The 134,092-nt window shown below is 40.0% G+C and overlaps 3 protein-coding genes across 3 annotated transcripts; 1 reads left to right on the top strand and 2 right to left on the bottom strand.

Annotated features, from left to right (window-relative positions):
- Window positions 1-19,486: 19,486 nt before the first annotated feature.
- RNF144A (ring finger protein 144A) lies at window positions 19,487-88,731 on the bottom strand. Its single transcript, XM_061989928.1, has 8 exons — window positions 88,575-88,731; window positions 49,381-49,526; window positions 32,822-32,926; window positions 32,550-32,610; window positions 31,309-31,516; window positions 28,581-28,728; window positions 27,234-27,323; window positions 19,487-24,245 (listed from the first exon to the last, which is right to left on the bottom strand). Exons 2-8 carry the CDS (start codon window positions 49,513-49,515, stop codon window positions 24,114-24,116), a joined length of 879 nt encoding a protein of 292 aa, XP_061845912.1. The 5' UTR covers window positions 49,516-49,526; window positions 88,575-88,731; the 3' UTR covers window positions 19,487-24,113.
- A 1,855-nt stretch (window positions 88,732-90,586) lies between these two features.
- RSAD2 (radical S-adenosyl methionine domain containing 2) lies at window positions 90,587-98,937 on the bottom strand. The gene is made up of 6 exons (XM_010204514.2): window positions 98,427-98,937; window positions 98,124-98,285; window positions 97,070-97,299; window positions 95,683-95,832; window positions 93,858-93,890; window positions 90,587-93,306 (listed from the first exon to the last, which is right to left on the bottom strand). Exons 1-6 carry the CDS (start codon window positions 98,758-98,760, stop codon window positions 93,142-93,144), a joined length of 1,074 nt encoding a protein of 357 aa, XP_010202816.2. The 5' UTR covers window positions 98,761-98,937; the 3' UTR covers window positions 90,587-93,141.
- A 3,556-nt stretch (window positions 98,938-102,493) lies between these two features.
- Window positions 102,494-111,877, top strand: CMPK2 (cytidine/uridine monophosphate kinase 2). The gene is made up of 7 exons (XM_061991045.1): window positions 102,494-103,432; window positions 105,874-105,917; window positions 106,020-106,330; window positions 106,443-106,557; window positions 108,072-108,273; window positions 109,369-109,602; window positions 110,942-111,877. The coding sequence occupies exons 1-7, from the start codon at window positions 103,404-103,406 to the stop codon at window positions 111,060-111,062; spliced, it is 1,056 nt and encodes a 351-aa protein (XP_061847029.1). The 5' UTR covers window positions 102,494-103,403; the 3' UTR covers window positions 111,063-111,877.
- Window positions 111,878-134,092: the final 22,215 nt, after the last annotated feature.

Here is a 134,092-nt window from a genome sequence, read left to right as displayed (position 1 = left end):
ATTCTGTTCTATACATACAAGTTTGCGTGTCTACGTGGGTGTATGTATGTATAAATACACACACTAATATCCATATAGGTATACATTAGGTGTAGTAGAGTAGTTCACAGGGTGTGGATAGTTTTCAGATGAATCTCATTTTAAGCACACTCATTTTAGAAAGTGTTACCACATCCATAATCTACAAACAACGGAGAGAAGTATGGTTATGGATAGTGACCGTCACCTCTCAGTCTGATCACCAGCACATGCCAAGCACAGCCACAGAGACAGCACACACCAACGCTCTTCTAGTCCTATCAGTTTTTCAGAAAGTCTGGAGATTTCTGTGCATAGTATAAAAATTCATTGAAGCAAACACATACTGTCTGTCTGCCAGCTGAGCTGACTATATCTACCTTGACAATAAACTGTTGGAAAGGTGCCATTAAAATGTCTCTTTGCCTCTACCCATTGCAATATGAAGGCAAAACTGCTTTTAAAAGTTCTCTACACTGCAAGAGTTGTGCAAGCTGTTATGGTCAGATACACAACATTCAGAAATCGGTCCCTCTTTGATAAGCATTTCAATTAAATGCTGTATAAAGGTGAACTGACATTCTTGAATGATCCTTAAAAGGACATTCCAACCAGCACCAAATCTAGAAAACATATTTAACATCCTTAGTAAAAGGATTTGAATGACATAGTCACAGCAGGAAGTAAAATCTGCGTCTATATAGAAGCAGGCAAATGATTAGACTGAAATAGATTTACAGACAAGATTTAGGCAGAGTGGACAGAAAAGATGTAGATGGGTAGACACAGTGCAGAGATGGAGAGATGAAGAGATAGATACAGCAGATAGATTCTCATGAAATAGTCTTTCCGTGTTTGGTGTGCAGCTGCATAGCACCTGCCTGACATTTACAGCAGATAGCTTTTATTCATTTCATGGGATATTCATCAAAATGTGGTTGAGAGATGGAGAAAATTCCAAGTATGTGTCATCACTTTACTGGCTTGTGCAGCTGTTTCCTAAAGCACACAATGATGTTGTGTTGTTAAGGAAATACACTGTCACCCTGCTGAACAAATAAAGCATTTAGTTTTATTGAGTAACATTACAATAATGATGGGAGATAATAGACTAAAAATACTGTTTATTCAGTGGGAATGGACAAAAACTTTACTGTCCATGAAAGAATCACTTCATGTACAGAAACTAAAAATTGCATTATTTATTTAGCTAGTATTAATTAATTCAAGCTACTTTTTTAATAGAGTGGGTGTAAAATATTTCCTGATATAAGCTTTGATCATGGATAAGTTCCGGCGAGCATCCTTAGCAGCAGAACTCATCAAAAATCCCAGAGCTCAGACTACTGGAACCAGACAGAGAACCGCATGTATCAAGTCTAATGGATAGATAGGGGGAGGGGGGAAGGAGGTTGTTGTGGTTGGTGTGAGACTGAATTCACCAATTTCTGATCATACCAAAGTCTCATGTTAACCTTTGCTGGGAATAAACCTGTTTTGGTTTTGCATCTCTTTTTAGAAGATGTTAAATATTCCTTGAAACCTGATGCTTTTACAAACATGTATTTCAGATATTTATGATGATGATGATATTTCAACTAAATTCAACTAATCCTCTGAGCCACAGCCCCAGAGGATTAGACTGTCAGTTGTATGGAACTCTTTTGCACATGCAAATCTAGGCTAGTGTCATTTTCTTCCTTTTTTTTTTTTTTTAAGATTTCACAGCTGTTGCATATGAAAAAGAACTCCACTGTATTTTTTTTTTTCCAAAGGGGCATCTGAGACCTGTTTTCTGGTCAAATTTTCAATTGTAATGATTCTTCATAGATTCTTCTTATGTTTGAACTTACGTTTTGAGGCTCTTACTTGAATTAAGCAAACCTTCACATGAAAGATCAGAGAAAAGATACGGGTTTTACATTATTTTTTATGTGGTACTGTGTTATTCCAAACTAGGCCAAAATCAGGCTTCAAGTAAGGTCCTGTTCATGCATTTCACCTGCTTCATCCTGAAGCTATGACTAACCTCCCACACATCTGAGCTGTCTTTCTGGGAGGGTCACCCTTGCATGCCACACTGCCCTGTGTCAGCTCAGTGGCATTACCACACACTTGCCAACGACAAACCCCATCCTTGGGCTCAGAAAAGCATTCCTCTGACGGTAATCTTGAAGCACACACAACCTATAATACAGTTTTGAGGTAAAAGCAAAAGTAACACATTACCAGCCCTGGATTACCCAGCAAACTTGTATAAGCTACCCTCACTCGGCTAATAATAACATTACTTTCTACAACAAGGATGTGTGCTAATAATTAAAACCACAGCTTCTTTCTATGCTTTTCTAACAGTAGGCTAGACATTTCTGCCATCAATCCTATGAAATATTTAGACTACTAGACTAAGAAGTTACTCTCACTATATATCTGTTTTTCATTGTAATATCTCAAAGAGAACCTCAAGAAGTGGCCACTTACCTACAAAGTAGCACACCAGAAGAACTGACAGATTGGTCTCACGCAAGGGGCCACAATCTTTGCAATACTGAAGTGTTACATAACTGTGGAAGCCATTCTTCAGGGAACACTAAAATGATCAGATAATTCTCAAGTTGAAACCAGGAAAAACCCTCAGATTCTAGAGGCCAACCTGCAAAGGCAATATGTGATCATCAGCAATATGTGATCTGCCTGGCTGGAACAAAGGATTGTAATGATGGTGGGAGCCAGGAGAGAGTAAAAGAGAAAATCTTCTACAGATGAGAGGGAGGGAAAAGAGAGTGTTTGATAGATTTACTTCTACTTTTATATTGCAAATCTTAAAAAAAAAAACAAAACCCAAAAACAAAAGAAATACCTTCTACAAAGAAGTTTCTGCAGAGGGCTGAAGTCTGAACTACTGACATAAGCCCTTAGGACAATCTTTGTGACCACAGCTATGGTGACATGCAGTTACTGAACCCATCCAGGCCATCCGTGGTGGCAGCTGAAGAATGAAGTTGAGATGCACTGTTATAGTTTATGGAGAAAGCTCCAGAGTTCCCTTAGAGCCCTCACTGTTCTAGAGGCAGCCATAACCATTGTAACCACAAGCTTTTCTAGCTTGAGCACTTGGTAGTACCCTCTCAACTAAAAAGGACAGTGGATTCGATTCATAATGCACATTGCCCATTGAAGCCTCCTGAAGCTAAGCAAGGAACTCATGAGGGCTGGAACATTTTAGGCTTTGTCTTTCAGAACAAAGTTGTTAAAATATGACCTCATGATGCCTCTATCATTACCATGGCCTATATCCAGAGGCAATTGAAGTCAACTCCTATTGACTTCAGTGAGCTTTGGAACAAACTCTCTTCCACTTCAGCACAAGGCTATTTCTGATGAATCACGACAGCCTCATCAGAACCAGTTTTGGCCTTTAAAAATGAAGTGTACTGTTACACTGGAACTGCAAGTCTCATCATGATGCTTGGCTATGATATCAGGATGGAAGGAGAGATAAAAGCCCTTTTCTTGCATCAAGCTGCTCTTGCTGGAGCTGCTCTTTTGTTTCTTGTTACTAAAATAGCAGTACTATTGTTTGCTCTTATTGATCTCATCTTTTGGGATTTGGAAATAATTTCTTGAAGAGAGGAGAGCAACCTCCACACACACACACACCCCCCCCAGTCTTGTATGTTTAATGCTCTCTGTGTTTCTGCAGAGATATTTTGTCTTCATTGTCTACAAGTCCCTGGCTATCTATTGAAAACAAAATGTTACTTATTTGTAATCCAGGACAGATTTCTCAGAAAAATGTACTATGATATTCCTCTGCACAGGCACTTTTTCCATTCCTTAAAAACACAGCAAAACAACTTTCACACTACTTTTTATGCTCAGTGAAGACTTTTTGATTTCATCACCTTTAGTCTTCATAGTGTGTTGTCGTGTCTTAAAGGATCAAAATTTCATTCTGATACAAACAGGAGATACTGATTAATAAAATAAAAAAAAGAGGAAAAAAAGTATAGATATTGTATTTTTTACCATGCTGCTACAGAGCAGCTCCCACCATAATATAAAACAGTTAGGGTTTTTAAGTCATTTTTCCATCACATTATGATGTGTTACAGGCAGTGATAGTTGCATTTCAGACAGTAATTAATGATAAATTTCAACTGTGATTTATATAAAAGAAAATCTCACTCCATAAGTAAAATATAAAACTGAAGAATGATCTCTAACAATGTTTCAGAATCTGAGTATCTTCTTAAGTTACTATATTTTCTATATTTTTTCATAAAAAAATACTTTGTTCTGTATCAGAATGAGAACATATTTCAACATGTTACAATTTCCTATTCAAAATTTATTACCATTTTCATCTGACTCAACCGTGAGAGTAGTAGAAGGTAAGAAGACTTTTATTTCAAGCTGAAAGGTCTATATCTTGTTTGATATTAATAGAACTCATAAGAGGAAATATTCTGAGCTTTCACTGAGCTCTGTAGATGGAAATCACTACAGAAGTGTAAAGTACTGTTATTAAAAAGATTAACAGTGTTTCCAGGTCCCAAGCCCAAATGAGTTAGGATATGGAAAGAGCACGATCCTAAGTCCTCCAGTGTCAAACAAAGTCTTTCTGCTGCTTGCTGTGGAACTTGATTCAAACTATGAATTTCTCATGGCGACATCTGTGCGTCCTTCACTCATAGATGTGGTGAAATAGTACTGGAGACGATCACGGATAGATGTCACTGCTGCAAAATGACAATTTCCTGGCTTTGTGTAGCATTTCTTCAGTTTTTCATGCCATTCTTTGAATGTCATCATTCATCTGTTTCCCATGGCTTTTTTCTGTTTCCTACTTTGATTTATTTATCTCTCTTTTTTTTTCCCCCTTTCACAAGATAAAATAAGAACATATACAATTAGATGTAAAACATTACTTTGGAATATGACCAGGGAGACATCATAATCTGTTCTACTCTGTAGTGTTTTGTTTCTTTGCAACTATTGGGATTGCTTTTTTTCATTACATACAATAAAATACAATACAGGTAAGACACGTGGAAATGAAAGTACAATATTGCATTTGTGACAATCTGAAGAATAACACTTTCCCTCCTTTCTCATGTGAGACTAAATTATGAGTCACATCTTTTCCTGACACTTGTCCATATGTAAATTTTGCTGCTATTTTAACTTAGAAATATGTAGGGGAAATGAAAGTGCAGTTGCCTCCTTGCTTTTCACCCCATAGGAAAGCAAATTAATAGGATTTTGTTCCATTGCTTTGAGAACAGGAGAGAGTTTAGGTTCAGCTGAGGTCTGCCAAACACGTGCAGTATTGTGTGAGATCAATCTGTGTAAGGCTTGCATGAGTACTACTGAGCCCGACTACTGATTCTCAGTGCATGCATTGTTCTGTAAATAATTGTCCAGCTCAGAGATAGCCCAAAGGGACTGAGGAAGAATATAGTATACACCTGGAAACCAGAAACTTGCCAATATGCCCCTGGGAATGTTATCTTCTCTTTGATCTACACAAAGTGAGTGAGAGCAGGAAGAGTTTGGTTTTGTGCAGTGTGCACGTGTAGGTTTAGAAAGGGTCTCTAGATTCTAGAAACACTATGGCATGGCATGTTTTTGAGAGATTATTTCACTCCACTAAAACAATAAGAAGACAAAACACAGTAAAGATTTATTGACTTCCCAAGTAAGTCTGACTTGGCAAACAGCACTCCCTGTGTGTTCTTTCTCTTCATAAAAAGCTTTCCTTAAGCACTGTAACCAATATCTGCAAAGACAGCAAGTCTTGCCTCCGACTGGAGAAGTGCTTTGTTCTGTTTTAAATTTAGTCAACCTGACCTAGCTGGTATGCCAAAGTGTCCCACTGTTTTGTTAACAAAAAGAGAATAAGGTTATTGAAAGTGTCTGCGTAAGATCTTACTTTCTGCACAAGTAACATTGTCTTGTATTGCCAGTTTGATATAGGCCATTGGAACAAGTCTTTCCTTTACCTGCATTCTTGCTTAAATACACTTTTCTCAGTTTCCTTTTGTTTCTTGAGTTCTCTTCCCTCCCAAGCTGTTGTTGAAGCCATTTCAAAGACAGATATTTTGCCCTCTTGCTATCTTTTCTCAAATCCTCTGTAAAATTTGGCCCATTGCACAGGGCAGGCTGTTTTGACTGCCCTTATTGTGGGCATTGAGAAAGACAAGGAAAAGCCTCTTCCATTCAGTAAGCAAGCCTACCTTTTTTTGTTCACAAAGAACCACTTTCTAATAATATGAATATCTACATCCCAGTTAATCACATTAACTAGCTGCTGAGACAGATTCAGATTGTTTCTTTCACACGTTATCTTCAGTATTTGGTGTCAGTGAGTGAGGTTTTGGTAGTTTTCCTGTAATAGAAAACACCTTAGGGGTTATAATAACTCATCCAAGAGTTCAAACACGCCTCTGAACTTTCCCGAAGGTGTGGAGTAGGTGCTGCTTGAATGGTTATTGGTAATACAAGGATTTAGAGTTATTGGACAGTAGAATTTGGAAATGTTTCAGGAGGTCTCTGAATCTCCAAACATTACCAGAACACCTTTCACATGAAATGTTTGCCCAATCTGTTATTAAAACCTCTAACAGTGGGAAACACCATTATCTCTACCTTGTTCTGAGGCTTCACTAACTTAGCAATTGGTAAATCTTTTTTTTCTAGCTTCATTCTCCTTTCTTGAAGGCTAAAACCACTTTTTAACCATTCACTGCAGACAGAACATGCCCCAATCACTCAACATCTCACTCTGAGGAAAATTAAGCAGCTCAGGGCATTGGAGGATAGGATGCTATAGTGGGAAAAGGTAAATGACTATAAAGCCCTGCCAGGTGAACTTTGAGATAATCTTTGATTTAGCCGTATAAAGTATGTATTCTCAAATGACTCCATAAATCCTGGTTCATAACTCAAAAGATTACAGTGTAGGTTTTCAAGAACTGAACCTGTGGATGCAAGTAAATAGCTGGGGAAGTGACAAGTTTTCAGGCAGAAATTCACCTACCTAGCTGTTGAGAGTCTCCAAACTGAAGAGGAACTGAAGAAATCTCTTGCTTTTGTCATACAGCCACCATAGCCCCTCTGTGCAGCTGGAATTACAGGTCAGAGCCCATCCAACAGACAGGAGCTGGAACATCCTGTCACGACAGTTCATTTACTCATCTCAGCCTCTGGTGTGGAGGGTTGCAATAGCCTTTCTAAAATGCCAGGTATATTTCAGCAGCCTAGTAGGCTGCTAACTGCAGAGTTCCCAAAACATACAAGTGACTAAAAAAAGAAGTTATTTCTATTCCCCAGAACCTTGTTACTTTGAATTCGAAAGGGACTTGGAGTATAAATTTTTAAAAAATTAAAAAGGAATAGGTGTTTCATTCTAGGTCCTACTGCTCAGAAATAGTATCAGTCATGGCCCACAGATTTAGGAAATTGTGTTTTCAAACAGAAATAAATCTGAGATGTAAGTGTGAGCTTTGAATTTATCTGAAATAGAGAGATAAGACTTGTAAAAAAAAGTTGATGATAACAGTATGAGAATTTAATTTGATTTGTATTTATTTAACTTTATTTTCATTAATAAAATATGATTATGGAATATAAAACTGCACAGAAAGAGATTAATATTTGCATTAAACAAGTTTTAGAGAGTTATGTCATATGAAGAATTACTTAGCCCATTTTTTTAACAGTAAAATATCAAAGCATTAATTTTTGAGATTTTTGAATGCAACACACCCATCTATTTTTAAACTGATGAATTATCTAAAATCAAAGGTCAGTCAAAAACAATAAACTGAAGGGGACTATAGACTACTTATATTCAAAGTGATGATCAATGATAGCCCCATGTGTTTTAGGTGAGTCTAGGCAAATCTGCTGAACAGAGAGTTTAGCTGTTTCTAACCAGGGTTCAGAACAAAAGACACAAACGTTCAACCATTATCCATTTTTACTCTTAATTAAATCCACTTTGAGTTTCTATGTATGGTTGAATCAAGTTCCCTCTTTCCACTTTCTCAGTATCAGGTGCTTCCCACTGGAACTAAACTAGTGAAATACAGAGCGTGTGCAACAATCCTTTTTCATTTCCTTACTAAAAAGTTTCTAGACTTTCTTTTTTTCTTTTTCACAGAAATAACACTTGAAAATAGCAAGTGATCCTGTCAGCTCAGAAATCGGAATGGAAACAGACCTCTGTGGTCAACAGTCAGGAACATAACTGTCTAACCAATCCCACAAAAGCAAATATACAATAGAAAACAGAAAGAAAAATAACTCGGGAAGGTTAAGCAGATAAAAGTTATTCATCTCAGAGTGAAATTTTACAGTAGTTCCATTGATTCTTCTGATGGCCTGCTAAATGAACATCTGGAAAAGGATCCCACAAGCTCCAATGTCAATTCTTGGGAACAGAAGAGCCAAATGAGTTTTGGAGGAAAAATCCATGCTAGCCTTCAGTTAGGATGGCTTGGGCTATGGGAAACCAACCCCATGCTTCTTCAACATCAAAGAAATGAAACAGTGAGGAAAATTAAACCTAGAGACAAGTCTAAATCTCACATAATTTGTGGGATAAACTCCATCTGGGAGGTATCTGTTTCTTTCCGTTACCATTGAACATAATGGGAGACTTTGCTGTCTAGCTTTCTGATTTGTAGGCAACCAGTTTAGGTGACATAAACTGTGAGAACCAAGGTGAGAAACTCAGTTTTGGGCCTCTCACCATGGCTCTGCAAATGGAACAACTGAATAACTTTGCAGAGCAATAGAAACGAAGTATACCAAATGTAAATATTGGAAATCTATATTTAGATATGTAAGAGGAAGAGAAAGATTTTTAAGAAATAAGGTTGTCTTGCAAATCTGTTTCTTTTAAACACATTTTTACTGTTGCTACCTGTATCCCAGTCCCCAGACTGAAGTGAGGTGGAAACTTAGTGTGTTGTTGCAAGATCGTATTTCTTGGTATGTGACCACTGCTAGAGCCATCATTCCTATTTTGATACACCTACCTTTATTGTCTTTTAAAACCAGAAGTTGCTCCAAGATATCTAATGATTTGCCTGCTTGCTAGTATGAAAGTAAAAGAAAGAAAATATGCTGAATAATATTAAACAAGTGACTTTTATGGTTGCATTTTGAGTCAATTTCTCCACTTGCCTTAGTGTTTCCTTCTAACACTGAATTACACAAAACGTCTTTAGAAACCTAGGAAGGGAAAATCAGGGTCAGAAACCTGACCAGGGTGGTATGCAGACACATTTTATTGGCAGGACATCAGGCTTTATCAGCAGGGCACCAGTTCCCAGCCTTGTCTTCTGAGGGGTTTGAACCTCTGATCAGTGGCATGTTGTATCTCTGAGAAGCAGCGCTTCCATCAATTTCCTACCAGCATGTTTAACCTCTAATCTGGGCAGGAAAAATACTGACACAACATCCTTGAAAGGGTGTCGGTCCTTAATTTCAGTCCACCTTTTGCCAAGATCAAACTCTTCTCAATTTCCAAACTCATTTCATCCAGTTTTATCCCCTGTCATTGAGAAGAGTCTCCCATGGACACCTTTGGAACTGCTTCATTGTTCTTCACATTGACATAACTCTTAATAATTATTAAGCTATGAGATGCTAAAATTACAGGATCACAAGGTTTGGTTCTTGAACTTTCCCTGTAGGAAAATGTAAAGTGCCCTCTCTTTGATGACCCTGACTGGAATGCTTAACAAAAGCAACTCTATTTTCTCACTGAGGGAAAGTGTCCTATCAGCAGTCCTGGCTTGAGTAGGTTTGCATAGAGCATGCAAAAAGTAACCCTGCCATGCACTTTTCTACACAGGTAGTTTACCAAACAGAGTAAGAATAGTCTTTCACACAGGTGTTTATGAAATAAAATACCTATGTTTTTTCACACAAATATTTTACACCTGCTCGATTTGCATTTGTCTTTTCTCTTTTCACAATTTGCATGATGATGTTGGCTTTTAAATTACACTGCTTTGTATTTTCCTTTTTTATTAAATACAGTATTCTCTTGCATTCCATTGGATGCCTTTTCTCTAACTTACTGATCTTTTGTCTTTGCCTCCACTATGGATCTGCTCTGCCAAGTTTTCAGCTGACAAAACATTGCTTATATCCAGGAAGCTACTGAGCTCCTACTGCTTTCCCAGTACTGGTTAACTATGGATTAAACAAACAGACTCTTTTCAGCTGCCTGCAAGCTCTCACTGTTTTGCTAACTGGGACCACATTTTTTCAGAAGTGACAATTTGGGAGCATGCTCCTGCAAGAGAAGGGTAACTGCTACACATCGATGCTCTTGATCACTGCTTGCCAGTCCATATGGAGAAAACATGGGTCTCATTATCTGCATGCATAAAAGAACCACAGACATTTAAAACAATATCCAAAATCAATGTCAATAGTCTTTTGTGAACTGTTTAAAAACATGCTAGAACAATTCAGATGCTATAAATCACCCAGTATCATCTGTGGCTATAAACAGTGCAGGCTACAGGCAGTACAGATTAAAAAAACACAAAAAGAGAGCCACAGCTAAAATACTGCTCCTCAGAGTAATTGTGGACTAGTAAATCTGTTTGCTTCCTTGTCTCTCACTCTCCTGTAGCCTCATAGTTTGATCCTAAAGCAGTACCACACACCAGAACATCTCCATTCTCCATCTTGGGGAAACATCTGCACCCCACAAATATTTCTGTTGAAGAACTGAATTACTTTCCTTCTTCAAAAATGTGACTAACAGCCTTTGCTCATCTCTTTGATGCTCCATATATGGAGACAATAGAAATCAGGAAAGGTGCCTGGATTTTTTTCATACATCTGGTAAGTGGATCAATTTCCCAACACTGCCTGGAGGACATGTGTCAATGTGTTGTGGAGTGCTTGTTGCTACTTTTCCCACACGTTCTCAGTTGTTGCAATGAGCAGCTGGTGTCCTGACAGAAATCAGTCACAATATTCAGAGGTTAGTTATGCAATACGACCGATCCCCAATGCCAAAGTCTGAGGTGGCATTTTCTTCTGGAACTTCTGCTCTCATTAGCACATCTTGTGCAATAACTCCTAGAAAATGTGTTGATATCACAGAGGCAAGTTCAGGTAGAGAGACTTACAGTCAAAGAGCTCTCCAAGTAGCTCTGACTGCATACAAAGGCTTGAACAAGAGTGATACTCACAAGCCTTCACAACTGCCTAGTATCTAACTCTTGAGGGATTATCAGCTTAGTTCAAAATCTTCTCTTTCATTCTTTATTTAGTCAAGAACTAAATGCACATTAACACCTGAATGTAGCCTTTTTTTTTCTCAAAAGATGGATATAGCCTTCAATTCCAATAAAAAAATAACATTTCCCCTTCCATTTAAAATAAAAGATAATATCCTGTTTAGTCAATGATAGTTTGTTTGTGGCTACATGGAGTGTGTAATTCATTACTGACTTGGTACAAAAGGAATAAGCTGCCTGCAAAACATTTCATGCAAACAAAACAAACAAAAAAACCCCTACAACAATACTTTGTGGAATTTCTTATTTACTCCGATATCTTACTTTTGCAGCTTTTGCTGAATCTCAGTTTTGGTTGGGTTGGTTTGGTTGTTTTTTAAACACGTGGCTTCTGATCTTCACAACGAATAAAAACTTGCACCTAGAGATGCTTATGCTTTAAAAACCAATAGATGGATGTAAACAATCCAAAACTTCCTCTTTCTTTATGATTTAGACCTTTAGGCCTTTATGAGCTGCCTCATAAGTGGGTCACTCATTCATCATATGGGATATTTCTGTGTTACACAGACCAGAGGCTGCAAGAATCTGCTGCAGGGAAATCTCAGTCTTCACAAGGTCTCATGACAGCTGTGGACCCTTTACAGGATTCACAGTATGTCTGCAGGTGAAATTGTAGAATAGCCTTGCCAGTAAGCATTTACAGAGCTGCCTTTCAGGTGTAAGAATGCTATCTAATGGTTAAAAACCTGAATTTATTCCTTTATATAGGAAAATACATAACTCTCTAGCAAAGCAGAGCAGAACAGAAAACTGAGGAATTTGGAACTTTGTATTTGAATGAAAAAGTGAAGCACCTGTTGGTCTGGAAAGTCTAATTGAATTGTCATTGTCTTCTCTTTATGTACCATCAAAGTATCTTTAAGGTTAAACCATTATCATATCAAGGCAGGTACCCAGTATTTCTCAGATGAAACACATTCTCATGTCTGATTAATAAATCAACTCTTTTTAGAAAAAATGTTAATAGCAATATTCATTGAGCTATCCCCAGTTAAAAAGAACATGCTCTGTTTTACTTACAGGTTTATTAAAGTTTAGCCAGATCTGTTTACTTTACTCCCCTTTTCTGCTTTTCCTGTTGGATCTTCTTTTGTCTCATATCTTTACATTAATTCAAAGTCATAACTTTCACTGGCAGCTTGCCACTCGTTCACATTAATGGCCACAAGATCTATTTACCAGAGAAAGACAAATCCCTAGCAGTCAAAGGCACCTTTGGTATTGTTTTGTCAAAAATAAAATCACAAGGCCAGGCTAAATGCAACATCTAATACAAGTAGAGGCCATCTTGCCTGGATTATAATTAATTTTGAATTCTTCCTGTTGCTATGACACCATGCATGAAAAGAAATAAGACAGGCATTGTGCAGCACTCAAGAGCTTGTTGGAATTTTTGGTTTGGTTTCTTATGTTTAAAACAGCAAGAAATTTGATTTTAGTACCAAAAAGAAAAAAGTAATCAGTAACACTGGAGAATTTTTCCTCTCTGTGGAGTAGCAGAGGTGGATGCTACATCTCTTTTGAAATCTTGTTCCTTGAAGGAAATAATAATAACAAATCAGAGACATTTGCATAAATTGCTTGATTCTGCTCCTGGAAGGTCAAGTATCACCTGTTCTAATCTTTGTGGACTACCCTCATTTAACATTCCTCTCCCAGCTGATCCAGAGGCAGCAGTTAGCCAGAGCCCAGCACACAACACACACTTCTGTCGTACAAACCTTCAGTAGCTCTGCAGGGGTGGTAGGAGAGACTGAGTTCTTCAGGGTGGAAATACCTATTTTACACAAATGATGTACAGGATACTCTAGAGAGTAACAGAAATTCTTTTGGGACTCATATTTGAACTACTTTTATGGCCTTTAAAGAGATTATGGTATTTTCCTGTAGATATAGGAGCTTTTCCTTCCCTTGACGGTATGTTGCATGCTCTTTGTATCCAGGAGCCTTTATAGTTTGCAGTGTTTCACACATAGTTGTTGAATACTCAGAAACATAAAGCCCTATAAAACCCTTCCACTGGGGTATCTTTAGTTGTTTTATTGCAAATCCCATCGAATGCAGCTTCCCAACTGAGACCAATAATTGTTGCTTGAAGCAAGATACTAGGAACACTGCAGTCATCTCTGCAGGGCTGTTGCTCACCTGTATTTGGAGATGATAATCTATAAGCAGAACCAATCACGATCATTTCTACTGAGTGCTCCATGGTGCTGTGAGCTGCAGTAAAAGGGCAGGCAGGCAGGTCCCAACTGCTTGGCTGGCACTGGATAGCAGCTAAAGCTTGTCTGTGAGCTTCACGTTGGAGTAAGGCAGAGTCCATCCAGCTAAAAGAAGTGTTATAACCTTATTGAGCTGTGCTGACAGGCTGGGCATTTGAAGTTTGCCATCAAAAACTTTAAAGACCTTAAGTACTGAGTGTCCTGAAGGGTAATTAAAGTATCCTGTGATTTAAAGCTGATGTTGCTGGAACCTCAAGTATTTCTCAGTTTCCTTTGTGTCACAGCCTCTGGCCAGACTCTGTGGCTCAGAAGGGTTGTTTTTTTTATCAGGCACACATTAAAAGCTAAAGGGAAATGGTTACACCCTATAGAGCTCTTTGGGTTTCAGAGGGGTCCTGGGATGTCTCTAGAAGGACCAAGGATGCTGCTTGCAGGTGCTGTAGCTTTTCACATTCAGTTTGTTTCCACAGATCAAGGGTTTGCATTTCTATCTGTCACTGCATGGTAAGAGGTGATGGTGAGAAAGGTATTTTGTTTCAGTGTCACTCTCTGCTGCTCTGGATCTCGCTGCTTGCTGTTTCTTACTGTGGGAAGCAGTGAGCTGGCCCCTGTAGACTTGCATCTTCCAAGAGCCATTTTTCCACACACAGTGCTGTTCTGCACCTAGAAACCATATCCTTGTGTTGGGAAGCCAGGGAGCATTGCAAGTTGCTCTGGAATGCTGGAGACACTAAGAATGTCCTCAGTCAGCAACTGCCTAGTTAGTGCTGAAGGCTGAGGAAATCTGCTCAACAAAATGCAGGGATATGGTGGTAGTAAAGTGTTAGCAGTTTGGTGAGATACTCTGTGCTACCCTAGTCTTTTAATTGCACCAATTTGCATAAGATAATTTTTAGGTCCTGAAAAGGAAAAATTGATCCAGATGAAAAGTACGCTTCAAACAAACCTCTAACAGGCTGTAACTGGCATGAACCAGAAGTTTCTCAGAAGTCCCAAAACTCTGGCAGGGAGATTGTGGCATATTACGTTTTCTCTAAAAGTTAGGATTTGTGTTAGTGTTGGCATAGTGGCAAACATACACAAAAAAATACAGGAAACTAACTTTTCACTTTGCCTTACTCAGATATACTTAACGGGTGAGGGGAAGGAAGACATATGAACATTGGAACATATATAAATAGAGTGAGGTAAAGGCAGAAGGGCTCACAGCAACCCCTCATTGCAGCTTGCCTTAACTGCCAAACACCTTGGCTGCTGAATGGATGGTTATTGTTTGGGCAGTTGCATTGTTTCTGCTGAACATCTGTATTGAAGAACACAGATATGACAGCAGCCGTGGGTAGGAAGGGAGAAGAGAGCAATTTGGCTCAGTTGCAACATCCGTCAATTATAAAATATAAAGAAGATGCAGTGCTGTTAGCCAATACTTGATCTGTTTTGAACCAACTGACTTTTACTGTTTCTCCTTCTTCTCTTAGTGTGATTAACCAGTGCTCTCTGAATATGGTGTTTTGAAAGAGCCCTCTGGTTTGTACGTGTCATGGCTGAAGCTGAGCCAGCGACAGAGCCCCACACAGCCACTCTTTTGGTCTCTCTCCCCACACCTCCCATAGGAGGGGGGGCATTTGGGAAAGAAAATCAAAACTTGTAGGTTAAGAACAAGCATAATAACTAAATTTAAATAAAATATAATAACAAGAATAAGAATAAATTATTATAATAGCAATTATGAGAAACAAAACCCATGAAAAAGGCAAGTGATGCCCAATGCAATTGGTCACCACCTGATGCCTCAGCAGCGATCCACCCCTTCCTGCCAATACCCTGCAGTTTATGTACTGGGCATGACACAATCTACAGTATGGAATAGTCCTTTGGCTAGTTGGGGTCAGCTGTCCTGGCCATGCTCCCTCTCAGCTTCTTGTGCACACACTAACCTCCTACTCTTCACACCCCGCCTCTCCTCCTGCCCCAACCCACTCGCTGGCTGGGCACAGAGAGAAGCAGAAACTGCCTCAGTGCTGTGCAAACACTGCTCGGCAATAACCAAACATCCCTGTGTAAAACCAAAACACAGCCCTGTAGCAGCTTACTAGGATGAAAATTAACTCTACCCCAGATGAAACCAGGACACCACCTCTCATTTTATATTTGCAAATGCATATGTCAGCTTTCTGAGAGTTCAAATTCTTCAGCTTTTTCACTTTCAGAAAAGGTTTATACACTCTGAGAGAACGGGAGCAGTAACATACGTTAATACCCAGGGACTAGAACAGCCCGGGCTATTTTTAGCCGTGGTATCATTACAATTAACCCCGCGGAGGTTTAAAAACGCAGGTTCTGACAGCCTAGGGGAGAAATGTTGAGGATGCGGGTTTCCCGGAGGAAGCCGCGGCGCCGGCGCTCGACGACTGCTCCCTGCCGGCACTCGGCAGCCGCGCTCCCCTCGCCCGCCCGCCCGCCGCATCGGTCCAGAGCCCAGCTCGCGGGGCGGACCTCCCGCTCCACCTCTACCCGTCGCAGAAGTGACAAAACGAGTACGCTAATAATTACCGAGGCGTGGAAATAAAGGAAGAAATACTGCCCTGGGCTCATCTGCCAGGGCAATTTTAAAATGAAGTTTGGCATCTCTCCGGTGCCTAATCTCACAAAACGACAGCGTCATCATTCTCAAAGTATAGTGAGACGTTGGGCTTTTGAAGGCAGCTCAAGCATTTTTTTGCCACTTAGCAAAACCGAAAACATCATCTCAAGGGACCAAAGAGAAGAAACAAAATGTGTGCTTGTTTGTAATCATTCCCAAAACACAGCAGCCTAGATGTCAGGAATGGCTGTCCCACAGACTTGAATTTACACTGGTATGAGCAGGTCAGGCCTACACAACCTGCTAAATTAACATGCTCTTTTCACTCTCCTTTAATGATACTTCACTTTTTTTTTTCCTCTCACAGTCCACAAGTCTGTCGCAGGTGCTCTCTTACACAGCAAGATGAGCTTGTTGCTCATCTAAATGGAAATCCAAACTCACAAAAGAGTAATGGAAAGACTAATCAAATTTAATAGGTTCTGAGCATCCAATTCATATCATACATAGAATCCCACCTAGTCAAGATTTTTGGCACTCAATTTCACTTTCCCAGTTACTTGGGGAAAAAAAGTAGAGTTTTGAAGGAGGAAGTGCTTCAATTCTATTCCTAATATACATTCTTCCATGTAAAGCTACAAAAAATAACCCTAAATAGCTTTATCAGTCTATTTAAGATGTGCAACCTACATTACTCCAGGATCCTATATCTTCTCTACAAAATTACACAGCAGAATTTCTTCTTCCTGTAAATACATATAAACTACACTAGAAGCCACGTTTGATATTTAAGGACAAGCTGTGCATAAAACAAAAGTACCACACACCAGCTAGACACACATATTTCCATTCAGATTTTAGAAAATGGCACTGTTAGGACACATAGAATTTACTCCCAGGTGCTCTCTTCTTTGGGACCTAGGTTTAAATTTAGCATTTGTATACAGATTATAGTGTTCATTTTTGGCTTTAAAAAAACCCCCAAACAGTGACCAAGAATGATTAGTTGCACATAGAGCTTAGCATTGTACCCTCTTTTGCACACAGATCTTAGCATTGTCCTCTCTTGTGCACATGCCATAAAAAACTGGAGTACTCAGTCTTGCGTGTACATTTATGTTGCTTGCATGTGTGAATTGGTCTGCATGATTTATGGCAGCTAAACATTTTGTATATGCACCACATGTGTTAAGCAAAAATCATCACTCACACACACATATATGCATCTGGAATCACCATATAGGAGCAGAGTAACCTGGTTATAATCTGCACCAACAAGTTTTACCCTGGTATCTGAAAGTACTACTTGCAATAAGGCACTGAATGAGTGTTTCAGTCAGTTTTAGCCACTAGAAAGTTATGTGCCTGAATAAAGACAACTGCCTAGACTTCTGTTGTTCAAGCAGGATGGTGGAGGGGGAAGCTACACCTGAAAAGCGCCTTGAGAGGCTAAACAAGCAAAATTGTCTAGACAACTATCTTAGTATGCAGCATAGGATGGGAAAGTAAATGTCTCAAAGACCCAGGAGATCTTTGCACGTGAAGACAAATCTCATACTTCAGCAGTGTCAAATTCAAGGCTGAATCTTCATTCTCAGAAGTGTGGAGTCTGGCTAGCAAAAGCTTCCTTATACAAGACAGCCTTTCTTGTGTTCCCTTTTTCAAAATCAACAAAAGTTTCATCAGTTTCTATGTATCCTGCAGAAAATATGACTCTTGGTATAGATGTACTGCTAATGGGCTAGTACTCAGCACAAAATCTCCTACGAGAAACATCCTAGACGGTCTCCAATTACAACAAACAAAAAGCACTGTAGATGCGGTGGATGCACTGTCTGCAGGCGGCAGTAGCGACCTCGAGCACCACCCCCATACGCATGTTTAAATTATTCCGTTTCTATAGTCACACCGCTGTTAGCACCATTATAATTAGCAGAACGCTAGAACCATTACAATGGGTTTGTGATTCAATTGTCTCGATTGGAGTGTTCTTACAGGGCAGTTACTGGCAGGCTTTGGACCTGAACTCTCCCCATCAAGTGACCAGGTCCAGTTCAGCAGTTCTGGGGCTGGGGACCCTCCTTGCCAAACTTACCAGTATACATGTGGGTCACCTCTGGCAACTGAATGATCCTAGACACTATTTACTAGAACGTACATGGGCTAGAAGTTTGTCATGTAAGAATTCAACTTAAATGCTCTAATTTTAGACAGTTGAGACCCTGAAGTCCGTTATGAAACTTGAGTTTCTGCAGTGCTTGATTCTCTGATTACACACTTCTGCAGAAGTCCAGTCATGCAGCTGAAGGTATAGGTAAGAAAATCCTTCTACGGCAAGGTAAGCTGAAGCTGGCAGAGAGGCTGAGGCAATGCCCAGGAGCTAAATGTTGCTAAACTACACGATAATTGCAAGTGACTGAAAAGTAATCCTCTTCTCTAAAGAAAACTGCAAAGCAAACCAGACCCTGATTGGAAGCAACAGAGTGTGGGAGCAGAAGAAGAAAGCAGAAAGATTGCCTTGTTAATAATACCTGCTCCTAGAATAGGTCAAAACCCCTTGTGGCATTTATAGACTATTTTCTGCCCAATTGAACAGAATATCTAAACATATCTTTCCCTTGTGGAGAAAAGATCACTATGCTCCATGAAAATGAAAGAAGGAATGACTGAGTAGCAGCTGTTATGGGGCCTTGATTTTTCTTAAGTTGTTGGGCATAAAGCACATACATTGCATATTAGTTATGCACATAGTTTTTCTGAAGAAACTGTGCCTGTACCTTTTTTTTTTTAATAGGTATAGACAAATTGTATCCTAGCAAGTGTAAAAGTAACTGTGGGGACTGAAGGAAAGACTGCAGCCTCAACTGCGGTGCAGGCAAATTGCAAAGTGTCTGTCAGCGGAGTCAAGAACCAATTGAGTCAAGAGTCAATTCCAGCTACTCACAGCCACCACCACCAGACCCAAACCTGAATTCTATGATTCTATAAACCTGGGGTTCAAGAATATACACCTGAGAGACTCTTGGAGCAGCACATCCACCTGGCTGGTGTACATCAGGGGACTGACTGCAGCAGGAGCTGGATGAAAGACCAAATTAGCTCTAGAGATATTCAGATGCACTCTTTTGGCTAAGCTGAGAGATGATGAGACAGAAACTGTAATTAAGCCCAGAAGTGAGGAGGGACATCTCTAGGCCACAGGCTGTGCTTGTTCTGAAGGACTGAGAGACAGAAGCACAGGGAGTCCTACGGTAACAAAAGCCTTTTTCCTTAGTGAATGTATAGCACTGAAAAGTTACTATGAAGAATCACAGGAGACACACTCATTTAAAATATCTATTGAAATTACAAATTAAACTCTTAAATATGATTCAAAGTACAAAACACAACATTAAAAGGCATTCAACAGTTCTTTTATACATCACAGTGTTAGTGGCACAAAATGTACTTACATTTCAAATACATCAACAGAACTATTTTTACACTGGTCAAGTACATTATTTATACATATGCATGACTCCTTCATGCTTATCCCTATACAAGTTTAAAATACATCCATGATAAAATGATCGAGAAAGGTTCAGTTATGCACCATGTACCTTTACCTATTGTTCCTGGAATTCTTATAAGAGAGATACATAAAATCAAAGCAATAATGAGGACCACAGGGCTCTAAACACAAACAGCATGCCTTACTCAGTAAAAGTTTATTAGTAATTAAGCACTGACACAGGGTTTTTTGATGTCTTTAATATCACTATCATCAACAACTGTATTCTACCTGTTTTCCTCAGGATTTTATGTTATGTACGTCAAATGTACAAACTTTGGTTTTATAAAAAAAGCAAACCTGCTGAAAGCTTTATGCATGCTGCACCTTGCTGGGATGAAAATGGGCTGTATTAAATATACTTATTCCTATACAGTAAAAGGCCTACAGATGAAATGCACAAAACTTCATTTTTGTTTTCCTGCCTGCAACAATTTTAAATCAAAAGCACTTTGTCTTTTTCTGATCCATGAATATTTTATCCTATCAGCTCCGTAAACAAGAGGGCTTTTCACTAGTTTTGATTGTGTTTCCTGCATGTCAGGAGTTCACCTGTAAGCAGAGAGTTGATCTAGGGAGCTCTTATTCGGGATTTTGCCTAATTCATACGATGGAGTGTTTGAGGAAAGATCACGCTCCTCGGTATGTGGGGGGAAAGCATCCCAAATTCTTGGCATGCTAAAGTCAGTGGTAGGAGGTTTCAGGATGAATGCCAGCATGAATAAAATTGAGATATTAACATAAAACTACAATAAGCATTTCTTTGTAATGTTTCATTACAGAATCTTAAAAGAGCCTCTGAACCAATGAATTTGGCCTCACAGCCCTCCTGTAAGGTAGGTAAACATTGCCCCCTTCATTTAAAAGATGGTTATATTGAGATAAAAGGAGAAAAGTGACTTGCCCAATGTCACATGGGGAAGTGCTATCAATGCTACCATTACTGAAGCCAGCGCAAGCCCTACTACTGATGTCTCTCAGGTCTGCCTTCAGCCCAGCTCATCAATGGCAAGCCTAGGGAGATGCAAAGTCTCTGGTGTCTGGACCATATGCTTGCTGGACATGACACCAGTTTATCCCAACAGACGTGCAAATGATGTAACATTACAAATTTCATTAAAAACAGCATTTAGGACAATGCCAATGAACTTAAATAATAGCATAACCATGAAAATGCAACAGAAGTTATGTGATGAATCTTATTTTTCTGGTGCAAATCTAAAACGCCAAAGCTCTTGTTAACAGAATTTCCCCTGAAAAGTGGCAGACAAAAATCCACTTTTCCATGGCAGGGGATTTAAATGTCAAAGTTTAATATAATGTATTTGCAATTCCATTTCAGGGTATTAAACGTCAAACTATCAACTTAAGCTGTAACATAAAACCACCCTGACCTCAACACATAACCATGAGAAGTTGCTACATTGGAAACAAAACAGCATTAATTAAAAAACCCCACAAAACAAAAAAACCAAAAAAACAATAAAAAAACAAATTAAAACCCTCCCAAACTAAACACACAATACCCCAAAAAATCTCCAAGAAGAACACAGATGGAATGACACCTAGCAAACCTGAAAGGATTAGGTATTTGGTAAATATATGCAGGCATATAGTCTATCCCAACAGCCAGGAAGTGAAACAAGAGATGTGTCATACAAATCTCCAGTAGCAATTCAAGTATGTTGAGATCAGAGACAGAGAGATACACTGACAGGAGTACAGAGTTTTCTGATTTTATGTTACCTGTGAGCATCTATTATAAACTGCCATTTTAAAATGCCTGTGGTTGTAAAGACTTATTTTTCTTTCCTTTTTCTTTTAAATCTGGAAATGCATTCATTTTGACACTGATTACTAACTGGCCACACAGTACCAAGGAAAACTTCTTTTGCCATATTGCCACATAAAGGCTGTCTCAAAGAAAGGCACAGATAAAAAAAAAAAAACCACATTATCAGGACACTCCATCCTGTTAACAGTTTACTATCTGCTGTTTACTATCATCCCAGAGGCAGAATGGTCATGACAGCCACTGCCACATCCAGCAAAATCCTTTAGTCATCCCAAACAGCCCATGAAATCCTCAGGTCCTGTTGTCCAGGCTGTCTTTTTTTCTCCAGTTAAATAGAATTACAGGGCCAAGAGTGAAAGGTCATAGCTCAAACTTACCTGCAGGAAGCTGTCCTTGGCAGAAAGGTTTCCATTACTCCTGCACAGTAGGCTCTGAGTTGGGACAGCAGCCTGAGCTGCTACCAGAGCTGGAGTGAGAAAAACATTTCACTGCCCACTGAACTCAGCAGTGCCTCACACACCCCTTGGGGGCTGGCAAACAGTGATCGAATGCACTAACCTCACTTCCCTACAGATGTTTCTGAATAACTAAGCATTTTTTTTTCGTAACAAAGGTGGCTCAAATGCTAAAAATGCTCTAATAACAAAAGAACTATTAATAAGCTGAAGATATCACAAGGAGCTCAGATCTGCTGGAAACCAGCTATTCTCTTTCTTCACATTACAATGTCTAAACTAATTAAAATCAAGCCAAATCAGCAAATTGCAGTAGTCTCCAGATCCTGGAGCTAAAATCAGTGGTTAGGTGCAATTTTAATTTGCATTCCATCAATCCTGGAAGAAGAGGGAAGAGAAGGGAGTTTCATGGAAAGACAGTGTCCCTTTTCAAAACTGTACCTTACAGTCCTTTTATATAACAGATAGAGAGTATAAAACACAATATAATAAATGAGTCATTTCCTTATGGTTGAGCTATGAAAACATATTCCCAGCCTGAAGCGGTTGCATTTAAGGGTCTTAATACATTTTCAGTGCAAAGTTATTTGGGCTTCAGCATGTTCACTCATCTCAGTACATTGCTAACACACAAAAATAAATGAACATGTCAAAACCGCAGTCAAACTTCGGTACACAAGATATTCAAAAGAATGTCTTCCTTCAGTACCAAGCACAGACATACACATTGTTTCAGGTGCTTCATATTCCATGAAAATAAGTTTAGTCAAATTATTGCCCAATTATTTAAAATTGGAGCAAAATGATTTTCACCAAAATATTTCTGAAGAGAAGCCACAATGATTAATAGCATGTTGACTAGAATGCTTTGCTACCCTGGAACCACAGCACTCTGAATACTGCAGAACTATCAAGTCAAGTGATTACTTTTTAAATAAAAAGTTGTTTCATCACAGTATTGTTATTAACAGCAAACACCATATATCATACGATAGTAACTCTGAAAATGGGCTAAGTATTTTAAATGCAAAGTACAACTTCCACAAATATCCCAGGCATTTTTATTAACTACAGGGATAATCCTGATGTATTTCTATTCTTAAAAGGAAAGATTCATCGATAACCCAAGAGTCTGCTAAATAGTTAAGTTAGTCCTGCATTTTTTTTAGTAACTGCCCTAAAGACAGAAGCAAGCTATCTTGAACTTCCAAAATATTTCAATAGCACAGCTATTTACACATTTGGTTTAAATAGGATTATATATATATATCTCTATATAAAAAGATTAAGATACCTGGATTAGAAGGTATGTAGCCCTATAAGTGTAGCAGAACCCTAAACAACAGCAAAAAAATAACAATTCGGAAAAACTGAACTAGCAGTCCAGCGGTAATCAACACCATCAATGATTTTTTAAAAGAACCTTGATTAGGTAGGTTTGTGTCAGTGCTCAACCTTTCAGCTCTAGTAATTCCTTTCTTAAATGTAGCTTTCAATCAAACAAGCTCCTTATAAGACTTCAAAAAATTTCCTGAAAGGCAACAGGACCAATTTTGTCCCTCTAACCCTCTCCAAATCTCAAGAAAGGCATAGGATGGCCTGTATGCACCTTATTGATTTTGTTATACTTCAAATAGGTACTAAAAAGGACATTGTAATGGCTTCAACAAAAACAGATATGTAACAAACATGGCAAAGTCACACTAGGTTGACTATCTCATTTAAATGATAGGCAAGTTAAATATATATAGGAATAAGACACCAAATTTGGAAGCAAAAAGATATGCAGAAGTTTAGATTTGTATGCATTTTAAGCTTGTTTTGCTGATGTCTTTCAGTACAGTTCCCAGTGCACCAGCAGGGCAGCAGAAACTTTTTGCATTATTTTTAGCAGTATCACTGCTTCATTTCAGATAGCTACCCAAGTCCATGGTCTCCCTTTAGCACCAATCTTGCCTTCTGTTCCCCTCCTTGTCTATTATCAATTACCTATGCAATGGCAGTAACAACAGTTACTGAAACCAAGACTGTCTGTCAATGAAAAGCAGAATGGGGCAAGTAACGCTACAGCAATGTAAGTGCAAGAAGGGAAACATCAACAGCAACAATAAAATCAAAACATGTTGTGATGAGTCCAGTTGTCTCTCAGTCTAGGTAGGTAGAGGGTCATCATCTCCTTTATTACATTTGCACTTGCAGCACAGAACAAATGGTGTAGCAAGTAGAAGGAAAGGGGAGGCCACCAAAAGTAGAAGACCAAATCCTGCAAAAATTCCAACCACCTGCAAGAGAAAGGAATAGCATTACATTTGGGACAGTAACTTTTGAGATTCCGCTGATACCAGTGCAGTATCAGCATTCTTCAAAAGGATCTCAGCAAATGCAACTGACCTTGCCAGAGACAGGACTTCCCCCAAGCGTAGGCTGCAGTCAGCTCCCATCATCAGCAAATGGGAGTGAACACTCATGTTTTATTGCTGCAGTCAGAACCTTGCCATACAACTCATCACAAAAAATGATGCAGATGGTTATTTGCCTTTCTGAGGTTTGCTAATGAAGCAAGTGGCTAGCTACTTTATTCCCTGATGAAACCTAAATACCAAATATCAGGAGCAAGACTACAAGAAAATTAGACTCATACTTTCAGAAGCTTTTTTTTTTTTTTTTTTTGGTGAAAATATGCCCCTAAAAGAATCAATCAAGGTTTTTGTGTTGTTCACAGAGAATCCCAGAAACTTCCCACCAGCAGGAACACAAGCTTGGGAATCTCAGCTACAAATTACGAACACAGGAAGACTTTGCATATTCAATGGCTTTTTGCAGTCAGACCTGAGCTCATCCTGCTGCTTCAGGGGACATGACCTAACTCTGTCTAAAAGCATCTTTTTCAGTGACATTTATTGATCATCCTCTCCCAACATGGGTAGAGACCCACAGACCCACCCATGCTGTCAGTGTGCCAAGCTCTATTAGTTTCTAAAGAGTTTAAATTTCGACAATTATTACACAAACATTCAAGCTGAGGTTCATTGCCTGAGGAAGTTTCCCAGTTGCCATTGGCAACTGTAAGAGTAATGCTGCAACAATATGCCTGCAAACTATTTGAGAAAATAATTTAGATTTATTCACATGAGAGTGTCGGTGAATAATTTTGAATAATGAAGGCACGAGTAGAATGCTAACCTGATAGCAAAACCTCACAACTGAAAGCAAAGCAAAATTAGAGTGCACTACTCATTAAGAATTCTTCCAGACACGGCTAGATATGCTGCTTCAATTAGCTGGCAAATATTTAATTAGCCGTGGTACAGATGGGATGATTTACTAGTACTTTTGTTGGCCAGGGACAATTTCTCGTTCTGATTACTCCGTATTTCTTTTTGCAATTCCACTCTCTGGAGATTTTCAGAGGGGGCTGAGAGGAAAAGCTGGTTGCAGGAGATGGCGCTGTGGGACAGCATTCACTGCCCCCAGGCTGCTCCTGCTGCTCGAATTCTTTCAGTCCTGGCTTTCCACTGTCCAGAGGCAAAGAGCTTAAACCTCCTTGCCCTAATAATTTTATTTCTTACCAAAAGCAATTTTTTTTCAGCGTCTGAAGTGGGCACGTTTCATTACTCATTCTTTTTCTTTTTTTTTTGAGATGCTGACAATCTGATGCAACTTTCATTTACTAATCTTTGCATTTATTTATTACAGGCGTAAACCAAAAGCTAAATTCTAGTTAACAAGCATGAGCTGCGACCGTTGCCATACTGCTGTTTGCAGCCCAGAGTGAGGGTCTGACAGAGCCAAGCTGGTAGTTAACAATTCAGTGGCCTGGACTGCTTGCTAGCAGATTTTATGACATCTCTATTTACACCTTCCTTTCAGACTCGTTATGCCATCAAAGAACTGTATTTCATTTTGTTTATTGTGGGGTTTCTTGTTCTTTTTGTTTCAGGTTTTTTTTTGTGTGGTTGGGTTGGTTTTTTTTAATTCCTCTGTTTGTTTTTTAAACAAAACTGCCTGCTGAGTACTACTTCCTCATTTTCTACTTAGTTCTTTTGCTTCTGAAGAAGCTGCCACCCTACTTAGCACCAAGCCATCCCCTATGTCCAAAACAAATCTTTTGTTTTAAAACCACAAACAACAAACGAAGGCTCACCTCAATTTGCTTTGGATAAAGACTAAACGAAACTTAACATGAGGAAACAATTCCAAAGTTTATTTGACTTGAGTGGGTTTAGCAGAATTATATCCTGATTGGTGGAGAATTATCGCTTCCTTTCTAAACAATCACCAGAACATAGCCAGACAAACATATTTGCCCTAACTGCTATGGCTAAAGACAAGCTTTAAATCTCAGATTAATCACCTCATAATAAAGGTGTATCAGAAAGTTTATGTACCCACACACTTGTTAATACACCATTGGCTAAGCCAAGCAAAACACAGTCCTTAGCTCAGGCACCCAGAGGTGTAGTTGAGAGAGAGATGTGATCCTTCCCCTTTTATTTCAGTTTAGCTATTTGTCCAGACTTGAAGTTTATGTCTTGGGGTTTATGCTCAAATGGAAAGAAAAGACCTGCATTTCAAGTGAAGGCAGTTTTTCACTGGCACACAGTTAATTTAGGAGGAGATGACTCATATTCCCAGATGTCCCGGTATCTCTGAAGTGACTGCAAAGGCAGTAGATTGGACCAAATCACACATTGGCATTTATATTGTGTGCATCGAAGTAGAGCAGAGAGCTCTTTCACTAACAGGATTCATATTGGATCCAGCAAGTCTGGATCTCCTCACACACTCTTTCTAATTGTTATTTTGAACTTATGTTTGAAACTAATTATAAACTCATAGGGTTACCTTCTATCCAATCTACTTGAATGAGTCAATAGGAGTCCATAGCAAGATACGGAGCATGCTCAGGCTAATGCCCTTCTAGTTCCTAATCTGCTCCTAAAGATCCCTTGCAGGATGACCTTGCCCATTAATAATACAGATGGTGGCAGCCTAATTCATCCTCCAGGTTTACTGAGAATATGTCTGGATTAGCACTTAACTGGCTTTGCAAATGTATCCTTTGTAGTTCTCAGTTGCTTTCTACCAAGGAGTGTCCTCTCTGGGAGAGCTAATTGTCCCTTTCCAAGCTACTGCCCACTTTAAATCTGCTATGAAAATCAGTTACCATTTGACACAGAATTTTACCCTAAGGTATTAATACAAGTAAAGCAAAGGAAGGCACTAAACAGTAGTAGGCCCATCTAAAGCTTTTCAAGTCTGAGCTTTACCTGTGTTCTGTGCCAGATAACAGACGCCCTGGAGTGTCCCAGTTTGTTTCGACAAGGTCCTTTGTCATAATGTATAAGGAGAAAATCATCCTATAAAGCATTAAATAAAAGAATAAGCAATAAACAAAAGTATAAACTGTTCTTCAAGTTATAAAATACTATTTTCTGAGTCCTTATAACCAGAAATTGTGCAGGAAGATAAAAGCTTAGTAAAGGAGATATAGCTAGGTCCAATCTTTCCAAAGTGCACTTAAGCACCTGTGCAAACAGCTTTGTTCAGCAAGTGTTATCTATCTCTAATGAATTCTTACATCCCAAAGGCTCTTGAGCTGGTTATTTAAATGCTAGCATGGAGTTTAGATTGAGGATCCAAGCCGATAAGCTGACCATTGCATATATTTTACAAACATACAGAAAGAGCAAGACTTGTACTGCAGACTTCCCAAAGCTGGTTCTTTTTACCAGTTGAAGAATAAAAAGACAACATAGATTTTTGGGAAACAATGTCCCTATTTTTCTTGCCATCCTTTTGCAAACCAGCCAAGACAGGAGGGCTAGTACCAAAGGGAACACTGCTTTTTAACTGAGCACATGACAAGCCTATGACTTAAGGACCGTTAGTAAAGCAACCACAAGATCTGAATAGTTAGAGTAGCTTTCAGGAATCTAAAACATTTCCTTTGCTATTGTTAACTATGCTATAAAACAGATGACATGGAAATAGCTTTTGTAGATTGTATATACTCCCATCCTTGAGCACAATAACAGGCTGATTTAAAAAAAACCAAAACAATCAAAACCAAATGACAGTAGTAGCTTATAGACTGAAAAATTGCTGGTGGTAGGAGAACATTGTATTCTTTTTCATGGGTCAGATATATTTTTTATCCTGTAGAATATGATGAATGGTAAACAAATCTGAGTTGTCTCCTACATTGTGATGCACCAAATTTAGAGTTTGCCTGTTAAACTTCCACAGACTAAGAACATTGCTATACTCATCCTGTAACTCCTTCAAGAAAGGGAACATTAGAAAGTCAGTACTAAGTCAAGCATTACTAAAAAACACCCCTCCACGCTAGTTACCATGTAACTATTGCAAACAGAATATTTTCATAAAACTAATATTTTAAATAATTATTTACCAACTTACACAGGCAAAATGTTGGCATCACCTGGGTCAGATAAGTACATAGAATGTACAAATCCTATCAAATTGCTAGCATTAGTTAGCTCTGGTGAGTTGCAGTCCACCAAGTTGGGCAGAAGCTAGTGAGCTACTATTTAACTGATTAATGAGACAAAGCAACAAGCTTCTGAGACCCAGAGTGCATGGCATGTACTCACATCTAGAGATTCCAGACAGTACCAGCAAAAGGCATGTTTGCAGTTCTTACACATCATTTGGGCACAGCCTTCATCTCGTTCAATGTAAACTTTACACTTTGGACAGCGTTTGATTGGAGCATCATCTTCTTCCATTTTAAAAACTGAACTGTGGGAGAGAGTGAAGAATTAGTGAGATGCGTGGCCATGTCAGTTTACAAGAGAACACCTAAGAACTGTGCTGAGAAGTTAAGCTTACTTTTTCATTTTAATAAAACTTAAGACATTACTAGAGATCCAGGTATTCAACTGTGTTTTCTTAGATATTTTTTCAACCATATCTCTAGAAAAAAAAATGTTTAATGACTACAGTGCCAATATAAGAGTCAGGACATTTTCCTTACCACTCCTTTTACCAACCATTTTTGTTATCTAGTGAAACTAATAGATATGATAAAGTTTTCTCCTGAAACATACCAGATGAGCAACAGCTAGTTCACATCCAAATGATTTGTACGTTTAGATCATTTTCCTTTTTCCTCCCTTCTTTCTCAGAAGAAGGAGCAATCCCTTGATTTTACAATATGTCCAGACCACATTCCTTCAGACTAGGGCACCAGAGAGGGATTGCTTGTTTCTGTAGACCTAGAGGATCCTCTCTAGGAATTTCCCTCCAAATCAGGAACAATGAGGTTTTTGGGACATGCCACTCTGTCAGAGTTGATCTCTTCATCTCTCACACCGTCCTAGTAAGTCACTGTTCCTAAGTTAGGGTCAGTACTGCCTCTTCCTGTCTTGCACAACTATGCAAAACCATAGAATGTGCCCTCATGTAGTGGGCACAATACAGTGGATCGTGTAAACACTGGAAGAACATTTCTTTCTCAAGTAGCCTTCTACCATATGCAGGTTTTATGCATGTTAACAACTAAGATGTACCTTAACAAATAACACTTCCTGCAGCCACTGCCAGTAGGAGACACAAGAACAACTGATGGGGAATCAACTGACACTTGACTGATTGATTGATTTGCCAATGGCAGGATAAAAGGACATGCACTTGCTAGTCACACTAGGGGCAACAGTATTACAGAAAACACTCTACAACTACCCAAAAGGAGTTTGTATAAAGGTAAGGGTCACTTTGTTCTCCCAAATAACAAGTGACAGGACAAGAGGAAATGGTCTCAAGTTGCACCAGGGGAGGTTCAGATTGGATATTAGGAAATACTTCTTCACTGAAAGAGTTGTTAATCACTGACACAGGCTGCCCACAGAGGTGGTGGAGTCACCATACTGGAGGTACTTAAAAGCTGTGTAGATAAGGTGCTGAGGGACATGGCTTAATGGCAGGCCTGTCAATGTTAGGTGAATGGTTGGACTCACAGAAACACAGAATCTTAAGGGCTGGAAGGGACTTCAAAAGATCATCCAGCCCAACCCCCCTACCAGAGCAGTACCACCTAGAGTACATCACAGAGGAACTCATCCAGGTGGGTTTTGAATGTCCCCTGAGAAGGAGACTCTGAGAAGGAGACAGTCCATCTGGACAGCCTGTTCCAGTGCTCCATCACCCTCACAGTAAAGAAATTCTTCCTTGTGTTTCTCTGGAACCTCTTATGTTTCAGCTTATACCCATTGCCCCTTGTCCTATCATTGAGAACAGCCTGGCTCCATCCTCCTGACACCTGCCCTTTACATATTTGTAAACATTAATGAGGTCACCCCTCAATCTCCTCTTCTCCAAGCTAAAGAGCCCCATCTCCTCCAGCCTTTCATCATAAGGGAGATGCTCCACTCCATCATCTTCATGTCCCTGTGCTGAACTCTTGATGATCTGAAAGGTGTTTTCAAGCCAAAACAATTTTATGATTCTACGAAAAGTGCTTTGAATCCATAAACTGTAGATGAAACTCCAAATGCATAGTAGCACAAACTGCTACTGGCATATTATGCTTCCAAATAGTGAAAAACAAAACCTCAGTGGTATATCAAATGAAAAGTAAAAGCAACCAAAACACTAACGGAAATAGACATTTTATTACCTTGCTGTGAAGTTTAGTGAGCTTCTGTTCTGGTCAAGTACACACAAAAAGCATGTGCAAAAGTTATGATATTTGACCAGGAACTCATTATGGCAGCATCCTAGCTAGTCATCTGTTACAGCAAAGCTTGAAAGCAAACAAGTTATGAATAGCTAAGTCCAAGGCTGACCAGGGCTTTAATAATGCCTTGAACTGCTATATAATCTTTGAAAAAGTCCAAACATTAGGTGTAACATATACACAACAGGCTTTCTTATTCACTGCCTGCAGTAAGCTACTAGCAACAGCTTGAGACAGAACTTAGGATCACAGCAGTTAGATGATTGACAGAATATCCTAAAAATCACTGTCTGGCATGATGTCACCAAACCTCTTACTGTCCAGAACAGCAGCAGCAACAAGACTTTCTCTGACGGGAAGCCTGTGAGCTGCCTGGCTATCATATTTTTCCCAGTGGGAAAAAATGGGCTGGTGATAGGAGCTCAAGCAGCTCCTTCGTGCTTTGCCGGGAATGGTGGTAAGGAGTGAGGCTGCCAAAAATCATCCAGTTTTGGAATACAGCATTAAAAGAATAAGAGTGACTATGTGAAGGAAACAGTTTTAAAACAAAATATCAGAAAGATGCCTTGTTACTATTTGTACTACAGTTTATTCAAGGATTGAGTGTTTTGTTTCTAAATGCTGGATCTTTTGCAATACTTTACCTTGTTTCTCCTGGAAGAAAGGAGATTGGCATATTCTCTTGACAGCCTTGACCTGGATGCCAATTAGATTTGCAAGCAGAGCAGAACTCAATGTCGCAGGCTTTGCACTGGACCAGCTGGGGGTCCTGTGGGCTTGATTCTTGGAGCTGGCAAACTGCCTGGCAAGTAGAGGATGGACACCAAGTCCGACACGGATCCAAAAGCACTTCTGCAAAAAGATATAAAAGAAAAAAATTCAAAGGTGGTTACAAGACCATCCTTCCACAAGAACATGTTCTAGCTAAGGCTGACTAGCAAGGTACTGGAAGACACACATTCTCAAAAGTGGCCTTCTAATTCATACTACCCACTTAAGACAAACATCTGGCCTGCTTTGCAAACAGGCACCAAGCTAAAGCAAGTTTCCCGAGTTTGAATTAGTTGCCCACTTTCATTCACTGAACTCAACTTGTTTTGAGAATGAGACGTTGTATTTCTATTCAGTTGTACTTTAAGTTAAATAGAGCATATACTGTACAGGTATAACCCATCAGAAAGGGTTTTTATAGTGCTTGCCTTTGCCCAGTAAGCCTCCAATCTAATGTAAACACATGATTAACAATAGCATAGATTATTATGAAGTCTCACCCCTTTATTGTAGGTTGCTTACAGCTAAGTCAATTTCACGTTTCAAAGCCCACTGAGACCAGTAAAAATCTACCAATGACATTGGTGGTTTCTCAGCTGGGTCCTGCCCTCAGCAAAACCTTACTTTAAGTTCTCTATGGCTGCATGGTTCAACATCCCCATAGACACCCAGTCAGGTTATATCCTCATAAAAATTAGCAAGGTTCATGTTACCATTATACACAGAACTGCCTAGTAATTCTGCATCAGGTGCCATCACAGGAGAGAATGGTGGTTCCATCCAAGGGATCAGTCTACTTCCCCAGAACCTAGCACACTGCTAGTCAAACAGCAAAGTGTGAAACATGAGTCACTCCCTCCTTTAGTTATACAGCAATACAAGACATAGGAATTTTCTTTCCTTAGACTGTTCCCAGATTAAAATTCTGGGAATCACACAGGCAAAAACAGAAACCGGGTTCATCGGTTTCTGGGATGGGAGTTTTGTGATGACCAAATAAGAAATGCACAATACTACAGCATAAACATGTGCAGAATCAGATTCTGATTTATGGGATCACTCTGGAGTGATAACATTCGCACAGCCTTGCAATGGGTGGTGTCATGTGCGTTACCTCTTTCAAACTGTAGCTTCTTATACCTTTGCATGATTTCTGATGCAACCATACACTCAATCTGTTGAAGGAAGGAAAAGGAAAAGACAAATTTCCAATTGGGAAGAGCAATAATCTACAGCATCTTCAACAGACAGAGACAAAAACTTTGACCTTTAGAGAATTATTTTTAAAGTATGTTGGCAACAATAGAAGCTGTAACATACAGAGCACAACACATTTAAACATCCTAGAAAGAAAAGGAACAAAAAATACTTGCAGTAAAAGTGTACCTCATTTTCTTGCAGATGACCTCGTTTTGGGCAGGCAGCATCAGGACAGCTGATTGCTGTTTCTAGACCTTCTTTGATCAAAAGTTCCACATACTGTTTTAGGCACTGTAAGAGAGCCAAAGACTGGGTTAAATATCCCACCAAGAATAATGCACTCAGTATTGTAACAGCTGTCCTCTGAAAATCTGAAGAACTCAAACTTCTATGAAAAAACAGATACTACTATGACCCTTTTACAGCCACAGGTGATGCTCACAGCTCACAAAAATGAACAGGAAGTTCATTTCCCCATCTGGTAACTTCCTCAATTTAAAATACACAGCAAATTAAAAAAAAAAACAACAAACCAAAAAACCCAGCAATAATAGGGAAGGGAGAAATAAAACAGGGAACTAGGAGGGAAAAAAAATAAAGCACCACTAAGATAAAATTAGATTAACCACAGTCAAAAAATCTTTATATGACTGGAAACCACAACACAGCTTACTAAGCAGTAACTACTCTTAGAGACATCTGTCAAGCATAGCACCGGGCAGAAGGGAGTGGTGTATCTTGCTTTCTATTTCTATTAAATAACTACCCGAACTTCATAGTTAAAGGTATGTCTTTTGCATAGGAGGGAAAAATGTGAAAATTAGGACTTCTAGAGGTACAGTTTCCATGGAGATTGAATAATAAATATTGGTAATACTAATACTTATCTCCCCTGGCAATCACAGCTTTTTACCCAAGTCATAACTGAACACGCAGCATCTAACACTGTAGTGCACAGTACAACTGTCAACAAAACTGAGAAGAAAGGTGGATATTTTAAGACTAAGCGCAAATTAAGATCAAATCTTGTTATTCCTGAAGAGCAACCACTCCCTCCACCTCCACACTTCCCATATCAAGGTGAGAGCTACTGCATATGTGTCTGCTGGGTAGGCAAGGGGAGGGATGGAGAGAGAAACAGATATCCTTCTCTCTTCAGATACTGCACAACAACTACATGCCTGAAGCTACACAGAAAGCAAAAAGGAGGGTCTGCTGTCCAAGTGATGGGTCATCCTGAGGTGCTCTCACCCTGCTTGTGAGCTCAGCTGGCAGTGGCAAACTGGAGACAATTTAAAAAAGTAGTCCCCTAACTCTCTCTTACCAGATACATGAATAAAGAGTGAGGACAGACCAGCAGCGGAGTGACATGAAGACAAAAAATAAGCTCAGCATACAGCTAGGTGGAAGGTAAGAAGTATACACACTCTGAAGCAAGCTGGCAAAACAGGCAATTAGCATTTCCAGATAGAACTTGAAAAAGGTATGCAGCCATCCACTCAATATCAGCCTGGGAAGGCCAAGGGCTGCATCCACCTTACTAAGCCTTGCTCAGCTTGTCTACCTGCAGCTCAGAGCATGAAGCTGCTGCTTCCTTTCAACCACCCCATCAAACAGGCCCAGCGACCAGCACATTTCCAGCTTAATCCTCTGCATGCAGCTTGTAGCTGCAAAGGTCCAGACCTTGAGACTACTCATTCAGACTCTGCTCTTTATGTTCTACCTCTCAAATAGTCCTTAATTTCCTTTCAGAGATCTTGTCATCTATGTTAACTTTTGTTTTTCTTATCTCTGGCTGATTGACTGCAGCAAAAACTTCACTTCCTGCCCACACAATTCATGCTACACTGGTACACAGCTTTTCTGATGGCAACAGGCCACCACCTTGACAGCACAGCAAACCATTTCTGTGAAGAGTTCCCTTCCCAGTCTCTCCTACTCAACAGAGACAACAGGCCTTATTTTGGGGAAACAAAAACAAAGACTAGATAATTGGTATCTTTAAAACTTTTACAAGTGTTTTCCTCTTTAGCAGTAGAACTTCAACAAAGACATCTGTTCACTTTGTAGACGTTTGACTTCCTGGTTTAGAAGGCTTCACTTAGGGTTCTTCAGTGCAGGCAATGGAGCAGTTCAGAAGCACTGGCAGCAACCACAGTAAACTGCTCTGCAAGAGCCAGATCCTAGGTTGCATGCCTTGGCAAATCATGATTTGAGCTGTAGCGAAGTACTAGTGTTGCTATAATGACATTGTTGGCTCTTCCCTTTCCCCTCCATTTTCAGACGCCAGGTGTGGATTAAAATGAAAATGCATACATTTTTAATGCCAGCACTTAGCACTTACAGAAAGTACTTTTCAAGCTGAATGAGCTTTGCCATCATTAATCATTAATGTGGTTAATTCTCCTCCTCAACCTGTTTGGGACCATTGCCAAAGCCTATTCAATTTGTTTCTCTTTCCTCACATCTTCCAAGGAATTATAGTGCTCATCCCTACTTTAAGCAGTGTCTAAAGCCTTCCCCTTTCCCCTGATGTGGCACTGACTCCTATCTCCTCAAAACCAGCACAGTCAAAATGCGCTGCTTATGCTATACCTTCAGAGAATTCAGATTCTGTCTTGAAGTTACGAAATATCACTGTAACTAGTCAGAGGATAAATATCATGTCTGCTCAAGGCTTCCTTGCTGCAGAGATTTCTTGGCTGAAGAAGGAATAACCCAAAGTGGTTGCAAAGGAATCTGAAGTACAGGGTATTGAAGCCTTCTAGTCTTCTCTTGAACAGATACGAGTTGTGCCACTTGTGGCTATACTACTAGAAATGCATCAGCATGCAAGCAGAACAACACAGTAGGATTAGGTACTCAGTTACATACTATGAAAAATTAATTACAAAACAACTACAAAAAGATGAAAAATAAATTGTTGCTTATTTTCTAAGCAGCTTGTAGTTGATGTCATACTGGAAGAAAATATCTTCGCAGCTTTTTCATTAAGGCAACAAATTCCTGTATAGGATAAAGGTAAAATCATGAGAGGCCAAGTCACTTCAACCAACTTTCAAAATGAATGCATTACATTATTTTTCTCAGGGAAAACAGGAGCAGAAATTAGGTACCTAAGGGCTGAGGTTGGAGTAAAGGCACAAGATATACTTCTTGTTGTACAATCCTTATAAAACCAACATGCTGAGGAATATTTTTATTCCTCCTTCAATGGATATGAGTCAATGGAAAGTTACTTTTACTTGAAGCAATACTCATGCTAAAATGCACTTGTTGCTTTCTATGAAACAACTCATTGTATTTCACTCATTAAATAACTAAATATTATTTATGTCAATCACACTTGCAGATATTCTAAACCTAACAAAAACTGACAGGGTATTAGGTACATTTCTGTTTATGTATAGTCTGACATGATGAAGCCAGGGAAAGACCTGGCCTTTCACAAAAAATAACTTTACTGAAATTATTCCTTTGCATTAAGTGCTGTACTTCATTTGTGTACTGTGCCAATCTTCACCAGGACTAATGAAGACCTGCCTAGCCAGTGAGTAGAGAGTACCAAGCATCTAAGTTTTTAGTAAATAGATCACCTGTTGTAACAAACCACATGCATGCTTCTACTCCCTTCCCAATCCACAACTAAAACGTGTCAGTTTACAACAACCCTTAAGGCAAATTACTCTGCCTTACGTTGCAACAAGTGCATAGCTAATTGTAATAGCTTAGATTTCTATCCAGCATGCATTCTCTCAGTATATCAACTGACCCAGAGGAGTAAAAGAACAATTATTATATAGTGGTACCTCAAGACACTATTAAGACTGTTTGGGTTCCTTAACTACATACACAGATCTATACATTAAGATTGATTTTACAATTTCATGTACTTTCAAATTAAAAGTAGCTAAGAATATACTATTATATATGAATGTTAGAGAATACCATGAAAATTTTGGTTTGCATATCGTATTTGTAATTTTCTGTAGACAAAGGAAAGCAAAGCACTGTACAACATACGTCCTATATGTAGTTTATATAGCCTATATATAAACTATATATAGGCTATATAAACTATATATATTAAATACATATGTATTAACTATAATTAAAACTCTATGCAAGGTTATGCAAACAGCAGATCAAGGTGCATTGCATGTCCCAATTGCTGCTATGGTCAGAAGAAACAGGCTAGCTCATCTCAGCATTACACCGGTATTTTTCCCCGTGTATGCAAACTCCTCCTTCATCCTTGTTCTGTTCTCTTTCTGGCACATCGCCATTGTCCTTTCCAGTGTCAGGATGACTCTTTGTTTCACCTGGTAATCCAACAATCCTACCGTTGTTGGCTGTCCCCATAACAACAGTCAGGAGCACATTCATTTTTAGCTGTTTTGGCCCAGATCCATTCACTCACAAGGATGAACCAAGTGCCCAACTCGGCAGTCAATTTTATTATCAGCTGACTATATACATTAGGAACACTTTTTTTTAGCCTCAGCCTCAAAGATAGATGGCTAATAAAGAAACAACTTCCTTTCTGAAGCTGTCAAGCACCGCCTAATATTGTACTCAGATTACTTCTACTTCTAACCTTTGTACGTGAAGGACTGTGCCACACATAAAGGTATATTCAGTGGTCACTGACATGCTGTTGCTTTAGAGCTGCATGTCATTCTGTCTAATGTCATAAAGATGAAAATACCCCATGAGATTCAAAATGGTTATTTTTTGCATAATTTCCAAACCTTAACACATAATTTTACCCTGCTGCATTTAACTCTAACAAACCTGCACAAGACACAGCAAGAATTACCATATCTAGCTTTTAATTTTCTTTTAGGAGAATTCGAGCAACAATTATACCTATTTATGATGATAATGCTTTGACTTGTTTCTCCTGACACCTAAATCAAATAAAACCCAGCATAATTCATAAGAAAGAATCCTACTTTCATTATTTCCATACAGGGCAACATTTATCTACCATCTACTTTGACATAAAAAATGTGTTCACTTGGTGCCTAAGGTGATTTTATAATACAAACTACACATAATTAAAAACACTTGGAAGATATTTTTGGTGAACATCTTAGGGTTTTTTAAAAAAAATAAGAGAGCATATGTTTTTGAAAAGGTACAGAATTTCACTTTTAAGAATGTGTTATTGCTATTTTGCAAGAGATAAGGAATGGTTTATCACCATGTCATCTTTTATTTCAGAGTTAGGCAGGCAAAAAGATTATCCTGTATTTTCTTAACAGTTGCTAGTTGGATTTTGTCAAAATGCAGACTTGTGACTACACTAATGCTGCAGATACAAGTGCCAAGTCACATGGGAAATTTTATAAATAAGTCAATGGATTTGGAAAGGTCAAAAAAGCATAACAGGATTGCAGAGGCAAGTATATCATCACTGTATCATTTGACTTAGTTCTTAAGCTTTAAATGTATTTCAGTGCTGGCACTAGGCCACAGGCATCTCAAAACAAAATGTATACTGCACACAGAATCATCACATGCTGGTATTGGCAAAATATTTTTTTTTTAAAAAAACAAGCACCAACTGACAAAACTGAAATGGAAAAAAAGAAGAAATAAAAGGAAAGAAACCTAGCATATACCAAACTCTAAATAAGAAAGTGAATACATTGTTTACAGTGTATTTGGTAAAGGTGAACACTAAAGGTTGATGAAGGCAGTTCTATTGTGTATAAATATTAACCAAGTGAATGATCCTTTACCTTAGGCAGATAATCACTAAGAGTTTTGCACTGCACTTGAGGAACACAAGGAAGTGTTGACATGCTTTAAAACATGGGATTTTGGTTTGAGTTTTTTTGTATGAGTTTTTTTTTTAACCGAGAAATGTGACTCTAAAATTAACAAACCTAAGTTTCAGTGTAAAGAAGAGAAATGGAAAATAATACTGTGAAGAAAGCTTAAACTGAAGGATAAAATATTTTCAAATAAGATTATTAACACATACTAAAGTGCCAAAGTCTCACAAATTCTCTATCATCTGCAAAAAAAGGATCAGATGAACTTTTAAAAAGAAACATACACATATACACATATTTATATAAACATGCATTCAACCCCATGAAGACTCGGGAAACAGTGGCTAGTATTTTATGATCCTTGTTACAAGTGACATCAGGCTAGATGAATGTACTGATCCCTTTTGGCCTTACATTCAAAGAAAAAAAATATGAAAAAATATGAAAGGATACCGAGTGAGAAGCAGTTGTTTAGCACAATTTTGTAGTTACAAATCTACAGTTTGGTCTACAGGTAATTTTTGTGCTAAAAGGGTAATAAGCTAAAAAGCTCAAAATTCACTTGATGAGGCTACACAGGTGAACAGAACTACTGTTGACAACCACTTTTCTTAGTATTTTTGTGCTATTTTTACGTTCTTCATACCAGGTATTTTTCTTTACATCATTTAAAAATTAATACTGAGGGGGTGTTACATTTTCTTCCCCTGAGACAGTGTAATAACAAGATTATTTCACTGTTCTGTGCTAATTCCATGAAACTAATCCTGCAGTCAGTCTGGCAAATAGGTATTTATACTGGTAGATATACTGTCCTTAAGTCTCTTGGGTAATGTGATGTAATGTTCATTTTTAGCTCCAGATTACAATAGCACATAGTGACGTAGTGTGCAAAACCCACCAGGGCAGGGTGAAAGGAGCCCATGTGAGAGTGAGTGAATGTCTCACACCTCAAATAAATAAGAGAGATTGAATTTGGGTGTCTATGTCTCAGGTGAAGGTTAATATTGTCAGAATAATAGCTCCCCTCCTTTTGCCCAACTAGAGGGGGGAAGAAAAAAGAAAAAAAAAAAAAAAATCACTCTGGACTAGAGAGCTTGTCCCTGAAGAAAATGCCATTTTCTAAAAAGACTTTCCATTTAGATGTAGCTGAACAATCCCAAGAGTGATTCACTAAAATAAGCAGCCTGCAGCTGGGGTATTCTCTGAAGAAGGAACAATGACAGAGTAAGGTCTGAGCTTGAGTCTTCCCTATTCCTAAAAAGCTCAGAATTGTGTAGCTATGTATAACTATCATATGCTACTTTAAAAAAAAATATTTTGGTGGATACTTTTAATGGCAATAGGAATGATCAAAGACAAATGCACTTTTAATCTCTGTGTTTCACAGAAAAAGATAAGTACTTTCTGACAACTTCCCATGCTACACTTAGAGCATGCAAGAAAACATGAGAAAAAAGGAAAAAAATGGTAGGTTCCTCAGAGCTTCTAAGCTTCTTTTGAACTTACTACGTGGCCTTTTTGTGTAATATGGTCATTATAATCCTGCCACAAATCTATTCTTATTTAATCACAGGCTTAATTTTTAAATACTCTGCAATTGCTGCTGCAGTGTTTGCAATTCTCTATGGCAGACCTACCATCCGGATTATTAGTATCATCCTAATCCTTAGTTGACAACTGACTTACTAAATAATATTTATGCACCCTTGATCACAAAGATCTGAACTGAGGCATAGACCTGACCATGGAAGTAATGTCTTATCAGTTATACTGTCAGCTCTCTTGACCAATGCTGATGACACATGATAGCTCTCAGAGACAGATGTACGTTAGACTGATGTTTAATGTTTGTGATAGCACTTTTGACTTTAATAGATCATTTCTACTTCTATAGACATCTTCTCAGAGACAATACTCTACTTTCCAAGAAATCTTCACTACCAAAATTCCAATTTTTATTAGCCATTTTTTATTCACCATCCTTAAAAACAAATCACAAAAGGAAACTGTCACTGAGCTTGATATGCAGTACTTTGAATCCACAACTGTGAAAGCAGTAACAGAATAACCTTTTATGTTTGCACTTTGTATTTCATGTTTTGTCACAGAGACAAAATTTATCATACTACACAACCATACAAAATCTTGACTCTAAGGCAAGCAGCTGCAAGGCTCTCCAGAACTCTGCAAGAGGGAAACATCTAGTGCCCAAATTTGGCCTCCTATGCTGTGAGCACAAAGGTACACACCGAGAATGACATTCCCTCCACCATGACCAGAGATGGATAATGTCACAGAAGATACATGTTTCCCAAAGTGGCATGTAACTTGAAAAACTGGCATGGAATTTGACAGACTCTCTGCCTCAACCTATCCAACACTCAGTCTCATTTTCAAGACCATGTTTTTATTCAAAGTCACCAAGGGTAAAAACTTTTCTTCCCCTCCATGCCATCAATGTTTAAAGGCTGTACCGGCTGTTCTGCAACCCTGTAGGTGGGTCTTCAAAACCCACCTGGATGCATTCCTGTGTGATTTCATGTAGGTGGACCTGCTTTAGCAGGTGCAGTTGGACTAATCTTTCAAGGTCCCTTCTAATCCCTACCATTCTATGATACTATGATTTATAGTGGATACAGAAAGAGGAGCCCTGCTGACTTCTGCAGCTTGAGAAAAATTAGAAAACAGTAAATATCCTTTGCAACACAGTAATCAATGGCTGTGGAAATCACAAGCAAGACCAAGCAACAGGAACTAAATTAACCTGAAAACCAAGTACCTGTTCACAGCTGAATATAGAGAAAGGGAAGGCAAAGGAGACTTACAGTTGCTTGTCCTTAGAAATGGTGGGTTGTTGGGTTTTTTGAGGGAGTTTATATATATATTTACATGAGCATACAGAAGATGAACAATCCTTAGAGAAAAAACCTTCACTCCATAGTCAGCAGAAAATAGCCAAATAAGACAAGGATAAAATCTTGCAGTTTGTGCATATATTCATCTTGGAATAGATAGTTTAAGTGGATGTAAGCACTTTTTTCCCCATGTTGTATTTTTTTCCTTTCCATTAGCTTGCATAAGCTGCTTGTTCTCACTTATTCAAGGCTGCATTTGGTAGAAACACACAGACTAAACTTTACAAAAAGAAAACTGTTTTCAAATGCCAACCTATGCAGGATTAAACTCAAGTATTTGGGAGGCAAAACAACAGCAACAATAAAAATCAGTCTTCCTTTATGTGGTTTTTTGAGAAAAGTTTATTCTATTTCAGAACAGATGTAATATTTCTGAGTGGAAGGACAATAGACCTGCAGCCTACCAAGGACCTTTCACTTTCATATGCAAACAAAAATGAACTAGTTTTCCCAACATCCAGATGAAGATGTTAATCTCATTTAGTAATATCACACAGGACAGTGGAGAGTTGAAGGCTCTGGATTAAGTCTAGTTTTCACTCAAGGTTCTGCAGTTCCCAACTGTATATCAATTACTCTGTAAATAGGTGACTTTATCTAAAGCAGGTAGTTTTGTCATCACAGCACCTACAAGACTAGTCAGAACCCAGACAGCCATGTGAATTGCTATGCAAATACATAGTGATCTCTAACTATGAAGTCTCTACTGACATATCACATGTCAAAATTAGTATCAGTTTTCTGCTAAGGTTTGGAGGAAGTGAGCACAATCAGCAAGCTCTAAGCTTTGTCTACAACTGGTGGAAAACAGGAAAACCTTACAGCTTCTAAGTAGTACCCATTGCCCTACAAAAACCTCAAAAGCCATTAGGTTTCCTACTCCTTCCTGTATCAAAAAAAGCAAGGCCTCTCCTCTTGGTAGAGGTAGGGGACAGCCTGGACTCAGTCTGGTGCTCCCTGCTAAAGCAGGTCTCCCTTGGCAAGCAGGGACAAACTATCCTGGACAAGGAATGCAGTCAACCACCTGTTCCAACAACTCTTGGTGTCTGCCTTGTCCTGAGGGGAGGAGAAGCTGATGATGCCTTTGTCTCATTTGGATTGAGGGATAACAGGATGTGCTGCCGGTTACAGGCAGGATACCATTTGTCTTGCTGATCAGTGTCCTTTTAGGTCTTCAGCCTACGAAGAAGCTCAGTTATGGGAAATGGACATGTAAAACATTCACGATTAGGCAAATATAGTAATCCTGGTTAGAGAAGGTTAGTGATAGCAGTAGAGTCTATCACTATCTCACTGTTACGGTACTTGAGATACAATAAACAGAGATACAGACTTAAATTAAAATTCTACTAAACTCAGAGGGGCAACCAAAGGTCATGGGAAGATTAACCAATTGTTTCAAGGGCTTAAGGCAGAGTCTAAGGACAAGAATCAGAGTATGAGTATCTAGCTAAACAGATATATTGGCGTAACAGTGTTAGTTTCCAACACCAGAAAAAGTGATCACTACATGTCCACAGTTGGCCAACAAGAAATCACAAACACAGAGCATGAAGTATTAACACTAGTTTTAATGTTTTCTTTCTGATTGTAGGACTTCTCTCACACACATATCTGAATAACCTTCTTTCACTAGTAACAAGGGGGATTACAGATGTGTAATCAAAACACGATTTTCCAAAGACAATTTCTCTCTCAGGCTTCATACTTCTTCTAGGTATTTGCTTACCTGGACTTCTTACTTGACCAATGTTCTTTTTAAATTTGAGTAAGCAATGAATCCTCTGATACCAGACTGAGTAGCACTGCATAGCATCTTGAAGGGAACTGAACAATCTAATGTGAATTCAAAAGGAGCTTAGTCTATCCAGAGTAATAGTGGCATCATTGTATTTGCAACATGTTATTTAACATTTCTAAGTGTACATTTATATAAAAATTATACAATATGGATGCACACAGATACTTGTAATCCTGAAGCAGAATAGATTTAAGAAACTAACTGGTTGACTTCCATGTAAGAATATCAACTGGAATAAAAACCTGTTGTAACTTTAATACATATACAATTGGTAACATGTTAAGGGAACACCCTGTTCTTTAAGACACAAGAAAGTTTCATGATAGATGACAAAATGGTCAGAATCTCAGGCAGGAATTTGACCAAAAACGATTAAAAAAAAAAAAAAATCACTCCTCCTTAACTCCCCTCACCTCCAAAAAAAAATCAATAGCTAAATAATAACTGAAAACTTTTGGTGCAGTAACATATCAAAACAAAAATCAACAAGAGCAATGCTCTGTTTGCTTTACTTTTTTATTAAGTAGATGTGCCATTAGGAAAGCTTTCTGAAGAAAATATGCATCATTAGTTACTGCTGCTGGGGCAAGTACCTGCCAAGTGATTGTCTGGAAATGTAACTTCACTATAGCTATGTACCGTGTGTTATTTAAGTAAGAAAAAAGTGATCTAACAAAATGCAAGACGGTTATGCATTTTGGTCCAAACTTTGAAGAGCATGCTTAAGATTGGCCCTATAGTTGACAATTCCAGAAGACACACTAGTTTGCCCCTTGACAATACTCAGAAGAACAAACAAGCAAAAAGCCAACAGCTGATAGGTTGTTTTCCTTTCCACTCTCTGGACTTTTGCACTTCTGGTACCTCAAACAATTCTAGAGGAGATGCATTCCTAATGGATGAGATACACTGGAGAGCTCTCAACACTGTGTGCACATAAACCATCATAATGATAGAAACTGTAATGGAGCATTGTACTAGTAGCCACAACTGGCAAAATAATACGATGGGAAGTGGTAGTGTCTATGTCTTATCAGCAGAGGAGTGGCAGTCTGCTCTATTCAATCCATGCATGGCTCTGACAGATAGAAAGAAAACAGTGTCCCCATTCTATTTTTCTGAATAGCAACGTTGTGTTATTGTATATGTGTCTGGAAGAGAAAATCCTTCATGAGATCTTTCACTGCAGCACTTCTATGGTTATAAAGACTGAATACTTGCAGACAAATATTACAGGATTGAGAAATCTGCACATTGATCTAAATTCTGGCTACATACCAGTAGCACTCCATGTGAAAGATCTCTTTGTAATACACACTCAACACTGTCTCTGTTTGCTGCAATTTAGATGGAAGGGCTAGAACTAGGAGGAAGAGCTGCAGCAAAACCAGCTTTCACACTTGCAAGAGGCATCTCTTTTACTCATACCACTGCAGAGGCCATCAGTTACTTCAAATCTTTTACATAAATGTGAGAACCCATAACAAAATTCTACATCAACCCAACAAGAACACTTACCCTTGTACAATATACTGTATCTACTGTACATAGACTCCATCCAAAGTCCTGAATCAACAGGATCTTCCTTTTCCTGTTAGTTTTCAGTAACTTTCATTTGGCCATTTACAAAATGTAGTTCACATAGAGGACTGCAATGTTTCCAGAATCATCAAGTCTCTGGAAATCATGACTGAAGGAACACCAACAGTGTACAGTTGTCAACAGTCCTTCTTCACCATTGACAATGGGCTAAACAATCTTACCTGAGTCTGCTTCATGGGAGTATTTTCTTAGACAATTTATTAACCTGTAAATAAGGTTGTCTACAAGGTAGAGATGGAGTCCTTGGGTTTCAGTCACGCTTAATTCCTGGGCTGTAGCAGGTTTATAGCTATTGCCTCCTGCAGTTATTTGGATCGATTCTTACTTCTTTTCCCATCACCATCAACAAAAGCAAAGGTAATATTATTTCCCTATTAATTCACAGGAAAACTTCAGGGTAAATATGGGTTTTTTTTCAGGGAACTCAAACATCACTGTAGAAAAGCTCATACAAGTGGCAGACAAAAGGTAGACAAGGTATGCTGATTTGCTTAACCAGGGCAAAGCTGAATGATCCATTGAAGACAAAATACAAGTGGTAAAAAATAGACTCATGATTCCACCTGAATAGAGTTTTACACATGAATCCAATGTCACCACAGTAGGTTTACTTACGCCAGGTCCTAAGAACAGGTTATCAGCAGAAGTTACATCTTTAATGCCTGTAACAGGTTATATCTTTCAAAACAGCAGTAAGCACCAGTAATCATGTTCTACCAAGAAGAAATGGAAGACTGATGATGACAGCAAATGTCAGAAGGAACAGTGCAGAGGAAGAGACATATCTGGCAATCCAGACTTCCTGCTATCACTTAAATGTTACTTAAAAAAAATGGAATTAAAATGTGTTCTGCATCTAGGCAACAGGAAGACACACAGAAAACTCAGCTGTAAATACCAGAACGGTGGAAAACAGAAGCCTATTGTTTTATATACTTTACCGTTTCGAGCAAATAATTCTTTTGAAGTACATAAAGTAATATTTATTTTTTAGTTGGATAGGCACAGTTTTTGCCACAGACTCTACCTGTTTACCTGCCTGTGTGCTCACTTCCTCTCTTCCCCAGGAACATCGATGTTGTTGGATTTAACAATTTAGAGATTTTAGAATATTGTATGTATTAATGTCATGGTTTAGGCCCATAAGGGGACAAAAGACCACTATTAGACTCAAGTATCAAAGACTTGAGAATTGCCAAAGGGCAGGGAGAACTTAATTGCTGCTTATGGTCCTGGACAAAACAGACCTGGCTACTTGGCTTGGGGAAGAAAAGAAAAAATAATCTAATCCACCACCAACTAAAGCATAACCATAAACCCCCAAAACATAACCAACACCAAACCACACAGAATGGTACAATGATGAAGAGTACAACCAGCCATTTAAGATCATCTTCTCCCCATCTCTCCGCTCTTCCCAGGCTCAGAGCCCTGATCCCACTGTCTTTATCTCCTCCCCTGTTGAACAGCTCAGGGGGGCAGGGAATAAGAGTTTCAGTCTGTCTGTCCTCTATAGTTTCTGCCATTTGCCTTTCATCAGGGCAAGTGGGCTCTGCACCAGTCCTCCCTGCACCTCTGCAGGTACCTCACACACACGGTAGCCCTGCACAGGCTGCTCTGACATGCATTCACTCCAAAGGCTGTGGTTCCTCTCTGCCTCTCGTGTGGGTCTGCTCCGCAGCCCGCAGGCTCGCCAGCACAGTCTGTGCCATGGCCGCCTCCTCACACAGTCTCCTGCCCATCTAGGTGCAGTTACACAGAGTTGCTGGTGACTCTCAGTCCTGTCATTGCCCTGCATGTGTTGCAGGGGTACAGCTGCATTCTCACCATGGCTTGCAGAGGGGTCTGTGGTCTGGTGCTCCTCTATCCTTCCTCCTTCTCTGACCGCGGTGTCCATGTGGTCACCTCCAACTTGTACCACTCTTACACCCTCGCCCAAGTGCTTCAAATTCCCATTCTTAAATAGTGATAGCAGAGGCACCAGATTGGCCCAGCCGGGTCAGAGGTGGGTCTGAACCCAGGAGCCAGAGGAGAGTCCAAGAAGTAGTGGAACAGGCTACCCAGAGGGGTTGTGGAGTCTCCTTCCTTGGAGGTCAAGGCCCACCTGGACATGTTCCTATGCAACCTGATCTATGTAAACCTGCTTCTGCAGGGGGGTTGGACTAGATCTCTGAAGGTCCCTTCCAACCCCTACCATTCTATAATTCTAACTCTTTACTGGGTGTTCACTGTAACCCGCTCTCCTGTTACCAAGCAAGAGCTGCTCCTTGCTAAACTATGACAATTAAGAACTCATCTGCTTGCATTACTGCTTTTTTTGCTGTTTTCTATAAGCAACAATAAGGAGTTGTCCATTCTATTGGCAGCTCCCTATATCTTCTCAATAACCATCAGAAAAACACCGATTATTAAAAAAACTGGTAATATTTCCATGAAGAAAAATAACAGAAAGAAAAGACTACTTTAAAAAAAAAAATCCCTGCTCTTCAATATTATAAAGAAACCACAAAAAACCCTAACTTTGTTGAAAAGGACTTCTGAAATTTAAAAAAAAAAAAACCTGATCTCATCTGAATTTCTCTCTCAAACATTTATGACAGTGTTAAAGTCTTTGAGCATCACATATCCCAGATATTATGTTTCTGTAAATTTTTCACTGCTGAGCCATTGTTACAAGGTTTTTGGTGTACCATGCTCATTGCAAAGTTAGAGAATCACACCTTTTCATTCCAAATCATCATCAAGGACAGAAAACTACTACTGTCTCTGGTCATAAACTAGCAATACTCATTTACTGTGAGGATGACCTCTGCTATGTACTACACTTACGTTCACCAAACAGTGTTTTGTACTTTACTGACAAAACTCTTGTTATTCCAGGTACACATTTGTACAATATGATAATGATACAATATGGTAATGAAAACCTGTGATATGACCATAATTATGATACAATGAAATTAGAATCTTTGATATATTAAATATTTGTCTAGTTACAAGTGTGTGAAGGGCTATACTGGGTACTACTGAAAGACATTTAAAGAATAATGCAGTCATCAGTCCCATTTTACATGGGTTCACAAAGGGAAAAGTCCTCTTTATGTAATTTGATATCCTTCTATGGTAACATCATCTGATCAGTGAGTCAAGGGAAGGTGGTAGATATAGGTTTTTGGGTAATTTTGTAAGGCTCATAACATCCTTCTGGACAATTTGCCCAACTGTAGGATGATCAGGTTCACAGTGCATTGGGTGAGGAACTGTCTGAAGGACAAGGCTCAAAGGGTTGTGACCAGTGGGGCCACATCTGGCTGGCAAGTGGTCACCAGCAGTGTGCCTTGGGGCTCAATTTAGGGCCAGTTCTGTTCAATACATTTATCAAACATACAATTTGCTGACGATACCAAACTGGGAGGTGCTGTTGACTCTCTCAGAGACAAGAAGCCTTGCAGAGAGATTTAGATAGATTAATGCATTGAGCACTGATTAACGGGGTGAAAAACAACAAGTTGAAATGCCAAACTCTGTACCTGGGATGGAGTAATGCTGGACACAAATGTAAACCAGGAGAGGAGTGGCTGGAGAATAACCCTGCAGAAAGGGATCTGGGGATGCTGGTCAACAGCAGGCTCAACATGTGTCAGAAGTGTGCCTTGGCAGCCAAGAGGGCAAATCCCACCCTTGGGTGCATCAAACAGTACAACCAGATGGACAAAAAGAGGTGATTATCCTGCTGTACTCAACATTGGTGCAGCCTCACCTTGAATACTGAGTGCAGTTCTAGGGCCCACAATTTAAGGATGTGAAAGTCCTGGAATGTATCCAGAGGGTAACAAAGCTGGTGAAAGGGCTGGAAGACATGTTCCATGATGAGCAGCTAATGACTTTGTGCTTGTCTAGTTTGGAGAAGAGGGGGGCAACCTCATTGCTCTCTACAGCTTCCTGAAGAGAGTAAGTGGAGAAAGAAGTGCTGATCCCTTCTCCCCTGGTATCCAGAGACAGCACGTGCGGGAATGGTTCAAAGTTGCATCAGAGGAGGTTCAGACTAGATGTTCTTTCAAGGTCCCTTCCAACCCTTAGAATTCTATGATTCTGTGTGATTCTGTGATACCAGGAAGCATTTACCAAGAAGGTGGTCAAGCAGTGGAACAGGCTTCCTAGAGAGGTGGTCCATGTCCCAAGTCTGTCAGTGTTTAACCAGCATTTGGTTAATGCCCTTAACATGTTTTAACATTTAGTCAGCTCTGAAGTGGTCACACAGTTCAACTAGCTGATCATTGTAGGTCTCTTCCACCTGAAAAGATTCTATTCTAGTCTAAAGTTAAGAAGAAAACAAAAGAACCCCACACAAAATCAAATTCAACACAAAAATACCCAAATCCAAGAAAGTGTGAATATCCTTGCTAGAGAAGTAACTGTATACACCAAAATGCCGAGTAAAAATTTTTACAGAAAACAGAAAAATTTATTTGCTAGTAGTTGTGTCAAGCATGTAGCTATAGTATTTACAGTACTCTTACTGCAGCTTCAATATTTCAGGATGAAACCCACTCACAGCAGAAACACACATGATTTCTGAAGTTAAAGTTGTAGTTTGTTCCTTACATCTAATTAAAAAAAACTAAAAAAACAACAACTTACCAGGGTACAGAAGATACATTGGCATTGTGCTATTGTTGTCATCTGCTCCACAGGATATTCACCCAGGCAGAGTTTGCAGGACACTAATGGGTCAAGTACTAAGTCCCAGGTAGGCCTATATCTTGCTGTAGTCATTGCAGAGCAGTCTGAAAAACAGCACAAAAGTAAAGATACTACATCATTTCCTTATACTGATACTCAGTAAACTTCTGCCACTGAAAATGTCATTGTCAGTTGCTGCCTGCTAGCTCTTTGGGGGAAAAAAAACAAACTGTAAACAATGATGGCTAACTTGACAGTGTCAGCACACGTAGTAAGCTAGGCATCCCCTGCCTGATTGAACACTCATACAGCAAGCTGAAGGAAAAAATAACCACATAACACACTGAAAAAGTGAGAGCAAGCAGGAAATATCCTTGGGTCAGACTTTTGTCTGATATTATACATGCGAAAGTCTCATTCCCAATTCCAGTCACTCACCACTAGTTACAACCTTTTTCTCATCAAGGTTGATTATCTATCACTTCAGATACATTCCTTAACTCTCACAACTCCAGTTGCCCAGGTCTTTCACAGACCAAGCATTCAGTGTGCTCCTTTTCCAGCCCATGGTAATGCAACTCAGAGACAGGTACTTTTGTTCCTAAGAGCATGACCAATTGATTGGTTTGTTTGGTTGATTTTAGAAAGAATTATGCATATTCTGAGTACAGAGTTTTAGCCTGCATTTTTCTTCTGACCCTTGTAATATGCCCAGAGCAAAACTTTGTTGTAGCAACAACCAACAAGGCCACATAAAAATGCAAAGTTATGAAAAAAGGCTATAATACCCTCAAGACAGAAATAGGATAGGATCATGCAGAGCATCTTTATCCTAGGCTTTGAGGCCCAGATAGTGAGTTGTCAATTGACTAACCAGAAAGAAAAATCTCACACGTAACAAATGTATTCACACAAAAAGGAAAGTTCATGTACAAATTACATGTGTGACAAAACCAAACAAAATTAAAAAAAAAAAATCACTCAAACATCAAGGGTAACTTATGTAGTATATTCATTTGAATGCCATATTTACTAGTATTGCTTTGTCACTGTGACATTGATCTTCCCTGTGTGGGAAACATATCCTGAGGTTGATGGGAGGTCCACATTAACTAGCCTCCCTCCTTCTTAAAACAATCTGGTTCCTTACCTTCCCCACCAACAGCAGTTAGCCTTTTCCAACCATGATTAGTTATTTGTTTTGCTGAGATTTTTTGTTGTTGTTGGGAGGGGTGGTTGTTTTGGGTTTTTTTTTTTTTTTTGGGGGGGGGGGGGGGGGGGGTAGGGTTTTTTTTTGTTTGGGTTCACCCCCTCTTCATTAGCACTTGCAGGAACTGCTAACTTATAGTACCTGTGAATTTTCCAAGACCTCTAGAACTGCAATAAATTACTTCAAAGCTGATTAGGCTAGGTTTAGGCAAATGTTCAAACAAAATATGCTTTTTGACCCCAAAGAAAACACATGGAGAGTTCAAAGTGTTTGTGAGGTCTAAGTCTTTGATATTGAATTAATTGTGGACACTACTCCACCAAGGTCTCCAGATTCTCTGCAACAAAGTGAAGACTTTACATTAGCCCTCTGTTCAGCCAAACTCAGTAGATTACACCCTTTATAAGGTACATAAAGGACACCAGAAGGGCAAAGCCTAATCATACTTATTTCTAGTGCAGCCATCAGGGAGGAAAGAGTGAGAGAAGAAAGGTTAAACAACCCCATTTCCAGGGATACTTTGGATCACTTCCTCTGAAAGCCCACACACAAACTCTACCACAGTCTTTCAAAGGAAACAGATGAAATAGCTCTGGCAAATGGCACATGAATAATGTCTCCTCATCACAAAATAGGACTTGTGCTATGCAGTCTTTTCTGAGATCTTCTGAGATCTTTCTGAAAATCTATTCAACTGCTTCTTTATTGTCAATTGCCACTACTTTTTTCATTTAACACAAAATACCAGTAAAAACAATTTTCTTCTTCCACATTTTGGTTTATCTGACATTTACAGAGAGAATCAAAGTATTTGAAAAAGCAGTGATCAGAAACATCTGAACTGACACCATTTGCCACTACTTTGCATGTCCTTTGCTTGTCCCGCCCAGTTCACTGCACACTTCTTTCTGCTCATAGCAGAAAGAAGACAAAACTAGCAAATAAACAATAACAAGGGACATACTTGAGGATGCACTTACACATATAAGGCAAGACTAAAATCATAGCAAGTTTTATAGTGAAGATGTAAAAACTGACACAATTCAGACTAAAATCTCACCGAATATATTGACACAATTCAATACAGAAAAAAAAGAAATTTATGTATATTCCATGTGGTTGGTAAGAGGGAAAATATTAACCTTTCAGCTTCAAGGCTTACAGTTCTTCCTTAAGACTTTCAGAGGCTTATTGGTACCACTGTTGTAATTCCTCTTTTGCAGTACAACTATACTGCAGTAACACCTCATTGGGAAATATTTCTCTTCCTCTCCTGCAAAGCAAAAGGGAATCAAAGGGAAAGTTGTTTTCAAGCTGGTATCCAACAGGCCAGCGGAAATTGGCTGCCTCATACAGTTGGCACATAATCCATGACAGACTCAGCCATGGTGATAACAGAAAGCAAACCCGGAATCAATGCAGTCTCAAATGGTAGCAGAGACATTCCCACTCTCCTCTGCTTGCCAGACACCGTTTTTAGTAATGAAATCTTACATTCACTATTACTACTACTGCTGCTGCTGCTGGGTAGCATTAAAGTAAGGACCCAGAAATTTGCCACCTAGCCTTGGAAAACATGTACAAAAAATGACTACATTCCTGCTGGGTAACCTTACAAAGGAACACAGAGAATGAAGCTTTCCAAGGCACAGACCAGATACTCCTTCATGATCACTGACACTAAACTGTTGCCTAAACTGACACAACACTGTTGCCACTAAATAGAAAGCATCTGTGATTGCATCCTGATGTTTAACAAAGTTTTTTTTTAAAAAAAAACCCACACAAAATAAAAACATACTACCACCAAAACCAAACAACAAACTCACAGAAAAGAGCAGGGGAAAAATCCTACTACCTCTGTCAAACAGATTAAGGTTCCTACTGTTCCACATCTGTGGTCTCATGGCTTCAGATTGCATTCTCATTCTTTCTAGTGACATGCAAGCCTTCAGGGAGAATGTAAAGTAACAAGATGATAGATAAGGCAACTGAAAGGAGATTTAGAAGAACAAAATATTGAAGAATATGTATTTGTGTGCCATTGTGATGAAGGCCACTGGTTACAGCACCTCAGTCTTTTGCCTCATGGTTCATAGTTTGGCTGTTTGCCAAAGAGGTCCAAGAAACAGAGCTAGTAAAAGGTACAGAAATAGAGTCCATTCCACCTACTGGATAGATCTTAGCCCAATAAATATTTAATTCATTAGACATTTCATGTTTATTACCAAACTCAGTACAAACATCAATACTTCACAGGCCCTGCTAACAGATGCACCAAATCAGACTGAGACAAAATAACAGATGAGAAATTGCTCCTCAGTTCAGACTCCAAAGTCTACACAGTCAAGCTTACTCTCATTCACGTGTTTTTGCAGACTGTGATCCATCTCTGGCAATAGCGAATCTGTAAGAAATAATATAATAAGCGCTTCATTTTCTAGGACAGTATCCCAAAGCAAGCTGGGATTAGGACACATAAGAAATATCATCTCGTGTTCTGGGAGGTGGATTCATTAATTCATTAATTGTTGTTCAGAAGTAAGTGAATACAAACTGAATTTCGGAACAGTAATCCCTCAGTTTTTGGTCCACCTACACAGACTACATTTTCAAGCAAGAACAAACGGTTGACTTGATCTCTGGTAAATCAAGAATAGAATAATTGTTTCTTCCCAGGCTTCAAGAAGTTGCAGGAAATAGTGAAACAGAAACACAAAAAATTTCTGTGAAAACCTCTGTGAAATCAGGAAACAGTGCAACTTTCTTCCATATAACTCATTCAAGAAGTCATAAAAATCAGTATGGGGTTTTTTTGCACTACAGTCACGTAGTTCTTCAGGAGGAAAAACAGAATCTATGATCTCTGGAAGAAAGGGCAGGCAGCCCAGAAGACCTACAGGGCTGTGGTGAGGTTACACAGGGAGAAAATTGAAAGGGCCAAGGCTTAACTAGAAGTTAAGCTGGCCACTATTATAAAAGACAGTAAGAAAAGAAAAAAAGAAAAGTTTCTACAACTATATTAACATCAAAAAGATGCCTAAGAGGATTCTTTCCCCCTTAATGGATGAAGGAAGAAACCTAGAGAGTAAGGATGAAGAAAAGCCTTCTTTGTCTCAGTCTTAAATAGTAAAACCAGCTCTTCTCTAGGCACTCATCCATCTGAGTTTTAAGACAGTGACAGAGGACAGACTAAAGTCACCTTAGTGTAAGAGGAAATGGTTTGTGACCTGCTGCTCCACCTTGACACACACAAGTTGATGGGGTTGAATGGAATCCACCTGAGGGTGCAGAGGGAGCTAGAAGTGCTCACCAAGCCATTCTCCATCATCTACTAGCAGTCCTGGCTTACCAAGGAGGTCTCAGAGCATTTAAGGATGGAAAACTGTGACCCTCATCTACAAGAAGGGCTGGAAGGAGGATCCTGGGAGCTTACAGGACTGTCAGCCTGACCTCAGTGCCAGGAAAGGTTATAGAAGAGATTATCTTGAGTGCCACCCTGAGGCACATACAGGATAACCAAGGGTTCACGACCAGCCAACATGGCTTTATGAAGGACAGGTCTTGTTTGATTAATCTCATCTCTTTCTATGACAAGATGACCCACTTAGTGGAGGAGGGAAAGGCTATGGACATGCTTGTCCTAGACTTCAGTAAGGCCTTTGACATAGTCTCTCACAGCACCCTCCCGGAGAATCTGGCTGCCCATGGCTTGGATGGACCTGCTGTGAGATGGGTAGAAAACTGGCTGAATAGCTGGGCTCAGAGAGTGGTGGTGAATGGAGTTAAATCCATTTGGTGACTGGTCACCAGTGGTGTTCCCCAGGGCTCAGTGTTGGGGCCTGTTTTGTTTAACATCTTCATCATGATCTGAATGAGAGGACTGAATGCACCCTCAGTAAATTTGCCCAAGTTGGGTGAGTGCATAGACCTGCTTGAGGACAGGAAGGCTCTTCCAGAGGGACCTGGACAGACTGAAGTGATGGGCCAAGGCTAGTTATATGGGGTTCAACAAGGCCAAATGCTACATCCTGCACTTGGGCCACAACAACTCTAGGCTGTGCTACAGGCTATGGCAGAGTGGCTGGAAAGCTATCCTGCAGAAAAGGACCTGGAGGTGTTAATTGACAGCTGGCTGAATACAAGCCAGCAGTATGCCCAGGTAGCCAAGAAGGCCAATGGCTTCCCAGCCTATATGAAAAACAATGTGACCAGCAGGATCAAGGAGGTGACTTGTTCTCAGCACTGATGAAGCTGCACCTCAAATACCGTCTCCAGTTCTGGGCCCCTCCCTACAAGTAGTACATGATGGTGCTGGAGTGGGTCCAGAAATGAGCAACAAAGCTGATGAAGGGTCTGGAGAACAAGTCTTATGAGGAGTGGCTGAAGGAGCTGGGGATGTTTAGCCTAAAGAGGAGGCTGAGAAGAGACATGATCACTCTCTACAACTACCTGAAGGGGAGCTGTAGCAAGGTGAGGATTGATATCTCCAGCAATAAATGACAGAACACAAGGAAATGGGTCCAAGTTGCCTCAGGGGAGGTTTAGATTGGACATTAGGAAAAACTTTTTTACTGAAAGGGTTATTAAGCATTGGAATGGGCTGCTGTTCTGGTTTAACAAGGAGCAGTTTTTGCTTTGTAACAGGGGGAGCGGGTTGCAGTGAAGACCCGGTAAAGAGTTTGCAGACTCTCCTCCGGCTCCTGGGTTCAGACCCACCTCCAGCCCGGCTGGGCCAATCTGGCACCTCTGCCAGCACTACTTAGGGGACCGGAATTTGAAGTGCTGGCAGGAGGTATATAAGTGATACAAGGTGGAGGTGACAATTAAGTGGCAATTAAGCTCTCCTTGCCCTTTGGCAATTCTCAGCCTCTTAGGTACTTGAGGCTAATCATGGTCTTTTGTTCCCTGATGAACCTAAACCCTGACAGCTGCCCAGGGACGTGGTGGAGTCACCATCCCTAGAAATATTCAAAAGACACATACACAAAGTTCTGAGGGATATAGTTTAGTTTAGTGATGGGCAATGTTAGGTTAGTGGATGGACTTGTTGATCTTAAAGGTCTCTGCCAACAGCAATGACTTGATGACTATATGATTTTCTATTTCAGTCAAGCTGCAGTTACATCATCAATTCTTCATATATATGAACAGCTATGTGATAAAAAGTTATTAAAAAAATATGGTTGGATAAAATGATCACACACAGCACGCTTTTCACCAAGCAAGACTCAAATTAGAGCTTTCAACAGAACCTAAACTTCAGCTTTGGGTCACAGATGGGTTTAATTTCTAAAGTAAGGGCTTCAGTCCTCTTTCCTACTAGACAGCTAGTTAATCAGGCACATTTAAGTCATCTGCCTTAAGAAGTTATCTTAATCTGAATTTACTGATATGATGGAAAACAGCTATTTTAGAAGTCAAAGGAATGGATTTAAATGGGATTTAAAATTGTTTCTCATTCCTCTTGTTCCTCTTTGTCAAAATAACTCTAGCTAAAATAATCCAGGCTACCAGATGAAATAACATCAAACATCTGTTATAGTACAGTTTTAGTTTTGCATATATGTATTTATATAGATAAATATATGCATATGTATAATCCAGGCTACGCTTCTTCCTACATGAAGGAAAACACATCTGTCACAGTACAATTTCATATATTTTATATATAAAGTATATTTTATATATTTCCAAATATTAAGTGTAAAAATATATTAAAATTTCTCCAGATTTTTTTACTCATGTGGAAAAAAATGCACATTTCTGAAGTGGAGTAATTTAGAGAAAGCCAATACACTACACTCTGGAACCAGCACTACCTGTTTTTACTCTGACCCAAACAATTCTGAGTCCCCCTATGTAGTCACAGCTGTAGTCCACTGTATGTGAGTCTACGGCTATCTCCAAGACCCCTAAGTCAACAGGGACTAGAGTTTAGACCATCAAGGTTGATGGCTGAGAGTGTCCAGTGACAGTCTTTCCACCTGGATTATTTGCTACTCCTCTGTCAGGGTTTGACCTTGATGCCTTTTTCTCTGTTCTTTGGCTCGTCCAAGGACCCTCAGAAGGACTATATGGCTAAAGAAATATAAAAGAAGCCTGCATGACATAATTGAACATTTGGCAACTCTTTCTTGTTGCTATTGCCAGCTTTTATTATGCAACTGTATCATAGACTGATAGGGCCATTTAAAAGTCTCTCTAGGCAATAAATTAATGAATAAATTCACCACTAAGTAGATTTCATGGTTATAAAATTGGCTCTCATTTATCAATCCCAATTAGTTGCTGGCATCTATCACTGCATTAATGTCTGTCTCCAAGTCTTCATCCTCACAGAACTGCTTGGGAGGTAGAGTAATTATCTCTGAAGTCAGGTAAAGTAACACACAAAAGACTACTTACATAGATCTTCAGGTGTTTAGAAATGGCTAACTTAAGAGGTTTGGTGGCTCGCTTCCTTAGGTTCTTAAATCTTTCCCAAATGCTACCTAACTCTTAAGGCTCATTCATAATCAATTGCTCAAGTCCAGTAGGTATCAGTTATCCTTCCAATTCCAGATAATGCCAACCACTAAAGCCACATTCTGTCTTCCAGCAGTATCATGAGCTACTGTTCTCAGGCGTAACTCTTCAACACATAAACTTCAGCTTGAACAGAATACTGCAGAAAGTCATGTCAATACATAGTCTATAATGAACTCTTCATATTTGGCCTAAGTCCTTACACTGGCTAACCATCAACTCCAAACTCATCATCTCTGTTCAAGCTATTCCAGGACCTGAGCCCAGAAGAGATTAAAGACCATGTAAACATTAAGAGTACTGTCAGCAGCTTCCAACTGCTGGCCAAAATAGATGTGGGAAACAGTCTCTTCCTGGAGTTGAATAAATTATTCCAGAGACTTTGGTCCACACCTTCAAGAGCAACCATATTTCTTTGCTTTACTTTGCTGACAGATTTAGCCCCATATTATAAATGTATAAAGATTACATTCAAATATTGGAATGCCCACAATAAAAAAAAAAGGAAGGAAAGGACAGCTAGTACCTGAACAACAGCATGTTAGAGGAAGTTAAAAAAATTTCTTTGCTAAATACCTGGCTAATGGTTTTTCTTGTTTCTTTTCCTGAGAAATGTTATAGATTTTTATGAGCATCATTTTATGCCAAAAAAAAGTTTACACAGCTTGGTTTGATCAGAACAGAGTCCATGAAAGATTTTACAGCTTCTAGAACTGTGGATGTATATGATGATGCTGCATATCAATGCACAAGTGGGAAAAAATATCATGGAAACAAACAGAAGACAGATTTTTAAAGGTCCAGCTTCTAAAGACTACAAATATACATGCCAAGAGCTCATCTACTATCCATGCAGAGGCTTCTCAGAGTGCAAGATCCTCTTATGTAGTCCCAAAAAAATACTGCTGACAAACAATATGATAGAGCCAAAGGCTTTTCTGACCTTGCATTTTTCCTGTGTTTGGCACCAGCCCTGGTGCCACTGCAGCTTCTCAAAGCACTGCCAGGCAGCAGCAACCTAAAATAACTTGGGTGTGGCTGCTACCCAGTGAAACCATTTCAAAGGCAAATCACTTTACTCCCTCTTAAAGAAATGGTAGTCAAACAGAAGGGAAAGAAGTGGAAAAATTCAAAAGGTATGGAGGTTAAAAACTCCCACAATTTAATAAAAAGGGAAAGAAAAAATGTGAGAAGACTGAAAACTGAGGAAAAATAGGGCAGAAATAAGGAGAAAACATCTCATTTGCTTGCTTTAAGTTTTGAACATATTTGATCCTTATTAAAAACCCCACGGCCTTTAACGTAATTCCTCCTGAAAAGCTCCCATAAATTTTAATGCAATGATCCACTGCTTTTGAGTAACAGGGCCAAGATCAAAGTATGGATTATGCTATGAATTATTGTGGCAACCACTAAGCCCATGCTAAAAAGTGTGGAAGATACAGGTTAAATTGTCAACACTTGACATGTTAAGCTCTATAGATATTTCAGAGACAGGAAAATCAGCTGCAAAGCGAATCCAGAAAACAAGAAAGATTTTCTTCATAGACTGGCACTCAACTCCATTGTTCCTCTTCTCCGTGAGTTTCAACAAATCAGAAGGAAAACTACATGATTGAAATAGTAGTGAGACTTAGAGGGCACAGATACACCAAGGACTACACAGCTAGTGTTCACCAGCCAAGGCAGCTCAGAACACAGTAAGTCTTACTTCAAATTAACATGGCTAAGAACATACTTTCATTTTTTCCTTTAGCTTCCATTACAGTCACAGGCTGTAGGTGCGCTGACTATTTTGGCAGTCCTACTGTCTGTACCAGCTAGAATTCTGCTACCACCTACATGTAACCCAGTAGCCACTTGCATTCAAACTACATTAAAACTTGGGCTGATTTCCACCCGTATGCCTTGCCCTTTTGCTAGTCCCAACTCTCCCACACTGAAACAAGCCCAGGGTGAATATGATGGACTTTTATGCCTGTTAAGAGGTCTTAAAGTGAGGTAAGATGAAGCCAACCTGAAAGAGACTGGTCTTGACCAAAGTCAGTGTTAACCCGAACAGGCAATTCCCAACTACCACAACTCCTGAACACAACCAACAGAACAAGAGGAAATGGCCTCAAGCTGCTCCAGGGGAGGTTAAGGCTGGATATTAGGAGGAATTTCTTTACTGAAAGGGTTGTCAGGCATTGGAACAGGCTGCCCAGGATGGTGGTGGAGTCACTGTCTCTGGAGGTGTTTAAGAGATGGGTAGATGTTGCACTTGGGGAAATGGTCTAGTGGCTGACAAGGCTGGGACAAAAGCTGGACTTGATCTTAAAAGTCTCTTCCAGCTGAAAAAATTCTATGATTCTATCTGGCACTGTGAAGTCATTCTCAAATTATGTTCTAGCTGGTGAAGGCCACTGCAATAACAAGGGCATGGACTTCTCTCTAGGGTAACCTTTTATTATTTTCTAGAAACTTGTAAACCACCCAGTGAAAACCAACTGTTTTGCTATGCTTTTCCTCTCATTCCTTACATTTTCCTATGTTTCTATTTACTCTCCCTCAATTCTTTCCCACTCCACCCCTTTCTTTGCTTCCTCCCATTCTTTCCCTTCTCTTTGCTCACAAGGAACTGATGAATGATGGCACTCTGAGCTGTCTCCACAGTAACAATAAATCAGTAAGGAGCAAGATTGAAACTATAACATATCACAAAAGGTTTTTCCTTCTCTGCAGTTGACTGCCTCAGAAAAATAACAGCTATGTTTACACAAGGCATAAACAACATCAAGCTTGAGCCTTGCATATGTTTAATATGTTGGGGGTGGGGGGAGGGGGAAGAGAAAAGCCTTGGAAGCTTAAAGCTAGAAATGACATTTAAAGCTATGCAAAAATCACTGAGAAAATGCAAATACAAGCAAGAGAAGTCCTACTAAATGAGACTCCTAGAGAGATCAGCTGAGTAATTCTCTCACTCGTACCAGACAAAACCAAATAAAAATTGTCTTTTTATTTGCAACCATGGCAAAATTCATGCTTGGTGCACCTCCCAGTGCTTCACAAGTTTCAGATGAAGGAACAAAGTATGTGGAACTGCAAAAAATCCACCGCAAACTCTCTTACTGTCTGTCACTTGTACACTAACAGTGCGGCTCAAGTTTTTAACAATAGCTCACAGCTGTAAGACAACACATACTCAATTACCATCCCTTCATATGCTACACTAGAACTGCAAAACAGATATGCTGCTAGCTGAAAACAGAAGTCAGAGTAGGGTGAAATCTGGTTAACTTACCCAGAGCTTTCTCTGTTCCTGTGACTCAGTAACAACATCATAATTCCAGACATTTGTAAGAACATTTTTCACAGCTCCCAGTATGGACAGTGATTTCCCAGTTTCATGCCTCAGATCTGCCCCCTAGATTAGCATAAAGTTCCCCCTTTTCTGAAGTGTTATCTTTCACAACAATATTGAGAGAAAACCACCACCAGAGCATATACAGTCACCAGGATTAGGAAGAAAACACTGCCAAAGTACAGAAAAGAGACTCTTCATAGAAAGAGTAAAGCTTCACATAAACGTTCTATGTAGTAATTACAGTCATCTAGACAATTACTTTTTCCAAAACCATGCCTAAAAACAGCAACTCTAGCTAGAAGTTGGACAGCTTCTCTGAAGAAGTAACACCACCTAGTATAATACAATATCACACTGTACAACAGCTATGACCTAGAACTGCCCTTCTAGTCTCCAGAGGACAGAGAAGTACAATGGATTTGAATTAGGTGTCATGTGTACAAACTCATTCACCATGTTGATGTGACATCAGACTAAGTGTAAGAAGAAACAGAATGAGATTTAAACTAAGATGGTGACTCTATTTTTAGTGCCTAAACAAGTAGGTTTCTTTCCGAGATAACTGCCTACATTACCTACTTGGAGAGAGGAAAGAAAGCGATTTTGAAGGTCTTTAGAGGGATACTGTGTGTCTGGTATCTCAGAGAAAGGAAAAAATCCACCCAAAATCCCACCACATCTTTCTGGAAGAATTACAAGTTACAGGAATTCCTGCATCTCTTACCAAATAGTCAACACTTCATATCACCTGATGCTTCACATGACAAAAATTACACCTATCAGATAGAATATTTTACAACAAACTTCCAGTCTGACAAATGTGATGACTCTGGATTCAAATCTCTGCACACTGTTCAAATCCAATTGATTATTTCCCTGCATTGTCCTGAGAGTTTCATTTTAATTTTATTTGTCTTTTTATCTCCTTTTCTATAAGTAATATTTTTGCTCTAATGTCTTCTTGCTTGAAGCAACCTGCCCTCTTCCCATCACATCTTCTGCATCACAACCCAGTTCTTCAGTCTCACCTTCAATGCAGAGTATCCAAGGAAGGATAGCCCAGGTCAGCCAAACCAGAGGTCAGAGTGTTCTACTAGGAAACTAGCTTAGAACAAGTTTTCCTCTTTTCTCTAGGAGGTGAGCAGTTGGCCTTTTTTGAGCACAATGTTACAAAATTCAGTTCTATTTTGGTCCATGTTAATCTTAGCCATGCTAACTTGGTGAATAAAATGTTGTTTGTTCCGAAGTTTCCTTTCACAGATTATACAATTAACACATTCTCACTAGATTTCTCCATGTCTCTAACCAGCACACAGCTGGGCACTAGGACATTCAACCAGCACCCTGTCACTCACAGGGGCTACAGAACTTACAGACAGATTCTTATTATGTAATAACACTTTGATTGGGGATAGATGTTTAAAATTTGGTCCAGTTTCTTTCTTCCTTCCTATTGATGGTCTGTCTAGTCAAGTCATTTAGCAAAGGCCTTGGAAGGCCTTCAAACAAACACAATTGAGAGAAAGTCATTATGTCATTGTGAACCACTAAGATTGTGCAAACAAAAAAAAAAAAGGATGACCCAGTGACTAGGATATTATCTGAGTTACAAGAAACTACTGATAAACTTTTTTGCCTCAAACTGACTGTATAACTAATTGAGCAACTCACACAGTTTAGTCATGCTTCAGAGACACGTCACCTGGTACCTACCACATCACATAGGCTGGTGGGTGGATGAGCAGTGCACTAACTGCCTGAGTGCATTTCCTCATCCTTCTCTACCCAATCTGCACAGTGAGAATCAGCATTTGCAGTATTTTCAGAGGTATAATGTATTTAGCCTCAATATCAGCCCCAGCTCTGATCCTTCACAGTAACATTATTGTGGTATAATGATGCTTCCTGCTTTGCTGGTGGATTTTCCCCCTCTCCAGATTTAACAGTGTTTGCAGTATAGCACCTACACACACAACACCCATACCTCTTGGCTGTAAGAAGCAGCAGTCCATCTGCATGTGGCAGAGGCTGTGCAAAATGCCTCCGCAACAGCAAATGCAGAGCAACCGAAACCAAGGGCTGAAGCACTAAGGGCACATAGAGACAGCAGAGAGCATAAAGGGAAGGAAGGAAAGAACACAGCCTGACCACACCACAGTTGCCTAGATAACAAGTACCATAAAGTTACAGACCTTTGATTTCAGGAATACATGCAGAGGAATGCTATTGGAATCTTACTGCTTTGTACACTTAAGCATAGCTCTGAAAAAAAAAAAAAACCCAAAACAATTCGTGTTGAGCCTTGGATTATTACTTCTAATTTCCCTTCATGTTTCCATTTAGCTTTCTCCTCTTACTCATTGATTAATCATAGTAAATTAAGATGCTTTGGGAGCTTGAACCATAGTTTTTCTTTCCTCATTTGTAACAAATCGTTAAGAACAAACGACTGGCAGTTCCACATTTGTAAATGGCTTTCCCTGCCAATAAATTAATTTAGTAAGAACAATATAGAGCTGATTTGGACTTTTTGTATTTTTAACCTTTAACATTATGGAAGAGACTTGACTTTTGAGTTACTCAAACAGAACATATGTGAAGAGTTATTGAAATATCAACTCTGTATATAAAAAAATTGAAATAAAGCTTTTGCAACAAAAATATCAATAAAAATGCACATTGCTTTATGTGTCACCGCAGAAAACTGAAGGTACTTAAGTCAGTCCCTTAATGCTTTTTACATATCCACATAATTCATTCTGCTTAACAGAGAACACCTCAGGTAACAAAGACACAATGCAAAGACACCCAGTGTGACCAGAATACTCAACTTCGCTATAGATTTTCTATGTAGCGGAAGCAACAGCCTACTCAAAACAGGAATGGCGTGCAAACACTTTGCATTGCCTGTTAGCACCACTAGACCATAATAACCCCTTCCCCAAATTAATACACACATTGCAACAGGCACTCAGTTCTTGTGTGTTGGGTGTATTCTATGTTGCAGGTTCAACCGGAGTAGTGTTGGTTTATGGCTCTGTACATCCCACTTGCTTTCTGCTCAAACTAATTTCTACCTGCTTGTGAGTGTGGGAAGGAAGGACACTAAAATGCAGCCCTGGCTGAACACTTCGTATGGGTCATAGGGCTGACCTGCTTACTGGCAGAAAGCACGCTGGGCACAAGGATAGAATACACGTACGTACTCTTCACAGTCTCCCAAGCAGAGTGATCTGGGACGCAGCATGAAGTGAAGGAACTTACAGATTCATTCTGGCAAGGAGGAAAACGCCTCTAAGACAGCTTAAGTTTGTGGTCATCATTCTAGGGGTTTAGAGCAGCTTTTAAAAAAATGAAATATTCAAACAAATAGCTTTCCTTCAGTGAGTTTTGATGGTTTTTAAAGGAAGTTACCATTACAAGAATTAAGTCATTTTACTTCCTAGAGAAGGAAACAAAATAAAGCTGCAACACTTCAGCATTAGTATACACAATACATTCCTTAAGCCACTTTAAAAAACAAACTCCTTCCACAAGTCCAAGTGATCAGTCCATTATCTCAAAGGTGACTAAAGTTTGTCCCACAAAAAATGCTTCTCCCTATGTAAAACAGCTATGTCTAGCCCTTCACCATGGTTATCAGTTATGTCCGGAAAAATCTTTTCAGAATCCTGGCACATACTCAGATGGTTGCTCTGCACTACCACAGCCATTTTTTTTTTAAACAGGAATCAAGCAAACTACCTTAAACACTAGAGGTCAGGTCTTGCTCCATACTACAAGACACTCAAAACAGGGTCAGTATCACCCTTAGACTGAAAATTCCTCTGCAGGAAAAAAAAAAATTATTTTAAGGTTGCATAGTGCATGCTGCAGTGGACCACAGGTTTCAGAAGCTGACTTCAATACAAAGAAAGTTATAAAAGGATGTCACTAATATTAACAGCCTTGGTACTAAAGTCTTTGCCTCAGAAAAGCAATGAGTAGCTGAATTCAGTGGACAATCATTTTCTTTAGACCCATTTGAGTGCCAGGAAGTATCTTGAAACGGTATTTGTCTGTGCAGTTGCAACTGCTGTAGCTTCCTCCTCCCTCTCGTATGCAGCCTAAAAAAAGCAGAAGCAATCAACAGCAACCATTTAGCATGATTGCAGTGTTAAAGTGAAGCAGAAAAAACCTTGGCAAAACAAAATTTTACAGGAAAATATTATTAAAAAGGCTGAATAAAAAATGGTAGTTCAAGACACTCCACACTTTCCAGAGGCCACATGTTGAGCATTTTAGGTAGTAGGAATCTTTCCAAGTTCAACTCATGCTTTCCCAAACCAAAGAAGACATAAACCACAGAAGCCTGCACTCTTTTCAGCTTCTGGGAAGATCAGAGATTATATTGTTCACTATAGTCTCATCCAAGTAACACAGTACACACATGTCCCCACCCACTCAGCTCTTGAGACATACCCCCCTTGTTTAAAGGGAATCCACTGTACTAAGAAATGAATCTTTTTTGGTAAGGAAAAAGTAACAATTACAGAACTATTTACTTAATGGTCAGACAGTGTTTTATATTAAGGAGACCATGAAAGAACAGCCACAGTGGTCTGACATACCAGTTTAAAATAGACACACTTGGAAAGGAATTGCTCCAGAGGTTCTAAAACTAAACAACATGGATTGTAACCCACTGCTTAAAATTAGCTTTTTGTGGTTTAAGATATTCCTAGTAACAAACTCAATCAGATTGCTCGTTCTTGGTTGAATTCCTAGCAATCTAGGAGACCAACAATAGAAATTTCATTTAAAATGCAGCTATTAATGTTCCTAAATATATTCTATTACATGAGTAAATTGTGTCATAGGCCTGAAGTAATTATTTAGATTTCCCCACACACACACTCCTCCCTGAGTCAAAGGACGGTAAGTGCTTTGCTAGGAGTTACGAGCTACACACACACTTTTAAGATGAAACAGTTTGTCAATACTAAAACTAGATAGAACAAAAACTTCAGAGAGAAGGACATCAGCCCTGGAAAGTCTAATTCCTATTAGATATTTAATGAAAGTAACTCCGCACCAACAAACAAATGTTTAACCATAAAGGGTATCCCATGTTTCTTTCCTGGAATCCTTGATTAACCTATATTGTCTACTAATACAGTATTTTGTCCTAGTTAATTGGCAAAGGCAGCTCTTAAGTTTCTTTCCAGCAGGAAACCAATTAAATAGATTCAAGAGCAAAGCAGTGCTACTTTAAAAACAAACAAGAAGGAGGAGCATGGTAGCTGTCTGCTGCATTCTCCAGGAGCTGGAACAAGCCATTTGTTTCAAAAAAAAAAAACCAAACCACAAATGGAGATATGACAACAGTGCATCTCTTTTACACCAGCCAACACAAACAGGAGCAATACCAACGCAACATGAACAAAGGTGCCTGATAGGCTTCAGAACTCATTTAGGTGGGAAATACCAGAGCAGAACAGTGTAGGAAGACCTCACAATACAACCAAAAATGGGAAATTCAGAGTTTCTTCCATCCACACCAAAACTCTTCTAAATGAGGAATAGGGAGGTTTTTGCACCTGACACACTGCACCAGCTGTAAGCCAAAGCAATGCTATTTAATGCTTATATTTAAGCCTCTGAAGTCTAATGGTTGAAGGCACATATTTGAGTTAATGGAAAGTTTGGGAACATGACTGACAAAATAACTAGGTCAGTCTACAAATGTGCTGGTAGTTACTATCCATACTTTAAAAGAAAAAAAACCCCACTAATGAAGGTGTACAGAAGACAGTGAAAATGAGGACACCTAGACAAGGAAACGTTCAAACACAAGACTTAAACATATAAGCACATGAGGCTTCTATCTATGTAGTTGTTAGCAAATGAATAAAAGTAACTAGCCATTTGTAAAAATACCCTATAAAAAAAATCTGTAGAAAAAACCAAAAATCATAAAGCAATATAAAAGGAACCAATAACGGTCACAAAAAAATAGCACTAGAATGAGAATTCAGGCTGCTGGGCAGAGTCTTCCCCCCAGGTACAATACAGGCTCTTGCACTTGAGCACAAAACTTCAATACTCAGTGACAAACTGGGCTTAACTTCCAACCACAGATTTCAATCACCTGAGCAGGGTTGAGGAAGATGCAACAATACCAGCTAGTGATCTGAAATAGCCAGGAGGCCTGGGCTCCTGCAGTGCCAGCAGTGGTCAGAGACATAGCAGATGGAAAAAGCAGGCAAAGTGGTATGTGGTGCATAATGCAATATAATTATCCTGTGTCACATAGTAGAGAAGGCAAGAGGGAGTACAAACTAACAGTCAAAATGAAATGTTTTCTTCTGGGGTATTGGTTTTGCGTTTTGGTTAAAGAAAGCATGGTTGAAAAAGGGCTGTTATCGCTGGAACAGCAAAGGGTGACCATTGAGAGTGCTCCAAGTTCCTGGAGAAGTTCCTTCCACAGTCCCTGAGAAAACTACTTCACTTAGGCAACTCAGCTTCTGCCTGTGACAGACTAGTCACTAACCTGCTTCTTTCCCAGCCCTGGGCTATACCCTTTACAGAAGTGGGAAGCAGCATCTCAAAATTACACCAGAGGCATTAAAAAGACAACTGATTAACATGGTAAGCTGCAAATCAGCCTTTTACCATGGTGGTAAAGGGAAGAGATGAAGCTGACAGGTACTGCTCTCAGATTCAGAGCTCTGTGGCAAGCTTCATTCTCACTGGCAGTTCTTATTCCATAGGATGATTTCAAGCCAACCTGAAAATTTTATAGGAAAGTGAAACTGTATTTAGACATGCAGAAAGCAAGCCAGAACTAAAGAAAAAAGAAGGAAGACCTGATCTAATTGTTGGGGATGAGAGGAAGGTTCAATAACTCTGATGTGAGAGAAACATTGAGAAAGCTATCAATCCCTGTTAGGATCAATATACTAACAGAAGAACAAAAAACTGATCAGTGATAAAGTTGGAGGCCTCACTGTAATGTCTGCATCTAACATGGGTCAAGAATATTTCTTAAATACTGCTGTAATCTGTGTAAATTCAAATTCATTCAAAAGAAGGGAAAAAAAAAGAAGTTCTGCTTCTGAAAGCTCAGGAACCGACTTTGTTATGCAGCAATGAGACCTTTTTGCACAAGACAGAGGATTGCTACAAGGACTGGTATGCAGTAGTTGCCTAAGTCTTCCTTATGAAGGTCAAAATGCACAACAGCAGACTAGTGACTTGTGCTTCTTTCCCTACTTAGTACACTGCCAGTACATTCCGGCACAATTAAGTACTGGAATCCTACTCATTTTCCCTACTGCTTTGTACATCTGCAGTAGTCAGTGTCCCCTACTCCCTTCTCACCCATTGAATAGGAGGGGAAAAAAACCCAAACAAAAACACAGCTATCTCCTACTCCATTTACTCTTGCAATTCTCTCAACAGAAAAACAGACAGTTCTACAGAACTTGAAAAAAAACTATTCAGAAAGCCAATTTAACATATAAACAGAAGCTATTAAAAAAGTAAATATTTGCAGCCAGATATCGGTTCTACAGACTGCAAAAGGAGGAGTCCATTCAGGTTTCAGCATATGGCACAACCCCAAAACATTTTATTTAATCTGAACTTACCAGAACGAATATTAGGTTTAAAAAAACAAACCAGACAAAAGGAAGTCACTACAACAATTATAAAAAAAAAAAGAAAGAAAAAACCCTCCAGTATTTTAAATAAAATTTTTTTAAAAGCAACCTATAGCCATTTATTTCAATAGGACGCTAAGTGCTTCTGTAGTAATAGTGAGACATTCAGAACTAAGATTTAAAAGCCTTAAAGACTGAAAAGCCTTTGCCTGTTTAGAACCACTCCACGTTGCTCTAAGCAAGCCACAGGCCCACAGGTATAAACAACCAAGCAAACAAAGGAATGCAGGTGGTCCTAGAAAGAGGCGATATAACTTGCTTTTTAAAATTTTACTTAATAAAAAAGGGTAGTTTCTTACTTTCAAAACTTTCCTTGCAATTGGGGGAGATTTTTTGTGGACTGAAGCAAATAAATAAGTTTAATTTTACATCCTGTTTCATGAACTCTAATTAAAACCAAACTTTACTTTGTGGCTGTCACCACAGAATGAGTTTGTAACTTCGGCAGTGCAGTTTCTCTTTGACATAGGATAAAAGAAAAAAGCCCTCTACCTAACTTTTTTAGCCAGAATATGTTTACACCTCCACTAAGTTACATTTCAGCTACTAAAGTTTTCTATGTTGCACTGATACAAGCTGTGCCTTTCACTACAAGATATAATAATGATAATGCAAATTTTAAGTTTGTCACTGGAGCCAGACCATCCACCATGTACACTTATCACTAAGTTACAGTACACTGAGTCAGTTATAGGGGTCTCAGCTGCCATTAGGGTTAAAGACAATGATTTTTAGGTAACTGCTTGTATTTGAAGCTAACCCAAAATATCTTGATTGTTTTCTTCCACAGCAAAGTGAAACATAGCTATATTAAGGTTATACACAATCATTTAGAAATTAACAACTCCATAAGAAAGCCCCACAATTTCAAACCAACCAGTAGATCCTTAGAAAAGAATTTTGCCTTTACTGGCAAACTCTAACTTTCCACATCCGCTCCCCCCCTCTACTAATGAGCAAGAGCAAGCTACATCTATGAAAGCATCTCTATAAGCACATGGTTTTGTCTAGATGCATAGGAAAGATCAATGAGTCTTGCCACTATATTAACTATCAGACTGACAGGAGTGGTGGGCCCTTGCATGCCAGAAAACAAAAATCAGACGGCAACACTCCTCTGCTTTGTATTAATACTTTCAAAACTATGTATGGTATGTTCTTGTTTGTTACACAAATACCTCATGATCATCCATATGCCACAAATATTTTCCAATGCAGACTTGTGCCAGGATATGCTCCCTTTCAGTAATCCTTCAGAGCCATTTCAGTGAAATAGGGTCAGCAGGCACTAGAAAGACTCAAAAACTTAAGGCATGTTATGGCTATGTGCGTGCACAGTATGTCAGAGTCACTCTTGAACGGATCACAGAAGTCCCAAAAAAATTGTAGAAGTCCACAGTTATTCCACTGTCATCAGAACAGTGACACTAAATTGAGGCTTCTACTTCAAGAAAAAACAAAAATCTCTGCCTGCTTTCCAAGAGACTGGACACAGGTCATGAGAGTACTTTATGCACACTTTTCCCTTTATGTTTCAGAAAGTGTGATATAGTGCCTGGAGAGATCTGAGGATTTTAGAAACACCTCAGTAGGAAACTAAACAAGGAAGCAAGATTAAGCTGTACTGCCAAGAACATCGTGGGGAATGGGTACAGAGGTTGACTGCTGTGTCTTAAGGCAGAGGAATCTCTGGGAGAGGGATGGAGAGGTGATCTCAGGGAAGAAGGCTAATGGATCTTGGCCTATTTAGGCCTACATATGGAGACCAAGAAGACATATGCTCACTCATCACGAGGCAGGGTAACATACATCACACAAGGGGAGAGGAATTATTTATGCTAAAAGGACATTATTGGTCACGGGGACAGATGTATAAACTTGCCATTGTTCATTTATTTTAGGAACTTTCTTCAAGTTTGTACATGTCAGAGACACATTTTGTTTCTATCACAGCTTTTAAAAAGTAGCAGGGAGCAGAAATAGTACAATTTCTCACAAATTTTTGGCTTACAAGTAATTTATCTACAGCCCAAACTGTAAGGACCCCAAGAAATCCTTCCACTCTCTGCATTTGAATATTAAATCAGCTAGTTAAAAAAAAAAGCAATGAAGAAACCATAGAATCAGGTTTTTCCGAATCTCAACTTGCTTTCTAAGCAATTTCTAAGTGGAAATAATAATAATACAGAACATAATATCAGATATTTTGGCTTTAAGTGAAACGTAATTTCTTCTTTTTTCCCCCATTTTGTTTTTCTAGTAGTAAATGATGCGAGACAAAAAAATTGTTTCCACATAGTACTAAAAGAGTGAGCAGAAGGAAATTCCAGATGTAACATATTTCAACAAGCTTTACAATTTATACTTCTTTACATTAGGACATGTTACTCAAGCTGAGCCTTGGTCAATACTTAAATTCAAGCCAATGAGAGCATGATTATGTTTTCCCACAAGAGCTTTTTCCTGTGACAGGTCAAACAAGAATATCAAGAAAGTAAGCCAAGAACATAAGTTTCAAAGGAAAGGAGAAGAAAATTGAAAATCTGTCAGTCTGTAAGTATATGAACTTTCAGTACTGTTTCCAGAAGATGCATACATGAGAAGGTGCCATTGCTTGGGAAAATGGAAAGCTACCAACAGTAGGTCATGAGCTCAGGCAAATGAAGAATCTAAAAATGAAGAATCTATTATTTCTGCATATAGACATGTATTAGAGTAAGCATAATGCAGCACTTCCAGCTCTAGTGGTATTTAGAAGATGATCCTTTCCAAACTGCAAACAGAGCAATGGATTGACCTTATTTAAACAGAATTTTTATTGCCTTCTAGAATACAAGAAGATAAATACAAAGGGTTTTTTTCCCAATTTGCTATGGAGTACATGTCGATCTGTCACCATCTCACAAAGGAAATCAGGTTTTTTATTATCACGTTTCCTTATTTGGAGTAAGGATTTACTGCTGTTTAAAAATGAAAATGTAGCATTGTGGGACATTTGACTACTAAATGAAGTTCCATATTTGAAAGCAAAACAAGCTCTATAACTGAGATAGAGACATATATAGACTTATCCATATTATAAATATGTAAGAGATATAAAATAAAAGCCTAGTGAACTCATATTAGGTACTACTGGAAAATTGTACTCTGAAGACAATTACCAAACTGCACCAAACCAAATCTTTCTCTCTGCACCTTGGACGAAAAAACGAAGTCAACTGGGATGCAGATTTTGTTGTTTTCCTAGATTTAATTGGTGAATGAAAGAACTCTTTCTCATTCTAGAGCTCTATAATTAAAAGCAAACTTTGACAAATTCCCTCCTCTGTGGCCTGGGCTATGTGGTTTTGATTTTTATGGGGAAACAATAACTCCAAAGACTGTAAAACCCATCTCAGACACTCTTTTTTTTTCCATCACCAGAGCTCCTGTTAGCATAAGAGCCTTATGAAAGAGCGGCTGCGTTGGAAACTGCATCTCTCTGTGCCCTGTGCCAAGGCCAGGTGTTGTGAAGACAGTTAAGGAAAACACCTACCACAACAATCTCTCCTTTGTCAGTCACAAGGATCCCATGAGAAAGTACCAGCCAGTCTAGGAATTTGGCTCAAGGTAGTGTTAAACAAGCTTGAAGGACAAAAAAGTGAGGGTCAGACTTTATTTGGATTGACTGTATAAAACCAGAACTAACAGCTCCATCTTGCCAATATGCTTTTAAGATTGTGTGGTGACACAAGAAGTCTTAGCAAATAGGCAAAATTCACCTCATAACCCTTGCTACTCTCTGCACTTACTGGCTCAGATTGTACTTAGCAGCTTGAGAAAACTGACTCCCATCACAAACAGATTAATTTTTATGAATGCTATGGATTTCTAAGCTTAAAAAAAAAAAAAAGTTACTACCTTCTTACATAGCTGCGCCCCTACGATCCAGAACTTAAGGAAAATGAACACATACAAATTGGGATCACAAATCCAATACTAGGCTCAGGGACTTCTAAACAAAATCAACAGTTAACTTCCTATGCATTTATTAGCAAAGCATTTCTAGAAATTGTACCAGGAAAACATATATACAAACCCACATGCAAAACCCACTGCTTGGAGCAAAATCAGTCTGTAGGCAGAGCATTTCATTAAAGGTGATGAGATGCCAGGGAGGAGATGGAATTCAGAACACGACAATTGGCAGGAGACCTATTTTCACTTCAAGATATTTCCCATTTTCAGATTTATCCACCAATGTCTTTTTTTGAGACAGAAGTCATCAGCTCAGTTCCTTTTTAATGAATACTCTGAAAACCTAAATCCTCAAACCAAGTATGTAGTTTCTCAACATAAAATCTGTCATTCATTACCAAATCTAAGAAATGCTGCCTGAAATTAGTTTATATGCAAACAGGAAAGATTCCGATCTTCCTCAATATGTTCAGCTTTAAACAATACGCTAATTTATAAAATTTGAAGCACTTGTTAGCCTATGGAACTTCTAAAATTGAGCATGTAATTCCTGCAATGTTCTCACCCTCTTGCTCTCTGATTTCCATTTAAAGAGAGATGTAATATGTAAAAAATATCTACCATACTTTCAGAAAAAAACAAACCCCAAACTAGCAGTTAAAATAATGGTCCGACAGCTCAGGCAACTTTTAGTTGAACAAACTGGAATATATATGCACTGTAACATTTTAAGCTACTGATCAGTTAACCAACAGTTTTGTCACTAAAAAGAAGTCCCATCCTCCCATCTTGCACATCCTCCTCACTTTAACCTTCCCCTCCTACTTGCTTCTTTGCCACAAATCATGCTTTAAAATCTGACAAAATTGTGCTATTGCCCTCTTCCCACATTCTCTTGACATTTTAGGAGGAAAAAGTGACAAACAAAATCTACTTTCATTATGGAATATCTACTTGTAAAACACTAAAACAGGTTCCTGGTGCTTAGGGTCAGAAGAACCATTGGATTTATTAGCTTGTTAACCTGAACATCACAAATTATCACTCTTTTCCCAAGTACCCTGAAAGAAAGACAAGTAACTTGTACATGGCTAACATATCTGCCATGACCTGCCTTAGGCTAGACACCTCAAGAGGTCCACCATTTTCTCTAATGGTGGGAAGGGCAATGTACTGGTTTGAAAAGCTGCAGCCATTCATCTTCTCATCTAGATCTTCGGATAGTGGTTCTAGTTATGGCTCTCATTGCCTATATGGGATGGAGAGGAAAAAAAAAAAATAAAGGAAAGTAAAAGAAAGTTAGTACAAGATACTTTCTTGACAAGACAGCTGATATGCTCAGTCTCTTTGTTCTGGTTTAGCAAGGAGCAGCTTTTGGCTTAGTAACAGGGGGAGTGGGTTGCAGTGAAGACCCAGTAAGGAGTTTGCAGACTCTCCCCCGGCTCGTGGGTTCACACCCACCTCCAGCCTGGCTGGGCCAATCTGGCGCCTCTGCCATCACGATTTAGGGGACAGGAATTTGAAGTGCTGGCGGGAGGTGTATGAGTGATACAAGATGGAGGCGACCACGTGGGCCCTTCAGCCAGAGAAGGAGGAAGGAAGGAGAAGCAATAGGCCAGAGACCCCTCTGCAAGCCGTGGCGAGAATGCAAGCTGTGCCCCTGAAACCTATGGAGATCCATGGCAGGCCTGAGAGTTACCAGCAGCTCCATGTGAGTGAGCCCGGACGGGCGAGGGACTGTGTGGGGAGACAGCCATGGCCCAGGCCGTGTTGGAGAGCCTGCGCGCCGCAGAGCAGCCCCACACGAGAGGCAAAGAGGAGATGCAGCCTTTGGAATAAATACGCGTCAGAGCTGCCCGTGCAGGGCTGACGTGTTTATGAGTTACCCCACGGACTTGCAGGGAGGATGGGTGCGGAGCCTACCTGTTCTGAGGAGGGACAAACGGCAGAAGCTATCGGGAATAGACTGCCTGAAACCCCCACTCCCTGCCCCCCCCCAAACCATTCAAGGGGGGATGAGGTAAAGACACCGGGATCAGGGCTCTGAGCCCAGGAAGAGGAGAGGTGTGGCAAGAAGGTGTTCTTAAAAAGGCTGGTTGGACTCTTCATTGTTGTATTACTCAAGTGTTGTTTTATCTTGGTTATGTTTTGGGTTTTGGGGGTATGTTTTAGTTGATGTTGCATTAAATTATTTTCTGTTTTCTTCCCCAAACCGAGTGGCCTGGTCTGTTTTGGCATGAATCTTAAGCAGCAATTAAGCTCTCCCTGCCTTTGGGCAATTCTCAGCCTTTTCGGTACTCCAGGCTAATCGTGGTCTTTGTTCCGTGATGGGCCTAAACCATGACACTCTTATACTGTCACAGTATGGTTAGTGTTTAGGATGCCTGCAAACTCTTTTACTACAGTTCTAACACAGATATTTTCCAGCTCTTCTGCCAGCTCTCCTTCCTTAGCACAAAACTTGTCCTGGCCAGTAGTCTCAATCATTGCATCAGCTTCATCTGACTTGGGTGTCTCCTGGCTTCTTTTCTTCCTTTTAAAATCTTGTCGTTGCCAACAACACACTCAGCATCTCACTAACCACTCTATCTGCACAGCCTTCCTCAGTCCTCTCTCCCACTTCTATCCTTCAAAGGCAGGAATGTTCCTGAGGAAACAATTCACTTTTTTTTTCCCCAAGCAGCTTGCATGTCTCCTGTTTGCTCCCAGACAATCACTTCCTGCCACAAAAACAAAATACTCTCTATAGAGGTACCTCATAGATCTACCTCCTCCTTCCATGCCTCTCTCACCTTATCCAAACTCTTCTCTGAAATTTCCTTGGGGATGTCCAGCTACTAGGTTAAGCTCTACACAGAGGCAGACAAACCTATTATCTTCTCTCCCACACAAAGCTTTTTCCAAGAGGCTCTTCCTTGATCAGCCAGCATCCTCCCAGTCACCCGGCCCGTAGGCTCATCATTACATTCACCAACCACCTGTGCATCTAAATTCTGTATAAAGAACATGCATAACATACACAAAATGCAGTCTTCCTCTGATCTGACAGACAACTAAAATACTCACCCACATGCTCAAGATCTTTCTCGTTTTCTTGGGCTTCAACCAACAAAATGTTACTTTGAGAAGTATTTCTGAAGGGACATAAGCAATGACCATCTACAGTCCAAGCCACCATGCTATTTTAACCCATTTTGTATGTTTAATTCATATTAAAAACCCTAAATCTCTCCACAATTTTAAGATTCTTCTCAGCCTGGTTATTTTTTACCAGGCAGCTGCCTACTTCTTATCAGTCAGTGATGTTTTCCTCTATCACCAACAGAGCAATCTGTCTCACTGAGATGGAACTGACAGATCAATCCATCCAGCCTATTTTAGACATTTATTTGTCTTTGAAGTCTATCTTAAAATTATCTGGACATGGATCAAGTAATTACAAAAAAAATACAAATGCAGGGGAAAAAAAGCTACTCATATCCCACACTTTCCACATGAAATCACTACCAGTAATTTTTTTACCATAAATAATGTGGCTCTTTTTTCTACATCTCCTGAAGTTTGTCAAAAGACCTTTTAAAGAAAACTGGGACCAGATACAGAATTTAAGTATCACTGTCATTAATGTGTGAAAAAAAAAAATTCCTTTATAAATCCCCATGAACCAAGGATTAAATTAGTGCTCTCTCCTCTCCTGCAACAGCATACTGGTTCTGTATACACTCTCATGCCTAATACTTTTGCAGAGTTACTTCCTTCCAGGATGCAGTCTCCCATGTCATGAGTATCCAGAAAACTTGTCGCCAAGAAATCTTGACTGCATTCAGCCACATCCTACATACCTACCTTTGGTTTTCCTCATTAAAGAAACCTTTCTTTGTAACTACTTAGTAATCATTAACATCTGGGAATGGCAGACGTTACTAACCTGCATAACTGGTCTTTTTTTTAATGCTTCTGTCTTTCAAATGAGACTGTTAAATGAAACTATATCTGGTCTAGGCCCAGTCCTGGACCATCTTGATTCCCAGTTTATTTCCCACAGACATCTACTTGTTTACATTTCTCAGTCAGCTACTGCTCTATTCACTCAAGTGTGCTTTTGCTGAAGTGCTGCAATGGCTTTCCCAAAAAAAAAAAAAAGCTCTATTGTGTAAAGCCACAAGCTGACAGGCAGAATTAGGAAACCTGTGTCAGGCTCAGCACAGGACCAGTGACAGATAGAGAAAGAAAGGCTGTGGGATCTACTCTCTATTTGTGTGACAGCCCATGGTTTATCTGTTTTTTATGTCAGCCAAGAGTAGCTAGGAGGCATAAATGGCCACAAAACTCATCTCCCTGCACTTTGTCCTATCAGAGCAGATGATGCAGCTCACTGCCCAGAAGCCACAGAGTCCAAGGACAAAAGCTAAAGGACACATAGGAAAGAGAATGAATTTTGACAGGTTTTATGCACAGGAAGGAATTCCGGTGTTAGATTTTCACCTTTACTTATGGTGGTGAGAACATGTGATTATGCAAAACATGTTGTCCTCACCAGCCTCCTCAGCCTTGTCAGAAGACTGCATTTCATATCATCCTGCACTGTCATCCCTACAGAAAGAGGGAAGAACACAGAATGAAAAATGAGATCCTTCATCAGCAACAGCTCCCGCAGCAGCTGGCAACACCACTCACTCTGCTCAAAGGGGAAGTGCTGCTGTGCAAGGTATTTATATGCTGCAACCAAACCCGTGATCCCTGTGCCAGGAAGGTGACAGAGTTACATTTTGAAACCCTAAGTGTACAGTTTAGAGAAGAGAAGTGCTTTGGGTAAAGCTCCTTGCTGTTTAATGCCAGCCTAATTCCACTGTCACTCAAGCCAGAGGTGAAATTCCCATGGACTCCCTAGAACAGTTTAAAGCTACCCACCTGTCACAGTCCTTCCCCTCCTTCCCTTGGGCTTACATTTCCCACATCATTTTCTCTTGGCAAGCATTATTCAGGTTACCACAGATGAACCACAGTTATTCATCTGGCTAGTTCATAACAGTAAGATGCTTTTTATCAGACCAGACATGGGAAACTAAAGGCTTTTTACAGAAAGCTGCTACATTACTTCACGAAGTCTGAAAAGCTCAAACCACAGTGATAAAAAGTATTCTAATATATCCATACATACTAACAAAGGAGATACTGTATGCTGAAAACAGGGAAATAGATTACATTTCTAACATGACAGGTCAGAAGACTTAATTACTAACTTTTCTTGAACCTTACAGCTATTACTTCTCTAGTAAATCCTGGGTGCACTTGCAAAAGAAGCCTCATTATTTTAGATTTTTAAGACGAGCTGGCTTAACGTGGATTTAACTATCAGGTTTATGTGTGCAATAGAAGAGCACACATAATTAAGCCTTCTTGAAATGACAACTACACACACACATTCATTAAGAAGCTGAAATAGAAAAATGTCTTTCCTATATTTATTTTTCCCCTCCAACAAAGAACAAACAATCAAAACTTACTGGTAACATAAGGAAATCAGCATTTCACATTTGTCTTACTGGAGAAGATTTTGTAATCCTTCCAGATGATCTTCAAATGCAATAAAGCTAATGAAATATTCCTATAAAAAGGGAGATGTCGGCTTATCACATTACTTTGAACACTCTTAATACTGTGCTAGTGTAGTTTCATAAGAAGAAACAAAAATAACTTGACTGTGATCTGGATGGAAGTGCCAAGTGGTGTAAAAAGTGTGAATTTTGGAAAATTTCTGTCCATCTCTCAGACATGTATGAGAATAGAAATACATTTTTTAAATTCTTCCAATTGCAAATATTTTTAAGGTATTGTTCATGGGACATCCTACAGAGAAATTAAACAGGAGTCTAAGGGCAGGTTGATCCTGGCCTGGAATTCCACAGAGATTTATTTTAACTTGACTTCATTTTGACAGTTGGTCACAAAAAGACCAGAGAAGTTGCTGCTTATGTCAGGTACTTTGAAATACACAAAGTGCTTGACTTGGAAAAAGGTATCTTGTTTGTTGGGTTTTTTTTTAAATGAAGGAAATTTTAATTTTTAAACACCCTAGGTTCACATTCCTGCAGTCCTGAAGCACCTACATTCCTGCTTGAAACTTGAGTACACCAGAGACTGACTGGGTGAAGAGAAACACACAGGGCAACTCCTTTCAGGCCACAAAATGCCTGACACACAATGGAGGTATAGAGGTTAGGAGAGGTACAACTGCATTTTTTAGAGTCTACAGCCAGATGGACAGACTTGGCAATGATTTGGTCACTGCTAACTGGCAGTAAGATACACAGCCAAAACAAAAGGCAAAAATAGGAGGCAAGAAAAAAAAAATGGTACAGTGGTGTTATCCCAAAGCACACATTCCCTATAATCTCAAAACTTAGTGGGGGTCCTACCCCTACACCTGTGGGGTTAGGGCTGTACTGTGTCAGTGTTCTCCCCCTGTATCAGCACCTTTACCAAAGGTGCTGCATCACTTAAGAGATTACTATGGTGCTTTGATGGAAAACAGAGTTAGATAAGCATTTTATCTCTAGTATAAAGATACCACTCCCTAAACACACAGGAGAACACAGGGAGAGGGCATAAAAGGAGGAAAGTACAGCTCTGTATACAGAGTACACAGTCCTTTCTCTGTGTACTCATTTCTATCATGGCATGCGATGCTGTAATTTGTAACACCACAGTAGTCAAAGGCCCCTATTCAGCCCGGCTGCCTCTATGGCTAACAACAGATAATCCTCCAAGAGGGTTCTGAAATAACTGCTCACTCATTTAAAGACATATCAAGTCTTTATCCATTAAGAACTCATGCACTTTTAAAATGTATCATCAGATGCCCAATGCTTTTGCTTGTTTTGAGATGGATTGCCTTGAAGCCACACCCTTTGCATTTGTGGTACTTCCCTAGAATCAACATCATCTGACAAAGCATACTGCATCAGAGGAAAACCACTATATTTACATTATTATTTTCTGAGGAACTCATACTTTGTTTGCTTTGACAGTTCTATAGTAATATAATTGTAACACCTATAGAAACCGTCAACATTCCAAAAATACTTGCTATTTGGGACATAATTTATGCAAAGTATCCCTATGTCTCAATTTCCTTATTTCAGTGTACTGAATGGCTGTTGAGTGGGAAGAAAAAAATTAAACTGGAGGAGAGTTTTTTGTATCATGAAAAGTAACTGTTGTTCTAGACAATTGTGGGCACAGGAAACTTAGAAAAAAGTTCTCAGACAAATTGGGGACTTTTTTCTGACCCCTGCAGACTTCTCATCGCTGTAGGTATATATTAGTTTTAAATGGCAGGAGTCATCTCAATTACAGAAAGTCAATTTGGCACTTGGACTCCTAAGCATATAATGATGCAATCATTGAAGACACTGTTAATGAAGCTCTCTTGGGCATTTATAAATGCATCAAAGCATGATGTGCATACATCTGATGTACGTATTCAAAATTTGTCAATACCAAAAAGGAATACAAGTCTTTGAATTATTTCTTATGGTCATGTTACAGCATTTGCCATTTTCAAGTACTAAGAGATCCGCATATTTTCACTGAATAGAAATCAAAGCTCTGATAAATCCTCACTGAGTAGCATCTCATTTTCTCCCACTCAAGTACTGCTATGTTTGGACAGCAGACACAAACGCTTTTGATTAACATGAAACACCTAAGCTCAGGTTTACAGCTTCTATAAAAAGCACTTCCCCACACATTTCTTGGAAGAGCTACTTGCTGATGGTCAAAAACTAACCTCCTGTAACCTTTTAACAGCTTTCAAGAGCACAGCTACCCTCTGGCTTCCCAACCATTACTTCTAAATACCTGTTTAGAGGCAAGGCCATTCACTTTTAGCTTCTGGTAGTTCTCCATATGTCCTTTAAGCTCCTCTCTTCCACCAGAGAAATACTGACTGCACAAACTTACCCTGTATGTGCTGGTTTTCCCCTTCCTCTCCCACAGTGGGCAAGCAACCTGCCATATGTGAAGGAATGGACCATTTTGACTTCCTAGCAGTTTTACAGTGGCCTTACAGTAATGAAGGCAGTTACACAGAGAAAAGATAAGGCTGCTCTTTCTGAAGCATCTGTGTTGTACTTTACTTACAGGATATTTGTTTCTTTAACATTTGCCAGTGATGCAAAAGTGTTGTTAACCTGAGTGGGGGAGGGGGGCACACAGATGGGGAGAAGGGTCTCAGGTCAACAAAACAAAGAAGTTCATGAAACATGTATCAGAAATATTTAAGCTAGATAAGATCTAGACCTTGCCATAAGCTGACAGGTTTCTACTATCTTTCATTTAACTCTACTTACCTTAAGTTTCTTTGACTGTATTTTTTTTTTTTTTGAGAACAATGATTTCCTCTTTGATACAAAATTCCAGATACTTTGAATTCTTCAAAACCTCCATTACCATTAGGGTTGGACAACTCCCATGTCAACCATGTTAAGGGAGCCATATGAAAGCTCCCTTGGTATTGAGAAAAGTGGATTTTCATGTTAGCTGAGGTGACTTTCATAGGACACCCTAATGTGCACATCCATTTAGTTTTACTCTGGCACTTTCCAAGTTGTAATTTTAGTAACATTTTGTTCAAGGTAGTACAAAAAACTGTTTGTTGGTTTGGAGCTTTTTGTTGTTTTCCTCTTGCCAAAAGAATAGTACCATCTTTACTCTTCTTCCACAGTTCAAGATGAGAATTAGCTGATAGCACAGTAAGAAACACAGTTATTTCAAATGAAAAGAATGGTTCAGTCTCCATGAGTTTCTGAAGCTGTAGGAGAAAAGATACAAAGGTGAGAAGAAAAAGCAAAGATCCCAAATGACCCCAGTGCCCTGACAGTGATGCCTCCTGAAGCTCCACTAGCAGCAGAATTGCTTGCCAGAAAAAGTGTACATTGCTATTATTAGCACAATGAGGGAACATGATTGTTTGACTCTTCCTTATGTTGGCAGCTATATTGAATCACCCCATTGAAAAGCAACAATTCCCATAAATTAAAGAAACAAGGGTAAGGCTGTGTTAGTCTAAAGACCAGTACAGTATAACTGTTGAGGAGAAGAGAACAAAGTCAAACCAAATAAACCTTAAAAACCCATGCAGACCTTTCAGGCAAGAGAAAAAATACAGTTATCTTCCCAAGAAAGATCAGCCCCTGAAAACATATTTACCTATAACTATAATAAAACTTCATAGCAATAGTCTAAATTGAAAAGGAACACAGCCAAAAACATTGTATTTAATTCCTATCTGTGAACTTCAGTTGTTTAAGGAGCTAATGGAAATGTCAAGTGCCTGGTGAAAACATTTATCACTAGCTGACAGTTTGCTAAAAAGATCATCACACTCTTTAGATTTATGAGTCTAAGGATCTGTCATAATTTGATTTTAAGCTAAATATCTAACATTAACTGAAGCTAGAACTACATTACTGCTCCTTCTGAAGTGAGATTTTTCCAAAGGCAATGTCAATCTAGAACAAAGAATGAGAGAGAAGTGTGTTACCACCTTTCTGATGTCTCTTTGCAGATAGAAAGGGGGCAATAAAACAAACAAATTTTACCCTCAATAACAGCTACTGGTAAAATATTGGAGAATGGATTTTCAGATATAAATCCATGCAAAGTACTGCAGCTCCAACAGAACGTCACATCATGGGAGAAAGGAGATAAGATATGGGAGGTTACATATTCTGAACATCCCCACAGCTGATGCCCAGTAACAGCAGTAGATCTATGCAAGCCAATGTCCAGCAGCACTACCTCAGGCAAGCAGCAAAGGGGCAAAACTGCAGTGGTGATAGAGGAACTCATGCTATGGAGAACAGCTCCCTCAGAACCACACAGATACAAAGTACAGGACACAATCAAATAGACATACCACAGCCAACAACAGCACAGATGGATGCCAGGGTCAGTAGCACTGATTAGTGCAAGCCTCTCACAGCACAAACATTCCCAGCATAACCTTTCCCAAGGCTGGGGTGACTGTCACAATCAAGAGAGACAAACTGGCTTAGAGCCCAGAGATAAAGTTACAACCTGCAGATGAGTATGAACTGATCAAAATCCATGAACTTAAGGCTTTTAACTGCTCACCATCAAACCTGCAGATGAGGTAATACACACTGCACCCTTAGGAAGTGGTCAGCATCAATATGTGTGGCAACTACAAAGTTCACCACCATGTTGTGCTTAACAAAGACTATGGGCCTAGCTTGGTCAGGAGCAATGCAGAGCCCAGCAGGCTCCAAGTCTGGTCCTTAGGACAGGCTAAGACCAAACCACAAGACACAGTGGACACCAAGCGCTCATATTTGCTAGCACATGGATTCTGCAGCCACAACCATGGCTATCCTACCTCTTCTCCCAGTTTTCCAGCTGCAGATAATGAAACTACATCTTTGCTAGAAAGCTACATACACACCAAACTAGGAAACGATTGACACAAGCATGACCTAGTAATTTTAAGTAGAGAAAAACCATTATCTGTGAACCTTTCAAAATCTAAGATGTCAAAAATTATCAGAAGTACAAACAGCATCTGGAAAGAAATTGAAAGCTTTAATAAAAGTTGAGGGATTCTTTTTATTGAAATATGGACTGCTTCTTTGAAAATCTAAAAACTTACACATATTCTCAACACGTGCATTTAGTCAGCACCTCTTCCACAAAAGCATGGACAGTACACATCAAAGGCAAAAGCAATGCTTAATTAATCTAAATAAAGTAAATAAAGTAAATTAATCTAAATAAAGTGAGTGTTTTGTCCTCTAGGCTATGAAAGTATGACAAAAAAGACATTATACATAAAGGAAGATGATGGCACAACATTAATCAAAACAGCACGAAGAAACAAACAGATCACCCTAAGATGTAGTCAAGGGATATCAGTCTGCAAAAGTGATCAGCTAATTGAAAGGGTCACACAGGGTACACTTATACAAAAAAGATACAGAGGAGAAATACAGAAATAATACTGAACTGTTTCAATTTGTGTCCTACCAAGCAGTATGCTCCATTCAGGGAACAATCTTTATACAAGACAACTACAAGAATACTAAAAGTTTGAGTGTCTAAAGAATCGTATCACAAGACAAAATTAATAAATGAGCCTGAAAAATTATTTTAACAAAAGGGAATTTACATAAGCAGGACATTATATGAAGGACAGCATTAAGATGTAATGCTCAAAAGAAAAACCAGCCTTTCCTTTCTCATCGTGTGCTTTCTGCAGTATTATGAAGTTATTTGGGGCTAAAGACCAAACATTTGCTCTTCTCCACATTCATAATTGTTACAAAAATATCCAAAGAGGAAGCAATGGTCTAATTTGAGTTAAGGTCAAAAAACAGGAGCACAATATAAGTTGATTTGTAAGCAACTGAGACAGTAAAATCTAGTTCCCTAGGAACGTGTGTCAAAGTTGTAGGAAGAGTTCAGACTGCACTCTCTCCCTCAGCTGGCATCTTTCCATCTGCCTACTGCCAGAAAACTTGTAGGTTTATTGAGAGATAAGCTTCTATCCCTCTGTCAAATGCAACTGGAAACTGACTTAAAAGTGGCACATAATCTCTGTTTTCTCAGAAAACCACATATATACACTGACTGCAAATACCCTTGTCTTGAATTTGCAGTCGCTGTTATAAGATTGCACAGGAGACATAAGCCTGACCACTTAAGTCACACAGCATTGTTCTCATTCTGTCTGGATGGATGTATTTCTTCACAGAGGTATAGAGAAATGAGGGGAAAATTGTTTCCTTAAGTAGCAACCAGAAGAAAAACCAGAGTTAAATAACATTAATTTTCTTCCTAAGAGGACAAACAGTGTCTAAAGCACTAGGCCCAGAAAAATACAACTGCCTTAAGCAATATGGAATGATCCCTCCTGTGGCTCCAGGGAAGAGGCATTTGGATTTGGGCAGGGAGCAGGCTCTGTATACCCACAGCACCATAGCAACCCTACATGGTCACTATGAGCAGGCAACCCTGACTAAAAACAGTGAGAATTCTTCCTAGGAGGGCCTGATGTCACTTAACACCCCAAAGTACCTAGAAAAAGCTGGACATTTCCTTAAAGTCCTTCAAGAAAGAGCATCTGGACATGCTGTAGGCATAAGGCCATAACAGATCCACCACCATTAGGTACTCTGGGGATCACATTGCATGTGTGGCTTCAGCAGTCACCTAGCAGACTCATCTACACTAAGAACAGAAAGACTGATCTGGCAGCAAGATTCTTTTAAATAGCAGGAAAAAAAACCAAAATATAAAGTCACATACAATGGTTTGGGTTGGAACATGACCTTTAAAGAACATCTAGTCCAACCCTCCCACCACTGAAAGTGTTCAATGTATGGTTGAACAGAACTTTGAGTAACTTGATATAGTGAAAACTAACTTTGCACATCTCAAGGAGGTTGGACTAGGTGATCTCTGAAAGTCCTTTCCAACTCAAACCATTCTGTGACTCTATGATCAGTGTTAACCTAGCTTCCTCACCACTTTTGCTATCCCACAAGGAGCAGGCTGCACAGGTCTGCCAAATCCTCCTGTTCCTCACTAGCTAAGTAAGAGTTTTCCACAAGGCCTGGATGTATACATTTGTCAGGTATTAACCAGTACTTCTGCTGCCTGTGACCTATTTACTCAAGGCTAGAGTTGAGATGAAGGTAGGTCAGCTGAAACTTTCTCCAAGAACCAGAGACAGCCTTCACAGGTTGTAGTTTGCAGTGGAGTTTTGTGATAACAGGAAATAACCCATATGGTCCAGAAATAAAAGTCAGTAAAAATTCCAAGTGAAAGTCAAGAGCAAATGTAAAGACTTCAAAACTTTGCTTTGCCTGTGAACAGACAGTTTCTAGTGATCAGTGCAACCAACGCTGTGCATTTGTATGTAGTGGAAAAAAAAAAAAAAAGCCTGAATCTGATAAGTTATAACATTATTTTCCAGATAACCTACAAGCTTTAGTCCATTTTTTCCATCCTAAGTAACCTCCATTCAATATAAACAGATTGCAGTTGCATTACACTGTCTTAGTGCTACCTGGAAGATAACAGTAAAGTCTTTTTATGCAATAAGCTACCACTCACTTACTAGTCTTTGAATGAAAAGATGGAAATAATGCTGTAAGAAGGAAATAACATTGTCTTGCCAAGACTAGAATCATACAACAAGAATTCTCCTCACAGTAAATAAAACTACCAGACACATTGGTTTACTTTCTGTTGTTCATTTTCTTCTGCCTTTTTGAGGAAGGATGCTTATGGTGTCACCATCATAAATGGTATCATCAGCAAACAATCAAGCTATTTGAAATTCCATTTTGTACTAGCTCCAGGATTCACTAACTGCATATGGAGAAAAATTGTAAGCATTTCTGATCAGGTTTGATTATGGAATAGAAAAACTATTCCCATCACTTTGCAGCAGGCAGTCAGAGGCAAGGGTATTTTCAACAACTCCTCCCAGCCATCAGAAGTGAAAACTAGAAATGATCATGATCTTTTTGCCTGATCTCCTTCAAAAGGTCGGGGAAAGATGAATATTATGAGCTTATTTCTGCAAAGCAGAAAGAAAAAGATCCTGCCTTCTAAAAGGAACAGCTACACAACCTAAGTTAGATACAGCAGAACTGCTAAACCATTGAAACTGAGAGGTGGATTACTTTGTAATAGTTTTTCATTTCCTTTTTGAAACTCAAGATACAAAAGGGAATACAATTAAAAACAAATCTACTAATAAAACCATGGACTACTAACTCAACTGCCTAACTAATAATGCTACTCCCCAGAAAACACACTGAGAAATATAATAGGTTCAAATTCCCCTGATACATAAGGTCTCTAAGAGAGAAGAGGTCTATGTGTGCAGATCGAGCTGCATCAGAGTGGTTATTTTTCCCTGAATCAGCATCAAGAGGGTAAACAATCATTTTCTGCCAGCCTATGAGAGCATTCTTGTAAATGCAGCAGATACACTGAAGCCATTCATACTCCCAGTGTGGCACTGCAGCCAAAACTCAGGGTTAAGACAGTAGCCTTGTCCTTTGGCTTAACTGAAGGGAAAGTTTTGTCAGAAGTAATAATAAAAAAAACCAGAAAATGTGACAAAAACTTTCAATGTAGTACTGGAAAAAAAAAGAAACAGTTAAGCAAATATATTTAGTCTTCCCCTCACACATTAAAAAAAAAAAGCCTTAAAGTACCAAAACACGTAAAATCCAGATTGTAACTAAAGGTAACATGATACTGTGCTTCAAAGCCAGAAGTCCACAGTAACTGTTTGCAGATGATAAACACAGGATTTGAGCTAGCAGCTCCTAGAACAGGAATCAAGGTTATTTAGAAAGGAAGGGAAATCAATCCTTTGTTTTATTTAGGGGACAGTTTATTCAAAGTAGTTACAGCAGATTGAAACACCCCTCATTGTACTCCTATTTCAATCACAGCTCCTCCTCCTCGTGAATATACAGATTGCACAATAGGAAAATTAGACAGGATGGCCGTGGAAAGAAGGGGTAGAGGAATAAAAGTCCATGCTGGGGGGGGGGGGGGGCGGACACGACGGGACTGTCTTTTTCAAGTAGCTCCTAAGCCAAAGTGAATTTCCACCATCACCACTCTTTTCTCAGTTGATTTTGCTTCTGCTGGGTATTTCATACACTTCAAGTCAGGTCACTTTGACTGATGCCCTAACATTACCATAAGACAGTCATTTAAATTCTCTCACACCATAGTCAGAGTTCCATTTAAGTATAAACAGGGCAGTTTCTTTAAAGACACAAGTCTGCCCCTTAGCACATCACATCCCACCCTCCTCGCATCCCCTCTTTCCTCCACCCCTTCACTACATCGCAGGTCTATAAGAGATGCACTGGAAAACAGAGAGGCCAGCAAACAGTAGTTAAATTACTGATGTAATCTCTCAAGTAGCTCTCTGCCCAAGAACATTTTAACTTCAGCTGTAGCTACTCCTATGTCAGGACTGATAAGCTAATGTGAAATGAAGCAATCTGTTTCACGATATAAACAGTTGTTTACCTACACAAGGTACAATATAAACAAATGTATCTATTTATACATCATAATCCATGCTTGTTGAAGAACAAGAGAATAATATGTTCCAGGTCAGAAGTTACAGTATTTCCAAGAAAACAGGGGAACTTAAAAAGCTTGTGTCTTCTTATACTAGACTGACCCAATGACATTCCCTGTTCCAATTCCTTAGAAACAAAACCAGAGTAATACAGGGCCTGTTTTTTCAGAAACAGGGTACCTTTGATTTAAAGGAACACCAGATGGGGTTGGGGGGAGGGCAACCTCATTATCATGCATGCATATAGGACAAGAAGTAATGGTTTCAAACTGAAAGAGAGTAGATTTAGATTAGATAAAAGGGGGAAAAAAAAATCCTCATCGTGAGGGTGGTGAGGCACTGGAAGAGGTTGCCCAGAGAGGCTGTGGATGCCCCAACCCTGGAAGTGTTTAAGGCCAGGTTGGATGGGCCTTTTGGCAACCTGGTTGAGAGGAAGGTGTCCCTAACCATGGAAAAGGGTTGGAATCAGGTGATCTTTAAGGTCCCTTCCAACCCAAACCGTTCTATGATTCTACACAGTTTCTTCCAACACCTCTAAAAAGTCAACGGTAGTATCTCTTCAGCGTGGCAAGGGAAGAAAAGAAATATAGGAACGAAAAAAGTGAGTTTTACTTTTTCCGCCCCTGCAATCCAAACAAACCAATTTGCTCCCAAACCGCACGCTTCGCTTATATCTGAGAACACTCAGTCCACACTCCCCTTCATTATTTCCGCCCCCGCCAAAAGTGGCTCTTGCACTCCGAAGCACCGAACTGTTTCGAGACGCTTTAGCAAATGTATGTAAATCGCAGAGGAGAAAACACGCGAGTCTCGGTAACCGTTTTCACGACGTGCCCGACCCCACACGCCAGAAGCCGCGCCGCCGGCAGCACCGGCTCCTCACAGCCAGCCCGAGGGCTGCCGTACCCTTCTGCCACCGGGCACCGCTCCTCCTGCCTCCAACGGGAAGACCGCCTCGCCGGCAACGGGGCACCCCTGGGCAGAATGCCGGGCAGCCCCCGGGGGACAGAGAGCCACCGGCGGCGAAATCGCCTTGTTTCTGCCCCGGGAACAGGCCTGCAGCGCGCCGAGCCGCGTGTGCGCCGGCTGCCCGGCGCGGGACGCAGCAGAGAGAGCTCTTTACGTAAGGCGATGCGGGTGCTTGGCTCGGCACCACCTCCCGCAGCCCCACAGCCGCGGCGGGGAGCGGGGACACCTCCCACCCCACTCCACCCGCGCGGGGCTCGGCAGGAGTAGTTCCACCTCCCGCTGCGCCCGGCTACTTACCTCGCCGCTCCAGCTTCTGCCGGCACGGGGTGGCCCGCGGAAGGTGCGCGGCGCCCCGCGCTATCCCGCGGCCCCGCAGCAGGGCGCTGCCGTCCCGGGCATTGCCCCCACTCCCCGCGGCGCCGTCACCACGAAGCCGGACTGTGCGCGGCGCCGCCGCTCCCGGGCTTTTCTCCGGCGGGGGCGGTGGCGGGGGCGGAGGGAGGGGAGGGTGGGGTAAGGCGGCCGCGCCCGCAGTTAGGCGGGCGCCATTAACCGCCGCGCTGCCGCCGCCGCCACGCGCTTTGAAGCGGCCGCGTCGCTCCGGCGCGCCAGGCACGGCGGCGCCCCCTGGCGGCGGGCGGCGGGGATCCCGGGGTTCCCCGCTTGGCGCGTTCGCGGCGCCAGTGCGGGCAGCGGCCGCCTCCCCGCGCGCGCCCAAGCAGCACGTCTCTGTTGTTGTTATTGTTTGTAATTTATTTTCGGGAATCGTATCTCAGGCTGCCCGAGTGTGACGCCTCACCGGCGCGCAGGTCACTCAGCGGCGGGAGGGAGACAATAGGGGATCGATTTTCCGAAGGAGAGCAGAGGGTTTGCCTCGCTCGCGAGTAAAGGAAGAAGGGAAACGCATGGAAACCGTGATGGGCATGGCTGCAAAAAATTACACAAACCCAGCTGCTTTCCTGATGCTGGTTTATTTACGGAACAATGGCTGGCTTTCTCCCGTAAGGCACGGAGGTGCAAAAAGGAGAAACACCGAGCTGGAGAGAGGGATAAGGAGGCGTCTGGTTGGTTCCCTGAAATGCAGCTTAGAGCCTTGCCCAGCTGTAGGAGCGGTGCCAAACGGCAGCCCCTGGCGGCACCTGGCCGAGGTGGTGGGTCGAGGAAGGAAGGCGGAAAGCCTCTTGCTGCGGCTGTGCTCCTGGGCACCTTCACTCACTAGAATATGCTAGAAAAAAACCTGGAAAAAGCACGGTGGGGGAGGGGGATGGGGAAGCTAAGGCTCCCATCACACACAAAAGCTGTGGAAAGCTCAATTTCTGGTTGTCTAGTACACGAGGTCATGCTGCAGCCTGAAGACAGGACATCTAGCTTTTCTCTCCTATTTACCGTAAGACAGAATATATATATTTTTTTCTCATCAGATAATGATGGACATTGTGTCTTTCATAATGGCTGTCATCTGAACAGCACAAGGTATTTTCACTGTCTTCTCTCAGCTCAGACCACTCAAGCTTGTAAGAAATGCTTTTCATCACAAGGAGAATCACCACTGTTGTTCTCCGCTTTGGCCCAGCTGCTGCCCTTTGGCACCTTTCAATCACCCCCCTGTACTAAATACAGGTTGCATCCAGATCTCTTGTGAATGCAGTCACACATTCTGCTAGTAGGGTTCTGAGTTATATTTAAAGAACAAAAAAATTCCAAAATAAATTACAGGCAAACTTAAGAAAATAGAAACATTTATTTAAATATGCAATATACTAATGTAAAATACTTGAAACAAATTATTTTACAGTTTAATTTAAAACTTCATCAATTGTAATATTCAAATATATCAGCATCCTTCACACTGGCAAAAGAGGGCATCTTAAAGTGCATATTAAATGTCAATTTTACTCATTACCCAAGGTATAGTCATAATACTGCAACCTGATCTAGGTGAACCTGATTCTGCAGGAGGATTGGACTAGATGATCTCTAAATGTCCCTTCCAACCCCTACCATTCTATGATTCTATGATAATTTTTACTATTCTTACACTCTTTCTCTATGAATTTTACAAATATGAACAGCTGAATAATGCTTGTGAACTATGGCTACAGTACTACAAGATTACATATGAAAACACAAGCATATCTGTGTCACATTTCAATCTCAACTCTTCAGTGTCACAATGTGCACATAATTTTTAAGCCTGGGAGTAGCCCTGTTGAATTCAGTATTATTTTTCTAGTCTTATGCTCAAAGTTAGCCCCCAATGTGAACTGTGTTTATAGATTAAAAAAAAACCAAAACATAAACTTGGTAAATTAAGCTGTAGTAAAAAACGTATATATATTTTACACAAAAAATGAATTTTGTATATAAAATTACTAATAGCTGTTGTTTAACATTAATGTGTGTTAAACTGTGTTATGTCAAATTCTTAATTTCCAATGAATACATTGTAGATGATTGACACTTCCCTGGTAAAGAGTATCGCACAGAGCAGAAACTTTTTCTTAGTTATGTATGGTAGCAAGAGACAATGTAACATCCTTAATATTTTAAGAAGATAATAACTTAGAACCTTCTGATAAAAGCCAACTTTAATGACTTTATGTTATTTACTTGATTTTCACATTTTCAGCTCCGGTTTGTTTATCCTGCAGCATCCTCCGTAGGCACAGAGGATCTCTTGCAGCAAAAGAATAGCCATTTATGGAGTAAAATGCAAAGCAAAGAATGGCAGGATTTCTGGATCTGAATGGGAGTTTGTGTACCTCACATCTGTGTGTTGTGATACAGCTGGCATTTTCTGTAGAAGCAGCAATCCGGTAGATTTACTGGTACTAAATCTTTCCCCATGCTGAGACTGAGCCAGCTGCAAAAGGAAAATGCTTTTCTATGATGGGATGTAGATGCTGAGGAAGAGACAAGGTTTACCATTTGAGCAATGGGAATGCAGAGGAAGTCGAACCCCACAGTTACATAAATTTGCACTGCTCGTAGTTGCTGTTCAGGCAGAGCTCCAACTGAGGTCAATGAAGCAGCTGCCAAAAGACTGTGGGGTTAATGTGTGTGGGCCACATTTTAAATGTAACCTAGTAGTAATACAAGAAAAAAAAAAGCCTGAAATATAAGTGTCTAGGAAGTGTTGTGATTGCAAAATGCAAAACACAAAAGTGTACCTCTAACATACTATATTTACAGTTAGGATAGTAAAAATAGAAAGGAAAAGTATTATAAATGGAAACATTTTCACAGTGTATTCAGAGATGCACCTTCCTTTATTCAGAAGTAGCAGCTCCTACTTAAGTGCTTTTCCTTTCAACTTTGAAGATGCATTAGGTGAATGCAAAACACTTCTCTCAAAACCCCTTTAAAAAAATCAACTATCATTATTAAAAAAAAAAAAAAGAATTCTCCACATGGTACATTTATTGCATGCTGGCTCCCAACTGCTGCAAATATTTAAGCATGTGAGAGAGTCCAGGCACTAAGTTCAATGGCCAGGATGAACGAGCAGCACCAGCTCACATCTGCTTTGTGCGCCACTCATTCCGATGCTCTTCATACAGAGCTTTGCAGAGTGGAGGTGGGACTAGTTAAATTTGGAAAACTCAGTTGTAAAGCCATAACAGCTGCCAGAAAACCAAGAACAAGGGCAGCATATTAGGTCTTTGTTTTTCAGGGCTTTTTGACTTTTCTCCATTTTATGTTGATGCTGACAAAGATCAAAGACAGCTATCAAAAAGAACAGTTTCACTTAATACCTGCACATTTTTAACTAGCAAGTAAGAAAAATTACTAAGCTAAGCAACCTTTAAAAGAAGGTTACATCATATATGAAGTTTGTTGTTTATAATTCCATGGCTTAGCAAAACAAAAAGCATGTGAATAACATGGCATGCAACAGAAGACATATATTAGGTGTTCTTACTGAGTGTTAACTAACTTCAGATGGAATCTTCATCAGAACTGTATGGACAGGGAGATAAAACATTTTTAAAATAATAAATCAATATTTGCTGATAAAAGGAAAACTGAAGAAGCCATGAATAAAGTGCAAATATTGTTTTCATTATAAGTATTTGTTAGAACCAAGGCCATTGCCAATGGGAAATAATAATTTGCTTATCATTGGGCAAAATGCACTTTTAGGACAAATTTAGTATTCTTCATGACTAGAAATATGTTTTCACAGAAAATTACACACCACAGCATTTTTGCCAATATGATGTGTGTATCTGGAGAACAACAACAGACGCTTTTACGGTTAAGACTTAAAGAATGAAAATTTCCAATTTTCTCATTTCGATTTCCTTTTAAATGTATTATTACAGATAATGATTCCTAGATTCTGACTCTCTGTTATGCCTAAAAAAGGCAGGCTCTGTTTCCAGAGGACTTCCAGCTAGGCCCTCTTGTGCTTTAGTGAGGAATTGCAATCCATCTTTATGAACCAGGCAGAATATGTTACCTGATAAGTTTCAATTTATCCATCATTACAGCTGGTTGTAATGAATTAGAGATTTGGGTAGAGTTTGGTTTGTTTTCTGGCATGCACACTTATGTATTATCTTAAAGCAGTTTCCCATGTGACATTCTATTAATGGTTTGCCCTTAAATCCTTCATACAATGGACTAGAAAGTTGATTTCAGGGAATTATTTATATGAAATCTCCAAAGGTAACTGGTAATATTCGACTAAACACTAGATAAGAACATAATCCACATTTTAAAAACATTTAACACGTTCATATATATAGTTATACTGAACATCAATCTGTATAACATATCAAGTGTAGTTAAAAACATTAGATACATATAAACACACCCATTTTCTTTATGTAATGCAGCAGCCCCAACTCAGTATATTGAATTACCAGTCCAGTTTCATGTCTGCTTTACTCCACACGTACTTTCCTCCTCTTTTTAGGAACATCTTCTCATCAAATCCACTGAATTTTATAGCTGCTTCTACACCAACATCTAGGATAGACTTGGAAGGCTCTTTCCGTCCATTTCTACAGTTTAGAAAACGCATCTGGAACATCAATAAATGTTAGAAAGTCAGTTTGTGAAAGCTTCATTTTTCTATAGAATTAAACAAGTTGCACTGCACCTACAAAAGCCTGTCTAAGCATGAAGAATTTCATTGTAGTCTGTAGAAGGTTCAGAAGCTTATGGTTACATTCACTGACACATCTTAGCAGGAACAAAGCCATATCATAATCCTTGAAGATTAAATGTTTGCTCTTCAGTTATATGTAAATGAAGTTGGCCTTTTAAAACTTAAATTTCATGACAAGTTCTGTATTTGTTAACTAAAGAAAAACAGAAAAAGTGTCCTGCGAAGATACATGGCTATGCTTTAAGGTTCATGATGCAGTGATTATACATGCAACTTGATAGCAATTTCTCCATAGGTCATACTTATATTCAAGCTCTCAATATCTTTGATGGGAAGAAATTACGTCTGTTCTTTGTACTACATGGTAAAATTATTTTATAGAACGTGTAGTAAATTGAATTAGTTATCACTGTTGTATACAAACATATTAGCATGTAAATTACAAGTATTAAACAGAGACTTACATACTCATCCAGAATGAGGTATGAATCCTTCATCTGTAAAAGAGCAAAATAAAAAAACTAAATTAATATACAAACCAAAAATTAATTTTAGTGAAAAAACATGGTAAAAAACCCAATTACTCATTCAAAGCCTGATCCAAATCTTTGGAACAGGTGGTGCCTTACCACTACTTCAGTGATCTTGGATCAAATGTATAGAAATAAACGTCAGACTACTAGCATGATTTAATGCATAAGCAGTAATTCTTGTAATATGACCTCACAAGTGTCTAACTAAAATGTGGACATCCAATGGCATAAAGGTGGTTTAAGTAATATCCAAGTTTCCTGTTAACTTCTACACCAGTAGAACTTAATGTTTTGCATACAGGAATGATTATGTCATTTTCTGAACAAATGACAGGACCATTTAAGCTGGGTGTTTAATTATCAACCCAGCAACAAAAGGGTTCTGACAGCTCAAAAGATAATCTCCCATCTCAAAAAGCTCTCAGGCCTGCACCTGATAGGCCAATAGCTGAAATAAGACATGTTTGCTCAGCTAACTGTGCACGTCCTACGTGATCAAAAAATCTCTGGGCAGATGGAGCTTGCTGCTGTATAGTTGGTTAAAATCTATTTGACCACTTTGATGTCCATCTTTCACATAGGTTTAAGACAAATCAGAAGCAGTCTTCTAGAACAAAACCTACTAAGGTTTCCTACTATTCTTTTCTCTGTAGGATTTCTTACATGGAAAAAAAATGTAGTAACAATTTTCGGATCTCATCTAAACACCTTCTTTGATGAGTGCTCTCTCCTACCAAGTGCCTTAAAAGATAGACTGCACAGTCCCACTATTATGTCTTGAATAGTAAAGGCAACCCAGTTTGCTCACTTGAGCTCTCTATACACTGTAAATGAAGAGTCTTAGTCTGTGGAGAGGAAAAGGAACATGCAATGGGAGATTGAAGGCATCCCTGAAGTTGTTTCAACTTAATGTCTCCTCACTCAGTTAATAAATTTTCTTAACAGTGAATCTTCTAACTCTCCTCATAGGGTCTATAAGCATCTTACAAATTTTCCTAAACTGCACTGTTAGGTAATTAAGTTCTTTGCTGCAACTAACAGTAAGCTAGACGGTAGCTCATCAGGTTAACTGCTGTGCTCTGCAGTAGCACAAGAAGTCTCCTTGTGAATAAAGAGCCTGAAAGTGCAGTTCAAAGGAGTTCAGATAGACAATGTTAAAAATGGGACTTTATTATGGGAGAGAGTACCCAGTAAGATGTGTCAGGCATACCACAGTACTCAGTATGATGCTGACTGGGATAAGGTCTTAGTTCATGTAAGTTGATGACACTGTCACAGCATAATATGGTGAATCTCTATTAGGAAACTACACTTAAATCGTGTTTACACTAATATTCAAACTTTTCAGGATCTTGTGCTGTGATGGGGAAGAGCTATTCAGTTCTAAAAGGCTTAATTACTGTTTATAGTTCAACATTCAGCCGTGGAAAGCTCCATTTCTCCAGTTTCTGTACTGCTACTTTATACATCTGTCTCACCGAGAAGAGTGCCATATGATGCTGTGGGAGAGAACTGAACTGGGATCAATTAGTTTTTACTCTTCTATTAATAACGTTGTGCTCAATAAAAAGCCTTAAAGGAAATAAAAACCTTGGTTCCCACCATAACAAAACTAGTTGCTCGCAAAATTGTACTGTGTCTCCTCCAAGCAAATACTAACAAGGGAAAGTGTTAATTGTCATGAAAACTTCTAGTTCCTTTCTATTTTACCAACTTTATTTGAAAATAAAGTTGCAAAGGACAGTTTCAATTTTACCTTCTGATTAGATTCAGGTACCAAACAAGAGACAACTTTGTGTCGATCCAGGAATTTTTCAAAGTCTTCATCACTGATAACAAATTTTTCTGCTTGTCTCAGAGCATCCTCACCACTGTTCTCCCCTTCGATGATGAGGCACTGGAATACCTGAAGAGAGAAGGCATGTGGATAAGACCTAATGTTTTGACTTGCCTTAGGGATAAGAGACTGTCACCATGACAAAAACCTTCAGTAATGTCTCAGTAGTGATGTCTTTAATTTTTTTGTCAGTGGAGCCATGCTGACACAAATTGTGATACGTTAATAGTACACAAAGGGCACAGTACAGATTTATTTTTAGCAAATTAACATTACATAGTTCTAAATGTAATTATATAGTCATGGTTCCTGTTCTGGTTTCCACAGAAATCTTAACTGCTTCGGTCTTAATAAGAGCGGAGATAAGCAAAGCTCAAATAAACTTTTGATTGAACCTCAAATAGTATGCCTCCACTACAAGTGACAGTGAGTACTATATACAATGCAAACTATCAAGTCATCTTTATTCTTAAAGTTATTAACCCTACTGGTGAATGTAAGTTTAACTAGCTTCAGATGGTCACAGAAAAGATAGGTACAACTCCTCAGAAATAAAATGTAGTATCTTGTCTATTTAACAACCTTCTTATAAAGGCGAAGGCCTCACATATATTTGGAATAAACCTTGGGAGAAAAAACAGGTGTCTTTTCCATTGATATGGTCTGTAACCCCAGCAAGAAAGCAGTCCAGGAAGCTTTAGTAGGACCAAGATTTCACTTCCGTTTTTTTTCTGGGAAATTGTGTGTGTATACCAATTTCCACAAAGCAAATATGAGAAATTACTCAACAAGTTGCCCAATATTTATAAGCCACATTATCTCTAACAATTTTCAAACTGATAGGATAATATATTGAATACACTCATAGTAGAAAATATCTTAATATATGCACAGTAACTACTAATAGTCTAACAGACATTAATGTCTAATGTATAATTATATTGCTAATTTTACATTAACTATAATGTACAGTAACTTTTCCTATTTTCTTTACACCATGACACATTTCAAATGTTAAATTCTGTCTATCTCATTGTTAATATTGTAAAAAAATCTAGGTCTACATATACTGAAATAGTAATTTCCTGTAAATTTCACAACAAAAAATATTCTTGATGTATTTGGCTCCATTTAAGAGCCGAAAGCCAGAAGCTATCTCAACACCATGTAACACTGACAAGATGTCCATCAACACCAGCTCAAGCTGGTGCTGGAGACCTGACTGAGGTCCTTAGAGTTTCAAACACCACCAGGACTTCATTATTTTCTCTGAACCTGAAATCTATGATATACAATACCTTCTTACCTTCCAGCGCACGGGGTTGAGTGCCTTGATCTGCTCATTCATATCTTCCTCAACATTAAATCTGTTGATGACTGAATTTATTTTGAAAGCAACAGCATACTCTCGGCACCACTGTCTCAGTTTATGCAGATTTTCCACATGGTTTTTCTTTCCTTGACCACGGCCAATTAGAACATTGACATCCTCATCAAAGCTGTCACATGAAATTGCCAGAATGTCTAAATATTCACCTGAAAAAATAGTTTTAAAAATTGATTAATATTCAGTCACACTTCCTTGTGATCTGTTATGAAGTGCCATGTAAATACAGTTCTGTAGAGCCACTAAGTGAACCACAAAAGCTACAGCAGCAGCAGCAGCAAAACACATATTTTGTGTGTGTCTGCTATTTTATTATACTATTATACCAAAGAGGCCATAGTACAAGCTGACTACGTTCACAATGTATAATTAAAAATATTTCATAGGCACAGGGCCACCAAGATGATCAGGGGAATGGAACATCTTTCATATGAGGAAAGGCTGCAGGAACTGGGGCTCTTTAGTCTACAGAAAAGGAGGCTGAGGGGAGATTTTATTAACATTTACAAATATCTAAAGGGTGGGTGTCAGGAGGTTGGGATATCCCTTTCTTTCTGTAGTAGCTAGCAACAGGACAAGGGGCAATGGGATGAAGTTGGAACACAAAAAGTTCCACTTCAGTATAAGAAAAAACTATTTCAGTGTGAGGGTGACGGAGCCCTGGCACAGGCTGCCCAGAGGGGTTGTGGAGTCTCCTTCCTTGGAGGTCTTCAAGATCTACCTGGACATGTTCCTATGTGACCTGATCTAGGTGAACCTGCTTCTGCAGGGGTGTTGGACTAGATGATCTCTAAAGGTCCCTTCCAACCCCTACCATTCTATGATTCTATGATTTACACTTGGTTTGCATCTACTATAGATGAAACACTAATAAACCACCTCCCAGTTGCACCAAAACCTATCTTTGGGTGACACTGCCCCGAGGAGGCTCCCGCACCAGCCGGCACGTCTGTGTACAGGGGGTTTCCCTTACCGTACTTCTTGAACCACCGTTCCTTAATCAGGCTGCCATTGCTAACAATGCTGACACTCGGTAGTTTCAACTCCTGCTTGCAAAACTGGACCAGTTGGCCAACAAATTCGCCTCTGTCTTGAAGAAACGGTTCACCTCCCGAAAAATTTATTTTCTCCATTCCTAGAAAACAGACCAAAGACAGATGCTGCGAACCTCTGTCTGCTTACTGCCCGCGCCGTCCTCGCGCTGTCCGTGCCCGACAGCAGCCGTATGAACAGGGACACCCCGCGGCGTAAACTTTTTGGTCCTGCTGGGACTCACCTGCGTCCTTGAGCATCGCCAGCCCGCGCTTGGCCTCCTCCAGGGGCAGCACAAAGGAGGTCTTGGCCGTGTGGAAGCAGAAGCCGCACTTGTAGTTGCACTGGCGCGTGAAGTGGTAATTGACGCTGACAGGTGTCGGGTTCGCGCCGTCCCCGTCCCGCTCCGGGCCGGCGGGACTGAGAGCGGTGACCCGTCGCGGTGCGGGCAGGGGCGGGGAGAGGGACAGGGAGAGGGGTGCCAGGCTCCAGCACAGCGCGCACAGCCGCGCGCCCACCGCTGCCAGCACCGCCCGCGCCACCGACAGCCACAGCCGGACCAGCACGCCCAGATGCATGGTTCGGCTCGGCTCGGCTTGTCTCGGTTCGGCTCGGCTCGGCTTGTCTCGGTTCGGCTCGAGTCTACACGACTCGACTCGACTCGACTCGACTCGACTCGACTCGGCTCGGCTCGGCTCGGCTCGGCTCGGCTCGGCTCGGCTCGGCTTGCAAACTGCAGCGAAGCGCCCGGCGCTCTGCGCTTAAAAGCTGTGCGGCCACCTCCTTACCCCTCCCATTCCGTCCGCCGCCGCGGAGCAAAAGAAAAGCGCTCAGTTTCGTTTTCTTTTCTTGCTGAAGCGAAACTTGGCAGCAAGCCATGGGCGCTGGATCGCTGTTTACCTCCTCCTTCCCATGCCCTCACCCCTTCAGACCCGCTTCTCGGCCCTTCTGGGCCGTTAAGAAACCTGCTGGCAGCTCAGGGCTGGGAGCTGTCTTGCGCACCTCTGTATCTGAGCACTCCGTTTTCCTGAGGACCTCTTTTGATGTGCATGGGCTCAGTGGCTTCAGTTCTTCTGGTCAAAAACAGTGTGACTCATGAAGCACAGGAAAGCTGAGCTTGTGGATGAAGGAAAGGCTGTGGATGTGGTCTACCTGAACTTCAGTGAAGCCTTTGACACTGTGTCCCACAGCATCTCCCTGAAGAAACTGGCTACCCACGGCTTGGATGGACCTGCTCTGAGATGGGCAAAAAACTGGCTGATGGCTGGGCCCAGAGAGTGACAGTGAATGCAGTTAAATCCAATTGGTGGCCAGTCACCAGTAGTGTTCCCCAGAGCTCAGTGTTGGACCCAATTCTAATTAACGTTTTTATCAATGATCTAGATGAGAGGATTGAGCGCACCCTCAGTGAATTTGCAGATGACACCAAGTTGAGCCGGAGTGTTGATCTGCTTGAGGGCAGGAATGCTCTTCAGAGGGACCTAGACAGAGTGGATCGATGGGCTGAGGCCAATTGGATGAGGTTTAACAAGGCCAAGTGCCAGGTCCTGCACTTAGGCCACAACAACTCGATGCAACATCACAGGCTTGGGGATGTGTGGCTGGAAAGCTATCTGAAGGAAAAGGACCTGGAGGTGTTAATCAACAGCTGGCTGAACATGAGCCAGCAGTGTGCTCAGGTGACCAAGAAGGCTAATGGCATCCTGGCTTGTACTAGAACTAGTGTGACCAGCAGGACTAGGTAAGTGTCACAGAGACCTTGTTGCAGCTTCAGCGCTGAACTTATTGCCTAGTGCCTCATCTGGACAGGAAAATCAGTTTCAAAATGCTACATTTCCAAAATTGTTTAAAATCCTGGATGATTACCAATTTCTTTAAACATGAGACATTGTAAACATAAACAACTGATACACAAACACTCCAATAGCATGTTAGAAGAGTTATGCTAAATGAAGCAGTAAAAGCAGTAAATGAAAACATTATCTTTTTTAAACTGTTGTTTTTCTTTGAAAGAGAAGATATCTGTTTCAAAGAACAAAACATGCAGAAAACCTAACAATCTTACTCAAGATTATTACTCTTTCTCTATATCTTTAAGCTTTCTTAGGAAATAGCAATTATAAAAGCTTTCTCTATTATTTTTACCTCAACTAAATATGTTTTTAGGTGACACCTTCTGCATTACTGTTAAGCCCTACAAAGTAAATCCAGACTAGGACATGCTCCCTATAGATGTACAAGTCCTAGCAGCAACAAGAAAGACATTAATATTTTACATCCCGAACTGTTCTAGCTTACATGCTCTATAGTGAGACCTACAAGAAAACACTAGTATGCATGTTAATACACTAGCTTTGAAAATACAAGAAAAGGTGCATGTAAGAACTGTAATGAAATGTTCTGTCCTGGAGTCTTCAGAAATACATGATGTTCTCTGAAAGCAGTAGGGGGACTGATTCCTTCTTTTTCTTTCCTATAGAAGTCATCCTACAGTGGGATGATGGAGTCTCAATACTCAAAACGTTTCAGTTCTCCACCAAAAAGCTTTTCAGCACCCATTTTTCAAAAATGTTTGAATAATAGTATTATTAGTGGTGCATTGGATAATATACAGGTACACAACTAGGATGGAAGTATCCAACGGGACAATGCTCTTCTGCTTCTGAATAAAACAATGATATTTATATAAATAATGCATTTTTATTTAAATACATAAAGAGATTACATTCTCTAGTGTGACCAGTTGGCAGTTCTAATCAAACTGTATCTTGCTGGGGAAGGCAAATTACACGAACCAGTAACATAAATAATGTTCAAGGAGAAGCCATTATCATGTCATCTGTGAGGACCAGAAATGGCCCAAGGACCACCTGGCAAGTCATGCAATGACAGTTGTAGTTCTAGCATTTGATAAGTGAATTACTTCTTGTTCCACTCCCAGCTGGAAATCCTCTCTACCCCATTGCATCTGCAGCACCATAAATGTCATTCTGTCACGAACCTTGTACTTGCAGTGACTCATCCCTCCTCAGGATGTACAAATCCAAGGGGGGGGCACTAAAATTACCAAATAAAAGTTAAAACCCACATGCAATCAAATTATGAAACACACAATATAAATATGGACACAAATTCAGTACATTTGAAAGAGGTCAACCACAGGCCTGTTGTCACGTGTGTGTGATCTGCAGCTCAGGAATCATTTGAACAGATAACTCATGGAATCTGGGATACGATGTTGGATGAAGGATCCTTCTTGACCCTTTCCATTCTCTTCTCCAAACATCTGGCACTGGCCACTGGCATGGGTAGAAGATGAGAATCTCTCGGCCTGACCCTATACTAGCTTCTCTGTTCTTAAGATCTTATCCACAGACCTTTATCTTTGCTGGAGGGCCCTTTACTGGCAAAGTTTATTCTGCAGGAAAACATCTATATTCTATTTGTGTGTGTTTTACATACCTATGAATTTTATGGACTTTTATCTTCATTAGTTCCTGCCTTGTGTCTCAGACAGCTGTTTTATCTACATTGTAGGACTGTGCATTTAGATATAATTTTAAAATTATGGGTTGATTAACTTTTCAGGTTTTGTTTCCTCTTTTTCCACTTTTGCTGGATCAAAAAGTTTTTAAATGCTCATATGGCTTCTTGTTGCATCTCTATCTCTCACATATTTAGCACATTTGCTAGCACATTTTCTCTTCAACATAATTTCCTATTATGAAGAAGACAAAATGATAAAGGTCTTTGTGAAGAAACTGAAAAATACTTACCATAAGTTAACTTCAAAACAGATTAATACTTTCCACACTGATTTGAAACACAAAGACCTGTTTTGGATATAACAGGCAACTCTATTCCTATATTTTTTACCTGGACTGTTCATATACAATCTGATGGGAAAGACCTAAATTCTTGCAAGAAGATACTTTTAAGTAATTAGCCAGTAGGACAGACATCACAGACCAATTATAAATTATTTCATAATCATAAGTGAGGAAGAAAGCACCACCAACTCGATTCAGGAACACTTGTAAACAGGACTATATCGAGGTGGTGGGAGGGGAAAAGGGAAAATGAAAGTAAACTCTTCCCATTTATTCAGCAGGGAGGAGAAAGGCAACTGTGACATCAGGAAAACAGAAAAACAGGAGAACAGGGAGCCAGACAGGTCAGTGAGGGACACAGGTGGCTTTTCAAGAGCTTTTGAAGTGAAACTTGGCTGCAAGTCAGTATGACCTCACAAAATGAATGACCAGAAAAGTGGCATTTAAGCTTCAGTGTGGATAAAGGTAAGGCCATGTGGGAAAGAATAATCGAAACCTTGTATACCTGATGCTGAGCTCAGTAGTGACACATATGTCGGGAAAGGGTTCTCAGTCACTGTGTCTATCACTCTGAAATAAATGACTTTGTGAGAGGCAGTAGCAATAAAAAAGTCAACAAAAAGCTTAGCATCTTCCACAACGGTACTGAGAACAAGTCAGACAACATTATTTTGCTGCTCTGTGAGACTTTGGTAGGTGTAGTCATACCTTGAATAGTGGTACAGCTCAGGTCTACACATCATGGCAGGACCTTATAGCATTAAGAAAAGTTATCCCTACATCTAAATTGTCAAGGAAATGAAGCATCTGCCTTAAAAGAGACGGGAGCTCTCACTTCTCACATGATAAAGCTGAGTGAACTTTACAAAGCCATGAAGGTGATAAATAAGCCAAATATTGAACTGTTACTCACCAGAGTCAGTAAAATTATTGGAAGAATCTGTTGTTGAAACAAGTTGGATATGAGTTTAAAACTTATAAAAGTTAATTATTCTGATGCAACAGGTTGTGTATTGCTGGAATTTGAGACCATGGGGGTTTGTGGAGATAGACTATATGGCAGAGTCAAAAAGATTTTAGACAGATGTATGAGCAAGGATGCATAAATAAATAACAAAAAGAAAAGATGAGGATATGCTGTCTAATGTTCCTGATTTGATGGCTGTGGATACTTGGGGAGCACAAGAACTAGGATAAAGTACCACAGATAAGCCAGGCTTACACACAGCATGTCATTCTGGAGAAAATATTGGGAGAAAAAGGCCACTAGTCTAACTCAGTGGTGCATATTATTATGTTTTAAAAAATACTATCTATTGGCTTCTCGTGTAATGAACTTTTACCCTGTGTTTTCTGGCATCCATACCCAACTGCCATTGACACATGGTTGAATGAAGTGGAACGATACAGGAGTTCTCAGGTATGAAAAAGGGTATGTTTTGCCTTAAAAAAAAGCTAGTTTTTGTACCAGCTGCAGAGATAGTATTAAGAGCCTCCAAGGCTATATTCTCAGTTTCTGCTCTAGCCTGATCTTCCACCAACTTCCTTAGCATAGACATTTTCCAACTATCATAGCTAATCTCTACCTAAATAGTGCTGCCTACCAGCTGCTCACCTCTCCCTGCAAATAAGCTAAGAAAAAGATTCTTGTGCAGCATGTTTAAGCTGAGCAAGGGAAAACATCAAGTTTCTGAGGAATTTCTTGTAGAGTATACTGACTTGTAGGGTATATACATTCAGAATTATGCCAGAAGTTTAATTTTAGATATTGCTAAGTGGCAGTTTGGAAAGGAGAAATAGGGTTCTGCAGAGGTGCAGGTTCTCCTATATTTCAACTTACATCTTTTGAAAACTCAAAATCCACATTTTGAGCAACATTACTCATAGCAGCTGACATGAAACTAAATTAGCATTAAAGCTGTTTGCAGTGCTTCTGGCTCCTGCCCCTGAGCTGATGAAAGCTGAAATTGGCCATCACAAAGTTACAAAAACACTGCAGGCTTGTAAAATTCCTCTTTACTTCCAAAATTACATGAGTCTGTTGATCTTACTGAATGAAAGAACTTATAGGGCATTATATATTAGCTAGAAAATTCAAGTATAAATTTATAAGTCTTAGATATTTGAAATATTACTTTTGCAAAATTGCTAACCTTGTAAAACCCCAAGCCTTGTGGAACATTTTTTTTTAGGAACTTTTCTTAGGAACTGCTAACCACTATTGTTATCGAGCACTGACAGAACTATTGTTTAGAGCTGATAGAACAAGGCTGTTTTTGTCCTGTTCTGTGGTTTGAACAAACAACAAGGACCCCAAAGTGAAAAGTACACCATGAGGAAGACTTAGATCTTCATCCTTAATGACCCCAGAGGACCATTGGAGGAGGTGTGACGGAGGTGTAACCTGGGTGGACTAAGGCAAGATGACGGGTGGATGGGTGGAACTGATGATAATTCTTAGCTCTTAGAAGTGGTTAACATAACCCAACCTGTTTTTAAGAACTGTAATGACTATGCATGTTTATTGTCTGTATAAGGCAAAAACTTAATGGCTGGGGTGTGCATGTTTGGCAGAGAAATCCCCTGTGCACCCAGCACTGCAATAAAAAATACTTACTTAATAGTCACATTGGCTCTTGAGTCCTGACTGACATTTTCTCAGCATCAATTTGGCGACCCAGGTGGGATTCTCTCTGCTCAGCTGCAGGATCCAGTAAGGAACAACTCCCTAGGGGTGCCCCAGGATTTCTTGGAGGGCCTCCTCGCCCTGCTCGAATTGCTGTGGGAGTAGACAAGGACCATCACAGTGTTATCACGATATGCTTGATTTTTTTTTTTCCATATGAGTTCAGGTCCCACTGGGGATCAGTCACGGGAAGAAGGTCCCATAGATCATAGGGGACATCCTACATGAGACCCATAAGATGTAGAAGACATTCTATGAAAAACTTGGGTGTGATGCCCACCTGATTCTATATAATAACATCTGTAAGTCTGATTGGAGACTCTTGAGTAACCATATTAATTGAATTAATCATTATCTGTTTTGTCCTGCAATGGCTAACACTTAAAGGCAGGCTCCTGTTTGGTCTGTTTGATTCATGGTAGTTAATCTCAGTTTTGGCACACAGAAATGTGTGCTCCTGGTTGATTCACATTAGTGGATCTCGGGCCTGGGGAAAAACGTAATATGGTATAGACCCAGAATTTGTAATAAGGATTTCTGAACTTTTCTTACCTTTTTTTAAAAAAATGATTACTTTTTTTTAAATTATTTCTGGTTGCCAGTATATTTTTGAGAAGTGTGTTATTAAGTTTTGTTGCTTGTGTGTGTGTGATACTTGCAAGTAAGCACGAAGCGATTGCATAGTCCTGATCTGTGGTTCCGATATTCCACAGGGGTATGGCTTGAGATGGACAAAGCAATTGTGGATAAAAGAGTGATTCCAACTTGTGAGCATTGTTAATAGAAACATTATCTGATTAAGATCAATGATAACTAAAATTCCTTGGATGTGGATGGTATTAATAACCGTAAGAGGAGTGTTTATTGACATTGTTTGCTATGTTTTAAAACACTACTCGGGAATCCCCTGTACTATTTAAATGGAGTTGTCACATTGGCTATTGAGCCCTGACTGGCATTTTCTTGGTATCATTACTATCAAGGTACTGAGTAATAGAATAATAGGGTTAAGTTATTAATATGTCCTGACAGCTGGGTACTACTTGAGGATTGCAAACCCATTCAGTTTGGTTTATGACTTGGTTGGCTCTGTGGGCTGGTCTGAAGCAGCACAGTGTATTTAGTGTATTTATGCTTCTTTTTTTTTTTTTTTTTTTTTCCTCTTTTGTTTTCAGACTACCAGAAGTCAGCCACGGGAGTCTGTGGGAGTGTGATTTTGGTTTGTTTTTTGTTTTTTTTTCTTGTTTTGTTTTGTGCAGGGCGGGTCGGAGGGCAGCCCGGATCCCAAGACTAAAACTTTATTTTTCACTTTCGTTTCCAGTCCATCCATGCAGTCATTCCCCGCGGGAACGAAGCCTGTTCACTCTAGTGCCTCTAAAGCGGCGGGGAAAAAGCAGAAAACCCGCCTCTCTGGATTTGTGCTCCCGCCTGCCCAGCTCTTCCCAGTCACCGGCGCTCTACAGTTTCGTTTCCCGCTGCTCGTCCCGCTCGCGCCCGGCGATGCTGCGGCACTGTGCCCCGGTCCCCCCGCGCCCGCCGCGCCTGCCGGTCCCCCCGGGCCCGCCGGTCCCACCGCCCCTGTCCCGTGTGCTGCCGCCCGCCGCCGCCGACGTCCGCAGCCGCCTGCGGGAGGTGCGCGCTCGGGACGCGGGGCGGCCGCTGACGGCCCCACCGGGCAGTGGGAGCCGCAGCGCAGGAGGGCGGGAGGACGGGTGTGAAGGGTCTCATCTCTCTCTTTCCGCAGTGCGCAGCGCGGATCCCCGAAGCGGGAGCGGTACTCGACCTGCTGGAGAAGTGTCCCGAGCACCAGGAAAAGGGAAGCTTTCCCGTCGTGGTTTTTGAGGGGCTGGATGCCACAGGTAAGAAAGAGCAACGCGTGGCTGAAGAACCGCGGGTAAGAAATAGTTGGAAAGGGCAACTGCTATGCCTTTCGGACAGGCGAAAGGCTCAAAAACCTCAAAACCACTGCAACACAGTGACAAATTTGAAATAATTACTGATTATAAATAGCAGTCTGTCTTCTCTTACTTGTAAAAGATCAAAGAGGGGAGACATGATCACTCTCTACAGCTACCTGAAGGGAGGCTGTGATGAAGTGGGAAACAATGTCTTTCTTCCAAGTAACAAATAATAGGACAAGAGGAAATGGGCTCAAGTTGTGCCAGGGAAGGTTTAGACTGGACATTAAGAAGAAATTTTTAACTGAAAGGATTGAAAAGATACTGTCACAGACTGACCAGGAAAGTGATGGAGTCACTATCCCTGGAGATACTGGAAAGCCATGTAGCTGAGGTGCCGAGGGACGTGGTTTATTGGTGAACTTGGCAGTGTGAAGTTAGCAGTTGGACTTGATCTTAAGATCTTTTAAGGATCTTTTCCAACCAAAATTGTATGATTTGTTTAGTCTGGAGAAGAGGAGATTGAGGGGATATCTTATTAACATTTATATCTAAAGGGTGGGTGTCAGGAGGTTGGGACATCCCTTTTTTCTATAGTAGATAGTAACAGGACAAGGGGTAATGGGATGAAGCTGGAACACAAAAAGTTCCACTTCAGTATAAGAAAAAACTATTTCAGTGTGAGGGTGACGGAGCCCTGGCACAGGCTGCCCAGAGGGGTTGTGGAGTCTCCTTCCTTGGAGGTCTTCAAGACCCGCCTGGACATGTTCCTATGTGACCTGATCTAGGTGAACCTGCTTCTGCAGGGGGTTGGACTAGATGATCTCTAAAGGTCCCTTCCAACCCCTACCATTCTATGATTCTATGATTCTAAGCAGTTGATACTAATTTTCACTCAGTGGATTAATTCCTTATCTGTGTCAATGAAAGAATACAAAGAGTAGAGTGCTGGAAATGAAATTTCTTGGATAGATGATGAAACATACTTTTAGTGGAGAGTTGTCAAAGAGATGAACTAAGATACTGGTAGCAATTTCTCTCAGAGATAAGTATTGCCTTTGAATAACTTTGTTTTCTGACTTCTCAGTTAAAGAGAACTGAAAATTGTCTCTGAAAAGAAAATATTGGATGTCAGTGTGGCAATATCCACATGACTTGTGACCTAGAAAAAGTTGTAAATGGCTATATAGAGAAATTGTGATGCATTTAATTCCTTAAAGGGAGTAAAGAGGCAAAGCTGGTAAAAGGGAGGGGTAGAAGGCCCCAAGAGTAGGAAGCAGTGTAGTAATTCCTGCAACCAGACTCATAATCATTTGCCACTTCATGAAAACCTTATCACCAGATACTCAGGTTACATAGTCAAGGGTCAGAGTGCACACTCAAAGTGAGTAGATAGGAGCTATTTTAATTTTCTGAAACTCAGTTATATCTGATGTGTAATATAACAAGTGTTTTCTTCTGTAAATTAAATGCAGGCAAGACCACCATAACTCAGTCTGTTAAGGACACCCTGAATGGCATCCTGCTAAGGTCCCCACCAGACTGCATCAACCAGTGGAGGACAATATTTGATGATGAGCCAGCACCCATTAAAAGAGCATTTTATGCTGCGGGCAACTACATTCTTGCTTCAGAAATAGCAAAAGCATCCACTCAGGCACCTGTGATCATAGACAGGTCTGTATATTTAAGAAGTCATCTTATATCAGTTCCATCATACAGTTGTTCAGTGTCACAAGAAGAAGTTATCAATAACTGGCTCTGAGTTTCTTAATTTTTCTTCTTTTTTTTGTGTATTAATTTGCAGACGGGTACAAAAATCTTCTGAAGAGTAATGATAGTAGTAGGATGGGTGACTCTCAGTTGGCTTTAGGACACATGGAAAGTGTTACATCTTCAGTCAGGAATGGTGGAGGCATGGGCTATGCAGCCTGAGCTGCACCAGGACTCTGTGGCAATGAAGGCTGCTGATCATGACTATTTCTCAGATGCATCTGAGGTGCAGGTGGATTAGAATGACTGAGTTTTAGATACTCTTACTCTGAGGATGTAAAGCCAGAAACATATTTTCCACTTTTTTTTTTTTTTTTTTTTTGGTGTAATTTCTTCTTTTCACTGTGTAGGCAGCTTTCAGTATTACTTTTAGTAAAGAAAGTTGAGATCCACTTTGAACCCCCTGGCTTGTTTCAGTAGATGTACTGTAATCCCCCCACACTCCTCAACACACATACCCAGCAGTTTGTGTGTGTGAGGGCTGTTTTTAACCAGCCGTTAAAATACGTAAAATAGAGTGCCTCATAGTGGTGGGAACAGTAAATGCAAGTGAAATGCACAGTCGTTATGAAAGCCTGTCTTCATTCACGTGTGCTTGAAGACTACAAGTTCTCTGCCAAATCTGTTGCATGAAGTAGGATGGGAATGACAAAAAATACTTAAGAGTATATGTTTTTGACATATAATGTAAATCTACTTTTGACCTCTCATTATGTGAGAAGATTTTCTTTTTATAAGAGTATCTGAAACACTCTTTGCAAAATGTGTAGCACCTGCCATATGTTTTAATTAAGAATTTGCAGTATTTTTGAATATTGTAGTGAGTATTATGAGAGATAGTGGATGGCACAGAACTGTTCTTTACTCTTCCCCTCAAAATCACAGTGTCACCTATGTCATCTTTATTGCATGTCATTACAATGACACCCGTCTCCTATATTACTGAAGCATTAGTGTTGGTTTTAAAATTTCTCTCTCCATTTTGTATTTTCCTGACAGATACTGGCACAGCACAGCTGCTTACACAATTGCCACTGAGGTAAATGGAAATGTCCAGGATCTTCCACCAGCTCATGATGAGGTGTACCAGTGGCCTGAGGATCTGCTTAAACCTGATCTTGTTCTTCTCCTGACTGTTGACCCTGAGGAACGAGTCCAGAGGCTTCAGCGTCGGGGGCTGGAGAAGACAAAGGAAGAAGCTGAGCTGGAAGCTAACAACTTGTTTCGACAACGGTAAGCTTTAATGAGGAATAAGAAGATGCAGACAATCTTGGCTATTGTGGGATCAGTAGCAAATCTCCCATTCACATTACTGGGGCAAAGGTTTCTTATGTCTTTCTTAAGTTTTTAGGCTGGGTTTTTTTGGAAAGGATTCATGTCTGACAAGGAGGGTAAATTCTGTCACTTCTGATTTAAAGTGTTTGAAAGCTGCAGGTGAAGAACTTCTGCAAAGACGTGGTGCAGAACCTGTGGATACTCTATGGGGAAATACTGGAAGCTAAACGAGATAGTCCAGAGGATCTCAATTGGTACTTAGATACATTTCCTTAAGTAACAAAATTGCACCCTTATCCAACGTCAGCATGTGTTGAATTACTGTCTTGGCTCTGCCAAATGTATTGATTAGATATCATTGTCTACCGTGGAAACCTAGTGCACACATCATTCAGTATAGACACCTGAATGTCCGTGTCCATATCTACAAATTGCAAAGCTGAAATATACCTCTAGCTTTTTAACATTTTTGATGGTGAAATACTTAAAAAACATCTGTTGCTTAATTCTGACAGAAACTGTGCTGACATATGGTTCATATAGTGGCAGCTGCAGAGGAATGGGTGACCTAGGGAACATGCTGCCATTTAAGAATCTTTCATACTCTAATTCTCTTTCTTCTTACTCCTGTCAGAAAGTTTTTGGTTATTTCTACTTGTTAATTATGTCAACTTGGATGTGAGAATGTCCAGGATCTTGCTTGATTTATCTTATAACTGAATATTTGATGTTGTTAATTGTGGAAACAGAGAAAATGATATTCACATCCTCACAGGCTAAATGTGTGAGAGTTCTGCATCATGAGAAGGCTTTAATCTGAGGAGATTTTCATCCTGTATTTCATCCTGGTATACATCCGGTTAGCAAAGCTGATCAGAAGAAAGGGCTGAATGATGTATTGGCTCTGTAATCCAGTGACTCAAAGCTGAGATCAGTAGTGAGCACACCTACGCAATGCCATGCCATATAGTTCAGAGACACCTTAGCAAGCTCTGAATAAATTCAGGTATTACAAGCAGACTGTCCAGTATCCTGCTATATCAGACCATATTCAGTGCTAAGCTGTAAAGAAAGAAATGCTTCAATGCCATGTGAATACAGATAGACGAGTTTCGAGGTTCACATTGTGATAGCTCCTAATGGTTTATTGCTCTTTGCAGTAGATTTCAGTCTTGTCTTCGTATTAGGGTTTTTTTTCCTTTGTCTCTGCAGTGCGAACACTTTATTTTGAGACATGACTAATACCATTTCACATCCCTACAATTTGAAGTTTCATTGCTTTTGTGTTTTCAAACAGAGTTGAAGAGTCATACAGAAGGATGGTGAATCCTGCATGCCAAGAGGTTGATGCCAGCCCCTCCAAGGAAGAGGTCCTCAAGGCTGTGTTACAGTTAATTAAGAAACACTGTGCTTTGTGAAAGGACTTTCATGTAATAGCACTGAAAATATACTGTCTAGTACACTTAAAGATACTTTTTATTGCCTTTCTCATTTTGGTACCTGAAAATACATTGTGCTGTGTTTCTTTTAACAGAAGATTTTTCTCTTTCTTCTGCCAAATGTGATCTGTGGAGATTATCTCTTTCACCATTGCCTACTGTGCTTTTCTGTATAAGGCAAAATACTACTTATATGTTATTCATAATTCTTAGTAATGCTGCAAACATGCTACTACAATCATGTGGGAAGTACCTCAGAGTACTCTCTTACACTGTGACATTTCAAGACACTATCATGTTGCATTTTTTTCACCTGGAGAACCTGCTTCGACATCCATTGTATATCAGAATTCACTGAACTGTGGCAGGAGCATTAGGTGTCCAAGGAGAGACTGAAATCTCATCCAGCAGTGAAACCGTAAGATGATTGTAACATTTAGGAACAGACAATCCAGTGGCCCAGTGTGGTTTACTGGAATAGAGGATGAGCAGCTGCTGCTGTGAGTGTCCTGGAAAAATGTGTCCTAAGTAAGGGCCAGTAAGTTTCTAGGCCTCTAAGTAATAAAGTCCAAGTCTGTCAACATGTGCAACTGAAATATCAGTTAATTTCAGAGGGAAATAGGAGAATGCTGGCATATTAGAAAGAGAAACCTAAGAAGACCTTAAAATTATACACATTTTATAAATAATTGCTAAACTATTTTTCTACAACATATTTTCTCTAACCTATTAATATTTGTTAATGTAAGTTTGTGTTCGAGACAATACAAAATGAAAAACCACAGAGAACCTGAGCGGTGGGAATGATTGTACTTTTTTGTTTCAGCTTTTCTTTCTTGCATGTTTTTTTGCATATGTAAGCCCAGCTGTCAAGAAAGCACCACACAGCTGCTCAACCTCCCTACCCTACATTGGGATGGGGAGGAGAAAAAATAACTGAGGACCTTAGGTATGGAGGCAAGAACAGGGAGGTTGTGATTATGGGCAAAACAGACCTGACTTGGGAAAAAAAAAATCTAATCCACTGCCAATCAAAACCAAAGTAGAATGATGAGAAATAAAACCAGATGTTAAAATGAACCTCCCCTCTCCCTTCCTCTAGGCTTAGCTCTGCTTCTGATTTCTGTACCACCTCCACCCCAGCAGTGCAGGATGCAGAGAATGAGGATTGTGGTCAGTTTGGCATGGATTGTCTCTGCCAATTCTTAGTCCTCAGGGCAGGACTCCTCACGTTCCTCCACTGCTTCAGTGTAAGGTTCCCCCAACAGAATACAGTTCTTAACAAACTCTTCCAACATGAGTCCTCCGCATGGGCTGCAGCTCCTCACAAACTATTCCAGTGTGGAGTCTCTTCCACAGACTGCAGTCCTTTAGAAACTGACTGCTCTATCACAGGCTTCCCACAGAGTCACAGCCCCTCTGGAGAGAGTCAGTCTCTCTACTGTGGAGTTCTCCAAAAGCTGCTGATAGATCTCAACTCCACCATTGCTCTCCATGGGTTGCAGGGGCACAGCCCGTCTCACCACAGGATGCAGAGGGAACTCTACTCTGGTACACCTCCTCCTCTCCTTGACTGACCGTGCATGGTGGCTACATGATTGTTTCCTCTCAACCACTTCCTCTTCTGATACAGATTTCTCTTCTTCAATGGTGATCGCAGAGGCGCTTGATTGGCTTGGCCTTAGTCAGAGATGGATCTGACTTGGAGCTGGGGAAATTTCAAGCAAATTCTTAACAGGGGTCACCACTGTAACCACCATGACGATGAAGGGAGTGGAGCATCTCCCTAATGATGAAAGGCTGAGGGAGCTGGGGCTCTTTAGCTTGGAGGAGACTGAGGCGATCTCATTAATGTTTACAAATACGTCCAGGGAGGGTGTCAGGAAGATGGAGCCAGGCTCTTTTCAGTGATATCCAATGACAGGACAAGGGCAATGGGTACAAGCTGGAACATAAGAGGTTCCAGAGAAATACAAGGAAGAATTTCTTCACTGTGAGTTTGAAGGAGCACTGGAATAGGCTGCCCAGATGCATTGTGGAGTCTCCTTCTCTGGAGACATTCAAAACCCACCTGGACAAGTTCCTGTGTGACCTACTCTAGGTGGTCCTGCTCTGGCAGGGGAATTGGACTAGATGATCTTTTGAGGTCCCTTCCAACCCTTAAGATTCTGTGATTCTGTGATCTTGCAAAGAACCTGATACTACAGAGCATCTAGGGTGTTAAACCAGTAAAGGACACACTTAGAAACACAATTTCAAGTTTCTTAATAGTTCTGTTTAAGTCAGTGAATCCAGCTCTTACTGAACTCTTACTGAATGGTATTTTTAATGTTTAATTGTTTCTCAAAGCATGAAACAATACTTTAATTGATCCAAATTAAGCTTCCTGCAGTTTTTACTTATTCAAAAAAGTCTCCCAAGAGTTTTAGATGACAGAATTTTCCATTTTTTTTAATCAACTTAAAAAATTATTTAATTTCCTTTTAATTTAATTTTATTTTAATAATTTTGTATTTTATTTTCTGGAATTCATCATAGTATTTCAATCCCCTTTGTTTCTTCTTAATCTCACACTCCTCCTTGTTATTTTTGGTCTAGAGGGGAATAGATATTTAAATAAAATGGCATTCAGTTGCCTAAACATAGACATCCACAGCCAGTTAATCTCCCTAAGGTATCTGAGATGTCTGTGTGGGACTGCCAGATATGACATGAGACATTTGGTTGAGCTGTTGATCTGCAGAGCAGCAGCTGGAGGCCTGCAGGGATAACATATGGTGCCTAAAACGTCGCTATTCACCCATTTAAACAGTGAGAGGGTTAGAAAGCAGCAGTACAGCTTCTTTGGGCTGTGCCTGTGTTAGCAGGTGGCCTGGAATAAGTAGGGCAGATCTGTAGCACAGAGGGCCTGGCTCAGAGGACTCAGTGTGTGCCCTCCCTGTGTTTCAGAGATTTATTTCAGACCAGCTCTAACCTGCTCAGATCGACTGGACTTATGTTCCTGGCCTGTTGTGCAGGAAGAATACTCCTACACTAGATCTTTTGGCTTAGCTTTGTGTAGATGGAGTCCAGCCCACAGGTGCCAGGACTGTTCCATGACATGAAGCCAAGTGTGGTGAGGAGGGGTGATCAGGAAGAACATTTTAAAAGTGTGTTCCTGATCTAAGCTGAAAGGCTAATGTGGATGTATTATGTAGATGTGATGTAGAAGCAACATATATCTCTTGGAAAAGTTTCCTTGGAGCCAAAACTTTGTATTTGGCTTCCTCAGTGCCCTGACTGAGGACTAACTTGGAATATGCTACAACTTCTTTTGGTCCATCTTCCCAGCATTCCTGCAGAGGGTAACCACAGGTCAGGAGCAGGAAAGAGTGGATTTTGGTGCATGTGTGGCCCTGTCCTGCCATAACATGAAATGTAGCTACGGTGTTTGCCCAGTGTTGGGAGTAGCAAGTGCTGTTGTCAGCCTGAGAGGTGAAGAAACCATTTGTAAGCAAACATGAAACTTCAGCAATGAAATCTGAGGCTGATGTTCACCCATTCTCCCCCTAAAAAAAAAAACTTTGCAAGACAAAGACTGTTTCCCCAAAGTCAGATGCTAGGAAGTGATGTGCAGACCCTTTCAGAAGTTGAGAAATACTCATCTCTGTCACAGATACAGTTTCATAGTCATGATTTTTACCATTATTTTCTGTAGAGATTACAAGCAGCTTTATATTTGAACTGATACTTTCTCAAGTAGAATTTCACTGTGCTGAGTACCTGAAACTAATACATGACAGGTAGAGAGGCCAGCTCTTCACTAGGTTTTATTTACTGTTCTGCACTTTGTATCTTTTCCCTGTGACATTCCTGTCTTCTAGAAATTTACCTGAAAATGTGCATGCTGCCTCCACTATCAATTCCTCACAGTTTCAGAGGCAGGAGAGTCAGAGCACTCCGTGGGACTTTAATGGAAGGAAAAATGTCTCTCTTCAAGCTCAGGACAAAGGCCCAAAGAGGTTTTCTTTAATTTTCTTTTTTCTTTCCTCATTTTTTTTAAAATAAAAACCAAAAAGAGAGGGAGAAGTGAATAACGGATAGTTGTCTTTTAAAATCCAGTAGCTTTCTCAGTCCCAGTTCCCCTGTTTTCTTGGTTTGAATATTTGAAGAAACATATAAGACAGAATTGTTGCTGTAAGAGGCTGCAGACTTTGATCTTTTAAATGGAAAGCTATGTTCAATAAAATTAAATCGACTCTTTTGTAAAGACAAAGATCATCACCCCCTGGCTTAATTTAACTAAACAGATGTAGGGTTTATGTAAATATGCAGTCATTGTAATGTGAAACAAAAGCTTGAATGCCCTGCTATTAGTGTAAAAATGCATTCTGTGTTACCAGCTGGTCAGTCATGACCTTTTATTCAACCACAGTGACAGTACATGTCTTGTACTCCAAAGCAGAGAAAATATAACAAAAAAAAACTATGTCCACAAACTCATTGCTTATGAAAAGAGCCACATAGATAAAGCCCCATTTTAAGCACGTGACAGGTACAGAATGAGCTCCAATGGGATAATTTGCTTTCTTTCTGTTGCTCTCCCCCTCCCTGGGGCCAGGTGTAAAGGTGACAGGTCAGTGCAATCTGTATTTGCTTGGGCTTTCAGTTTTCTTTCATGAAAGATGCTGTAATCTAGCAGCCACATCTTTTCTTGAGCGGGTGGAAGATACAACTTCTACAGAGGATCTACGTCATCTCTCACAGCTGTAAGTCTCCTGGACGATTGACTCTGAAGCTTTTGTTGGTGATGCTCATGTCCTTGTACAGGATCATTTCCAAATAACTCTCTCAAGTCAACCTCTTCCTCATCCACCCAGGGCAAGTCCTCTGCTGTCCAGGCCATCCTATTATCCTTGCTGGACTGGGCTTCCCAAGGGCCAGCCTTGGCAGTAAAGACCGAAGCAAAGGCGGCATTCAGTAGTGGCATTCAGTAGTTCAGCCTTCTTTTCATCCTCCGTCACCAGGGCACCCTCTATGTTCAGCAGCGGACTCACATTCTCCCTAATCTTCCTTTTGCTACTGACGTACCTGAAAAAACCCTTCTTGTTTTCCTTTACTTTCCTGGCCAGGTTTAATTCTAAAAGGGCTTTAGCATTCCTGGTGGCACCCCTATATGCTCTGGCAATGTTCCTGTACTCTTCCCAAGAAACTAGGCCCTTTTGCACCTTTCATAGATGGCCACTTTCTGAGTTGTCTTAGCAGCTCTTTGTGAATACATGGAGGCCTCCTGCCTCCTTTTCCTACTTTTCTACATGTGGGGACACACTTGGAGAAAGTGGCACATGAAGATTGACCAGCTTTCTTGGCCAATAGTTCATGTATTATTTTTCTGTAGATGTATTGTCCAAATTATATGGATTTTGCTTTGCTTTTCTGTTTCCCACCTGAATTTTATTTAGGGAATGGAAAATAGGCTGTTTTAGTCAAGGGAAAGCACTCACAGTTAGATTTTATTTAGCAGTTCTCAATTTCTGAACTATGATTGGGTTTGTAGTATTTGGGATCAGAAGCCTCTAAGTCTGTCTGGCTCTGCCACCCCATAGTAGCAACACAGCTCCTCAGCTACCAGAAGCATTCCCATATGAATTGTAACACAGCAAAGAATTTAGTTCTAGAGTTCATCTACTTTACAATTACATCTACCTCCCTTGGAGGATGCATCATCTGTGCAACAGACTGCATTCAAGGTACCGTAAAAAGCCTCTTTTCTTCCTGTGTGGGAGTTTCACTGACCAGACAGGTAGGAAATTATCCAAATGTGGGCTCTGCATAGGAAATTTGAACTTATCTTCACCTGCAATTCAAAAGATGCACCTATATATAGCAATGTCAGTGATCACTGAAACCAGATTCACTAAAGTGTTTGACCCTAGGAAGAAAATGTTTGGCATTTTACAGAAGTTTTCCTATAAATTTGGATCTGTTGGGAAAACACTTGTTGCTCACGTAAGTTTCCAGAGATGCTGGATCTACAGGGTGGTTTTTCAGGATGATTTCACAATATTCAGAGGGGACAAGGGCTGCTACCCTCATCTTCTTTTCTAAAGAAGTTCTTTGTGCAGATCTTTTCAGGGCAAAACAAAAGAGAAACATCAGAACTGTCCTGAAGAAGAGAAGTAGAATAGTCTGCAATCACTTGTACATACCAATTCACTGGCCAGAACAGTCCCTCATGTCTGCCCTGGCTGAGCTTGAGGACACTGCCTCAGAAACCTGTTCAAACAAAATTGCAAGAGGCTGCAGAAGGTCAAAGGAAAACAGGAAAAATCTTCTAACATAAGCAAAACAACATGGGAGCTGCTCTGAATTTTCAGCCTACCAGGCAGAGGGGAGATCTGAGTCAGTGGGTAATCAGTGAGGGCTGTGCTCAGCCCTCAGACAACTTAATAAAGAAAGAGATAGGAAAAATGGGGAATATTAAAACAAAAGGCAAGCTCAGAGGAACATACATTTCCCACATGGAAGAAAATGCCACAAAAAGCACAGCAAATATTCCACACAAAATCAAAATGGGAAAAATGAAGAAAATGCAAAGGACAGAGGCATTTCTGTTTTAAAACCTGATCATCTAGGATAGAATCCCACTGATGCAAGATTGCTAGAATGCAAGGATGCTGGACTGGATGCACACCATCCTGAACTGGACATAGCAGTGTGTGTGTGCATGTGTACACACTCGTGCTGGCGGAAGACATGAGGAATTAAATCTGTGGCTGAATGCATAGCTTAGTTATAGGATAGGATTTTTTTTCAAATGCCTCCTGCCTGGAAGTTTCATGTGCATGCTTAAGGAGTGACAACTGCGAGTCAGTGGATCTCAGAAGTTCAACTGAGCTGCCTTTATAGCTCACCGGTGGGGACATGTGACTCATGCATAACCTGATCCATGCAAGGGATGCTCTGGTGAGTGCAATCTCCTTATAGATTGTTCTATCTCCCTAGATCTGAATGACATTTGATACATTTCTAAAACCACCATGTATGTTATTCAGTCTGCACCGTGATCCCTTAGTAGAGCATGACTTCTCTCACATCAGAAAGACAAGATTTCCTAATTTTTCCCCACAGGGTTACAAGAGCAGAGACATTCCTATTCCCAAAGCAATTTTACCCTGGCTCTTCCCAGAGGAAAGAGACAAGAGATTGAAACTCTTAAGGTAAAGGATCTGACCCGTGGTTATATCTTACTGGAATGTATTTTGCCAATCTGTTGTACAAAGGAAGACTATTTTTGTCCTTGTGCTCAAGGTTGGTGGTTGAGCCCTGAGTCTTTTCACTGGAAGAGTATCAGCATGGTAAAGTTGCACTCCTGGGCAGGTACGACTAAAGCATCTGGTAGGGAGGAGGATTTAATATGGATCTTCTGCTCAGTCTTTCCACTGTGGTATTTCGGAGACCTTTAAGCTGTGTGCAATTTCTGTAATGAGTTCCTTGATCAAAGTCTACACTCAGCACGTAAACCTTATTCAGATTTCTGACTTCATCTTTGGCAGACAGAGGGGAAAAAATGATGTGTTGATCAATTTTTAGAAACCATCAGCAATAGGGACGGCAGGAGTATGTTGGACATGATTAAAACTCTTAAACCAAGTCTACCAGCCCAAGAAACTACTCAAAAAGCTTCTGAAGCTCAACTTTTCTCATATATAAACCTCTCCCTGCCTTCATCCAGGGGTATAAGTGCTGAAGCAATGAGAAATCCTGCTCTCAGTGGGGTCTGTATCAATAAAATCACAGCAAGCTTGAAAACTTTGCAGGAGGCTTGTTCTCACCATTGTTTCACCTCTCTGTTTGAAGATTTGTTTTTGTTTTGCTCTCTTCCTCAGCAGCTGTTCTTACTGAGAGAGAAATTAACATATTGTAGATGGTGTGAGTTCACATCCTGCAGGAAAAAAAACTGTTGAGGTGAGTGATATTAGCATTTCCCATTGTCAGGTTAAAGTTCAGGAAAGACCAGCAGAATTGGAGGTAGTGACATAAAAGGAGGTAAAGAGATGACCAGTAGGAAGGAGGAGCTGAAAGATTTCTGTAATCAAGCTTTGTGTTCTAGTTCCCATCCTACAGAGAAACAGTTCTTTTAGTAAATATCAAACCTTGCTTTACCTTGGTATACAGTATCAGGGAGAAAATAGTCAGGAATGTATCAGCAAACTGCAGGAGGAAATCATGTCCTTTGCTTCCAGCCATGCAAGTAATATAGCCAGCTGTGATAGGGAAAGCCCGGAATTCAGCCCCTGTAAATCAAGTAGAGCTGAGTGATCAATGAGTCTGTAGTTTGCTTTTGTCTCCTGGGACTGAGGTTGCATTAGTATTGCAGGCACAGCCCATGGAGCTGGGGTAAGTCATGGAAGTCTGGATCTGGGTCTGAAGCCCTCCAGAGGTTACAATTGCTTTGGCTGGGGATTTTGGGTTAGATCCATTATGGATTATCACTCTGAGCTCTGATACTCTTTCCCAGTGTGGAATTAACAGGATCCACATGGTGGATTTGGAATCCAATATTCAGATTTGGAGAGCCCTGGGCACTAAGCCCTCAATCTTTAACAGGAGCTATGCACATGCTGAGACTCTGACTAGCAGGTCCTGCATGTTGATCAGTGGTGAGGAAGTATCTCACTCTGTTTCAGGTTGTTGAAGAGGTTTACAGCCTCAAGATATACTAATTTTGAAATGCTTCAATACAAAGAATCAAGTATCTGAAGCAACAGAGTTGTATGGGAAGTATTTAAAATAATTTCATAATACTTCCCTGTATTCATAATCTGTTCAATAGCATAAAAGGGAATACAGGGAACAGCATTTCCTTCAGACAAATATCTCTTATTTCTTTTGTGAAACATTTTCTTTTGTAAGGACTGTCTGCTCACCACAGACAGAAACAGGGATCTCAGATTGCATGCTTTTTCCATCACCGGCTGTCTGCCTGCATGCATGACCTATTGATGTCCCTGGTGATCTGTGCAGAGGCTTGTGCAGAAAGGAGCATTGCCTCTTGACATTAAGATTCTCTTTTTTCTGACCTCCAGAAAAAGGATTTGTGTGAATTTGGGGAGTGAATTCTGCCTGAAGCAGACTCCTATACCGTGAAATTTCCCCTTTGCAGGATGGTGGGGGCCTGAAGTTAAATGCAGAGAGCTGGGTTTTGCTCTATGAAGTCTCTGAGGAGGTGGGTAAGGATGGCAGAGCCCCAGCGACTCAAAGGAGGTGACTCTGGGTTTTGGCAGGCTTCTGCAGGCCCTGGGGCTTTATCTGCAGGGTGGCCAACATCTGACAAAACAATCTGTTGGAAGCCTCCTTGAGGGAACCTCGCAGACTTTCCTGCTGCTTGCCCAGATTTCCCCACACAGGGAGTGGATCTGGCACGGGCAATGTTAGCCGTCTGAGTTCCAAATTCAGCTTGTCATAAATTCCATCAAAGGGGGAAGCGCTGTGGATCAGACAGCAGGCTCCAACCCACCCGCCTTGCTCCGTTTCTGTGCTGAAATCTGTTGGGATGATAGCTCCTTGTTTTAGTTCTTTTTCTTTTCTCTTAAAGTTTCTTTTCTTTTACTCCTCCTATTATTCCAACGTATCAAACACGTTTGTGCATAAAGGGAAATCTACAACACATTAAATTAACGCTGAAGTTGTTGGTAGTCCTGCAAGCCATCCTTTGGAGTCAGTGTATAGATAACGTAAGGCCACGAGAGGGAGCGAGAGTACTAAATAAGGCAGTTTGGGATTTACGAGGTGGTTATACCTCTGGATAAGTACAATCAGCTTTAGAGCGATGGAAGCATATAAAACATAAAAAACTGGAAGAATCAGAGGCTTGACTCAGGAGGTATGTGGTTGTATTAAAATATGGAAAGCCAAAAGATAGTTTAAAGCCATTTTGACACGTGGTAGGTGTTTATTTTTAATTCTTGATTTCCTTTAACCAGGGAGCACTTGACTAAGCTGCCTAAGCTGCCGAATGGTGTAAAGATGGATCTTTTACAAGTAACTTTATATCATCTTTCTAAGAAAACGAGAAAAGGGCAATATTAAACAAGGTGATTAATATGATCCTCAGTTGCACAGAATTTAAATACGATATCTTTACAACAGCATTGCTGAAGAAAGGTTCACCTTTTCTATCACTGCTTTCTTCTATGGCTATCAGCAAATCACCCAAACTCATGTCCTCGAGGATAATTAGGTAACTAATACTCAGAAAAATTGCTGAACTGAGGCCTCTAAATAATACTGTAGTCCTATTTCCTTCTATGCCACGTTTACTCTACTTGTCTGAAATTAATGCATTGTAACTTCTTCCTCCCACAGGCAAACTGAATACGTTCTATGCAGTAAAGAGTGCAAGAAGATAATATGTTGCAGGTACCTGGGGCTCAGGGGCTTTGATTTTTACAACTAGAATAAAATCCCTGGGTTTTTTTTTTTAAGGATGCTATTTTTTGTTCAAGTGCATCCTGGGTTGGTTTTCTGTGTAGCCATGCAGAAGGTGTGCTGCTGAAGCTACAAGCCAGGTATTCTGATTAAAAAGTCAAGATCCCCAGTGCTCTGCAGCGAGGCACACACGGCATTGATCTGGCCTCCTATTACAGACTTGTCTTTTATGTCTCCTGAGTTTTATCAGTTGGCTTTATTGTAATTGTTTTGTTCTCTCAGGCTGCAATAATTAAGGGCATGTCAGATTTTTCCATAATACAATCTTATTTTTCAATGAGCTATAAAATTTCACTCTTGGCTGCAATTTGACATACGTAGTTGAGTACCTGCTGCTTTTCAAGCATTTTTGAATGCCTTGAAGCATTCTTTGAACCAAATTGGACCATTAAGAAAAAAGGGACTGCACTCCATAATAGGATGATTCTAAAAACCTCTTTCAATCCATAGGAATTCCTCCTTCTCCTGATACTTTGCCTCAAATATCCTGATATACTGTCACAAATAACAGCAGGAGTCATTATGAATTATGGTGTTTAAGATAGTACAAATTTTCATTGTGGTGGTAGAACGTTAGCTCCACAGTTAAAGTTGTCCTGAGTTTTGATTTTAAAGCAGGGTCAAAATTTACTGCTGAAAAATTAGTTGCAGTGCCTCAAAAGTTTTACTTGTACTGTGTACATCCACGTCTCTCATAAAAAGCATGAATGTTATTTATGGTGAAAGCTGCCTGAAACATGTCCTTTTAAGACTCCATTTTTAGTTTCTAACAACTTTACCATGTTTCTGAGTTGAAATATCCCCTGCAGCGTGTCTGCCCCAGGGTGAATGCTTTTGGAAAATAGCAAAAAATCCAGGAAACACATTGCAGAAACGGTGCCCTGATTCCCTAGCACAGCGTGCAGGAAAAGACAAGCTGCTTCGCTCGTGTTAGAAAGTTTCACCATCCTTTTGCTGAAGGACTCTACTATCTCCATGGTTTATACTGAAAAAGCTGTGATGATCCAAAAGCAAGGAGACACATACTGGAATGTACACAATGGAGGACCACTCTCCGTACAGAGCCAAGGGGAGGAGCTCATCATTCTTGGAGGCTCAAGCTGCTGGTGAAGGAGATAGGACTCACTAGGTGCAGTCCAAAGAGATGTTTCCTTTTATATCCTGACCTTGTACACTACATGAGATAGATGGGATTCAGGAAATGGATCAAGATGAGAAATTTAGTGAAGCCACAATAAAAAAGATCCATGTCTCACTATAAAAATGGAAAGTAATGTAAAGCTTGCAACCACAGAAAGGCTGGAAGGTTGTTAAAGCGGGAAGTGATACCCAGTCCTGCCCTCTGACTGTGAAGCGCTGTGCAGTCCTTGGTGGGGATAATAATATTCTCCTCAGGCCCTCCAAAGAAACACTCTGATAACAGATGCAATATGGTACTGACTTTTTCAAGTAGATTTCAAATTCAGAGCAACTTGCCTGGACAACATCCAGTCTTCAGAGCTTCCCTCTGAGGAGCCACCGCCTTTCTGCAACACATGGCTTGTCCCCTAACTCCATCCCTCTTCTACATGCAGATGGGCCAAGGCTGGGGCTTGTCCAGCTAAGCCCCAGGGCTCTTGTAGGGTCAGGTCACCCTATGTCCTTAACAAGAGACATAAATCTTGTTGATTTTTTTTTTCCCCAGGTGCCTACCAGGTGTCTGGTGTCTGGTCTGAAGCAACACTGAGCTTTTGGGGTGACAACTATTGTTGCTCTGAGGAAATAAAGTGCCCTGTGATAAATAAAGCTCCATGAAAAAACACTGGCTGATAAATCTGGGGCTCGGCATTCAAATCAGGATTTAACAAATGAAGTGGAACTTTTGATGTGAGTGTTTGTGCCTTTTTCCTCATCCATAGCAGGAGAAAGATGAGAATTGTTCATGTCATAGAGATGCTATCAGGACAAATCCATTTGGGAAGCATTTGCATACTATCCTAATGGAGCCACAGACAAATTCGTCATGAGATGACTGATTTGTTTCCCACAAATGACTCTTTCTACAGGGATATTCCACTGAAGTTCTATTGTGAAAACAAACAAACAAACAAACAATAAAAGTAAAACTTTCTCAATATTTTTCAGCAGTAAATAATCTCTTTTTTTTGCTAAAAACATATTTTTTTTTAAAAGTTCTTTGTTTAAAAATCACAACTTGGCTTTACCCAGGGTTTTTTTGTTGTTGTTGTTCAGAATTAATTAAAAACCAAAATTGCTTCAGTTTGCATGGAAACAGTTTGAAATGTCAGAAACTTTGCCTGATTGGAAAAAACAAAACAAAATGAACAACCGAATAATTTGCTAACAGATCTGGTTTTTTTGAGAAAGTTCTAGGAGTTCTTTTTGTCAATGGCTGCCTTCAGGTTGCTTAGTGGTGCTAGAACTTTCTTCTTTGATGTTGGGAATGCATCCATCAAAGCATGTGAGGTCCTTAAAAACAGTATTTCTACTTTCAGATTTGCATAAATCCAGGAAAGAGCCCAGCATTCAAGCTCAGTGTCAGAGATTAACAAGGTACCATGTTTAAGCAGAGTGTGATTATTGCTGACCAAAGTGGATAAATGGATACATTTGAATAAATCAAAGGAATGTAAATCTTAACGTAGATAAAAATAATAATAAAGCATAATTCTGACAGTTTCTGAGGAATGAGGATCTATGATTTTTCTTGAGGTGAAAATCAGAATTTAGACAAATAAATTAAAATGGTATGGGTAGCAAGGGCATTAAACCTGGATTTTTCCAGACAGGTAAGAAGCAGTTTGTAGTATATTTCATCTCAGTACCTACTGCAAAATTGTACAATAAATTTGAGGAATTTCTTATATGAAACATAAATGTGAATCTACCCAGTGAGACTGAAAACACAGTTTAGGATGGACAGTAGTTTAGACAGCTTTGGACAGCTATCTTGCTCTGACATATGTTGTTGTTTTATTCAAAAGAATACCCACAGTTTGAAATTATTGTGTCTTTCATTGAAGACAGATCAGGCAAAATTCCTTCTAAAAATATTTTGTATATTTTCTAAACACATTACTGCAGCCAGAATTGGCAAGGGTGCATTATCTAGAGTGCAATCAAATGTCATGCTAGAAAAGCACTAAAGCCTTTTTAATTAAAAATGCCACGAAAGCTTAAGTAAAATTATAACTGCTGGTTACTGTAATCTTCTCAGAGGGGTATTCGTGTGCATATGTGTGTGCTTGTGCCTGTGCAAGGCAGGGAATGAAAGTGTGCTCTGACGTGCAGTATGGAATGAACCCTGTGCAAACAGTGAGACACAATATCTGCAAAAGGGTTCATACGAAACACAGCTGCTCATCCGCTCCAGACTCTCAACCCTTTCATGCTCCTGTGCCTACACTGCACAGCTCCACAAGCTGATCTGCACCGTGAATGCTGTGAGCACCAAGAAGCATGGCCTTCAAAGATGTGAAATTTACAATGAACATCTGATTTAAAAACTCAGAAGTGGCCATTCTCCTTGGCACCGTGGCACATAGGTGCTGTGCCTTTGCCCCTCATGCCACGGGGATTGACAGGGGAAAGAGAAGAGGCAACATTCTGAAGTCAGTGGAGCTCCAGCTGTTTGTGACAGACAACATCTGAGGCAGAATACCTCAAAATTGCTGAGAGAAATTTTACTCTCAAAAAAGAGCAGGATATTGTCCTGAGACAGGTTATTTCACCTTCTTCCCAGCTGCAATAGCCACACAGGAGTATATGGAATGACCACGGCTTGGAGGAATGCACCGCTCTCACAGACAAAATTGCTGCCTATATTTCCATCCCAACAGTGGTAGAAGAGAAAAACATTTCCATCTAGCTGCTCTTCCTTTCTATTACCTTTTTTCCTTCAACATCCTTTTAGTTAAGCTCCCTTCATTGAAACTTTTTCCCCCCTTCAACCTTCCTGTCTCTTTTCCCACTTCCTCCCTCCAGTCACAACACAGACTCTACCACTGCTCTGTCACCATCAGTAACACTATTTTTTGCCTTGAAAAACTGTGTTAAGTTATAAACATCCTGCTGCAATCTTCAGAATTTCCACTTCACACGTGCTTGGCCATTATATTAACCAGCAACGTGATGCAACTTCCCAAACTAACTGTTGGCATATTAACCCTGACAATAAAGGCATGGTATAAGAATGGAGATTTATTTTTTAAAGGAAAAACTGTGGTTTTGCTGTGAGACCCATGCAAAGGGCTGGATAACGTTACATGGCCTCAGCAGCAGACTGCAAGGCAAGCTGTCACTAAGCTTCTCACTCTAGCAGCTACTCACAGCATAATTTTTATGGGGTGTCTGAGCCCTGTTATTCCCTTGTGCGGCTCTGAAAGTTGCACCACAATTTGGCCCCAAGGACGTTTACATATTTTGAGAGACAAATTGCTGGAGTAGTCTGTCGTTTTGTTACAAATTCATCAGTTCAATGTGTCAGTACACAACTAGTCACACAGAGCCTGGTGCTCTCTGGCGTGTGTGCATTCAGGTAACAGTGAGACAGTAAAAGTGCACCTTCTCATCCTTCTACTCTTGTATTTACTTGTATAGGCTTTTACTTTTCTCATTTAAAAAAAACCATGTTGCCCAGACTGACTTCATCCAGGCGCCTCACCAGCATGCTCCCTCAATGCATTCTCTGTCTGCATTATCAGATATTCAAGGAAGATTTAAATAAAAGAAAGGCCTTTTCTCAACCATACATTCTTTGCTGCTCCAGGTTTACCTACTACCGTGAGACAAAAGCTGTTTCTTAAGCAGTGATATCTTCCCTTCTACAGTCAACCAGGTCTTGTTTTGTCACCAAAGTAATTTTAAATAATTTTGATTTGTTGAGGTAAGAACATAATGGACATAAAAACTCCTTGGACTTGTTACAGGTCTGTTTGTTTGCAAATCATTGTTTTAAAATTATTATGTCCTTCTATTTAATACTTGCAGTGAAGCTCTTGCTTCTTTTTTTGTGTCTGACAAAAGTAATTGAAGATTGGGTTTGTTGCATGGACTAGCAACATTTGAATAGATCTTACGGGACAATATAGACCTAAAATTTGTAGACAAACTGGAAAAAATGTTTGTTGCTTGATAAACAAGAGATTCATCAGTATTTCTGCAGGGGAGACTTTTCACAAGAACACTTCTGATGTCCCAACCAAGTTAACCCAGCTTGCAGACACCTGCACAACTATTGGAGGAACGGAGGCAGAGATTGCATCCAGATGTCACAATAGTTGAAAGATTTGCCTTTAGCTTACATTATTTCAAACAAACAGTCACAGTTCAGGAACCCTTGCAAAGCCTCTGAGTTATATCAGATATTGGTTTCTGGAGTAGTAAATGTTGACTGATAACTGAAGGAAGATGGAGTCTCTACAGCTTCTTGAGTCATCTGCTCTAGTCTTGGAAATGGAGACATCTGTATAGTTCCTTAAACATTCTCAGGACTGTGCTAACAATTTAAAAGTATAGGTGAGCCAGCACTAGTACTCAGCAGAACACGTAGATGTAGCTGAGACCTGTAGCCTCTTCTTCTAAGGTAGCAGTCTGTGCCCAAGGTATCTTCCCAAGCGGCCCATGAAAAAGGTCTGAATTCAGCCTTTTGGGACACAAAGCTTTTGTGAATCAAATTAAGAACATGCTTTGGATTGTCCCAAGTAATCTAAATTACCTAATTTATAATCCAGATTTATAAATCTCACATCACTGACAGATATTTCAATTAATGAAAGCAACCTTGATTTTTAGAGGAAATGAAAGGGGAACTAGAATTAAAACCTGTAATTTTTTCCTGTACATGATTAAATTGAAACATCTATACAGTTTCTGTCATCTGAGATGTCCACCTCCTGGGCACTTCAACATTGAGACCCAGCCCTGTTGCCCAGACTGGAAGCAAATGTCTGGTGTGGATTTGGTTACTTTATCTACTTCAGTCACTTCAAGAATTATTTTAAGAAATTAACAATACTTAAAGTCTTCACCTTAATAAATGATGGTAGTTTCTGCTTTCTGCTCCAGTGAGACTACAGCCCATATTGCACCATTTCATTACAGTAAGCCATCACAGCATCATAAATAAACCAACAAATCTTCAGTATATGGAAAACACTTCTCAGTTTGACAACTCCACTGTTGCAGGCAGTTGCCCCCAGAGACAAAGACTATCCTTTGGCTGCTTCAGCTGATGCATGCAGGAGGGCAGCATCAATGTGTCTGAGCCTCCATGGACTGATGAACTTCCTCATTTGCCAGCTGTCTCCTTGAAAATCTCATGGCAGCAGGGGAAAATCACATACTGGTTGCAGGCAAGACAATATCTGAGCATCTGAACCACTTCCAAAACAGTTTACATAGACCTTGGATTTCTGCAGACAGTGGCCTGAAGCAGACACCGATCTTGTCACAGCCTTTCTTTATGCATTCTTTTAAAGCCTTCTCTGGTGAAAGACTGGGTTTTGTAGTACAAAGGCTTTTGAGGAACTGCCTCAGAAGAACCACGTAGTAGTAAACACAAGTGTGACACTCGGTACGTGCTGCTGAAATGAAGGCACAAACATGAGATAAAGGGGTTGTCTGATAGATGGAGGCATGTTGGGTGCAGTAAAGTGACAAGTCGTTTCCCTGTCATGCCTAGGAGACAGAAGTGATGTGCATACAGCACACTGATATACTGTCACCTCTGTATTTCCAGTGTAGAAGGAATCTGTGAATCTAACAACTCTTCTTAATTGATTACACCAGTGCTAGTCAATATTAAAATGACAGAAAGAAGTAATGTCTTTGCTCTCCATTATCACTAATTTTTAGACAGGGTGTTATTTCACATCATGACAGTGTTTCTTTGTACTGGTTTAAAACTTTCTAGTGATAGATAACTCAGAATGACTTTCTAGGCGTTATGTATACTGAAAATACACAGCTGATTGAAAAGTGTTACATAATCCAATATTATAATGGTGATAGGACTACAGTTGACTGCCTCTATCTTCACACCCTGAATCACAGTGTAGCATTACAATAGACTTTAATGTGAAACTTGGAATATACTGTACCATCATTACCTCATCCTTTGGACCATTAAAAAATATCAATAATATTCTTTTTTATATTCAGAGCATGGATGATTTTCTGTAAAAGTAATTATATGTTCAGAAGCTGCCAGTTACATGATTAGACTATAATCAGAGTTGCTATCTATACTTAATCAATATCCCAGATACTGTCTGATTATGGAATAAATATCAGTGATGCTCAGAGTTAAAAGTTACCGCTTCCCTGGTCTGTACTGACTCACCAACCAAGATGTATTATTATTCTTATACCATGACTCACCTTTGTGCTTCACACAACTGACAAAAAAACTCTGATTCTTCATATACTTTCTGAATAAGACAATAATGCTTTTTCTTCCGTCTCCCCTCTCACACATTCCAGTGCAGTATCAACAAGGCAGAAATATTTAGCATATTTCCAGTGCTAGGCTGTAATTTCAATTTTTGAGCAGCATGCACAGTGCTAGACAGGTGTTTTGAAATGTAAATAAAAGGTAGTATAGTGTAGGACACAGTACACAAACTGCTGTAGAAGACTCCAGCACAATGAGAAGTGCAACATCTATCTGTTTAATAAGGCGTCAGGCTTGTGTAATGAGCAGAAACTGCTCATTTAAAATCTCTACTACAACTCTCCAACTAAAATATAAAACACATTCCGAGGAGGCAGGAGGTGGAATAGCAGAGCTGCAGCATAATTTGGAGGGTAGCACACAGCAACTCACTAAAAAACCCCCTTTAATTCATACAGGAAGGGTACGACAAACCTCTGGAGCAAGGCAGGAACCAGCAAATAGCAGTGCGCAGTGTTTGCTCTAACAGGCATGATGCCCAGCAGCCAAAAGGCCATGTATGTGTGTTAAATGCATATGCTCTGAGCAGGTTTCTAAGTAAGTTTTCCATTTGCAATGTTATGTGCCTGTGGTTAAAAGGATTAGCCAGTGGTAATCCAGTTCTGGAGGAGATTAACTTTCAAAAATCAGAGAAAGCTTCTGCAGTGGACACATTTTTGGCTCTGCTGACTTGGGTGGTGTGTTAGGCAGGGTGGAGGAGGGGGAAGGGTGAATAGCCTCAACTCTCTATCTCCCCACTAGAGGCCTCTACACAACTATCAAAAAAAGATTTTATTGTCAGCATATTTTTAGGCCACTTAAGATGACAACGTGCAGAAACCAGTTAGGCAGCCTCCTATGGAAGGGGAAGCACTGTGTGAACAGAGCTCCAGACCCAAAACTGCCTTTTAGTTTACTAAAGATTTCCACTGTTGTCCCAGTAGCTGTCCTGGAATAATGTGATTATATTTAAAGCTTGCTCCTGACTTCACATAAGATGACTTTATACAGCATGATCCCACTGCCTTCAGTGATGCTCTTTTAGCTGATATTGGTGCAAGCAAGGTGGAAAACAAGGAGGTACCATGTTATAACAAATAATGTAAGCACTGCATTTGATTTCACTGTATATTGTTATGTCTTTCGGCTATTGTTGTCTTGAAAGCTACACCTGAGCTATGCTATGTGAGATTTTTGGTTTCCCATTAAAAAATTTTTTTCAAATGTCTCTTACTTTTACATTTTGCTTTTCAATGTTTCAGCCTTTTCAGGCAGAACCAGTGCTTACGTTAATGACATCAGCATCAATGTCTACCTCACAGACCATAGCAGGTCACTAATTCCATCAACAGAAAAACCTGAGGGGTTGGATAATGTCACCAGAAACCCTCAATGGAATTACAGCTGCAATTGTGAGGGTCTGGAGTATTTCACTTGCTGCAGTTCAGAGCAGGAGTGCTATCACTCTGATGCCTCTCTGCTGTTCTCTGAAGCAAAGTCTTACTGAACTGTCCTAAGCAGTGTGGAAAGATTAGGGAGAGGATACTTCTGTTTCCCCTCGGTGTCAGGGAAGGTGTCTCTTTGATCTTGTAAGCCCAAGCAAATTAGGGGATCTCCACCCCACCAGCCTGCAGCCTAGGTGAAGATTGGTTCGATTGTGCCCTCCCACAGCAGCAGAGAGTCATCTTTAGAGGAAATTTTCTTTATGAACAGGAGGTTAAATTCATTGTATTACCTCAGGAGCTGGATTTAACCCTGTGTGTGCCCACAGTTATATTGTGCATATATTGCCAATATTTTTTAAGACTTCTTGCAGTTGATGTGTCTTTTTGCCTGTTTCAGTCTGTCACTCTCTGTGAATGAACTTACTTTCTCTGTCCCCATCTCATAAGAGGAACCTTCTGTGGTTACTGTTAGGATTGCTAAAGACTTCACTGCATGAAGTCATTGGCACCCTTCCCTCTTCTTGGAGGGTGGAAAATGGATTTCATATAAAATCAGAATACGTGTGTGTGTATGTATGCATGACAGCTGTAGCTATATGCACCTTGGCAAACCTTGCCAAAAACATTAAGAAATTAAAAAACCCTCCAGTACAAACCAGTACAAAAAAAAACCCCAAACCCAAACAAACAAAACAGTGGGTTAAAAAAATCATCACTGTCTTATAATTTCATTAAAATCACAATACAAGTACATATAACCAGTACCTGGGTCTGTAGCTGCTACCTCACATAGCCCCCAAGAACATACAGCTATCTCTTCTTGCTGTAGGCAAAGGTCAGTGAAAATATCCTGCTTATGTGTTTCTGAAGGTCACCTTTGTATAAAACCTGCCTTCTTCCTCCAAATTCTTAACACATATTCCCTTAAAATTTGTAAGCAGTGTTACCTTTTGAAGAGCATCATAATACCTCCTCTGGCCTCTCTTCCACACAGCACCCAGCTCCAGTTAGACTGGCAGAGATGCTATCCCACACATGTTCCTCTTCTTAGATTGTATGAAATTACTCCTCAAGCTGAGTTATGCTTCCAGGCTCCTTAAAATATCATAGATTTTCAGCACAAATGGAAGCCTAATAACACTAATGAACGGAGGGCTTTTATCTTGCTTTCTTTCCAAGTTCAAGTATTATGGCTCAAACCTTCATAATTACCCCATCATTTTATCTGTGATTGCTTAGTGTGATGATTTCATGAGCTTTGCTGGGGAAGAGGTAATCTAACCAAGGAGCATTTTCAGGTTATCTGGCAGCCTTTCTTTTCAAAAGATGTATTGTTCCTATCAGAGTTTACTCTACTATTTCATCCCATTTGTCTTGACATTTTGCTGCTTGCATGGTGAGCTCTTAAGGAAAATAGTGGTTTAGTCTTTGTCTTCTTTATCTCTACCCTCATCTTGTTTGTTGTTAGCCTTGAAAGCAGAAGCAAGAGCTATCTATATGCCAAAAGAAAAGACAACTGACTTCCTTCTAGGTTTATCTGGCCTGCTTCAAGCTAATTTAAAGAAGGAGTCCTGGCAGGCCATATAAATGAGAATATAAATGGTCATAACTTGTCTGGGAAGACTTTTAAATGTACCTTGCAAATTTAAGAGCACGTGTCTAAATTGTGCCCAAATTGCTTATGTTCTTTTATAAAATTCCTTATCTCTAGCTCTCTCATGCAGTAAAATAGAGAAATTGCAAGGACAAAAGGAGAGAGAGGGGTCTTGAACTCTGAGACTGTTGAATTTCTTTTACAGTTTCCCTTCAAGGGAAAGGAAAATTAAGCCTTGAAAAGGAAGGTAACTCTCACAAATTAAAAAAATAATCTTTAGCCAGAAAGATGGCCTCTTCTAGGTTGTCCTTTAGTTTTTATTTTTCCATAGCAGCATCTTCTTCTTGCAAACAAAGCATAAATCTTGAGATTAATATATCTTTTCCAAAGTGATCATATGCACTCCTTTAACAAAATATATGGAAAACATTATATTCCCATGAGGAGCTGCATCATTTCCCATCTGGAAAACTCTTACATCTAGCCTTGAGAAGATAGATCTGTTTTCCCATGGCTTTTTTTTTTTTTTTTTAAAACCATCTTATGCCAAAGTAAAATAGAATTTTATGACTGACTGAATCTTTTTTTTTTAAAAATTATGTCCCTTAGTTTGAAAACATCAGAGCATTTATTGCATTTTTTAAAAAAAATGAAAGCTTCAGTTTGGTAATATTAAAGGATTTCATTTACACCATGGCAAATCAGAGTATAAAATATTAAATACTGTAGGTATGTTATATAGAGAATAACATAAATATTTAATCCTTAGGTCAGAGCAAAATGCATGAAAATAATAAACCTAAATCAATCTATTCTAGTGTTAGTGAAGAGATTTATATTGTATAAATGAAACAAAGCTGCATTATTATTTTATACTTCCTTTTATTGGAAGTAAGAGTAAACTCCAGCTTTGTCAAAAATGCCATCTTTAGTTTTGAATATTATCTGCATTCATGTCTGTGTCTCAAAAAGTTTATTGTAGAGCCAGTAATAGCACAGAGAAGGTAAATAACCTCAAAGATGTGGAGTGGCTGTTATAATCAAATATAGGTCTGGTGACTGGAAAGATGTGGATGAGGGGAGATCTGGCATTGTGATGGCCTAGAAAACGTACCTCAGAATAGGTATTAATTTTCTCTTTGAGTGTAAGGAGAACAAGAAAGGATTGGTGGCAGAGTCAAAACAGATGAAACAAGGTGTTTCCCTGTACAAGTATAAATAAGTCAAAAGCCTCCTTGAATGCTGAAGAATTGAAGTTTTGCCAAGCAACTGGACAAATTACAGGGTGAAAATCTATGACAGGCCATGGAACATGGAGGTGCTGCCTCTGGTTCGGGAAGCCTCTAAGCCCCCTCTTTGGTCCAACTGGACTCCTGGGCAGCCTTCTTAAAGGGCTTTCCAGAGTCTAATCCTAAAAACACCAATTGAAATGGCCTTGAGCACAATTTTTTAAGTGCTGCAAATTCTCTGTGCTTGCATTGGCCCAAGCAAAACTTCTTGTCCCCAAAAGGCAAATACATTCCTCAAGCAACCCATTTTCCTTCCCCAAGTGTTGACACAGCAGAAGGCCATTCTATTACCTGAAATATTGCTTAAAGATATGATGCAAAGGGCAAGTTGTTCATATCAGCTTGTTTTAAAGCTGTCATCTCTCAAATGGCATGAGAAGATTGGGATACACACTGGAAAATCTGGGGGAAAGAAGACTGTGTGGTTAGCCAACTAACCACTGGATGACACTGTTGTTCCACACAGCTACAACTGAAAGGTTTCATCTGGCAGTGGAAATGTGCCTTGTAAAAGAGAAGTGCAGATGTGGGGTTTAAAATGTTTAGTGTATTCTGTGTCTCAGTCCAAGGGGCAAATTCGTTGCATTTGCCTTTGTGTATGTCCTCACAATTAAATTCTGTCTTTCATTCCTCAGCATTTAGGTTAAACAGCCTGATTCAATCTGGTTTAGCCACTGCTGCCTGAGTTCTCCAGATCCATAGCAATGAAGAAAATAGTAACTTCATATGTCACACAGGGCGGCTTTACTTACAACATCACTTAGAAGATTAAAAATAAA

The sequence above is a fragment of the Colius striatus genome, chromosome 2 (genome assembly GCF_028858725.1).
Source record: "Colius striatus isolate bColStr4 chromosome 2, bColStr4.1.hap1, whole genome shotgun sequence".
Classification (NCBI taxonomy): Eukaryota; Metazoa; Chordata; class Aves; order Coliiformes; family Coliidae; genus Colius; species Colius striatus.
This window is presented reverse-complemented; position numbering and strand designations above follow the sequence as displayed.

Bases quoted from the DNA above. Each gene is read 5' to 3' on its own strand.
- RSAD2 (XM_010204514.2), bottom strand. From the start codon at position 98,760: ATGCATCTGGGCGTGCTGGTCCGGCTGTGGCTGTCGGTGGCGCGGGCG. The intron at 98,286-98,426 runs GTGAGTCCCAGC...TCTGTTTTCTAG, and splicing joins GGCGATGCTCAAGGACGCAG to GAATGGAGAAAATAAATTTT. The intron at 93,307-93,857 runs GTAAGTCTCTGT...TTGATGTTCCAG, and splicing joins ACCTCATTCTGGATGAGTAT to ATGCGTTTTCTAAACTGTAG.
- RNF144A (XM_061989928.1), bottom strand. From the start codon at position 49,515: ATGACTACAGCAAGATATAGGCCTACCTGGGACTTAGTACTTGACCCA. The intron at 32,927-49,380 runs GTAAGTTGTTGT...GCTCTCTTACAG, and splicing joins AATGTATCTTCTGTACCCTG to TGCCTAAAACAGTATGTGGA. The intron at 31,517-32,549 runs GTAACGCACATG...ATCTTTTTGCAG, and splicing joins GAAGCTACAGTTTGAAAGAG to AAGTGCTTTTGGATCCGTGT.
- CMPK2 (XM_061991045.1), top strand. From the start codon at position 103,404: ATGAAGTGGAACGATACAGGAGTTCTCAG. The intron at 106,558-108,071 runs GTAAGAAAGAGC...AATTAAATGCAG, and splicing joins TGAGGGGCTGGATGCCACAG to GCAAGACCACCATAACTCAG. The intron at 109,603-110,941 runs GTAAGCTTTAAT...GTTTTCAAACAG, and splicing joins AACAACTTGTTTCGACAACG to AGTTGAAGAGTCATACAGAA.